General features: G+C 50.8%; 1 protein-coding gene across 1 annotated transcript; it reads left to right on the top strand.

The window, feature by feature from the left end:
• Positions 1–584: 584 nt before the first annotated feature.
• On the top strand, positions 585–61,611 carry MDGA1 (MAM domain containing glycosylphosphatidylinositol anchor 1). Its single transcript, XM_025990849.2, has 17 exons — positions 585–879; positions 30,540–30,679; positions 35,626–35,800; positions 37,654–37,850; positions 38,843–38,975; positions 39,237–39,506; positions 41,726–42,055; positions 44,432–44,728; positions 45,590–45,874; positions 47,627–47,778; positions 48,601–48,778; positions 49,034–49,057; positions 50,299–50,451; positions 51,092–51,226; positions 55,703–55,833; positions 56,066–56,174; positions 56,905–61,611. The coding sequence occupies exons 1-17, from the start codon at positions 813–815 to the stop codon at positions 56,994–56,996; spliced, it is 2,868 nt and encodes a 955-aa protein (XP_025846634.1). The 5' UTR covers positions 585–812; the 3' UTR covers positions 56,997–61,611.
• Positions 61,612–121,896: the final 60,285 nt, after the last annotated feature.

Genomic DNA, 121,896 nt, shown 5'->3' with positions numbered 1-121,896 from the left:
TCCTCGTTTCCCCGCTTTCTGGGGTCTCCGTTGGCTGGAATTGCTCTCCGGATTCCCGCGGGGCTGCCGGGGCGCGATCGCTCCCCGGGGCCCCTCGGTGGCTCGGTTAACTTCGCGGACCCGGGGGCCCGGGGCTCTCGCCCTCGAGCGAGCCCAGCCGGCGCCGCTCCCCGCTCCCCGCTCCCCGCTCCCCGCTCCCCGCTCCCCGCTCCCCGCTCAGGAGGGCCGGGGCCGGGGCCGGGCTCCTCCGCCCCGGGGAGCGCGCCCAACCCGGCCCCCTCGGGTCGGGCTTCGGGGCCCCCGGCACCTGCCGCAGGACCGGAGACGGCGGATTGACCTGAGCGTGGCCCGGGCCTTCCCGCCCCGCTGCACCGAGGGGCGTCCCCGGCGGGGAGACGGCAAGTTTGCCGGTGGTCGGTGGCCTGCTGGATCGCGGCGCGCCCTCCGCCGCGGAGGGGTCCCTGGCGCCCGGCGCCCGGCGCGCACAGCCCTGGGGACCCGGGGCGGACCCGCGGCCGGGCTCCTCGCGCCGGGGCGCTGGCTGCTGCGCGGGGCGCGCCGAGGCACCCGGGGCCGGGCCAGCGCCCCCTGCGTCCCCACGCGGGCAGCGGCCCCGCCGGAGGAGAAACCCGGGTCGCCGCCGCCGCCGCCGCCGCCGCCGCCGCCTCGGTCTCCGGGTCTCGGCCGCCGCCCCCTCCGTCGCCTCCCGGGGGAAGGGGGGACGCAGGGGGCATCGCGGGGCCCCGGCGGATGCGCCCCCCGCCACCTCTCGGGCTGCGCCGCCTCGCGGGGATGAAGCACCGGCCGTGAAGATGGAGGTGACCTGCCTTCTACTTCTGGCGCTGATGCCCCTCCACTGCCGGGGACAAGGAGTCTACGGTAAGAGCCCGCGCCCCGCTCCACGCCGCCGTAGCGCCGCGCGGAAACTTTGCAAGAGGCGCGAAGTGCGCGCGGCCGCGGTTCGGTGCGGACCCCGGCTCGGACTCCGGAGCGGTGCCGGGTCCCCGCCCTCGCCAGGGCGCCGGGAGCTCGCGCCAGCTGTTTCGGAGCACGGAGGCGGGTCGCAGGCCTGGCGTGAAGCCGGGGATGCCAGGGGGAGGTACCAGGGGGGGGTACCACCTCCTCGAAGCTTGCCAGCGGGCAGGGCTGCCCCGGGACCCTTGAGAGCCCCCGGCGGCTCGGCAGACCCCGACAGAGCCCGGACCCCGGCCCGGGGCAGCGCCGGGCGCGGAAGCCGCGCGCTGCCCTGGCTCGGCCCCCGGAGCAGAGGCGGGCGCGGCACGATCCCGAGTTGCGCGCGGCCCCGCGGCCCCGCGGCCCGGCGACGGGCTCGCCCTACCCCGCTCGCGCTGCGGCGCCGCGGCTGCTTGTACTCGCTCCTCGGCTGCCAGAGCGGATGGCAGCAGCCCCTGATCGCGCGCCCCGAAGCCCGGCATCCGTTGTGGGTCTGGCCTGCGCCAGTGCCTCGCGCCCGCGGTTCCCGGCTCCGAAACCCCAGCCCCACCTTCCCCGCCGCTGAGCGCACACGCGGACACACTCAGCCGCCGTCCCCAGGAGACGCAAACGCGGCGCGCACCCAGCGGGCTGCGGGGTCCAACTCTGCCTCCTGCCACGCAGCTCTGCTCCTGCGGCCCCACGCCTCGTTCTCCGGCGCTGAGGGGACACTGGCTGCTTGTCCCTTCTCTGTCTCGCCAGAGGGTGTTCCCCGGAAAGGTCCCGACAGGAGGCACCATCTGTTTAGGATCACCCCGAGTTCCCTCCTCTCGGGGCCCTCCCTCCGAGTTCTAGGAGGCTTCAGCGCCCTGACCTTACAGCACAAAAAGTCTTGCGGCCCAGTGGCTCCTACTTTGCCTTCTCCTGACTGCAGGGTGGTCTGGGTCGGTCACTTTGTAATCGTGTGTAGTTGGGGTGGGGAGAGGTCCCTGTCCCTTTTTGGCTGGACCCAGGGCCCGATTATTCATGTTTAGATCAGAGGAGTGTTTGACCTGTTCTGTTGGCGTGGAGACAGAGGCATTGTGCCCCCCTCCCACCCAGCTGCCCCCCAACATGGTACAGGGCACACGGCCGCCAGCCTCAGGTGCGGATGCTAAATGCTCCCTTCTGGGGGCTGCTGGTCTTGCTGTGCCTTTGGAGAGGCCCGGTGTCCTGAGGGGCGTCTGGGAGGTGACATGCTCCCCGCCCTGCACAGTTAGCTGGCTTGGGCTTAATTCCCCGGGGGAGGCTGGCCCAGGCATCTGGCCAAACTCTGCTTCTTAATTAGTTTGTGTGTCTCTTACTGCCTGGCCCTTTACAGAGGCCAGAAGAGGGAAGGGGAAGGAGGAGGGCAGCGGGGACTGTGAGAGGGCGGGTTGTGGGGGGAGGCCACTGAGCCCGCCCCAGATGCCTCCCCAGGACAGAGGAAGACACTGGGTGGTCTGGGGGATTCGGATCCTCTTCTTTATTCCCAAGTTTCCTCCCAGCTTCACTGCCTCCTTAAGAGGTAGCCTAAGGAGGGATGTCCCCCGAGGTCTTTGCCTCCTGCTCATCACACCCCAGGGGCTCTGAGAGTGACCAGACCTCTCCCTATTCCCTGCTGTCCTCTACCTGCCCCTCCCACCAAGTGCCCTTGGGAGATCTGGTTAACCTGTTTCCTGGCCATCCCTCTTCTCCATCGCCTCCCGGCATTTCCAGCCTTCTCCAGGGCTGCGCAGGGCCCATGGTCAGGGCACTCCCCCGAGCCTAGCCTGAAAACCCCAGCAATGAGGGCAGGGTGAGGTGTGGGGGTGTGGATAAGAACCGTGGTGCCTACAGACCCTGATCTCAGAGGACTTGGGGACAGGACTTGGCCATTGACTTCTCTGCCCCCTGTTTTCTATAGTTTCTCCTCTCTCATGCTTGGGTCTCCCTTTTTGTTGCTCTACACTTGAACAAATCAAGGTGAGCTGGGTGACCAACCCCCTGGTTCTGGAGTGACAGTGCCTTTGGGGCGTCAGCTCCGGAGAAGGCTGGGGCCTCAGGGGAATTGCAGAGTGGGGAGGCTTCATCTTCGCTGAGGCGGATGGAGAGAGGTGTGAAGATCTAGTATGAGGACGGCAAAAGGCTGCTGAGTTCTCTGCGATGCTAGCTTTGGCCAGAGACAGCAGAAGGGGGGACTATTGTAGGACTATAGGTCTCCCCTCCACCCCACCCCCCAGTTTCCCTCTCCTCCCAAAGCAGGGAAAGCAGCTTGAGAAAGAGTAGGAGTGAGGGATGGTCACTTGTGTCCATCCTTATGTCCTGGCATCCAACATGGTGCCGGGCACACAGAAGCTCGGCAAATATTTGCTGCAGAAATGAAGGGCCATGGTCAGGGAGAGGTTGAAGAAATGCTTTTTGCGATTCCCCCCCCCCCTCCCAAGGAGTCTGTCTAGGTTGTATTCCAGCAGGGTGGTGGGGCACCCTCTGAGGGTCTCTACTTAGGGTGAGTCACAGAGTCCTAGGTTGGCGGCCAGAGGGGATTTGGGGAGGAGAAGAGAGAAGAGACTGAAAGCCCAGGCACAAAAGAAAACAGTGTGTCCTGGGGCGGGAACCCCAGCCCATTCTCCTCTGCCCCAGGCCTGTGTGGTGAAGGAGGGGCAGATTAATGTGGAAGCTCAGTTGAGGAGGGGGAGGAAGAGCAGGAGGGGGAGGAAGAGCAGGACGTGGAGGCAAAGCCGGCAGGATCTAGCCTGGGCCCTGGGCCTCTGTTGAGGCTGGTAGGAGGCAGATAACCAGAGCTCTATCCTCTGCTTCCCTCTGAGGATCCTCTTGCTGGCCCTGAGGACTGCTGTCTGCCGTAGGGCTGGGGAGGTGCTCTCAGTCTGGCCAGGTGGCTTCCCTTCTTCTTTGGGGCGCAGATGCTATAGCAGCCGAGTACTGGACCAGATGGTCCCTTTGGAGCCGATCCCCTCTTCCCTCCCTGCCTCCCATTCTCCTGGCCCAGTTTATTGTGCTCCGTAGTGGATCCGTAATTGTTTTCTGGTGGTGGTGGGGTGCTGGCCCCAGAGGCCTACTTCTGGGGCAAAGGCAGTAGCCAAGTGATGGAGGAAGAGTATCCTGCGTGTGGATTCATCAGAAAACACCCTCTCCTCCACCCTGGCTTCCTCTCCTCCTGTAGCTGCAGGACTTCCAGCCAGGGCAGGTCGGTGGGATTCCTCTCCCTTACAAAAACACAACAACCCCCTGGGTTATTTAATATGCAGGAGTAGGAATTGACATTATCCTTAAGACAGGTTGTTTGCAACTTACTGGTGGAAGTCAAAATATTTCACCAAAGGTGTCATCAGAAACTACTATCCTATGCTAATTTTTGTGGGAACATGAAGACAGATGTTGAATAATTTGACAAGAGCAACATAGCTTACAGAATTATCACCAAGTCAGGTTTTTTCCCTCCTCTGAGGGGTGCAGAGAAGGAATTTCAGGAAGTGTGTCTCCCAGTACCATCATCTGGGTGTGGGCACTCTTGGGATTTTTTACTAGAGTTTCTACCACGTGCCTTAAGAGCAATGCTTAACACGGAGGAATCTTTTTTTAAATGATGAAAGATTCCCCTGGAGAAGGCATGGCATCAGATAACTCTGGTCCCCTAGGGCTCACAGAAGGCTCAGGGTTTTCTAAATGTCCTCAAGAAGGTTCAAAATTCGGTTCCTTCTTTCTTCCCAGTTTTAGAAACTGCGTGAGGGGAAGACGGGGCCTTGTGCCCACAAAGCAGGCCGGTTTGTATGCCTCGCTGACTGGCACTATCTCCCCAACCCCCTTCTACCTTTCCCAATGGAAGTTGAGGTCGGCCCTTAAGACAGCCTGAAAGCTCCCTAGGCCCAGCAGCAGGCTGGAGAGCCCCACTTCGGGTCAAGATCTGCATGATGTCCTGTCCTACACTGCAGGCGGGAATCTGTGTTTCCTGGCTGGGTGGCGGCCCTGGCAATGGAGTGATTAGAGAGACTGTTATTAGCTGGGAATGCACCCTTGAGGGAGTGTGCTGGGGGCACGCCAAGGGCCCACTTGTAATTGGCCAGGTTTGGCTGTGAGTTCCCAAGGCCGGGTGGCAAAGCCTCCTTTAGAGCCTGGTATTAGCTCTGCTTTGCTAGAACAGGGAGGAACAGGCGAGAATGTGTTGTGGGGGGTGCTCCAGAGGGAGAATGGAGGGAGCTAATCACAGCCGCCAGGGCCCTGCAAATGAATGATGCAGGAAATCATTATCTGGGGGTGGGAGTGGAAATCCCAGCAGCGGGAGCAGCCCCGGCTGCCCAGGAGACATGGGTGGGCTTCGGAGGAGTGGGACAGGCTGCATTGTGGAGAATCCCTCTCTATCACCTCCTCCTCTCCCCCATCCTTCCCCCGTGGACTACTCTGCCTCCCCCCACCCCCACCTGTCTCCCATCTCCATGTTGGGTGGGGAGATGCCCCCACAGAGATAGGGGGCCTGGGAGATGGGACCTTGGGTCTCTCAGTCCTGGCAGAGCCATGGCCCGCCCCCTACCCGCCTCTGGACCCTTGAGCCTGACTCCGCCCCAGGTGCAGGGAATGTGTGTAGCTGCCTGGGGACGCTGACCTCTGCTGCTGGCACTGCCACTCCAGATGTGGCCAGCAGGGGGAGGGCTTGGCCACCACATTGCCTTTCCAGGGCTCCCTGGGCCTCAAGCCTCTGGGTGGGATGAGAGTCCAATTCCTCAGCCTGGGGCCCATGGGGGCTCCCTAGGGCCTTCTGAAGCTCTGGGCCCCCACTCCACCTCCCACATGCTCGCCCCAGTGTCCCGTGGCACTTGCATGTGGCCAAAGCCACACTTCCTGCACCCTAGGCCACTGGAGAGCTTTTTGGTGGGGCTCAGCTCTGTGGGCTCCTGCCCAGGTGAGGCTGTGTGCAGAGGAGGGACAGTTGCCCTTTAGAGCTGCCTTTGGGAATCTGGGGTATGGTTCCTGTTCTTCATCTTTCTCCCCTGCTCAGAAGACCACTTTGCAGGCACATGTCTGCCCAAGGCAGGAATGAGGTATTAAAGGGCCCTATTGAATGTAAATGCTGATGCAGGAGGCAAGAGCAATGCTTAACACAGAGGAATATTTTTTAAACAACGAAATCTCTCTTTCCCCCAGTGAGTAACACATAACAATCAGAGAATATGTAAAATTATAAGGAAGAAAGTAACACTCACTTGACACCCCGCCATGCATTTGGTGATGGTTCATTCTTTCAGGCATCCTTCTGTGCAGAGAGGAATGAATCTTTCAAGGAAAATCATTGGTTATAACAACAACCCCTTACAGGCCTGTAAGTGTCAGTGCGCCTTCCTCGCCTTCCTCGCTGTTTCTATGCCTCTGCTTCCTTTGTTTCCCGTAAAGTTCAGAGAGATCAGCACAGCAGGCCCTCTTGTCCCCATTTAAGAGAAGAGGAAATGGAGGCTCCAAGATTTTAAGTGACCTGTTCGAGGTTACCCAGCTGGTAAGAGGTGGCTCCGAGAGACTCCATCCCAGGGGACCTTCTGATTTGGGGGTGGGAAAGGTGGCGGTTCTGTCCTCAAAGAGAAGGGGAAGGGAGTCACGTACAAAGTGGGTCCTGAAGACCTTGGCAAGGGCAGATAAAGGACTGGGGACTCAAAGGGGTGAGAAGTTGCTTGCAAGGCCTTGTGAAGGGGCATTTGAACTGGCTTTTGACAAACAGAAGTAAGGGTGAGAAGGCTGTCACAGGCAGAGAGCTCCTAGCAGCAAAGGCATGTGGATGATAGAGACCCTGGTGCGTGGGGAGAGTAGTGAGTCACTCAGTCGGGGTGGGAGCAGAGGCTGAAATGGAATGGGCGCTCTGTGTTGGAACAGCAAAGGAATGATAAGACCAGTTGCTCATGTTTCCTTCCTAGGCCGAGATCACAAATGCATATTGTCTTTAATCCTCACTGCTTCACCAACGCCACCCCCCCCCCCCCCCCGCCACCCCAGTGAGTCATTGTCAGCCCATTTTACCAAAAAGTAAATGGGGGGTTCAGAAAAATGAAGTCTGCTTGTCCAAGTGACGGAGCCAGGCTCGAACCCGGATCTAATTACAGAGCCTGTGCTTGGGTGGAGGAGACGGGAGTCCTGGGTATGGGAGAAGCTTTCAGGAAGGTCTGGGGTGGAGAAGGGGGCTGATGTGAGCCATATTCAGGCTGCTGTGCAGCTATGTGTTGTAAAGAGGGTATAGTCAGGGGGAGGGAGGCTGGGCAGGAGGTCCTGCAGTTGTCCAGGGAAGTCATGCGGAGAACTTGATCCAGGGTGGTGACTGTGAGGATGGACTGGAGGGAGTGGGTACAAGAACTGCGGTCATCCCAGAAACACGTGAGGGAAGGCTCTGTGTGGAATGCTTGAGGTATCTGGTGAGAGAAACAAGCTCTTACTCTCTGAGAGTTTGCATTCAGACTGTAAACAAACAATAAACACTGAATAAGTATGTAATGCATCATATGGTGATGGGATCGATGAAAAGGGGTAAAGGAGCCAAGGGAACAAGGAGTGGTAGTTCAAGTTCAAATACAGTGGCTAGGAGGCCTCCTTGTGTAGAGGCCACCTGAAGAGAGATCCGAAGATGCTCAGGGAGGAGTGAGGAGGCCCGGTGGATATCTGCGGGAAGTATAGTCCAGGCAAGAGATTAGCCAGTGCAAAGGCTCTGCAGTAGAAACATGCCTGGCCCGTTTAGCAACAAGGAGGTGCCCAGCTTGGCTGGAGCAGAGTGAGCAATGGGGGTGGGGTGGGGGTGGGGGTGGGGGTAGGATGTGGGGTTAAAGAGTTAGTGGGGCCAGGTTGTTCACAGTCTTGAGGGCTATGTAGGGCTTGTATTCTGAGAGATGTGGGGAGCCATGGGAGGATTTTGAGCAGGAGAGGGATATGAACTGATACCTTTTTAATGGAATCCCTCTGGCTGCCTTGTAGAGAACAGACTGCAGGGGATTGGGCGTGGGGAAAGGGGCCCACTTAGAGATGGTTGGAAAAAGCAAGAAATGAGACTGTACAATCATTAGGTTCCAAAAGGGCTCCAGGAAGAGCGCAGGCAAGAGTTAAGGCTGAGAATGGCTCTGAGGTTTGGCACGCAACAGCAGTGAGCAAAGCCCGTGGAAGTCAGACGGGTTCTGGGCAATGGAGTGATGTAGTTAAGAGCTGAGATTTCTGGGTAGGAAGCCAGATCTGAACCCCAGCTCTGCCCTGCACCAGCCATGAGAGTCTGAGAAATTCCTTCAGCTTTCTAAGACATGGCTTTTCTGCTTCTCGGACAGAGATAGTCGAAGCCACTGCTCGGGTTTGTGATAAGCGTGCAGTGAGACAGTGCCTGGGAAGCCCTGAGCACTGTGCTCGGCCCTCCGCAAAACCTCAATAAATCATTTTACTTTAACGACAGTGCCAATGCAGTTTTGAACTTCATGGGATTCCGGTGTGGGAGGTCTGGGAGAGGTGTAGGCGGGGGTAACTGGACATAAGCGTTCATGCTCAGAAGAGGGAGGATTCTGAAGGGCAGATTTGCACATCTGGATTTATGTGCATAGAATGATGGGGGTTGAATCATGCATTGACTTAAACTGCCAGGGAAGAGAGAGTCGAGAGAGGGGCACTGGGCTGAGACCAGCACCCTGGGTGGGGGACGGTGAGAAGAGACAGAGTAGCTGGCATCAGGGAGGTAGGAGGAGGCCCAAGGGCGGACAGGGCCCGGAAAGCCAGGAGAAGGGACAGAGTTTGTGGCAGGAAAGGCCATCTGAGGTGAAGGAGACAGAGCAAGCGCCGTCCGGGCTGGGGGGTTGGCATTTCTCACAAACTCCTGGGTGCTGCCGTGTTGCTGGTCTGCGTCACTCTTTGAATACCAAGGACACACAGGAAAGACGATGGACTCAAATGGCAGACTTGGCTTGGAGGGCCAAGTGGGTGGCTTGCTGCCTGTGAGGGGCTCTGGCCCAGGAGCCTCACGTCTGGAACTCAGTTTCCCTATCTGGAAGGCTGGCTTAGGCATGTCCAGCTCTTAGGATTACAGAGAAGCCCGACAGTGATAATGCTTTGTAAACTCTCAGGCGAACTCTGGGGACTCTGTTCATGAGAGCAGAGGGGGTGGCAGGCAGATGGTAGGGAGCCCCGGGAGTGGGTGGCGTGTGGAAGCAGGAGGTGCAGGCTGCGCTTTTGAGAAACATGGCAGGCCAGGGAGGGCCCCAACAGCAGCTCCTGCTCCCCAGCCTTCTGCCTGTGGCGAGTGGGGCTGCAGGGGTGGGTCGTGGGGAATGACTTGAGCAGGCGGGAGGGCGCTGCTTGGCCTGCCTTGGAGGTTCTACCCCAGGCTCTTGTTGGTTCCTTTCCAGTCCCAGAAACTCCGCTGAAATAGACTTTGATTATCTGGAGGGTTGGAAGCTGTGTAGAGAAGTGGTTCTCAACCCCAGGGCAAGTCAGAACCACCTGGAGAGCTTTTCCAATGGCAGATGCCTGGCTCCACCCCCAGACCTCCCAAATCAGAAACTCTGCAGGTGGCATCAAGGCAGCTGTGGCTGTAAAGAGCTCTCCATTTGATTCTTGGGCACAGCTGGTGTAGACTGTGCATCCGAGTGAGTCAGGCCCAAACAGATGTCTTCTTCCCTGGGGCTTTCTGAGGGCATTTCTGGGCTTTCCAGGTCACAGCACAAGCTTTGTTTCAGCCAAGCTCATCTGGACCCTGGGGTCTTTAAATAAAAAAAAAAACAAAACAAAACAATGGAACACCCCACGCTTATTATTTTGTAAATGATGAGCAGGGAAGCATTCTAGTTTAACAGTTCTAACTGGCAAGTCCAGGTCACGGTGCAGGAGACCGACCCCTCCTTCTGCTTCCAACCAGGGGCTTTCCAGTCCTGAACCTAGAGAGCCTGAAAGACACTGCCCAGAAACTGTTTTCATTGATTTTCAGTAGGTAAATTCTGTTACCATTTTGAAATGTTGCCCTTTTGTTTATTCTTTTCTCTTTTTTGGTTTAGAGAAAATGAAAATTTCAGAGCTGGACCGCGTCACAGCAATTCAGGGTAAACCAAGCAAATATTTAATGAGCATCTGCTAAGTGTCTGGAAAGGTGTTGGGTGCTGTGGCTGCAGAGGTGAAGGGCACCTGCCACCAAGGAGCTCACCGTGAAATGGGAGAATGAAGTCTCTTCCAAAGCCTTCATTTTCCAGATAGAGAAGCTTGAGTGATTTGCCCAAGACTGTGCCATTAGCAGGTGGTGGAGTAATGATTTGATCTCAAGCCCGCCTAAAGCCAAGTCTGGAGTCTGCCTCCTGCCCCACATGTGAGGTTCCCGAGGGTGGTATCTGATCATTTTTTGTACCCCAGCCTGTGTTGTGCGGGATGGGTTGGCTGATAGGAGCAACCTGAGGACCCTCTGTCCTATAACAGATACACATCTCATTTTGTTGCCAGAAACAAAGATCCAGCTACAGAGCCTCCAACAAATTAAAGCTGACCTTAAGTCAAGAGGTAGGCTCTCCATGACTGCTATGTCACTAGAAATCCAGGCTCCTTTGTCTTATTGCTCTGTTCTCTTTCTTACAATGGTGCTTCTCACCAAACTCTGCAGCCTGTTAGAATTACCTCGCAAGTGTTTAAAAATCCCAATGCCTATGTCATACCTCATGCTAATTAAATCAGAATGTCCGGGAGTGAGAAGCAGGCATCAGCATATAAATTTATTTTTTAAAGAGCTCCAGCCATGGAGCCTTTTTGCCTCAAAGTTGCCAAAGGGCTCCTGGGGCCCAGCCATCATGACATATTCCAGGCAGGAGAAAGGGAAGAACATTTAAAAGGATGGACCTACCAGCAGAGTCAGCTTCTGTTAAAGAACTTTTCCAGAAGTCCCCTCCCAATGACTTCTGCTTACATCTCATTGGCTGTTCTTAGCTGTAAGGGAGGCTGAGAAGTGTAATCTTTGAGATGGGCACATTCTCAACCTAAGAAAACATCAGGTTCGGTTAGAAGGGGAGAATGCATATAGGGTAGATAATGAGTAGTCTTTACCACAAATCCCCACCTCAGGGCCAGTTGGCATTTCTTGAAATGAGAAAGGATTTAAATGGACGTGAAGGCTGCTCTCAGCTCTCCCTGCCAGTCTAGCTCAGGTGGGGTGGGAGGCTCTGGCTGCATTGTGGATGCCCAGAAGGAACCTCAGGGAAGACAGAGAAGCACAGGAAGAGACTGGTTTGGGGTCCCGCAGATGTTCATGAGGGGTTCTGCTTCCCATTGGCCAGCACTCTCATTCCCTCCTCCCACCCCACTCTCATTTGCCCAACGTTGTTCATTTCTGCGGGTTGGTACCTCTTTCCACTAGCTGGTGGCTCCTTGAGTCATAGGCACGGGAGAGCTCTGTGGATCCTCCTGATATATTTTTAAAAAAGATTTTATTTATTTATTCATGAGAGACACAAAGAGAGGCAGAGACACAGGCAGAGGGAGAAGCAGGCTCCCCATGGGGAGTCCAATGTGGGACTCGATCCCAGGACCCCGGGATCACGCCCTGAGCCAAAGGCAGATGCAGACGCTCACCCACTGAGCCACCCAGGTGTCCCAACCCTCTTGATTTTTTAGACCAGAAACGGAAGGTTCACACTGGAAGCCAGGGACCAGAGAGTACTGCAGAAGTGATGATTTAGCTTCCCTTTCTCCCTGTCAGGCCCATGCCCACTGGAGACCAGGCTACTGCCCTGGTGTTTGCTCAGTGTCTCTGGTCTTTGTTTCTGGGAACTTCTCCTTGTCTGACCTTATTTCAACTTGCCATAACATAATTTATCAGAAAGACTGAGGAGCTGAGGCCCCTGAGCTACACTTGAACATCTCTTTGGCCCTGAGATTCTCTGTGTAATTCTTAAGAAACTCTGAGAAGGACATCAGGAAGATAGAGGTAGGGAGCTGAGTTCCGGTGGCCTCATCTGTGTTTGGTTCTGGGGTTTCAGTGAAATGCAGGGAGACCTTGGGGAGGTCAGTTTAACTCCCAGTAAAATACATAAAGCCCACAAGGCAAGCTGGAGGTGGCAAGGCCTGGGCTCTACTCTCCATTCTGGAATAAGGCCATAGGGTAGACAGAGGGAAGGCCATGAGATGGGGCCAGAGGGTGTGGCAAGGAGTGAGCTCAGCTGCCAGCCAGTGGCCTTGAGTGATCCAGAAGCAGAGCCGTGAGATTCATTGTAGGAAGAAACTGAGACCAGTGAAGGTAAGTGGCTTGTCAAGATCACACAGCAGTTAGGTGCCAAGGCTAAAGTTAAAAACCACGCCCAGGGACTCTATAGCTAGATCTTGCTCATTCTCCAGTATCTCCTTATAGGTTCAGGAGAAGCCAGGACACGTCTGCATGGCATTTATAAGCTCTTTATGCCCACACCCTTATAATTCTCCCCTCACCCCTCTGAACCCTATTTCTTATTCCCAGGCCTCATTGCATCTGAACTATAGGATCTGGGGCTCACTCTGGGTTTAGAACTCCAGCTTAGATATTAGAAGCCCTTAGCGGAGGGACGCCTGGGTGGCTCAGCGGTTGAGCATCTGCCTTTGGCTCAGGGCATGATCCGGGGTCTGGGGATTGAGTCCCGCATTAGGCTCTCCACAGGGAGCCTACTTTTATGTCTCTGCCTCTCTCTCTGTGTGTCTCATGAATAAATAAAAGTCTTTAAAACAACAACAAAAAAGAAGCCCTTAGTGGAAATCTCAAGGAGGCCCCTGGTGTGGGTGGAGGAGGCAGCTGGCTTGGCAGCTGGAGGTTGCTGCCAATCCGCACCACATCCAACATCTCCATCGTACTGCCTGAGTCCCTCCTTAGAGTTATTAAAAAGGTAGCCAGCAGAAACACAGACACTGTTACCAGAAGGTTGCTCTGGGAATACTTGGAAGCCCTTAGGCCTTTTGCCAGTGCCCAGGTTATTTGATCAGATGAGTTGGATGTTGAAATGTTGATGCTCGGGCAAGGAAGTTTCCAAGGAAGTCATGGGTCCAGGTTGGGGAGCATGGTTGGTTATGTGATGTTTGTAGGTGTGATTGTTAAGCATTATGTGGGCTCTGGGTCGTGGCCATGTGAGAGATTTTTTTTTTTTTTAAGATTTATTTATTTATTTATGATAGACAGAGAGAGGCAGAGACACAGGAGGAGGGAGAAGCAGGTTCCATGCCGGGAGCCCGACACGGGGCTCGATCCTGGGACTCCAGGATCGTGCCCTGGGCCAAAGGCAGGCGCCAAACCGCCGAGCCACCCAGGGATCCCCCCATGTGAGAGATTTAATAGTGGACATCATGAGGACCAGAATTGGCTTGGACTCATGGTCTTTGGGTTCCCCTGGAGCAGAGCCTGAGATAAGAAGCTGAGTGAGATAGTTTATTTGGTAGATGAGCCTGGGGAACTCTGGTACGGAAATGGGGACCTAAGACAGGGAAGCAAAGAGAACTGAGGAAAGGTGTATTGTCAAGCCAGTCACCACCGTGTCCCACTGGGGACCTCTGGGTCACTCCTGCCATGGTGAGGGAGCTGGGGCATGTGTACATCAGCTGCTATCTGTCCTTGGTTGGGGGCTGCTCCGAAGGCTATTAATTTTCTGGTACGTATAGCTAGCCCGGTACACATGAAGTGTAAGCCCTAGTGGCCGGAGACAGCCTCAGGCAGAGAAAAGCAGGTTCTGGCCAGTGTGCAATCAAATGGTTAGAGGAGAGTGTGGGGCGGGGCGGGGCGGGGGAGGGGGCAGGCGCTGACAGCTTGTACTACATCCTGCCTAAGCCATCCGTCTTGCTTTTTCAGATCCAGCCTGTTTGGCTGAGCTCTTTGTTCTTAGGTCTTGTCTTCTGGATGCACGTATAAGCTCTGACTCCAGGCTGAAAACTCTCCCCTGCGGCCATCAGACCCGTGAGCTGCTCATTTACTTCCTTGGATTCTGTGACCAGAACCCCAGCAAGTCAATTTCCCCAAGATCCTCCCAATAGAATCCAGGCTCTCCCAGAGGGATGGAGGGGGCCTCACACTTGGGGAACGAACGCAGGGTTAGGGGATCACTGAGGGCAAACTCCGAGTTTACAGGTCTTTGAGGCGTTGCCAGGAGAGGCATGATCTTTAGCTCCCCACCTGGTGAATTCAAAACCAAGAAAGAGGTGGGGACCGGCTCAGACTACCTCTCCGCAGGCAGGTTTCCATATGGGTAATAAAGTTGATTGCATTCCGTCACTTTCTGCTCCAGGAACCCACGTCCTCCCACGGGTGATGAGAGGCTCGCCCACACCCCTGAATATCCCTGGGCCTTATGGATCCAGATCAGAGCACCTCCATCCTATTGTGAATTTTTGTGCCAGATCGTTATCTGACTGAGATTAATTAATTAATTAATCAAATATTTATTGAGTACCCCTCCTATGTGCCAGACACTGTTCTAGGAGCTGAGGATACAGCAGAGAGCGAGACAAAGAGACAATCTAGAATTACAGGCTTGTGGAATCAGAACAAGGGAGGGATCTTAGGGCAAATCTAATCATTCCTCAGAAGAGAAACCTGAGGCTGAGGAGGGGCGAGAGAAGTCCTTAGCCACCGGGCAAATCGGGAGCCCAGCTTGGAATCATGGAATCTGAAAGATAATGGGCTAAGAGCTCACCTGTCCCTACCTGCTCAGTTTTAGAGGCAGAAACCAGTGGCCAGAGGCAAGAGTCACACCCTTCTCTCTTACATCTCCCAAACCAGATCTGGGCTCTAATTTACTGAGGGGAGTGTGTGTGTGTGTGTGTGTGTGTGTGTGCGCGCACGCACACGCGTGCCTGCCTGCATCTGTGTGTGGCTTCGTGTAGGCTACGGCAGCCTGCAGGAGACATGAGTGGCTTTCTGGTGATCCAGCCTTCCCACCTCCTTCCAGGGCATTCAGAGGCTGCAGTGAGCTCTCTCCTCCCCTCTGGCCTCCGCTGGCTCCCCCATACAGCCATGGCCCCTGGCACTGGCACTGCCACTGCCACTGCGGCCTCAGGCAATGCCAGGGGGGTTCAGTACTGAGGGATGCCCTGACATGCCTGAAGCATCAACACCCCCGTCAGGCTCACTCCTTCACTTTCTCGGGAGCTGAAGGAGTTGGGGGCTGCGAGGCTATCGGGGGCAGGGCTGGGCTGCATCCCTCCCAGTCTCTTCTCCCTCATTCTTTTGGAGTTGGGACAGGTGTAAGGAGTGGCTCTAGAGAGCTAGACTGAGAGGCCAAAGGAGGTGATTGGGTGGGGAGCTCTGGCTGCTGGTGCTCAGTGTGTATGCGGAGGACCATTGGCATGAGGTAAACTGCTCCCACTGGGTACCTCGATAGGAGCTGAAATACATCCCCCTGCGCCCGCTCTCTATCCTGGGCATATGTACTTCATTTGTGTTTGTTTATGTGCCAGTAAATATTCGAGGGTGTACATGTCCTGAAGGTGTGGGAATGCATGGTGATGCATCTGAGAACGTGCACGTACGTGCAGGGAGCCAAGTGTGTGCATTTGGGGGACCTTCCCTGGGTCCACCTCTATCCCACTGCCCCTCCAGGCAGCCCTTGCTTCCCAGGCACGGGGCAGGGACACACTGTGGGCCGGCAGCAGCCAGCAGCCCGGTGCTTCGTCCAGCCTGGGTTACGGCTGCCCCTCCCCCCCACTTCTAGGAGACCTGCAGTGGGGGCCAGGGGCAGGCCGAGGCTGGCCTGGAGCTCCTGGCTAATTTTCCCCGGCCTCCATCGATCCAGCAGCTTCTCCTGAGTCTATTAGCAGTCGGCGAGTGAAAATATCCCCCATTGCGAGCCCTGACCTGAGACAGGAGGAATCCATAGCAATTTGTTCAAACAGAGGAAAGCGTTTCCCTCTGATTTGTATTCCAATTTATTCTAGGCAGGAAAGGGGTAGGGGTGGGGGGGAGGTGAACCCTGGCTCGCCAGAGCTGGGCCCAGGCCCGTCCCCCTCAGCCCCCCATGCCAGCCGGGGTGGCAGCTGGCGCTCCCCGTGGTTCCTGGGTGGGGGCTGAGGAGGGGAGGGTGGGCCCCAGCAGGGGGACGGGAAGAGAGGCCCGCCAGCCTTCCCAGCAGGCCCGGCTTGGCTGGAGAGCTCAGTTGTGGATTTGGTTTTCACAAAATACAAAGCTGCCGGCTCGGAGCCTCTCTCTCGGGCACTGGGGCCTGTGCCAGGCGTGCGCTCACCCGCTGTGCCCGCGCCAGGGTGGGGGCTGGGCTGGGCCCATGGACGGTGGCCCCAGCTGGGCTGAGGGGCAGGAGGGCCTATTCTTCCCCTGAAGCCCGCCCCGGCCAGCCTGGCGGGCACAGAGCTGCTCAGGCTCCGAGGGGCACTGACACTTGGGAAAAGCTGCGGTGCGTGGGGAGAGCCCCTCAGCGCAGGAGCCCCCGAACGCATCTTCTTGGCGCCCTGCTCAGTGCTCAGGCTCGCTGCTCTCCTACCCAGGAAGTCTCTTTTGAGCACTCAGAATAATGACAGCTCTGACTGACATTCATTAAGGACCTACTGTTTGCTGGGCGTGGGGCTCGTGCCCTCAGGTATCCAGGCCTTGCAGGATCTAGGCTTCCTTGGGGTGCCTCGGTTTCCCCACCCTTCCAGAACCCTCTGTCACCTCCTTCTCCCACCTCTGCTTGGTCCTTCTCCCTTCCTCCTGAGAATCTCTTCCCCCTTCCACCCGAGGGTGGCCCTGGTGACTGAAGTTCTCAGGGCTGACGCCTCTGCGGCCCCGTTTTCCAGAGGGACTCCAAAGGCTAGCTCTGCTTTTTTCTTTTTTCCCAGGTAGCTTCCTTTGGCCCCACCTCACCCTCACCGCCAGGGCGCAGGCCTCTGCAGAGGTGACGCCATGGCAACGGGAGAAGAGGATTCTGGGAAGGGTCAGCCAAGTGGTCCTCTGGCTACCCACCCCCTCCACTGTTTCCTCCTTTCTTGTGGCGGTGCCCGCAGGGAGGGGAGTAACTAGAGACATTCTGCACACCCAGGTGTCAGTGACTAGCAGCTCTGAGGTCAGCTGTTGCACATGATTTGCCAGGCTCCATGACACCAAGGTCTAATTTCAGAAGCCAGCAACTAAATAATATCAAAGTTGATGAATAATCATCTGTCTCAGGTGGGAGTATGTGGTGTGAGGGCGCAGAGGCTTCTGAAATGGATCTGGGTTCAGGTTCTGCCCCGGCCACTCACTGGCTATGGATTTTTTGTTGTTGTTAAGATTTAATTTATTTATTCGTGAGAGACACAGAGGCAGAGACACAGGCAGAGGGAGAAGCAGGCTCCCTGTGGGAAGCCTAATGCAGGACTCGATCCAGGACCCTGGGATCACACCCTGAGCCAAAGGCAGACGCTCAACCATTGAGCCACCCAGGCGCCCTGGGCTGTGTGATCTCGGGCAGGTTAAGCTCTGTGCCTCCTGCCAAGCCACCCTGTGCACAAGAGGGGCACTCACAGCACCTTCCTGAGGGGACTGTGGTGAAGAGGAGGTGGGGCACATGAAAAGCCATTCTTAGCCTGGTGCCTGGCACAGGGGGAGTAAGTGACTGGGGCTGTTCAGAGGCCATCCTGCTTCGGGACTGACACCAGTGCCTGGGCCTGGCTCGGGAAGCTCCTGAGTGAGTCGCAGAGGCTGCCACCAGGGAAGTGGCAGTGAGGTTCTGTGTACAGACATGCAACAGACCATTAGGGGAAAGAGGGAGCAAGAGTGGGACTGTGGCCCAGGTAGGGCAAAATTTCAACCCTCCTCTCATTTCTCTCTTGGGGAAATTTATAGCCAAAACGTTCCCTCTGAGCCACTCTGTAGGTTGGGAGACAGATGTGTTTTGCACCTAGCCCTTTACTGCACCACTGCCTATCCCAGACCTCATTTTCCTTGTAAGAGGCAGCCCTCCCCCCACAACCTTCTCAGCCCCTAGGAGCTTCCTAATGGCAATGACTTTTCTGTCTCTGGCTGTGATTGAACTCTGGTCCAATTGGCCTCCCCACTCCCCAAGTCCTTCACTTTTCTCCCCCGACCTACTGGGTTCCAAATCATTTACAAGTTGTTCGGCAGCTCAGCATTATAATCAGATCCTACGGTGCATGCCACTTATGTGGTTTCTAAAGTTTTAGCCAAAAAAGGAGTGAAACCCTTCAGTGATGGAGGAAAAAAAAAATAATGAGAATACTTAACAGGAGGGCAGGTATTGCATTTCTTGATTTATAAATGTACCTAATGCTAAAGAAAACCTGTTCCCCAACTTGATGCTTCCTGAACTGACTCTTGGAAAAAGAAAAAAAGATTGTTCATCCTTTTCAGGGATTTAACATGCTTTTCCTCCCAGGAGTGTTTGTCTTTTGACAAGGACACAGAAAAAGAATGAACAAGTGACTGTTTAATATGCAGGGTGTTGATGAGTGTTATGAAGAACACACAAAGCAGGGGAAGGGATTGAAAGTGGTGGAAGTGGGGCAGGCATGCTGTCTTAAATAGGATGGTCAGGGAGGGCCTCTCTCAAAACACAACTGAAGGAAGTAAGGGAGCAAGCTCTGGAAATTTGGGGAAGAGCCATCAGGCAGTAGGAGCTGCAAGTGCAAAGGCCCTGAGATAGGCAGTGGGCTTGGCCTGCTTGAAGAACGAGAGAGAGCAGTGTGACCACAGTGCAGGGGGCAGTAGAACATAGGTGGGGATGGGAGCAGATGACAGCTGGTGTGGCAGCCTATTTAAAAAGAGTTGGCTTTGACTCCACGTGAGATGGGAGGGTTTTGAATAGAGGAAGGGCAGGACCTGAATGGGACACCTGGGTGGCTCTGCAGTTGAGAGTCTGCCTTTGGCTCAGGGCATGATCCTGAAGTCCTGGGATCAAGTCCCAGGATCAAGTCCCATCAGGCTCCCTGCAAAGAACCTGCTTCTCCCTCTGCCTGTGTCTCTGCCTTCTGCCTCTCTCTGTGTATCTCTCATGAATAAATAATTTTTTTTTTAAATGACATAGCGTTGTAAAGGGATCCTTCTGGCTTCTTGTGGAGAACAGACTGTGCTGGGCCAGGGAAGAAGCAGAGTAGACCTATCAGGAGGCTGTTGTAGAAATCTAGGCAGAAGATGGTGGTGGCTAAAACAAGGGTGGTATCGCAGGGGCTGGATTGGGGAGCACTTTTGAGGGAAGCTGGGAGGGCTTGCTGGTGGATTGGGTGTGGGGTGTAGGAGAAGGAGAGAAGTCATGGAGAACTGTTTCCAGGTGACAGCAGGGGAGAGTGTGTTTTCTCTAATGAGGGTGGGGGCAAGGAATGGCTCTAAGGCCTTGGGGTGCTGGGAGGCAGTAAGTGCTGTCCTCCTGAGGTCACTGGATGTGGAGAGAGGCATAAAGTGAATCAGGCCCTTATAGCTCTGCTCCCTGATTTTTAAACCTCAGAGCTAATCCTCCTACCGCCTCCTGAGCTGGGTGGGGTGAAGGCCGGTCTGGGAGAGCTGTGGAAAGGTAGCTTTGAGATGTCTCAAGCAGTTAGGTCATGGCACCCATAATTTCACCCCACAGTTGGGTGGATAAGGCCCCGAAACCCACTGTGGCCTGGGGGTGGGAGCATCGGAGGGTTGCCCAGTGGTGGGCTCAGCAGGAACACTGTCCTTCCCTCCCCTGCTCTTCCGGCCTGGGGTCCAAGGCTGCACCTGCTCTCAAGCCGCAGGATTGATTTTGCTTTCAGGGTGGTATTGTTATTATTACCCACTTAAACAACCTCGTAGGAAAAAAAGAAGGAACCCGATGACCATCAAACATTAACCGTTCATTCTGAATTCCCTGCCCATACCTGTCAATACATTTTTACATAGCGGTAAACAGTCGTCTGTTCTGCTCTGTCGGCTGACTTTATCTCCCACACACGTCTCTTGGTATTGACTGAGCCCTCAGCCCTGTCACTTTAATGGCTGCAGGGCACCCCCTGCATCGATGTGTGGGAGTTTGGTCACTGTTTCTCGGTTTCTCCGTCGTGGAGCATTTGGGCAGGTGCCAGCTCCCCCTTCTCCTAAATAGCTCTGCTGTGAATATCCTTATGTGAATTACTTTTTCCTTTTACATTATTTCCTTGGGGCCTATTCCCCAAAGTAAGATTGCCTAATAGGTCATAGGATAGGAACAGTTTTATGGTTCTCATTTTGTGCTGCTGGGTTGTGCTACAAAAAGTTTGAGCCAGCTTTGCACACAGCCCAGCCACAATGGATTTTATCATCCTAATTTATTTTCCCTGGTTTAATAGGTGCATAATGGCTTATTTCATAACTTCCAATTTTCACTTCACGAAGCCACGTTTGGGCCTTTCAGTGCCTAACAGGTACCTGACCTGGGCAGAACTTGGCAGTTTACATGGAGCCTTCTGATAGTCATCTCGCTTAGGCCCTGGGGGTACAGTATTTTGGCCTTTGTTTTATATGGCAAAATGGGAGTTTAGTCACGGTAAGTGGTGGGGTGAGGCCTCCAACCAATTTTTGCAGGTTTGATTAGAAAGGATTCCAACCCACCTGCCATTCTTTCTGTGGGCCCAGGGTCCCCAGATGCCCATTGAAGCCCAAATTCAGTGCCCTGGTCTTGTCACCTCCCCTGAGCTCCCATGGCCAGCTTGTGCCAGGCCCCAGCTGGTGCCCTGTGCTTCTAGGTTGGGTCTCAGCTCTGAGGGGCTTGGAGGAAGCCACTGGGTTTAGGGGTTTGGTGGAGCCTTGGGGGTTCTTTGCTTCAGCAAAGCTATGACACCTTCCATTCCCTGGCCTGGGCCTGGCCCAAGCTCTACTGGGTCGGGGGGCCTAGACCTAGCACGTTTTATTCTGCGCTCTAACTCTACTTCTTGAGTGTTAACTAGGAAGCACAGGCTATGCTCAGCAGATTCAGTTCCTATTGTATTTAACCCTCACAATAGAGATTACAGTTATGCCCATTTGACAGGAAACTGAGGTTATAGACTAGAGATTTAAAAGATTTGCCCCAGGGCAGCCCGGGTGGCTCAGCAGTTTAGCATCACCTTCAGCCCAGGGCCGGATCTTGGAGACCCGGGATCGAGTCCTACGTCAGGCTCCCTGCATGGAGCCTGCTTCTCCCTCTGCCTGTGTCTCTGCCTCTCTCTCTCTCTCTCTGTGTGTGTGTGTGTGTGTGTCTCTCACGAATAAATAAATAAAAATCTTAAAAAAAAAAAAAAAAAGATTTGCCCCAGGCCACAGAGCATTGCTGCAACTGCCTGGATAAGCTGTGCCCATGTTCAAGCCATGTCTACGCCACATCTGCTCTTCTCATAGGTTTGGGTCAATAGTGACGCTTAAGTGTTGAGGGTGCTTGGTCATATCTAGTGTCTGGGCTGCCGCCAGCTTGCAGGGCCAAGGGAAGTGCAGTGATGGGGTCCCCAGGACTGGCAGGGCTTGGAAGGGCTGGGTAGCTGGGATCCAAGCAGGAAAACTTACATGAGTGACCCCATGTCTGCAGACCTCACATCCCCGGGCCAGGCAGGCTCAGGTGCCGTGTTCCAGAAGCCATTCTCTGCCCTGATGGGTGGCAGCCTCTTATCCTGCCATCATCCTGTATGTTTTCTTGGGGGAGATCTTTCCTTCCTGTAATTACCTCCTGTAGCCCACCTTGCTGTTCTGGTCTTTCAAGATTTGGGCTCATGGCGTTCCCCGCAAAGTAGGCTTCCTCATCTGGTGTTACATTTTCTTCTTGCAGGTTCTTTGAATGGGTTCCCACAGGGTCCTGGGCTACATTATCAAATGGAAAATGGATTAGAATTTATTAAGTATCTACTGAGATACTAGTCCTTGTGTTAGGTACCCAGTGCATGCTATCTCCTTTAATTCTCACAACCCAGAAGTTACTTCCACGACTGTCTGAGATGTATTTTCTCCATTTGCAGATTGAGGAAACTGAGACCTCAGGAGACTGAATAACATGTCTGATAGTAAGGAGATGAGAGGTAGATTCCTGCCTCCTGCCCCGCATACCACGCCATCTGGGCAGCCCCTCAGGCTTATGTTTATAGCCTCAGATCAAGCAGTGCCCAATTTAGGGCATGTGCCTTCCCCCTGTCTTCCCTGAGTGTCCCACCTACACTGGTTAGAGCTGTCCGAGGGCCCCTCACTGTTGAGAGCTTTGATCCTGGTCTTCTGAGACTCAGGAAGAAAGTTTCTTACAGCTTTCCCCAGTGCACCTCAGAGTCCCCATGTAGGAGTCCCTCCCGGTGGCCTGTCTAGACATCCCAGAGTTCCACAAGTAGGGTGCCCATTAGACTTCTGTTGATCCACAGACAACAAAGCATCTAGGAATATCATGTGGCACTCTCAATACCTGTGTGCCTTCTGATGAGGCCAGGATGTGGGTGCAAGGGTGCCAGACATTCCCTGGGATCGGGGCACGGATAGACTGGCCACCACTTTGGGCAGAGGAAATTTGTCAAGAGGGCCAGGCTCTGCCAAAAGCATCAGGCTCTGCAAACAGAGCTAGGCCCTGCAAACAGTATCAGCTCCTGCAAGTGGTATCGGGCTCTATGAGCAGTAGCAGGCCCTGCCTCTGACCACAGAAGCAGAGCTTTTTGTCCTTAGTTGTGGTGATAGGGTGGCAGCCTGTGTGTGCTGGGCCTTTCTGCTATGGCTGGTCTCACATTCAGTGATAGCCCTTGTAATTTGAGGTCACAGACCCTATACACTTGGGTTGGGAAGAGAAGATTTTTGTGGCCAAAGACGAGGTTGGCCGAATAGGAGTTTGGTATTGATGAGAGAAAAAAAAAAAAAAAGACCCTGGGGTGGAGAGCAATCTCTAGTGGGATCTGCAGCAAAGTGAGGACAGAGGTTCTTCACTGGGGATGGCTGTACCTTGCTAGGCTCTGCATTTGGCACCAAGGGCAGGACGCTGCACACAGTAGGTGCTTAGGAACTGTGCAGACCAAATCGATGAATCAGTGGCAAATAAACAGGCAATTGTGTGTGTCCTCTGAAGGGCTGGGAGGCTGGGAGTGAGAGAGAGGATGGAGAGGGACTCAGCTTGCATGGAAGTCTAATGACCCAAGAGAATGACCAGAGGTGTACAGGGCAGAGTGTGATGGTGCTTCCCCTCAAGATGAGCAGCATTAAAAAAAAAAAATTATTTATTTATTTGAGAGAGAGGGAGTGTGCATGTGAGTGCAGGGAGGGGCAGAGGGAGAGAGGGAATCCCAAGCAGACTCCCTGCTGAGTGAGGAGCCTGGCACTGGGGTTTAATCCTGTGACCCTGAGATCATGACCTGAGCCCAAACCAATGGTCATATGCTCAACCAACTAAGCCACCAGGTACCTCTCAAGATAACCAGGATTAAGGTGAGACTGGAGGAGATGGGATGGGATGGGAGAGACTATTTCAGACTTGTTTTCCCAGCCCTGAATTGGAGCCTCCCTTAGACTTAGAGAAGTCACCTGATCCATCCTGGGTAGTAAACAGAGGACAGGTGTTATCTAGTTCCACAGAGAGCCAGGGATAATGGGGAGGCAGGGAAAAGCCTTACTGCAGAGAGCACAGAAGGGTTAATCTTCCCAAGAGGTCCACGTCTGATGGCCCATGGTTTGTTGGAGAGGTGTGTAGCATCATCCCTGGCAGAAGGATGCCCAGGTGGAACGGGCCAGGTGCCTGCCCATAAGAGCAGACCCTGGCTGCCATTCTCTGCACAGCTAATTAAAAGAGAAAAGCCTGTTAATATTTCAGCACTGTTAACTCTGCTAAATTATTAAGCGTCCATTTGCATTACGTGCATAAAAGATTGATAAACATGTGTGTACCAGGAGCTAGGCAGGCAAGGGTAAGATGGTTTCTAAGGATGCTGTATGGGACTGGCCCAATAGTGACTCTGAGACTATGTCCTGCATCCTGAGCTCTGAGTCTTCAACACTGTGCCAGGCACTCGGGAACTGGAAATGCATGGGGCTTGGCAAAAATCAGAAAGTGTGATTCTAAGTCAGCAGGGCGTCCCTGGGCAACTTACTCATCCTCGCTGACCTCGGCTTCCTGATCTGACAAATGGGAGCGATGGGCTTGTTATGAGCAATACATAGCTAATAGATATAAAACATTTGGCATGGTGCTGGCACAGAGTGAACTGTTAATTGTATGTTCTGAGTGACAGAAAGGAAGCAGGGAAGGATCGGCTGTGAGCTGGAGTTAAAGCTTAGGGGTTCCCCCACCGACCCCCCTGTCACTCAGAAAGGCCTTTATGGGCATTGTCCTCATCCCAGCTCTTCCCAACTGTGCCCTTTCCTGGCATCCCCCAGCACTTCATGCTCACGAGGATGTGTTGACTGATGGAAGTCAGGACCAGAACATAGATCCTGATTCCATATTACCCAGCCCAGAAACACTGAGTGATGCTTGTGAGAGGCTGTTAGGATGGTGGCACTTGCCCTGCCATCTGCTAACGGGGTGGATAGAACTCCAGGTGGGGAAGTCTGTAGCCCCCTTCTCTTCTCTCCTCACCTCTTCCTCTGGAAGTTCCCCAGGCCTGCAGATCCACACATTTTCCCTGAAAGAGTCAGGAGCAGGAAGCAGGGCAACAGCCCCCACTTGATGATGATTAACCTTTTTAAATGTGGGGTAAGGAAGAAACCCGAAGGAAAGCTGATGGAGCTTTAAATTAAGGGTTTCCATTCATTTTGCTGTCTGCCTGCCTTAGTTGGCTCTACATATTGCTGTCACATCCTTGTGCATTTAATGGTACCTCCTACACCTTAGCTAGTGCCAGGGAGGAAATTCTCTTATGAGGGACGGGGGTCTTTGATGAAATTTCCCCTCTGGATTCCAGTGAGAATTCTCTACTGAAACACAGTGGCTGAGTTGGACTTTGCCTTAACATGAGAGTTTGTGGCTTCCTTGAGAGTTTGTGGCTTCCTCACTGGGCTTGTGGGGTGCTGGCTGTCCCTATGCCCTACCTATAATTTTGGGTGTATGCTTTTGGGGGGAGGAAAAGGAGTGAGCTGATAGGCCAGAAGCATTCTTCCAGGGACCCACTATTTCTGTCAGTTGTCCTCCTTCTGATGCTGCCCTGTGGGTGACATCTCTCATGTAAGTGCTTAGCTCTGCTCAGCCAGAGGGCCGGGGAGGGCCGTGATGCTTGACTCGACAGCCATTAGTTTTATATTGCGCTTGGATCAGCATATCTCCACTTGCTTTACACAATGCTTCTATCTCTCAAGATGCTAAGAGATCCTCTGTGAAGAAAGGGCTTTATGGTCAAATATATTTGGAAAGCACTGGCTTAAACCAAGATACATAGGTGTGTTTACTGCAGGACTTTTCAGAGCCTTTAATAACACACACTTGGATTCCCAGACATTCTGGGAAGGAGAGACAAGACGCAGCATCAGCATCCTGACTTGGCAGAGGACTCTCAGTGAACACTTTATGGCACATGGGTTGGGCGTTACTGTTTTTCTTTTCCACGGGGGTTCATTGATAGATCGCAGGAGAATGAAATAGGAAAAGTCTCATAGACCAGAGTCAGGGAGACATACTTGGTTCCAAACTCCTGTCCTATCTTCCATCCACTAATGTGGTGTCAAGCAGAGATGATCAAAGCCAGCCTACCAGAATCTCAAGGAGCTTGTTAGAAATACAAACCCTGACAGCCTGGGAGTCTGCATCGCAACAGGCTCCCTGGTGACACAGGCAGGGGTAGGGGAGTCTGTGAAGGGCTGGGATGGTGAACAGAGTTCCAAGCTAGCAGGTGAAAGGCCTGCATTCAAGTCCCTGCTCTGTCTCTGTCTTGTGTCAGTGAGTGAGGTAGACAGGGCATTTCCTTCTCTGGGCCTCCACTGTCTTCTCTGCCAAAAGAGGCTAAATAGGACTTGCTCTTTCTGCCCCTCAGAACGAGTTGAGGAGCTTGGAAATATATACAGTGGACCCCAGGAAGGTGTCACTCCTCACCGGGTTCTTCAGAGGAGCGCGGGATCATTTATAGAATAATAAAGCTAGCTACATGTTTAGATGGCTTACGGTGTACCAGATGCTGTTTTCAGCACTTGACGTGAGTTTACTTATGTATTCCTCACAACAAGCCCATTTTACAAGTGAGAAAATTAAGTAACTTGCTAAAATCACAAAGTAACTTGCAGAGAACTGAGTGTGCTGGGATGCTAAGGGGATGCTCAGAAGGGGCCCATCCCTCCCTTCTGTTTTCATCTCCTCTGAAGCCCTGCACTGCCTTCAACATGGATTTTAACATATTTGGGAAACATCCCTACAGGCTTAATGTCTGCTTGGAGGGTCTCCACCCTGGGATTTTGAGGTGGCCCCAACGCGTGCTCTCCTGTCTCCTTCTCGTGTTCCTAATTAATCATTTCAGGAATTGTCATTTTTTAAAAGATTATTTATTTATTTATTCATGACAGAAAGAGAGAGGGGCAGAGACACAGGCAGAGGGAGAAGCAGGCTCCATGCAGGGACCCCAACACGGGACTCGATCCCAGGTCTCCAGGATCACATCGCAAGCTGAAGGCAGCACTAAACCACTGAGCCACCTGGGCTGCCCAGGAATTGTCATTTATTGAGAGAGCACATTTTGTTTGTTTGGCCAGATGTTTTACAGATGTATTAAACCCTCATGCCAGCCCTGGGAGAAGGCGTTATTGTTCCCATTTTATAAATGGAAAGCCTGAGGCTCAGAGAGGGAGGTTAAGTAATTTGCCTAATGCCACCCAGCTAGCAGAGCCAGGAATTAGTCCCAGATTGTCCGCTTTTCCCATTTCTCTAGAGCATATCTCTCCTCTGCTCACTGTTCCTTGACGCATCCCCTGTTTTAGAGTAGTCTTAGCATTTACAACACTTGACCATCCTGCTCATTTCTGTTCCCTTGTTCGCTATGACAGTTCTCCTTCATTGTTTGCTTTTCCTGGTAGTCTCTCCAGCACCCATATAGCAGCCAGCTCAAAGCATTTGTTGTTTGACAGACTGAATGAAGGGATGATGATGTCATGATGCCTCTGGCCTGATTGCCTCTGGAACAGAAGATGCTGCTGCTGGCAGTGCCTTCTGAGGGTGTGTGAGCCAGAGGCCGAGGCTAAGTGGGACAGAGCCTTTGGGGACCTGTGACGTGGGTCAAGGTCCAAAACACGGTTATGGCCATTCCAGGAGTGAGCAGATGGGGGGTGGAGGTTGATTCATGTTAACAAAGCTCAGGGGGAGACCACGAGCAAATGGAAATGCCAAGGCCAAGAGGGCCTGGGTACCACTTGCTCCAGAGGGAAAAGTACCTCGAAAAAAGTCAGCCATGGGAAGCAGCTCATCAAATAGGAATCAGAGTAAAGGGAATGGGTAGTTGGAAAGGTTAGTGTCAACCAAAGAAACTGGAAAAACTTAAGGGGAAATTTTTAAAAAATTGAAACGTAACTTAGGTACAGTAGAAGCTTAAGCAAACAACTCGATGCATTTTTACATATATGTCCGCTCATATAAGCATTGCTCAGATTAAGATGTAAGCATTTCCATCCCACTAGATGGGATCCCGCCTTCTCTCCAGAAACTTCTTGTGTGCCCTTCCCAGTAATTAATCCCTGTCTCCACCCAAGGGCAACCACTGTTACTTTAAATTGGATTTTTCCAGTTTTGAATTTCAGATACATGAAATCATATGCTATTTGCGCTTTCGTGTCTGGGTTCTTCCACTCAGATTGTCCATGTGACATTCAACAGTGTCACTGTATCTATCAGGATTTTTTTTTTTTTACTTTTGTGTAATATCCCATTGTATAATTATACCAGAATTTATTTACCCATGCTAGTCTTGATGGATATAGGGGTGGTTTCTCATTTTTAGCTATAATGAGTAAAGCTGCTATGAATATTGTTGGACCTATTGTTTGGTTGTTTTACCACTCATTTCTGTTGGGTACTACCCAGGAGGGGAATTGCTATGTCATGGGGTTTACCCTCGTCTAGCTGGAGCAGGTATTGCCAAAATCTCTTCCGAAGTGGTTCTATCATTTTAGAGTTTGATATTCTTAATAGTTAATGTCATCAAAGGGAGTTAGGTCATCTTAATGATATCATCATCCATGATGCCTCGTCTCCAGTGAGGAAACGTGGCAGGTGGCCAGAGGCCCTGTGTTTGCTGGCCAGGCTCTGTGTTTTCTGGCCTTTGCTATCCAGACCCTGAGAAAGTCCAGCTCTCCAGCTCCTTTTCAGTATTCCCTATCAGTCACCAAACCTTCTGTTACAACACTGCCTGGCTACAGACAAGCCACAGTGTCCAAGATTACAGCTTATCTTCCACTGGAGCCTGTTAAATCAATGTCTTCCTTGTGGAGAGGCACCCCAGGCCTCTTATAGACATTCATGCGACCTTCTGGTCTTATCAGCAACTGGCATGCATGTCATGCATTGATGGGCTGTTTCCTGATGAGATTTCCTGGGGCCCTTGGCCACAAATGGCTCTCTCTTCCATGGTGTGGTGATGTTCATGCATTTTCACTGCAGGGGGTGACAGTTTCAGACCCATTTCCCAGATTCGAGGTTGCATCTTATATGTGCACTATGCACTGATTATAAAATTTATAGAAAGTGTGAGCTGAGAAGGATCTCAGAGGTCATCTAATCTACTCCTCTGCTTTAGGAGGGGAAACTAAGGCCCATGAGGTCTGACTTGCCCAAGGTTGCATAGCTTGTTTCCTGACAGCTAGCCTAGGTTTACTCCTCTATGGCAGCCAGGCAGGCAGGACGATTGTCTGGATACTCAAGACTCCGGGCTGGTGGAAGCTGCCACTGTTTGCAGAACCTGCTGCTGTTTGTAGAGACTCTCGTGGTTAAACAGGGCCCATGTGGCCTCAATTTCTGCCCCACAGCTTTTTGACTTACAGCCTGGCTACCTCTGTGGACTCACCTCTATAACTGGTTCATGACTGCCCCATCAATGCGGGTTGGAGAAACTCTGTTAAGGCGCTACTTGTGGCAACTGTAGAACACATTAGAGTCTAATCAGCATTTCTCAGTTAGCCTGTGTTACTGTCACACCCACCCTCGTGAATTCTCAGGGCTGGCAGCATGCTCTCTGTTTTAGAGATGAGAAAACAAAGGTCCAAAGACGACTCATGGCTTATTCCAGGTAATATATATTATGTAGGACTCCACTCTGGGAACCAGCACAAAGCTCCCCGATTCTCTGAGGACTGGTGAGAAAGCCGCCTCTTCCATGGAGCCTTCTGTGATTCTTCCTCTGGCAGACAGAGCTCTCTCTCCCTCTCTCTGACCTCCTAGGGCCTTCTATACCTCTTTACAACACTCAGCAACATCACTATGGGATATTCTTGTAAATTCATTCATTTAGGGTTCACTGAGTGCCCACTATATTCAAAGGCCTTGTGCTGGGGATAAAAGGTGAAAGAAAGGTACACAGAAAGACAAGAACCCCGAATCTGGCAGACACACAGATTGATGTTCTGTAGTCGCACTGGGAGAGTGACCGGGTACAGAAGGAGGGAGGGCGCAGGCCAGTCATGGGATGCTTCCTGGAGGAAGCTACACATTTTATGTACAGGTTTTATCTCACCTTTGTGCATCTCTTTAGGGCAGGACTCTTTTCACTCCCTTGAGCCCCTGGTGCCCTGGATTAGCCCTCCCACCTCCACTTTCTCCACCCTCAGCTGGGAGCAGACAGGGGCCTTGCCATCCTCTCCAGAGCCCCACCATTGCTGGGCTGGGAGCTAAGCACTCAGGGAGGGGCTGTATGCTTTTCCCATTGGGTGTCCCAGCCACATACTAACTCTGCCCCCCCAGCCCCGGTTACTGTGAGAAAGGTCAAGAGGAGCTTCCAGGCCCCTGGAAAAGAGCCTTTTTCCCTTGAAGATGTTGGGCTAGGCTCAGGGAGCGATGAGGGAAGAGTAGCAGGCCTTTGGGTGAGGGGGATGAACAGTCTGTGGGGCTGGGAGAAATCTCTGTCAAGCTCTCTAAAAGGAAAGCCTGGGATGGTTGAGGGGGTGCAATTTAGGCAAGTGATTTGCTGAGAAAGTGCTCTCGGGAGAAACTGGAAGAGGAGGGAGCCAGGCAAAAATGTGGCTCAGTGGCGTTAGCTGTGCCATCTCACCAGGAGATGGGGTGGGGCAGGGAAGGGATTGTTAGTCACCGACTGTGTGTGTGTGTGTGTGTGTGTGTGTGTGTGTGTGTGTGTGTGTTGGGCAGAGGGGTGATCTTGTGGGCATATCTGGCCCAGGCAGCTGCCATTGGCGAAAGGCAATCCCAGGCAAGGTGAGCTAGCAGCTAGCCCTCATAGCAGCTGGGGAACGGATGCACCTGGAGTGTCTGGGGAGCTGGGAGGAGCACCAGCAGCTTCCACTCTGGGGGCTGCGAAGGCAGGGATGCTCACTCAGTGATGATAACCAGTCTGTATGGATCCCAAGTCCCTCAGACTCATCAGCTCATTGAAAGCACAGATCTCTTGCAACGAGAGTGGGATGAGTTGGAATTGCCCCCTTCCTGAGTCCTTGACTCTGGCCTGGGGCCCTGGGAGTCTCCTTTCCAGAGCTCAACAGGTGAGGCCTCTAAGGAATGGCCTGGGGAGGTCTGGGCTGATGCCTCCTGCTAACATACTCAGAAGAGGGTGCCCTAGACCTCCCTCAGGCCTTGGTGCCTCTTGCCTAAACCTGCCCCCTCTCCGGCCAGCTCCCGCCCAGGCTCAGATTGTCCACGCAGGCCAGGCATGTGTCGTGAAGGAGGATAACATCAGTGAGCGTGTCTACACCATCCGGGAGGGGGACACCCTCATGCTGCAGTGCCTTGTCACCGGGCACCCACGGCCCCAGGTAAGCCCCTCCGTGGCTTCACCTCCTCACCCGCCGCCCCGCCCTGGGATCAGAGCTGCGGATGAGGCAGCAGGAGCCGGGGACCAGAGGCAGAGGAAGTGGGCAAGTAAACACGAGACTGAAGCCCGTGTCTGGGAAATAGCTGGAAAATGAACTCTGTGGGGAAGGGCTGGAGGCCGTGAGCTTATTCAGCTGAAAACATTGACGGCTGAGGGGAAAAATGAAATGTCAGCTGTTCAATTCCACTTTATTCCTGTTGTATCTGCTGAGCAGACACTTCCTCAGATGCACCTTCAACCTTCAACCTCCGTTTGAGGGCAGCTGACACTGTGCGAGGTGCTCCCTCCAGTGTCTTCTCTCGGGAGCCTCAGGGCCATGCTGTGGGGAAGACATTAGGGCTTCCATGTCACAGCTGAGAAAATCAAGGCTCAGGGAGGCTGAGTAAACTCCCACGATCACACAGCTCCTGTGAGGGTGGAGGCAGATTTTGAATCCAGAACCAGTGTTCTCTGTAGCTTTGCACACTTCCTCCCAGTGTCCCTGTCTTTGGGTTGAGGGCTCCAGGAGTTACCCACAACGTAGGATGATGCGATCTCCTCTTCAGGAGGCTTCAGGTAGGCAAGCCCCACATTCTCAAGGTTTAAAGACTGAGAGCAGTTAGAAAGCCACAGAAGATGAGTATCTGGAAATGCCAGGTAAATTTAGTCACAGATCAAGGATATGTTCAGTCAGAACGGTTGGCCAGTTATCACCGAAGCTGAGGAGAAGAGACAGGAGGTGGGCTGGAAGGATGGGTGGAATTTGCTGGTGAGCTGCTGTGGCATTTAAGAGCAGCAGAAAATTTTTCACTGGATCTAAGGAGGATAATAAATGCAAAATAGTTTTTTGGGATAATTTTGGGCACAAGGATGGCTTTGGTAGGTTTGGCCTGGAGATAAGCAAATGATAAGGAAGTCACTAAGGACTCAACCTAAAACCATTATCACTGCTTGCTTCTTCTCAGAGTTTTGTTTCGAAGCGATGACAATGCTGCCAATCTTCACATTGTTATATGCATCAGGTGTGACATCAGGATGGTCCTCCCTAACACCAGGGAGGCAGCTGGGCCATCTCTCCCTAAGGCTGTACTGGCCATCTGTGTGTGTCCCCTTGTGCATCGCATTTATGTTGTTTGTGACTGTGGCTCAGCGTGTGCACACACACACTCTTTTTTCTACTTGCATCCACGATTTCATTATCCTTCCTGCTACCTAGGCTCAAACCCTTGGGCTAAAATTTGGCTCTGTGCCATCTCATTCCCCACCTCTAGCCAGCCTCTGAGGCTTCTGTCTTTATGTCTCTTGCATGGGTCTTCTGTTTCTCTTCCTCATTACCACTGTGGGTCAGACCTTTAGTCCTATCCCTTGGACCACTGCAGTAGACTAACTGGCCCCCTATGTTTGATATCTCTCCCTTGATTCACTTCTGTACCCTGCTCCCAAAATCACCATCTTCAAACCTCCTCTCTCATATCATTCCCCTGCTCAAAATCCTTTGATGGTTTACCTATTACCTACCAGACCCAGTTTAGGCTGCTAGGGGTAGAAGTGAAGAGCCCTCCATCCCCCACCCAGTCTGGCCCCACCTGCCTTCCTTGTCGCACCTCCACTGCCACCCTCTTCATACCCTGTGCTCCAGTCACACTTGCCCGAGTACGCCCTGTTCATTCCTGCATTAGCCACTGCTGCTCACCTCTCCTGGAATGCTGTCTATCTCCTTGCTTATGTCATTAAACAAATATTTCTTGAGCACCTGTTGTGAGCCCAGCCCCGTGATGGGCCCTGAAGATACAGTTCCTATTGTCACAGAACATCCAATCTAGCAGAGTCACAAGGAATTAGCATCTCATGGTCCACTTTGAAGTCAGGATAGGGGACTGAGCAGGCATGGAATTCCCCACTCTAAACAAATAGCAAGATCAAAGGACTCTTGAGGGCCAGAATGAAGAAAGAATCTGTAGCCATGGCAGTGAGCAGAAGGTGAAGGACCTGGTCCTTGGAGGGGCTTGAACTACATACTCACCTCAGGGATAGTAGTATTAATACACACGGGGTGGGGGGTATGAGTTGAGGCCACAGGTCCATCTGTGGTTGGAGGCTAGACATAGACACTCTACCTAAAGCAGGAAACACAAGAGTGCCCCCTGTGGATGGGGACGAGAAGTTCTCCATTCCACATCCCAGAGTCATAGCAGGGGGCCAACTCCACTTCAGGATGAGCATATGAACAGTCACCTGTGAAGGAGCACAACCTTTAGGCTGTGTCTTACTGTTGCAGTGGTGAGGAAACCTGAAGCTGAGAAACTAATATAAAACTAGTTGGAACCTGTGAACCTTTGTGTCTTGGGCATAGGCAACCATAAAGCTACACCACAGACAGGCCTGTGAGGGCCCACAGAAATTTCTTTCTTTCTTTCTTTCTTTCTTTTTCCCACAGAAATTTCTGTGGAAGAAAAGTCCCACAGAATACAAGCCTGTGGAGTAAAATTTTAAAACACATTTAAAAATACAATGTCTGGAGGGCCAGCCCAGACACTCAAATGATTGAATTGAATAATCTCTCACATAAAAGGAAACAGAGATAACAGAGCAATTTGTTCTTTTGTTCGTTCGTTCATTCATTCATTCATTCATGATAGACACACAGAGAGAGGCAGAGACATAGGCAGAGGGAGAAGTAGGCTCCCTGCAGGAGCCTGATGTGGGACTTGATCCCAGGACCCCAGGATCATGACCTGAGCCAAAGGCAGACTCTCAACCAGTGAGCCACCCAGGTGTCCTGATAACAGAGCAATTTGAAAGGATCTTGAAAATAAGTATATTTAAAGTGTTTAAAGAGATAATGAAAGGCATACAGTCCACAAGTCAGGAGATTATACAGCCTGATCCTTCAGATATGGGGGGAAACCAAATAGCAATCCTAGAAATAAAAATCCAACAGTCTTTTGAAAAATTTGGCCTCCATACCATAGAGTTAGCTAAAGAGAAAATTAATGAATTGGATGACAGATCTGAGAAAACCAGCTACAATGCAGTCCAGGGAAGACAAAGAGACTGGAAAATGTGAAAAGAAAGTTAGGAGACATGGAGGATAGAATGACAAGCTACAACATTAACTTAGGATGGACTAGAGAAAACTGAGAGAAGGCAACATCTAAAGAGATAAAAGCTGAGAATTTTGTGGAATTGAAGAAAGGTACAAACCCTCAGATGGATAAAGTAAAACAAATCCAAAGCAGTTTATAAACACACCCCATCTAGATAAATCACAGGAAACCTGCAAAATGTCAAATACAAAAGAAAAAATATTTTCATGGCCTTGGTTTCTCTCTGAAGTGGGAGAAGGGCAAGTTTCTCATGCAGAGAGTGGCCACTGCAGGCCATAATGTTGCTACCATCATCCTCTCGCCATCCTTCTCCCCAGCCTTGTTGTTTTTATGGACTATGGCCTGACCTCTTCACTGGGATCGGGGCCTTGCCCCATCTCAGTGATAAGCAATCCCCACCCCCCAACTTTAATATGAAAGCTTCCTTACCCTGTCCTCCAATCCTCAAGACTTAATCACCTGGAAATGATCAATTTTTCTTAAACCTCTCCTACCCTGAGTAGTAGCTCCAGTTTCTTGTGTGATCCTTGATCATTTCCCACAGTCTAGGGCAGTGTTGATAATAATGGAAATTTGTTGAGTGACTAATACATACCAGGGGCTACACTTAGGTGCTTTACACACTTTGTTTCTAAACCTCTTTGCAAAGCGAGTATTGTGCTATGTAATAGTTATAGTTATCTAGTGCTGCATAACAAATACTCTAAAACTCAAGAAACTCAGAACAACACACACTTATTGTCTCACAGTTCCTATGGAACCAGAATCCAGGAGCAGCTTTGTTGACTGGTTCTGGCTCATGCATGGTCTCTTAGGAGGCTGAAGCCATTTGAGAACTGACTGGGGACCACTTGCAGGCTACCTCCTGTGGCTGTAGACCTGGAGGTTTCCATTCTTCCCCCGTGGACCCCTCCCTCCGGAGGGCTGCTCATGACAGCCGGATGGCTTTCCCCAAGGTGGAAATCACAGTCCTTCAAAACCTGATCTTGGGGATCCCTGGGTGGCGCAGTGGTTTAGCGCCTGCCTTTGGCCCAGGGCGCGATCCTGGAGACCCGGGATCGAATCCCACATCGGGCTCCCGGTGCATGGAGCCTGCTTCTCCCTCTGCCTGTGTGTCTCTGCCTCTCTCTCTCTCTCTCTCTCTCTCTCTCTCTCTCTGTGACTATCATACATAAATAAATAAAAATTAAAAAAAAAAAACAAACCTGATCTTGGCAGTGACATACCGTCATGCCCGCTGTGTTATATTGGGCACACAGCCCATCTGCGGTACAGAGTGGGAGGGCACCACAGAAAAGGACCAGAAGCTAGGGACCATCTTGGAGGCTGGCTACCACGGAGACCTCTTTCGCAGATGACAAGTCTAAAGCTGGGAGACAGTGGCCTACCCAAGGCCACTAAAATTTTTTTATCAAATTCTTAGCCATACAGGCACTAAGGCACATTTAATCCTCCCAGAAGCCCTAGGCCAGGTAGTATTCTCTGTTTTCCCAATGCGGAAAGGGAGGCAGGAAAGGTGGGGCAACTCGCCCCAGTCCATGCTCTTAACCACTGCACTATACTGCCTGATTTAAAGCCTCCTTCCTCTGACCCCCGGTTTCCCAGGCTCTTTGCTGAAGCATCCTCCTACCCTATCCGTGCATTTCCCTGGGGGGAATTAGTTTCCCAGGCTGGGGTGGGCCCCACGGGCACGCGGGGAGAAGAGTGGGGTGCGGGGGGAAGAGGCCCCGTTGCATGACCTTCAGCCCGGAGCACGCTCCCCTCCCTGACCCGCTCGCCCTGCCCCGCCCTGCGGGCCCAGGTGCGTTGGACCAAGACGGCGGGCAGCGCCTCGGACAAGTTCCAGGAGACGTCCGTGTTCAACGAGACGCTGCGCATCGAGCGCATCGCGCGCACGCAGGGCGGCCGCTACTACTGCAAGGCAGAGAACGGCGTGGGCGTGCCCGCCATCAAGTCCATCCGCGTGGACGTGCAGTGTGAGTGCGGGCCGGGGTGCCCCGGGGGCGGGCTGGGAAGGCGGGGGTCGGGAAGGAGGCTGGAGAAGAGACACTTCGGTGGAAGAAGGCAGTAGAGACCCCATCTCTCCCGGACCACTGTTCCTCCGATGTGTGTCCCCCTATACCATTCACACGTGTCCCTCCCTAACCCATAGGAACCTTGCACAGCTCTCCAAAGTGATCAGAGAGGGCGGGATAGTTTGGATTATACTCTACTCCTTTCACAGATGAAATGGAAGTGGGGGGAGGTTTGTGACTTGTTTGCCCACAAAGGTTCTCTTGACTCTGGCCCATGCCCTTCCCACAGTCTCTCATGTCTCTTGCTTCTGTCCGAGGGGGAGCTCTGCAACTTCCCTGCCCCCACCAAGGGGGCACCTACAGGACCAAGCACCCCTTAGCCCTTGCTGCTGGTTGAATGGGAAGCCCCTAGTCCCTACCTGCCTGCCATGGAGGTCACCCACTTAACCCCAAGAGGCTATTTCACTGCTTGCCACCTGCCTCTGTGCCCACTCAGGCTGACACTAGTTACCCAGAAGCCATAGGGCCAAGCCAAGCAGCCTGTCTGGCACCATCTTAATGTCCACAATGAACCTATTCATTAAATATGTCCCACACCCCACCAAGTGAGACCCCCAAGTGGTGAGCAATGGAACCTCAGACCCTTCTGTCCCCCATCAGTCACCTAAGGGCCTGCCAAACCCTGGGGCTGAGGATCATTTCTTGCGTTATTGGCTCTGGAAGGGGCTGGCAGGCATGGCCTGGATGTCACCAGTGCCCCACCTCTACCCATCATGGTCTTTGATATGACTTCTGTCCAAGTGGGCTGTGTGAGGACAGAATGATGGGATGCTGGAACACCTGCCATAGAATGTTAGGCTGTGGAATGTTGGTGCCTTTGTTTCACAATGCCGACTCTTCATTAGAAGGTCTAGGGGATCTTTAGAAGAAACTATTGATGCCTGGGTCCCACTTCCAGAGATTCTGATGTAATTGGGCATGGAACCCAGCATCAGGATTTTTTCTTAAATTCTTTTTTTTTTAAATTATTTATTTATTTATGATAGTCACAGAGAGAGAGAGAGAGAGAGGCAGAGACATAGGCAGAGGGAGAAGCAGGCTCCATACACAGGGAGCCCGACGTGGGATTCGATCCCGGGTCTCCAGGATCGCGCCCTGGGCCAAAGGCAGGCGCTAAACCGCTGCGCCACCCAGGGATCCCTTAAATTCTTTTTTGTTGTTGAGGATTAACCTACATCCAGTAGAGTGCACCAATCTTAAATGTACAGTTCCATGAATTCTTATGTCTATGCATGTGTAAACACCATCCAGTTCAAGAGCATTTCCCGGACCCCAGAAAGTTCCTTCATGCTCCCTCCCAGTCAATAATCTCCTTAGAGGCAATCATTCTGACTTCTGACACCATCAGTGAGCTCTGCTGGGCATTGGTATTAAAAAGAAAGTGGTATTTGCATGACCCATGACGAAACGCCCAGAAAGAGAAGTGACTTAGGCAGGTCACACTGCAAATTAACAGCTAACCTGGGATTTGAACCAGTGTCCTGATTTCCAATCTGCAGCTGCTTCCTCCATCCCATGATGGGAGGATAAAGACAGACACCCCCATGCAGGGCTGGGGGAGGAACAGCTGGGAAACCATTAGGTCCATTCTCCTGCCTCCAACAGGTTGGTCGAGTTTGTGGGCTGGGAGAGCATCTGGCTTTCTGGAAGCATCCCTTGAGGGTGGCTTAGCTTTCCTTGGGGGCTGCCAGAAGACCAAGCCCTCCACCTGGCGGTCACCTGGCCATGACTCCCCTGGGGCTGTGTCCTTGCAGACCTGGACGAGCCCGTGCTGACGGTCCACCAGACGGTGAGCGATGTTCGAGGCAACTTCTACCAGGAGAAGACGGTGTTCCTGCGCTGTACTGTCAACTCCAACCCGCCGGCCCGCTTCATCTGGAAGCGGGGTTCCGACACCCTATCTCACAGCCAGGACAATGGGGTCGACATCTATGAGCCCCTCTATACCCAGGTCAGAACAGAAAGCAGCCGGCCTGGTCTCCTCATGGCTCGCCCTGCACTCTTCCTTCTGCACCCAACAAGGGAGGGAGACGTAGTTGACGAGGCCCCATGATCTAAGGGGTTCCAGGGGCTGCCCTGATGCCAATAATTCTGCTCTGATGTTGGAAGCGTGCAATCTGATTGGGCTTCAGACAACTTGGGCCAAATGAAATCAGGACAGAAAGGTCAGGGAGCAGTGGTGAGGAGGGGAGAGTCCCCAAGGCAACATGTCCTCCAGGAACATTGCTAGTTAGGAAAGGATCCCCCAGGGGCAGGCATGTCACCCCTGTGTGCTGCTGGCTAGCAGAGTACTGGGGACTCTTGGGCAGGCACAGCAGCAGTCGGGGGTATTGATTGAGGTCCCCCACAGTCCCAGGAGGTGGTGATGAAGCTGCCTGCCAGGGAAGTCTTTCAGAGGTGGCTATCCCAGGTGGTGGCCAAAGCTCCATGTGTGGACATGGCTTGCGGGCCAGCCCCATGTTTGTATAGGTTGTAAGATAGAGCAGGATTCCTTCCTAATCCTCCATTTCCCAGAGTGTGAAAACCAAGGCCTGGTCCTGGCTGGTGTGTGCCAGGACAACATCAGATCCGGAGAAGCTCAAGGTATGGAGACTGCAGTCTCCGCCCCAGGTGCAGGCTCCCTGAGGATAAACTGTGGAGGTTGGAAAGATAGGAATTTTTTTAAAGATTTTATTTACTTATTCATGAGAGAGACAGAGAGGCAGAGATGCGCGCAGAGGGAGAAGCAGGCTCCCTGTGGGGAGCCTGATGTGGGACTCGATCCCGGGACTCCAGGATCATGACCTGAGCCAGACAGATGCTCAATCACTGAGCCACCCAGGCGTTCCAGAAAGATAGGAATTAAAGTAGCCATTGGCTTCAGCCTCTGGCACTGGTTGAATGTGTGTGGGATCCCTAGAGACCCAAACAGGCCCCTCACCCCAGTGATCTGCTGCTGCCTAGGGGGAGACCAAGGTCCTGAAGCTGAAGAACCTGCGGCCGCAGGACTATGCCAGCTACACCTGCCAGGTGTCTGTCCGCAATGTGTGCGGCATCCCAGACAAGGCCATCACCTTCCGGCTCACGAACACCACGGGTACAGGACTCCCCTGCCCATCGCCCTCCTGGGCCGGCTCCCCAGCTAGGACACAGGGCCCAGCCCACACAGGACTCTAGGCATCTCCCCTCCTCCTCTCTGCCTGCTCCCTGCCTGCTCCCTGCCTGCTCCCTGCCTGTTCCCTGCCTCTCCCCATCCTTTCCCCTCCAGGCCTCCCTCAACCCCCTGGCTTCCCTTGCCCCCTCGACTCCCCCAGCCCTGCCTCATGGTCCCTAAGACCCCACCTCCTTGTCCTCGTAGCACCACCAGCCCTGAAGCTGTCTGTGAATGAAACTCTGGTGGTAAATCCTGGGGAGAATGTGACCGTACAGTGTCTGCTGACAGGCGGTGATCCCTTACCCCAGCTTCAGTGGTCCCACGGGCCGGGCCCGCTTCCCCTGGGTGCTCTGGCCCAGAGTGGCACCCTCAGCATCCCTTCAGTGCAGGCACGGGACTCTGGCTATTACAACTGCACCGCCACCAACAACGTGGGCAACCCTGCCAAGAAGACCGTCAACCTGCTGGTGCGATGTACGTGGGTCGGGAGGGGTGGGGGTGGGGGGACCCAGGAGGTGGCCTGGTGGCTCCTGCCCTCCAGAAACCACCCGTGAACCAAGAGAGAGGCCTGTCTGCTTCCTCTTGTTCGATGGGATTTGCTGAGAAGGCATGTTCCAGGCACTTCGATTTCCCTGCAATTCTGATGTCTGCCTGCAGGTCACAGGACTACAATTTGTATAGAGTTTTATTTAGAATCCACATTTCCAAAGGTCATCCTGACAATGGACCAAGTGGGAAGGGTGGGTGTTGATTACCTGCATTTTTCTTAGATCTGGAAACTGAGGCTGCTGAAAGCTAAATGTGGACACTCCAGTCTGCAAGAGAAATTTCCTGACTCTCTTCCTATATAATAATTTCTACATTTTTCACAGAATTAAAATGAAAATAACATAAATTTGCACATACCTCAAATGCAAATCTTTATTAGCAAAGAATGTCAGTGAGTCTGAAGGTAATTACTAAATGTAAAAATGATAACAAAACTTGGGACACAAAAAGTATTGACACTCTCCTTACTAACCTCCGCCTCATTAGCTGCTCAGTATGATCTTGATTTTGCTACTGTGCTTTAAGAAGAAAACTTTTTTTTTAAAGTTTTATTTATTAAAGTAATCTCTACACCCACCATAGGGCTCAAACTCATGACCCTGAGATCAAGAGTTGCATGCTCTTCTGACTGAGGTGGTCCAGTGCCCCTAAGGAGAAAACTTTAAATTCTTTTGACTTGGAAGTCACTTTAGGTTGTTGTTTGTTTATTGTTTACTTATTTGAAAATTTTAAAGATCTAGGCTTGTTTGTAGCTCTTTCGCCCTTGAAAGTCAGGTATACCTCCAGTCAAATCTTCTGGATTAAATGGAGAATCTTCTGATGAAATGGATTCTCCATTTTGTTCTTCCCTCACCAACCAGTCTCTCTCTGACTCTTCTCACAAAAAGGAAGCTAGCTCTCTGGGATTTTTTTACTTAATCAGAGCAAGAAAAACATTCACCAGATTGTCACTGCTGACTTTTTCCTTTGATGGTACTTCTCCTGTCAAATTATTCTTCTTCACCTAATTCCACTTGGCCTTTAAAACCTGGGTTCAAAAAAAAGAAAAAAGAAAAAAACAACAAAAAAAACCCCACAAAACACCTGGGTTCATGAGATTGCAGTTTGCATCAAATACTTACAGTCATCTCTTAGGGTCATGTATAGCCTGCTTTGCCCAGCCCAGTCCTGGTTCATGGCTGTTGCACCAGGGTCTGGACGAATTAACAACCCACTACTGAGCATTCTGTCTAGACGGGCCTGGGCGGCTCAGTCTGTTAAGTATCCGACTCTTGATCTCAGCTCAGGTCTTCATCTCAGGGTCATGAGTTCAAGCCCTGCATTAGGCTCCACTGTGGGTGTGGAGCCTACTTAAAAAAGGAAGAAGAAGAAGCAGCAGCAGCAGAAGAAGAAGAATTCTAACTCTCAGTTATGTCAGACAATATTCAGATTTTTCAAAGAGGGCTAGACCCTTTTTTTCTAAGCTCTGTGTTCTATGTAATTTCACATAAAATAATTGTATTAGGCTTTTATTATAAAAATCACACAAACTTGTTGAGAAGAAGCAAACAGTACAAAAAGATGAAATGTGCAAATTAAAATTTCCCCTCATCCCCACTCTCTAGATAGAAGCACTATCACATTCTGGTGCATCTTTCCAAAATGTGTACTTTGCATATTCAAGGTTTAAAACAAGAATAAAAATAAAGCAGTGCAGCTGTTAAGAGCGCAGGCTGAGTCTGAATTCAAGGTTGGCTACTTTGGGCAAGTTACTTAAACTGTCTGAGCCTCAGTTCTCTCCTTTGTAAAACGGGGACAGCAAAGTGCCTCACTCGAAGATTGTGGGATGGGTGAGATGAGTAAACCCATGTAAAGTGCTTGGAACAGTGCCTCTCACGTAGTGGGTGTTCAGTCAACAGTGGCTGTAACAATGACTAAACCCACTTTTCTACAGCCAGCTTTTTTGAACTTTTAAAAATCCATCTAAGTAAGCAGAGAAATTTCCAAGCAAAGCAATGGTTTCTCTTGGGGGTGGGGTAGGGTGGTAGCCCCCAATCTCCAGGAAGGTCAGTTCAAGAAGAGAAACTGGGTTGGGATGGAGGTAGGACACAGACCCTTGGCTTTGGGCCAGTCCTAGCCACCCTTCCCTCCCCATCCACCTATAGCCATGAAGAATGCTACATTCCAGATCACCCCAGATGTGATCAAAGAGAGTGAGAACATACAGTTGGGCCAGGACCTGAAGCTGTCATGCCACGTGGATGCAGTGCCCCAAGAGAAGGTGACCTACCAGTGGTTCAAGAATGGCAAGCCAGCACGCATGTCTAAGAGGCTGCTGGTGACCCGAAATGACCCTGAGTTGCCTGCCGTCACGAGCAGCCTAGAGCTCATTGACCTGCACTTCAGCGACTATGGCACCTACCTGTGCGTGGCTTCCTTCCCAGGGGCACCAGTGCCTGACCTGAGCGTCGAAGTCAACATCTCCTCTGAGACAGGTGGGCAGCCAAATAAGTGGCGTGGGTGTGTGTGTGAGGGAGCTGGAGAGGCCCACAGAGAGGAGGTGGGCACAGAAGCTTGGGGAAAGGAGGCCAGAGTGAGGGGAACACCGTTTGTGTTTACTTGGTGTTCTGCACACATTTATTAAGCACCTGTTAAATGTCAGGCATTGTGGTAGGCTCTGGGGCAGAGGGGTGGGCAAAATAAGCTCTGCTGGCATGGAATGAAGCAGGAAGGCAAACATTTTTCACATAGTCTCACAAATAAATATATCACTGCAAACTTTGATACACGAGAGTCAGGAAAGAGTCTCCTAAGATAGAATGTTTGATCTGAGATCTGAAGGAGGGGCGGGATTTTGCAAGGTGGAAGAGAGCAAGGGAGGCCAAAGAATCAGCACATGCAAAGGCCGAGGTGGGTAAGCATGTGGGCCATCTAGAGCCCTGAAGGAAGGAAAGTGCAGCTGGAAAAATGGAGTGAGATGGAAGAGAGCAGAGGGGTCAGTGGGGGCCAGATTATGCAGGGACTTGGGTCTTTATTCCAATAATAATAAATAACAATGAAATAATGACTAACATTTATTGAGTGCTTACTCTGTGTTCTGATGATTTCATATTTCTCTCATTCACCTTCATGGTTTACCTTATGAGATAGTTTATCACCAGTTTTTAGAGATGAAGAAACAGGCTCAGAGAGTTTAAGAAACTCACCTAAGTTAACAAACAAGTGGTGTAGCCTGGTATTCAAACCCAGGCAGTCTGACTTTAGAGCCACCCCTGAAGGGTTTATATTTTAAGAATGACAGGAGTTTGGAGAGGAGGATTTTGGAGAGAGTCTCTAGAATCTCATCTCCAGCCCCTAGCCCCTTGCATTAAGGAGCTGGCTGACTCTGACTAAGCCTCTTTAACTCTCTGGGCCTCAGTTTCTCCTCTGTGAGACACTGAACCAGATGGCTTCGAAGGCCCCTTCCATCCTAACTTCTACGCAGGGAGAAGACTTTGCATCTAGGGAGTGTGTCCCTCACAAGTGGATCCCATAGCTGGGACACAGGATAGGAGAGGGAAGATGAGTCTGGGGAGTGGCAGAGGCTGGAGCACGAGGGTCTTGTTTGGGGAGCCAAGGATCTGGAGCTTTAACCTGAAGGCAGGGCAGCTTCAAAGGAAGGACAGCCCTTTAGCCTGTGGGGGCACAGGAGAGTTGGGAGCTGGGATGTTTTAGAACCAGAGAAATCAACAGGGCACAGGGCCATTTCTTCTATTTGGCTCATTAGCCTGATGCCTAGGGCATGGAAGCTTTTTAAGGGCCTATAGAAATAATTTAGCCCTGGAAAAATAAATTAATTGGCTCCAAAAATACAAAGAGAAAACTGTAAAATTAAAACCAAAACATGTATAAATGTTTATAGAGTATGAATTATTCTAACTGGATAACTGGACCTCAGCTTGCCTTGCAAAGTTATTTACAGTTTATATTTAATGTAGGACATTTTAATTTGTTTGATGGGATGTGGAATGGGACCCATGGAAGTCTTTAAAAGACCCTCCAGTTGGGCGATGTGTTGGGTTGAATTAGGTTTGTCTGTGTATAACAGAAAATCCCAAAATACTACTAGTGACTTAAATGAGCTAGATGTATGTTTCTTTTTCTCATAAAAGTGAGCAGTCCAGGCTGGAATAATGGCTCCGTTCCACCAAGTCCTCAGGGTCCCAGGCTCCATCTTGTCTCGCTCTTCCGTTAACCTTAACCGTAGTGTGTGCCACCTTGTCCACAATGGCAGTTCCAGGGGCAGCCATCAATCTGCATTCCAGCCTGCAGGAAGGAGGAGGAGAGGAGGGCCATAGCCTCTCCTTTTAAAGACCTTTATTTCCTGTCACATCCCATTGGCCAGAATTTACGTAGCCATAGCCAGCCGTAAGGCAGGGTGGTTATTCCCACTGTGGACCGTGCTGAACTCCAGATATTCTATTACTTTGGAAGGAAGGCTAAAGATGTTGGTGGACAGACTATTGATCTGTGATCACACTCCAGAACACAAGATGGAAGCTTTAACTCTATGGGATCCAGTGGGCAGGAGAGAGGGAGTTGAAGGAAGAGGTCATTTTGTAGAACTGTTTAAAAGGTGGAACTCCCTTTGTTGGGCTAAAGGGAAAGAAGGCATAGGCCAGGACGACCTCAGATCTCTTTCTGAGTTGGGAGACCCTGAGATAGAGACCCCAGGAGGTGGAGAGGACTGGGGGGAGGTGAGTTGTGTTTTGGAGACCCTGAGGGATCCTTTGGGACACCTGGGATGGGAAGCCTAGGGGAAGGGAAGCAGAAGCCCCAAAGCTGGGGCCGGCGGGGAGCTCTAACCCTGCCCCTGCGCCTCCCCACCGCAGTGCCTCCCACCATCAGCGTGCCCAAGGGCAGGGCCGTGGTGACCGTGCGGGAGGGCTCGCCCGCCGAGCTGCAGTGTGAGGTCCGAGGCAAGCCGCGGCCGCCGGTGCTCTGGTCCCGCGTGGACAAGGAGGCTGCGATGCTGCCCTCGGGGCTGCCCCTGGAGGAGACCCCCGACGGGAAGCTGCGGCTGGAGCACGTGAGCCGCGACATGAGCGGGACCTACCGCTGCCAGACTGCTCGGTATAATGGCTTCAACGTGCGCCCTCGCGAGGCCCAGGTGCAGCTGAACGTGCAGTGTGAGTCTCATGGCCCCACCTGGACTGTCTTCTGAGCTGTCCCTCCCGGTTCTCAGCCTCACCTGCCCCTCTTCGCCCCTTCGCTCCAGGCCAACCAACCCTCCTCCCTCCCCGCACTGCTGCTGATAGCCCTAAAACCTTGTCATCCCCCCCTGCCCCAGTTCTAGGGGGCGAGGTCTGTGACCCCTGCCACATTTCCACCATCAAGCGCCGCCCCGCCCCGCCCCCACCATCCTCATTCCCGCGGACCCAGTGAGCAAAGAAATAATTGATTTTGACAGGTAGAAATGGTTAGTTTGAAAGACCTTCAAGGGAACACGTCGTGTCTGATGGTAGAACGATGAGAGTGATGAGTTAACTGACCTCGTGCCAAGCACTGTTCAGAAAGCGCCTTAATGCATGACCTTCTTTGACCCTTCGCAGCCCTATAAGTAGACTCTGTTATTCCCTTATTTTTACAAATAGAGAAACCGAGTCACAGGATAAGTAACTTGCCTAAGGCCTCACCAGCTAGTTTGAGGTAGGGCTGGGATTTGAACCCAAGGCGTCTAGCTCCGGGGATCGTGCTCTGAACCCTGATGTTACACTGCTTTTCACTGCGGGGCGGCGGGGGAGGGGAGGGTGTGGGGGACTGAGGGGTTTGAGGCGAGACCGAGGCCCGAGGCCCAGCATGGGAAGCATGGCTGGAGGAATTGGCCCGGAGGGGTGGGTATCCGCCGGTCACGGGGGTATGAGCGTGGCTATTGAATCCTCGGAGATCTCTGCAGGCTGGGGGGTGCGGGGGCCGGGTCGGGCGCGTCGCCTCGGGCGGGCCGATCCTCAAAGCCCACCCGGCCCGCTGACCGCCGCCCCCGCCCCCAGTCCCGCCCGAGGTGGAGCCCAGCTCCCAGGACGTGCGCCAGGCGCTGGGCCGGCCCGTGCTGCTGCGCTGCTCGCTGCTGCGGGGCAGCCCCCAGCGTATCGCCTCGGCCGTGTGGCGCTTCAAAGGGCAGCTGCTGCCCCCGCCGCCCGCTGTCCCCGTCGCCGCCGAGGCCCCCGACCACTCGGAACTGCGCCTGGACGCCGTCACCCGCGACAGCAGCGGCAGCTACGAGTGCAGCATCTCCAACGACGTGGGCTCGGCTACCTGCCTCTTTCAGGTCTCGGGTGAGCGTCCAGGGGGTCCCGCCCACCCGCGCCCACCCGCGCCCACCCGCGCCCACCTGGGGCCACCCGCGCCCACCTGGGGCCAGGCTCCGCCCCTCCAGCCCCGCCCACGGCCGCCTGGGCCCCGCCCCCTGCCGGCCCGCCTGCCCTAGGTTTAGGCCCCTGCCTCTCCGAGACCTGCCCCTGCCAGGTCCAAGCCCCGCCTCCGCCGCTCAGACCAGATCAAGACGTCTTTTACAGCCTGGTCCCCTCTAGGCGGGCTACACCCCTTCGCTCACGCCCTCTTCGTGTAGACCTTGTCTTCTCAAGGCCCGCTTATACGTGCCCGAAGTCCTGCCCATTTTAGCTCAGCCTCCTTCCCCTTGGCCTCGGACTGCCCTGCCTCTTCCAAACCCCTGCTTCCCCGGGCTTACGCTTCGCCCCTTTAGCCCCGCGAGCGCCAGGTATGGGCCCTTCCCATTCACACCTCACCTAGGCCCCAACTACAAGGCCTAGGCTCTACCCTTTGCAGCTTCAGCCAATCCCAGCTCTCCGTTTCCTTCTTCCTCCGTAGCAGGTGCACCCCAGCCCCGCCCACACCAGGTTCAAAACCGCCCACTCAAGCCCTGCCCCACCCCCTCCATCTCAGCCGGCATAGTTCAAGCCCCTCCTCTTTCGTCCTTGGCCCCAGAGGCTAAGAATGGAGGACCCCCCCGCCTCTTTTCCTGACTTGCAGGCCCAATGTGAGGGGCCTGAGCTGTAGCTAAGAGGAGCGAAGAGGACCCTGGGCTCAACAGCTTCTCTGGAACGCCGTGGCTGGCTCTGGGCCAGCCAGCATACATTTCCTGAGCTGTCACTCCAGGCCCCTTGGTGCCCAGAAATCCCTCTCAGCCCATCTCATCATCAAGTCATTCCCGGGTGGGCTATTAGGGGCTGCAGGCGGGCATGGGTGAGTCAGGAAGGGGTGGAGGTCATGGTGAGGGCTGAGGGGAACGCATAGGGGCCAAGGGGGTTGCTGATCCCTTCTCTTCCCCCTTCATTGAGGGTAGAGATGGTTCCCTATCGGAGCTGGTGGCAGCGCCCCTGGAGGAGAGCCCCAGGTGTGCCTGTCTCCATCTACTGCACCTGCAGCTCTCCCAACAACCCCCGACTGACAGGGTGCCCTTTTAGCTCTTGTTTGGATCTCCTCACTCAGAAGCGGGGGGCCAGGACCACAGGTCACTCCCCAGCCCTTCCCCACCCCACCCAGCCCTGCAGCCAGAGGCCCCTGTGACATTTCCCACCTCCTTCCCCCCTCCCCTGTTCTCCCACACTTTCCCTGTCTCCCCACCTTTTTGCCTCCCTATCTCTCTCCTTTCTCTTCCTTCTTCCTCCATGTCCTTGACCCTTCTTTGCGTCTTTTTCCCCATCCTCTTTCCTGTGTCCTTTCTAATATTCCTCCTCCAATATTCCTCCTCCTCTGTCTTCCCAAATTTTTCTTCTCTCTGGCTTTTCCTCGGCCTTTCCTCTCTATCCTCACAAATACCACATCTTGGAATTCCCAATCTTCCTTTTCTCCACGTCTGCCTCCCCTCCTACTCCACCCTCATTCCCCCATTCTCCTCCTCTCCCACCATCTCCTCTCTTCACCATATGCCCTTTCTCTTTGTCTCCCCATACTGTGTCTCTGTTCCTCGACATCCTCTTCTGTCCCCCTCTCCCGTGCCTCCTCTCTCTGTGTCTGTCCCCATCCCCCACCCTTCATGGCCCCACGCCCCCTCCCCGTCCTCTCAGCCAAAGCCTACAGCCCGGAGTTTTACTTCGACACCCCCAACCCCACCCGCAGCCACAAGCTGTCCAAGAACTACTCCTATGTGCTGCAGTGGACACAGAGGGAGCCCGATGCTGTCGACCCCCTGCTCAACTACAGACTCAGTGTCCGCCAGGTGGGCCAAGGGGGACAGGGGCCCAGTGCAGGCTGACCCTGGGAATGTCTGTCAAGCCATGGGAAGGGGTTGGAGGCAGGGCTTGAGCACACTGACCCCCTTAGAGACCACTCTCCAGAGCCAGAGAGAAAGTGTTCTGGACATAGCAGCAGAAGCCGGGAGGTTCTAGGGACCTGTCCCTTCTAGCCCCATGCTCTGGGGAAGGGGGCAGAGTCCACTCTGCTCACAAAACATAGAATCTACTTGTGTGTCAGGAGCTTAAGGTGGGGGTAGAGGGGCAGTCTCATCCACAGGGTCTCTGGAATGCGAGGCCAGGGCTATGCTGGTCTTGTGTCCAATCTAACTCCGTGTGGTTCTGTCCAAGGGGCAGTAGGTGTGGAGGGTAAAAGTGTGGCTCTGGAGCGGACTGCCTAGGCTAGAATCCAGGTCGGTGTGAGCTAGGGCAAACTACATCTGCTCGGCCTCAGTTTCTTTGATCTGTAAAATGGGAGTCATTTTACAATGTTCCACCTCATAGGCTTGTTATTTGAGGATCAAATGAGTTAATAATGGCAGATCACTTTGAGCAGCATCCAGCACCTACTCGGTGTCCTATACACACTGCTGTCACTTACTAAGACAGCCCTAGGAGGCAGGCATGGTAGGGGTGATTGCCCTAGCTCACAGATGGGGAAACTGAGGGGCAGATTTCCTAGTCCTTTATTCTTTCTGCTCCCTGATACTGCCCCGCACCGCACCCTCCGAGTTGTGCCAGGGCCCCGGGCTGGTGCGCTGGTGGAGGGTGTGGCCTGCTGGGCATCTGGGACCTCCCTGTATCCGCAGCTGAATCAGCACAGCGCCATGGTGAAGGCCATCCCGGTGCGGCGCGTGGAGAAGGGGCAGCTGCTGGAGTACGTCCTGACCGACCTCCGTGTGCCCCACAGCTACGAGGTCCGCCTCACGCCCTACACCACCTTCGGGGCTGGTGACATGGCCTCCCGCATCATCCACTACACAGAGCGTAGGTGGTGGGGGCGGGTGGGGGGAGGGGGGCTCACCTCCTACCCAGGAGACCCCTCCAATCTCCCCACAGGGTTCCAGAACTTGGGGCTCCCCAATGTGCGGTGTCCTACTTTATCACAGCCGACTAGGCCCCTCTGGTCCCCAAGCCTGGTTTCTGGAGCCCTGTCCCCTGGTCCCAACCCAAGCCTGGGCACCCTATGTATGGTCCCACACTTTGTCTGTTCTGACTTACTTTTCCTGCTTGCTTTCTCAGCCATCAACTCTCCCAACCTGTCAGGTGAGACACCTCCCTCCCACTTCCCCTTCCCTCTGGGGACACAAAGACTCCCTGTGGGGTGGGGAGGACCCCCCCAGAGATACCCAGAGAGAAAATGGCATGGAAGCTTGCAGCTGGAAAGAAAATCCAAAGGCAGCAGAATTAGGCTTGGAGATGTGTGCATCCAAGATTTATTCTGGGGCTTAAAAGGGGGGCAGAGGTGGGGGGCATCTGTAACTCAGGGCCTTTCCTCTTCATTTGGCACCCTGATCCTGTCCCTAAAATCAGCATCCCTAAAAGAAAAATAAAGAGACCAGACTAGTCCACATCCCCTGCTCTCTGCGGCAGGGGTCCTTAATCTGAGATCCATGAGGCCCCCTCTGCCCCAGAGGCTCTGTGTATAGAATTCAGGGAGTCCATGAACGTGGAACATGGAAGGGCGCACATCTTCATCCTCCCCTAACTTCTAGAAGTTAAACATCTCCTTCAGCGACGAATGTAGGCAGCAGACCACAGTAGTGTCACTACCTGTGACTTTGTCATCAGGACCAACCTGAGGTTTGCACATCACCTGAAAGTTGTTGCAGCCATTCCTAAATATCACCTATGTTCATCAGGACTTCGAAGTCACCGTGATTATTAGGGCTAATAATAGATCCTGTTATTTAATTAAATAATAAGGAAGCCCTCATATTATTATATCACAAATGTGTTTTTTAAATATTTTGACAGCTGTATCTCAATATAATTTTTTTAAATGATATATTTATTTATTTATTTTATTTATTTATGATAGTCACACAGAGAGAGAGAGAGAGGCAGAGACACAGGCAGAGGGAGAAGCAGGCTCCATGCACTGGGAGCCCGACGTGGGATTCGATCCCGGGTCTCCAGGATCACGCCCTGGGCCAAAGGCAGGCGCTAAACTGCTGCGCCACCCAGGGATCCCCTTATCTCAATATAATTGATTTCCTTTGTGACCCTATGTATTTCATTTTATGCATCTAAAATTATTATTCTGAGATGGAGTCCTTAGACTTCACTAGACATCAGGTGTCTGTGGTGCACAAAGGTTAGGAAGTCCTGTTCTAGGAACAAACTTGTCAGGGGCCCCGTTGCCTGGTCTCTCAAGCCCTGAGATCCAAGGCCCACTGCTCAGATGCACAGTACTTGCCTTGGGGTGGTCAGGGAGGGTGGAGCTGGACCAGGGGCCTGAGGAGCCTGACCCTCTTTGTCTCCTCCCCACCCCTGCCCCAATGCAGACAACACCTGCCATTTTGAAGATGAGAAGATCTGTGGCTACACCCAGGACCTGACCGACAACTTTGATTGGACACGTCAGAATGCCCTCACGCAGAATCCCAAGCGCTCCCCCAACACTGGTCCCCCCACTGACATCAGCGGCACCCCTGAGGGTGAGGACACGACCTGCTGCAAGGATAGCTTCAGGGAGGGGCCTAGCATCAGGGAGCCCCAGTCTGAGGGGAGACACAGTCCTGCCCCCAGGGAGCCCCAGTCTGAGGGGAGACACAGCCCTGCCTCAGGGAGCCCCAGTCTGAGGGGGGAGACACAGCCCTGTCCCCAGGGAGCCCCAGTCTGAGGGGAGACACAGCCCTGCCCTCAGGGAGCCCCAGTCTGAGGGGGGAGACACAGCCCTGCCCCCAGGGAGCCCCAGTCTGAAGGGGGAGACACAGCCCTGCCCCCAGGGAGCCCCAGCTGAGGGGGGAGACACAGCCCTGCCTCAGGGAGCCCCAGTCTGAGGGGGGAGACACAGCCCTGCCCTCAAGGAGCCCCAGTCTGAGGGGGGAGACACAGCCCTGCCCCCAGGGAGCCCCAGTCTGAGGGGAGACATAATTCTGTTGTCATGGGGATCCCGAAGAAGAGAAGCTGTGGTAGAGCTGGGATCTCCTGACCTAGGCTCCTGTGCTGTGCGGTGAGGCAGGGAGATGGAGGCACCTGGGGTCAGATGAAGTTAAGGCAGCGAAGGAATCAGATGGCAGTAGGCCTGTGCGGGGTGAGAGGGGGGCTCTTGGTACATCTCTCCCTCCCCAACAGGCTACTACATGTTCATTGAGACATCAAGGCCCCGGGAGCTGGGGGACCGAGCCCGGTTGGTGAGTCCCTTGTACAATGCCAGCGCTAAGTTCTACTGCGTCTCCTTTTTCTACCACATGTACGGGAAGCACATCGGTGAGTTGGGGGACCAGACAGTCTGCCCAAGTATTGTCAGGGCTGGGAGGAGAGAGGGAGGCCACGGGAGGCTGGCACTGGCCGGTGAGAGGCCTGGGCTTCCCCACTTGGCTGGATCACACATCCTTGGAGGGGGTGTGGCCAGTATCTGGGTGAGGGAGGAAGCTTCTCTGAGGTTTTGAAATGATGAAGCCTTCCTGGGTCTGCAGAGAAAATGGCTCTAGCAGGACAAGATGGAAGCCTTGGAGGAGAGGGCGAAAACAGCCAAGAGGATGCCCATGTTGAGCACCTGCCAGGTGCCAGGTGACATCCTGAGCGCTCTGCACCTGTAATCTCATTATCTCTCACATGCACCAGGCGAGGGAAGTGTCACCATGTAAATCAGAGAGGTCAAGCATTTTCCCCAAGGTCACACAGCAGCCCAAGTTGTCTGACTCTCCCAAGCCCTAAACACAGGGTTGGGAGGGTGCTGCTTTGTGAGCAGTGAGGGGAAGTCCTGCTTCCTAAGTGTGGGCATCCCTTTGCCCTTTGGGAACAGATGGCAGGAGAGTTGCATTAATCAATGAACTCGTCATTCAGCCATGCCTTCCAGAGCTTCTGCTCTGTGCCAGGCACCAGGTGCTGCAATAAACAGGGCAGAGCAGTTCCCTGTCTTCCTCTCACCTGCAGTCAAGTGAGAGAGACAGATTTTAAACAGCTAATTGCACCAGATAAGATTGAGTGACCTTTGTGACACGTGTCTACAGCAGGACAGAAGCCAAGACAGCTAGTAACAGGGACGAACGCTGGGGGCTTGGTTATGGGAGACTCTGCTGAGGAAGTAACAAGGTTTTACATTTTTTATTTATTTCTTTGTTTATTTCTTTATGGGACAGGCCATGGGTCGAAAGGCACAAAAGTCGCATGATGAGAGTCCCCCTCCCATCCCACACCTCCTGCTAGCTAGAGCCCTTCCCCAAAGGCAACCATGGCACTAGATTTGGGAGCAAGTTTCCAGAAACACTATGCATATGGAAGCCAATACATGTATATTCTATTTGGTCCCATCCCATTTTACACACGCTGTTTGTGTCTTGCTTCTCCCTCTAAACTGTACATCTTGGCGATCCTGACTTATCAGACCACAGGAAGCTGCATTGTTTTCCTCGGCTGCACGATAGAGGAAGTGACATTAGGCAAGAGTAGACCTAATGGCTCTTTGGGAACAAGTCTCCACTGCTCAAGTCGTGGGTCAGGCTGAACTCATGAACCAGGATGGGGATGGGATGGAAGGTTCCGCATCTACTCGGCCTTCCAGACCATCCACCCAGACCATCGCACCTGCAGCTGGGTCTCTGGCCCTGGTGAAAAGGTTCCTGTGGAGTTGGTGGGTTGGGTGACCAGGACGGCTCTGCCCTAGCCCAGGCCAGTCATTTCCATTTGGCTTCCCCACCTAGGGCAACCAATTCAAACCGGTTCCGGTTTGCCTTTACCTTTCCCAGTTGTAACACTAAAAGTCCCACATCCCAGGCAAACCAGAACAGTTGGTCACTTTATCCTCAGCTCCGGAGGGGCCCTGGGGACCCAGCTGCCAAGAGGAGGGCCCCAGAAAGGCCTTAGGAGCTGGGATATCTGGGGACTTGAGAGCAGAGAGAGCCCTGAGGAAGCAGTCCGTGCTCCAGAGCTTGCGCAGCCTTCCCTAGCAAGTGGAACAAACACCAGGCACTGAAGGCTTCCCAGAAGCAGATTTGAATTGGACCCGAGGAAGACCCTGTGAGCATCAGCTCTGGACAGGACGGCTCTCCAGCAGGGATGCTGCGGAGGGGCCCCGCGTCCCATGTCATGTTACTCCCCTGCTCTGCCCCCTTCATCACCGTCTTCTCTAGGCCTCCAGTGTCTGGTCCCTGCCTCCTTCTCGGACCACATTTTCTGCCGCTTGCCCCTTGGCTCCTGCTCAGCTCGAGAGCACACTGGTCTCCTTGCTTTTCTTGAAATACTTGAAGTGGGGTCCTGCCTTAGAGGACTTTGCTCATGATGTTTCTTGGCCTGGAACATTCCTCCCCTCCCCTCATTCAGGTCTCCTCAGAGAGGTCCCTGACAGCCCCATCTAATATACCTCTTCATTTTTTTCCCTGCATTATTATTTTTATAATGCTTGTCACCAATAGAAGGTAAGCTCCAGGAGGGCAGGGGTCTTTGCCATATTTCCTGACATAACTCTAGTGTCCAGAGCAGTGCCTGGCACATAGCGGTGCTCAATTAGTTGAACAGATGATTGGTAGGGAGATCTAAGGCTCATGAACCCCAAAGTAACTTCTAACCATGAGGTTCTCTGAAAGTCCTTTTTCCGTTGTGAGGACTGTCGCAAACAGTTCTTCATTCAGCATTTAATTATTGAGAACCAATAACAATTTGCTACAGACCTTCCCTCAAAATGTCAAATGGGGGGAAGAAGATGTGAATACCATGAACTGTCCCGCCACAGAGCAGAGAATGGTCTGAGCCTGGAGGGTGCCGTGTCAGGACTCGGGGTTCACAGAAAGCATATGGAGGACTCCCAACTTAAGCCATAGGAAGACTTCTTGGGAGAGATGACGTTTCCAAGAGGCCTCGAATCACAAGAAGGTTTTGGCCAGGGGAATGTGGTTGGGGTGGGGAGGGAGTCTCAAGCAGTGGGGAAAGCCCAGAGGCTGGAAAGCTGGAGTATGTGTGTCCAGGCTCCAGCATGCAGTTCCCTTTGGCTTTGCAGGGTGGCAAGGAAGGTGGGGGAGAACAGGCCCACCCTTAAGGGAGGTTGGGCCCTGGCCGACCCCTGTGAAAGGCTGTCAGGAAGCCGGTGAGCAGGGGAGATCCTGGAGCTGAGGGGTTACTCAGGGAAGTGAACAGAAATTCAATTTTTGCTTAAGCAGTGAAAAGGAGGGTTTCACCCCCATTGGTATTCTTGGGGGAGGGTGGTTGAAGAGGAAGAAAAGATGGGAATTGAGGAAGATAGGAAGTAGGACAAGAGCTCCAGGAGGGGGAAGAGAGAGGATCCCTTTGCGGCCAGTGAGGGGTCTGAAAGCTATCGTGGCTTGGGTCTGCTGCAGCCTTGCACCTCCCGGCCCACGGGGAGCTGGCTGCAGCCCTCCGACAGGCCCACCTGCTGGGAGGGTCCCCACCCCAGCCTAGCTCTGCTGCTGGAGAAGGGGGTGTTTCCTGCTGCCCTATTCCCTCCTTTCCCCTCCCCTCCTTGCCCGCCTGGCAGCTCTGGGCACCAGCTGTCCCCAGACCTTGTGTCTTTCCGGCCAACTCCTTTCATCTCAGGCAGGTAACATTTGGTGGCTCTTCCCCATCGGGGGTCTGTCTATCTGGTGTCACAGATGGTGTGGCTTTGTCTATGGGCAGTGCCATGGAAATGCCAGCCGCCGGGCACTAAGATTGATTCCCCTTCCATCTGAGCCAGGTCTTTCACATCACTGGGGGCTTGAGGTGGGCTGGAAGAGCCAGGAAAGGGCATGACATTGACTGGGTGCCCTTAGCCAAGCCATGGTCCCTTATCTCTTTTCCAGAACCCCTAGCACCTCCAGATTTCCAGGCCCCCATGGCTGTGGGCAAATGAGCTCAGCACCCACAGGCAGATGCCCTCAACATTTCACTTTCGCTGTTTCTTTACCATGGCTATGCAGCACAAATACCAACATCTGTCTTTAAAGCAACTCACCCTTTTTCTCTTAGCTTTGTCCTAAGCATCAATTAGAGAAATCATGAGTTTGAAGGACTAGCTTTATTCATTTCTTAAAACATACATCTAAGTATTAAGCTTTTTAAAAAAGATTTTATTTATTCATTTGAGAAAGAGAAAGAAGGAGAGAGAGAGAGATCATGAGCAAGGGGGAAGGGCAGAAGGAGAGGGAGAAGCAGACTCCCCGCTAAGCAGGGAGCCCAGTGCAGACTCGACCCCAGGACCCTGGGATTACGACCTGAGCTGAAGGCAGATGCTTAACTGACGAAGCCACCCAGGCGCCCTAAGCATTAAAAATTTTAAAGTCCATTGCTGTGCCTCCAGAAATCATCCCATGGCAGGGCTATGCTCTGTGTGCTTTGGGAATCCTGCTCTGTGCTCAGTCGCTGGCCCCACTGCCAGGGACCACTCCACTGTTTAGAGGCAGAAGGATGGTGTGTGTGTGTGTGTGTGTGTGTGTGTGTGTGTGTGTGTATTGGGGGGTGGTTAGGTGGAGGTTAAAAGGAAGCAAGGAAGAAAGGTTTGATTAAAAAGGAAGGCAAGGAATGAAAGAAAAGTTGCAAGTTGTCCTGATGGGTTGAAGCTCGGCTGCTGTATCTCTGTCCCATGTTGAGGGCCACCCCCCACCGCCCACCTCCCCAGGATGAGGGGATTGTGAGCCAGTCTAGGCTAGTGCTGTGGGCAGCGACAGAAGAGGGGGGCCTGGAGAATGTGGAGGGGTAAGGGCACCCTTGCCTGGACCTCACTGCCCCCCTCTCTCCCCATACACACCACAGGCTCCCTCAACCTCCTGGTGCGGTCCCGGAACAAAGGGGCCCTGGACACGCACGCGTGGTCCCTCAGTGGCAATAAAGGCAACGTGTGGCAGCAGGCGCATGTGCCCATCAACCCCAGCGGGCCCTTCCAGGTGAGTGCACCTTCCAGGTGAGTCCAGAGGCCCCTCCCAGGCTCCCCCAGCCCTCGGGCCAGTGCTTTCTCCCAGGAGCTGGGGAGAAACTCAGGCCGACCCCTGTGAAAGGGGCCTTCCAAGTGGACTGAGGGGGTCTGGGGCCTTCCAAGTGGACTGAGGGGAAGGGGTTGGGGGGCTCTCTCTAACAGAACCCCTCATCCCTGCTCTCTGCTCTCTGACCCTGCCCCAGATTATTTTTGAGGGGGTTCGAGGCTCTGGCTACCTGGGGGATATCGCCATAGATGACGTCACACTGAAGAAGGGAGAATGTCCCCGGAAGCAGATGGATCCCAATAAAGGTGCAGGACGGGGAGGGAGGGAGGAGCCGAATCTGTGGGGGGCTGTGTAGGTAGGTACCTGTCTGTGTCAGGAGAAGGAGTTTGTGTCTGCATGGGGGTTCAGAGAGACTGGGTGGAGGGACGCATGTGTCCGTGACTATGGGGGCAGGTGCTGGTGTGTCTGGTATGCACCTCGGGCCCCACCTTGCCTCAGGTGATGGGGCATTTGTAGGGCAATGAGACTAACCTGTGCGCTCCCATGAACTTACTGAGTCATCACAGTACTTGAGTGTCTCCTGTGCCTGCCTCTGGGTATGTGTGTGTGTGTGTGTCCAGAAGTGAACATGTACCCCACCCCCCAGGGCCAGGTGTTTGCAATCATAACAGCTGGAATTTACTGAGTAGATTGCCACGAACCAGCCAGGGTACAAAACCCTGTATATGCATGATCTCATAGCCCCTCAGGGTAGCACTTACCACTAGACTCATTTTACAGATGAGGAAACTGAGGCACATGGAGGTCAGGTGATTGCTCTGTGTCTTAACAAGCTGCAGAGCCAGCATTTGGACCTGGCAGGCTTAAGTCAACCCGCACACCACCCGACTTTACATCTGTGCTTACGAGTGTGTCTGCGCAGTGAGGGCAGTGTCTGCCTTTAGATCCCCCGGAGAGAGGGGGCAGCTTGCCATTCCCTGGCCCTGCCAAGCTGACCAGAGCCCTGGCCTGTGTCCCTTCTCTCTCCTGTCGCAGTGGTGGTGATGCCGGGCAGTGGAGCCCCCCGCCAGCCCCACCCACAGCTCTGGGGGCCCATGGCCATCTTCCTCTTGGCATTGCAGAGATGATGAGAACTGCATGGCCCCCCACCCCGCCCCCGGCACACCAAAGTGTCCGCATCGTACCAAAGACTGACCCCCGCCAGCCGGGGTGCCCAGGGGCAGGGCCGGCCCGCCAGGGAGGGGGCCTACGTTGGCTGCGAGGATGAGCAGAGAACAAGGACAGAGGCCTGGCGCTGAGGCCCCGGAGACGGTCGTTTGACACACGCACACACTCACACTCACACACACAGAGATATATTAAAGCACAAGTTTCTATCCGACCTGCCAGCACCTTCTTTTCTGCGGAGACAAGGGACTCACCTGAATGGTGTCCGCCACCCCAGGGACCTCGGCACCACGTGGGCCTTGTCCTGGCTGCACCTGTGGTGTATTTCTGACTTTCTCTCGTTCCTAACTCAGCCCAGTGGCTTTACCAGAGGGGAGCCAGAAGGGGAGCAGACTCGGGAGCCCTACCCTTGGCTGGACTCTGTGACTCCCCAGGATAGGGGAGGCCTGGGTCAAAGGAGGCCGGGGGGTACTTTGTGAGCTCTGTGAATGTCCCTCTGCAGGCAGTGGCGACAGGGGTGGGGCACCTGCTGCAGGCCCTCAGTTTTCAGGGCAAGGGCTGGAAGGTGGGGAGACCCCAGGTCACCTCCTTGATCCCTTGACCTGTTCCTCAGATATCATATCCTCCCCGCACTATGCCCGTTTGAAGGGACCCAGCACAGAGTCTTGGGCCTGGGCAGTCTGAATATTGCCGCCTTCCTTCCTGCCCCATCTGACCCCACTCCCACCCCACAAGGAGCTAGATTCCTGAGAGCACAATCTCCAACCTAGTCTGCTGGCCTAACCTCAGCGCCCACCTGTGTCTCAAAGGGGTAGGAGGTAGGGGGTGGGAGGAGGGGGGTAGTGGCCAGCCATTTTCTGGGATAAGGCTTCCCTTTGAGAGGAGCAGAAGGGAAGGCCTGTTTTCTTGAGTAGTGCAGAGCCTTCGTTTTCTATATACTTGGCATGAAGGGGTGCTCTGGATGGGAGCGTGTGTAAAGGGCGTGCCCCTGTTCCCCCTCCACTGCAAAGCACCATCTAGCTGGCTCTTCCCCTCCCTGCCCAGGGATTTGTGGAGCTGGGCAGAGGGCCATTCCTGGCCTCCTGTGTTGCCTGGGAGCCAAGCTCCCGTCCAGAACTGTGAAGAGGCTCCCTGGTCTTGGGTTCTGGGTTGGGCGCCTAGATGGGCACATTGGGATCTAGGCCTTTCCTTTTCAATGTCACCCCTGAAATCCCCCCCCCCCCACTATCCATGGGAGAGAGAGGCCCAGCCCCTTCCAGAGTGAGTCTTCGTGTATGTGTCGTACGTGTGGCCATGTGTGTGGGGGGGTGTGTGTGTGTGGGGGTGTGGGTGTGTGTGAGTGTGTGTGCAGGTGTGCACGCCCGTCTGTGCTAGTATAGCACTGTGGGCACGTCTCTGGGCAGGAGTGTGTGCAGATTATGAGTCTGTACGTGCAATTACACATATCTGTGAGGCCGGGTCTGCGGCTTCGGCATGCGTGTCCACCTTCGCCAGTGACATGAATGTTTGTGGGGTGCCGGCCAAATATACCACTCTGCAGCCCTGTTCTGTAGCCTCAAGCTGCCCGAATCTCTATGTTTTATCCCCTCTGGATGACAAAGAGCTTACAGATGACCCTATTGAAATGCAAAAAGCTTTGGTGGGGCGTGTTACAGGGCTTGGCCTGGAGCTTTCGGTGGGGACAGCTGCTGGGAAGAGGGACCACCGGCAATGCCAAGAGGCAGGCAGGGAACCAGAGCGGAGGCTGCCCACGTCGTGGCTTTGCCAGGCCCACGCTGTCATCATCACCAACAGCTGGTGGGTGGCTGGGCCAGGCCTGGAGTGGGGCCTCCGATCCCCGACCAGCCTGGCTGCCTCCTTGGCCCAGCCAAGGCCTCTCCAATTGAGTGGCTCCAGGTTCCCAGGACACACTTCCATCACGTCTGCTGAGTATTGTTCCTTAATTGTCCCATCTGTGCAGGGTCTGTTGCCCCAACTAGACTGTGAGCTCCTCCTCTGAGCCTTCCAACCTTCTCCCCCGCCCCGCCCCAACCTCCTGCCCAGCACAAGTGGGCCTGTTATGGAAATCACAGCAGGCTTTGCCCAGTGGAATGGATTATATAAATCAGTGCTTCCCAGCCCTGGCTGCAGAAGAGAACCACTGGAGGGTCTTAGAAAGCACTGATGCTTGGGTCCTATGCCCAGAGGTTCTGATTTAATTGGACTGGTGTGCAGCCTGGCATCAGAAATGTGTAACGGCTCCTCAGAAGAACCCAGGAACGAGAACCACTGGCCTATCACCAGCCAGGTGCTTCCTCTGTGCCCTTGCAGGGGTGGATCCAGAGATTCCAGAGAGGAATAGCACTGAGCCCTTCCTCCTCGTAGCACTGAGGTCCTCGGTCCTCACGTGTGGATGGGCAAGGGTGGTGCACGTGTGTCTGTGTGTGCAGGCAGGTGTGCAGGGAGTGTGGGTGTCGGTGGGTATTAGCATAACAGTGTGTGATGTGAGTGTCTAGTGTGTGCCTGTCTGCGTGTGGGAGGATGCGGTCTGCAAGACAGAGCGTCTTCTTGTATCCCTGGGTGGTGACTGTGGGTCAGCATTTGTGTGTCTGCCTGAGTTGGCACCTCTGTCTCAGTGTCACCTGTGCCGTGTGTGTCTTTCAGTGCCCGTGGGTGTCAGTGTCTGTGTGCTAGTAGGTGGTTCGTGAAAGACCCGCCCCCCCCCCCCCCCCCCCAGCCCAGGGGAGACCAGGCTGGCTGGATCCAGTGCATCTCCCCCGTGGCAGTCTCGCCCTCTGGGTCAGGGTGGCTGAGGCATTTTGTGGCCTTAAAACAGGGAGTCCGGGGTCAGCTCTCAAGGTGTTGGGGTTGGTTCACCCCTGTCGCCCCCAGTTTGATGTCTTGGGGAGACCTCTGGGGCCAGGTGCTGTACAGGTAGAAGCGGGGGAGTCTCAGCTTGGCTGTCTTGCCCTTGGGACCAGAGACAGCCACCTAGGGCACCGAGCTAAGCCTGCAGGCCACCCCTCAGCCCTGGGATGCTCCATCCAGCTTGCCTTCTCTGGGATACCCTTCCTCCTCTTTCCCATTCATTCTCCCTTCTCCCTTGGTGGAAGCCCCTGGCTCAGGCTCTCACTGCCAGGATGGGCCTCAGAGGTCCTTCCGTAAATGAGAAAGGCACAGGGGTGGGGGGACGAATTGGCCCAACGTTACACAGCCAGTTGGAATGGAGCCAGCCCTGGAAGCCCCATACTACAACACCCAAGGGTGTCACATTGCTGGCCACTGCCGCCTGCCTGGCAGCAATGAGGAGCTTGGTCAAACTGCCCTGTCTCTGGGCGCTGGCACAGATGTTGCAGATGTTACTGGGCACCTGCTCTAGGAGAGGTACTGTCTCCCTGCCCCAAATTCTGGCCTCTCATCCCAGGCCACTACTCCTACCATCCCAGATCTGGCCTGGGGGCCATGTGGATGCTGCCTCCCCCTGCCCACACTGGTTTTAGCTGCTGTGCAGGCTCCCAGATACAAGGGACTGTTTGGCCTCCTTGGCCGTCTGTCTTCATATGAGCCTGGGCTTGAAATGAAAGTCAGTGTGTCATGGTGGGCTTCCCCCTAAGGACCAAGAGGGCTGGGGTGAGAGGGTACAAAGTCTTGTGTTTTCCTCTCCCTGGACTCAGAGGGCTTGGGAGTATTTTCAAGGTCTGTCCCAAGGAATGGGATAGATGAATCTGCTCTGGAGGGTCCCTGTAGGGTCACCGGTTGAGGTTCTGGGTTCTGGGGAGCCCTGCCCACTTCCAAAGGCAAGATAGCATGCCCCTCTCTGTCGAATCAGTGCTGTGTGTGAGAGTGTGTCTGTGATGGTAAGGGTGGGGGTGTGTATCTCTGTGTATGTGTGTGTGTGTGTGGGTGGGTGTGTGGGTGGGTGTATGAGGTGTGTGTACATGTCTGAGGGTGTGTGCTGGGGCAGAAGGACCACCCCTTCCTAGGGATCCCTTGACCCTTAGAGCTGGAAGGGACTTTCGAGATCATCTAATCCAGTGTCCCCACCGTACAGGTGAGAAAGCTGAGGTCAGAGAGATGGCATTTGCCCACCATCACCCGTCCCTCATGTCACCTGCATTCATTTCCCAGAGGCCCCACTAGAAGTGCCCTCCCTCCCATACCTCCTCATCTCCTCCCAGCTACCCCCATAATTATCATCTCAGCTCAACTCTGTCTCTGTGGTCTCCAAGCATCCTTCCTGCCCCAGGTGGCCAGCTCACCAAGGCCTTTATCCCCAACCCAGGAGAAGGGGCAGGGGGAAGGAGGGGACAGCTCCAGCCCTGAGGCCTCACAGACTTGAGAGAAAAGCCAACCCCTCCATGCCCAGGCCCACCCCACCACCAAGGTAAAAGCACAACAGGAGACCCTCATTAATGGGTGAAAGGTATTGGGGTTGTTTTAGTCACACGACCCCATCCTCACCCCTTTGCCTTGCTCTCTGTCTCCACCCCAGCCTCTGTCCCCTCTCTGTCCCTCTTTCACCCCCAAGGCCCCCCCAAATGTAACCTCTAGTTGCGGACGCGGTTGTTTCAATCAATAAAGCTGCAGTGTTCTAGTGCTCTGGGTCCGGCTGTGTGTGTGGGCCCCAGGTGGGCCAGAAGGGGGCCTGGGTGAGTGGCTGTGGTTGGGGTGGGGGTCTTTTCAGGCCCCTGGGGAGAGCCCTTCTCTTTTGGCACCTGCTATCACAGGTCCTGCTCTGCCTCCCAGGCAGTGGGGACCTGCGTTCTGGTCTCCAACCCAATGAATCTGGTGTCCTTACTCATTTGTTCCTTCAATAAATATTAGCCAAATACTGCCTTTATGGAAGCTCCTGCTTTAGTGGGAGAGGTGGACACTAAGCTAATAATTACACAGGAAGCACATCATTATGAATACTATTAGGGCTGTGAAGGAAGGTAAGAACTGGTTCCTATTTAAGTTGGAGATTCAGGGATGACTTGTCTAAAGGAGAGGCATTTAGGAGAGACCTAAAGGATAATTGGGGTTGGCCTACCAGGGCAGAGGGACTCTTCCAAGTGGAGGGAACAGAACATACAAAGGCCTAAAGGGACAAAAAACCATAGAAGGCTCAAGGAAAGGGGGAAAGGCAAAGACAGAGGAATAAAGTTGGTTAACCACCGTACCAACTTGACCTTTCCCTTCACAGCCCCCCAGATTCCCATCCTTCCTCCACTCCCCTACTCCTCTTATGAGCTCTGGGTTCCTTCCTGGCCCCATAAACCTCACTATGCACTCCAACTGGGGCTGCCTCCATCATTTACCGCCAATGAGCTGCCCACTTACCCTCAAATCATTTTGTACCAATGTTTTACTTTTTCCCAGACCCTCCCAGAATCCTAGAACTTCAGAGCTGCAAGGTAAAGATCACATATTTCAACCATCTACTACTGTTTTCCTTAGAAGAAACAGCTTGCCAAGATCATGGGGGTGGGCAGTAATGAGGAAAGTTCACCCTCCTGTGCACATTTGTGCAGTGACCCCAAATCAAGGGCATGGGTGTCATGATGCAAACTAGGGGGAGATCAAGCAAATGACAGGAAGAGTCTCACATTACTTGGTTACAATGACTTAGGTAGGTAGAGCAGATAGTTTCATTTCTGTGCTCCAGATGGTGAAGCTGAGGCTCAGGAAGGTGACAAGACTAGGGGTTTCCTACCCCAGTTTTATCAGTTCACATCTTGGGTAACTTTTTGCTGCCATGCTTGGGGTTTTTATTCTAAGAGCTTAGGACCATCACTTCTTTAGGTCCGTTCATTTTGTACAAGGAAGAGAGACCCACCCAAGCTCACCCACTCACTCACTCAAATACAGGAATATTATCCTAAGGATATAGGTAGTGAGGGGGACAGCCACGCTCAGAAATTCAAACAGGTGTAACAGGGATGGGATTCTTGAACCAGATAGCATTCTGGATTTAAGGTAGCTCTAGGAGCTCATGGTCCATCACCTGAAACAATGGCCAAAAATCCTTTGTTATCCTACCTATTGAAAGGAAGTCTAATTCCTTCTTCTCCTTGAATCTGGATTAGTCTTAGTGACTTATTTGGCCAGTAGAATATGACATTCTGAGATGAAGATGCCCTGAAGCTTCAGCTAAGGCTCCATGGGACATTCTCTCTGGGAGCCCTGAACTAGCGCGTAGTCCACCTGCTCCGAGACCGACACACTGGAGAGGCCACGTGAAGGGCTCTAGTGGACTGCCTCAGCTGAGCTCAGACTTCCAACCATCCCTCCCTCCCCGCAAAGCACCAGATATGGAAGTAGAGCTGCCTTGGACTGTCCAGATCAGCCCACCCACTGGCTGGATACCTTGGCCAAATGCCATATGCAACAGAAGACTTGCCCAGCCAAGCATTGCCCAAATTCCTCACAAAATCAAGGGATGTGATAAAGTTATTATTATTTAAAGCCCCTGAGGTTGGGGATAGTTTGCTACAACAGCAATAGGTAAAACCTTGGAGCGATTCAGCCACTTTCCCGGTTTCACTTCTCTCTTTGCCCATACAGTTCCTCTCCTGACTTACGGTGTCTGCCCCCTTCCTGGCTCCCACTCTCCCTCGTGACTTTCTGATGGCAGCTCCCATTCACTCCCATTCACTGACTTGGCCTCTCTAGAGAAGGGGCTGATTGGACTGGCCTGCCACTTTGTCCCTAATCACAGATGCATCCTTGGGTAACCTGTTGACTGGCCAACCTTGGGTCCTCAGGTATCACAGCTGGGTGGGAGGAAGGGGTGACACATATAAAACATGGCTGCCTGTGGCCTGCTGTTTCTAGAAAGGCTGTGAGTAGGCCTACTTTGGAGAGGCAGTGGCTGGAAGGCACCATAAATTTACTTCCCTGGTTCTTCCCCTCTTTCATCACTCCTCTAGTGATCATCTGTTCTCAGGGGCACAGTTGTGCTGTGTGTACAACCGTGAAAGTGACTCCATCCAAGGGTAAATCCCAGTGGAAACTGTACAGGTAGGTCAGGTAACTTAGAGGAACAGTGTCTCGTATTCAACTCTATGATCATGCAGATGTTTTTATTTTCATGTTAAGGAAGCTAAGACTCAGAGAGGTGCTGTGGTTACTCGAGCTCATAAAATTAGGAAGAGGAAGAACCTGGAGACAAATCTTGATGTTTGATTTCGGGTGCTGGGTCCAGTGATGTCAGCCAGGTCCTCTCCTCTTCTTCCTCCCCTTTGGGGGTCATTCTGCTTTTCTCACTAGCTCATCCCCAGGGGCTGGGAGAAGCTGGGCTCTTTTCTGTGAAGCCCTCCACTTCAGATGAAAATTGTTCCTGGTCCTGATTTTCTATTTCTAGCTGCCTGACCTTTTTGCATATGTCCTTTGTGGAAAGCTACTATAACACCTTTTCAGAAAGAGGTTGGGTATAAATAAATCCAAGAAAAAAGTTGAAACTCTTCTCCTTGAAGTCACCCCAACCCCGAGTGGAAGCATCTCTCCATCCTGCTTCCCAAACCCCCTGCTCCTGAATTCATCTTGCCCGAGCATGCGGCCCTGTCAGCACCCAGCATGTGTCCCTGCTCTGAGATCAACTTGGCAAGCCCCCCAAATGCAAATCCTACCACTGAACTCATCACTCTGTCTCTTTAGCAGTTTTGGTCTTTAAAAATGTTTTCAGGCTTCCATTTCCCTCAGGCCCCATGAGACCAGCCAAAGCTCTGCTGAGTGGACTCAGCACTTTGCAAGACCTCATTCCATCTCCACATGCTGGCCTAAGTAGAATCCTGCTCTTGGTACCCCCATCTCTTCCAGGAACCACCTACCAATCGACTCTTTTCCACAAGGCAGTGAGAAGTAGAGTAAAACATGAGTCAGAGAGGCCGAGAGTCCCAAATGTCCACACAGTGGGTGTCTCTGTTGCCATTTAAAGATGCCCATAATGTATTGCTGAGAGACAGAAGGGCAGATAAGAAACAAGTATGCCTAGTACAATTTCATTTCTTTTATAAAAATATCTGTGCATATAAGTGGTTGCATTTTTTTAAGTCTAGAAGAATATTCACTGGATTATCTGTAGTTACCTCAGTGATGAAATTTCAGAAGCTCCTGATTCACATTTTAGACTTTTTCTGTACTGTCTTAATATTTTTACATGAACATGTATTATTTTTAATAACCAGGAAAAAATATATTTTCTTGGGAAAAGCCTGAAGTCATTAAGGACAACAGATTAGAAATAAAGATCATTTTCTGGGGGCATCTGGGTGGCTCAGTCTGTTAAGCAGCTGCCTTGGGTTGCGGTCATAGTCCTGGGGTCCTGGGTATGAGCCCCCCATCCAGCTCCCTGCTCAGTGGGGAGTCTGCTTCTCCCTCGCCCCCTGCTCTCTTTCTCTCAAATAAATAAGATCTTTTTTTAAAAAAAGATCATTTTCTGTTCTTAGCCTTATTTTTTATAACCATACATTACAGAGCTGGGGAAAGGGCTTTGAACTTAGGCCTTGAAATCTTGTCCTGCTGATTTATTCAAATAAAAATACTTGGACAATTGGAAGAAGGAGAAATGTTGGTTTGTGTTGACTGAGGATGAGGAGGTGGGGATGTCAAGCCAAACTGTGAGCAAGAGAAATCCCAGAGAGAATAACACTACCCAGCAACAAAGACTAGCATTTGAAATATGCCTGACACCTGACACTCTTGCATGTGCAAGGGCATGCAAGCCTTCGTGGAGGCTTGGGTGTGTGTGTGTGTGTGTGTGTGTGTGTGTGTGTGAGCATTCGTCTTTGGGACACCTATGTCATTGGCAGCCCCTATGCAGTGCTGGTGTCTCCCTCCCTCTCACGATTTTGAGGAGACCTCACTCCAGCTAAGAGGAGTGTGTGGGCAAACATACACAGTGGGAAGCAGGAGGGAGGGCTGTCTTCCACAGCTAAGTGAGGGCCTGGAGGGGATGGGGCAAGGTCTCTCGTTGGGCCCTTCCCAGGCTCCTCTGCGCCCACCACTCCCTAACCCCCAGCAAGCAGACAACGCCCTTGGGAACTCAGACTCTTGACTAGAAGTATCCAGGCCTCTGCTGTTCCCTGCATCAAGACTAGGGTCAGAGAAGGGGTCCTGCTTCCACTGGCAAGAGGCAGAGAGAGAGGGGCTGAAGAGAGGTAGGAAGACACCGAGATGGAGCACAATGAAAAAAGCCCTCTAAGGAGAGACAGGGGCGCCTGGACCCCAAATCTGGCTTGTGGCCTCGAATAAGCAGCCGCATCTGGACCTCAGTTTCCCTGGAAAATGAGGGAGGAGTGGGAGGTTTGAACTCAAAGGTTCTTCCAGTTCTGGGATTCAATGAAAGGAAGGGGTGAGGTGCTCCTCAGCAATGCAGAAAAAGGGGGTCCTCACATAAGAAATGGAAACCTCAGAGACAGAGCCCTATTTGTGTCTGTGGGACTGAGCACCTGTCTCCGTCCTCCCCCCCAGCACTGCCTCCCCAGCCCCTTCACTCAGGCCCAGGCCAAAGCTGGTCAGTCTGCGGCCCCTCCACACCCCAGTCCCTGAACTGGGCCCCATCCCCGCCCAGAGGCAGGCAGGTGGCAGGAAGGAGCCCTGGTGGTGTCTGGGGAGTCCTGGCCAGAGCCTGGGGGCTGAGGAACCGCCTGGCAGGGAGGGAGCACCGGACTCCGGGGGGGGGGGGGGGGGGGGCGGGGGGGAGTGGGAGGGGTGGCTGCCTGCAGAGTGCCAGCAGCACTGACCAGCCCCAGGAGATGGGCGGGCCTGTGAGAGCAGAGGGGTCTTGGCAGGGTCAGCTGGATGCCAAGATCCCTGGAAGTGAGTCAAAGACAGGGAGGAAAGTCTGCAGGGCGGAGGCTACACGGTCCTGGGAGGGCTCAAGAGCATCTGGATGGTGGCAATGGCAGCTACTAGGATGGCAGGAGAGTCCTGCTCTCCACGGCTCCCAGAGGCATCACAAAAGCTCCTGTTCAGTCTGGCCCAGGTTGGGGGTGGGGGGCAGCCCAGTAAATCCAGAAGGGTCCCAGAGGGGCACTGGCCAGCCCCCGACATCCTCTCCAGGAGTGAAGGGTAGAGGCAGTGGGAGGAGTGGTCTCAGACATGTCCCTCTGCTCCCTTACCCTGGGTCCAGAGATGCGGACAAGATGAGGTGCAGTGGGGATGGCAAGTGCCCACATCCTCTCCCTCTGTGATGGGAATTTGAGGCCTTTTTCTTTGTGTAACATTCGAAGAGCAGGTGGTTTCTGCATGCTATTCCCCTGGGGACTCTGGTGGGAGGTGTGTGCCACCTTCTAGTGACTTCTGGCCTGTGGAATGGTGACAGTGGGGTGGGGGCTGGGAGTCCCAGGTCTCCTCTCTCAGTTCAGATTCCCCAACCTCCGGTGAGCAGGCCAGGTTCTGAGGAATTGGCTGCTCGTCTGCCGGCTTCGACTGCCCCCTTCCCCTGGGGCCTGCTTGGCACAGGGCCACACCTTTATAGGCCTCCATACATCTGTCTTCCTGCCTTTCTCTCACCTACCTGTCATCCTGGGAACAGCCTCCAGGACTGGCAGAGGTGTCTGTCTCCTCCAGACCTAAGCAGGGCCCGGGCCCTTCAGCCTGGATCAGCCTGGAGGTGTTGTCAAGGGTTTCAACACTGAGTGGCCCTCTCCAACGGCCTGAATCCTTCCTACAACATCCCCCAGCCTCCCTGGGTGGTGCCAGTGACCAGGAACTCTGCCCTTTGCAGGCAGGTCATTCCTCCTTGGCCAGCTGTTACTCTCACCCGACCCTCCACGTGATTGTGGTGGGGCAGGCTGTGGCAGAAGGGGTGAGGGGCTCTGTTCTGCACCCTCAACATTTCAGAATGGGCTGGGAACTCTAGGCTGTCTCCCTTGAGCCACTCCATGGAGGCCTGGCTATACTGTGAGAAATAGTGTAAATGTCCCGTGGGAAGGGCAGACACTGAGGTCTCTGAGTCTGGGCTCTGGTCCAGCCTCTGCCACAGACTTTCTTTTGTTCTATGTATGGGCTTGGATCTTCTCATCTGCAAAATGGAAGGACATTGGGTTGAATGATCTCCTTAGGGCCCTTCACCTCCAACTTTCAGTGTTGTGTGTTTTACATGCTATTAGGGTAAAGGATTGATCAGAAAGCACCATCACTAATAGTCAAAAGTGGTTTTTTGACGGGGCACCTGAGTGGCTGGCTCAGTGGTTGAGCATCTGCCTTTGGCTCAGGTCATGATCCTGAGGTCCTGGGATTTAGTCCCACATCAGCCTCCCTGTGGGGAGCTGGCTTCTCCCTCTGACTCTCTCTGTATCTCTCATGAATAAATAAATAAAATCTGTTTTTAAAAGTGGGGTGGTTTGTTGTTGTTGTTGTTGTTGTTTTTATCTCTGGGTTAGCCGGAGATGGAGTCCTGTAACACACACTTAGTCCAAGGGCCACGGCCTACACGAGGGACCAGCACACTTGCCTGTACCCACAGGCCCTGTCTAGGTTCTTAGGTTTGACTGAGCCCTATTCCCTTTTCCAAAAATCACATCCTCTGTAGGCCAAGGTAGATTTCTTTTTCTCTGCTATTGCCCTGTCAGTCACTCCTGTCCAGTTTCTGGGTACCCTCTCCATCCTGGGCCCATCCTCTCTCACCACCCACCTTGGCCCCAGCAACTCTGATCTCCTTGCCTCTAAACTCCAGGAAAATCACCATCCCTCTCCCTTCATTGTCTGCCTCTCCCTTCCTGGATCCTGACCCCAGGAGTTCTCCCAACTTCCAGAGCTGCAGAGGATAAGTTGTATTTTTACTATAGAGTGTTTGTTCTTCCATTGATTGGTTCACCTACTTAGTCACTGTGGCAGACACTGGTTACTGTAGCCACAGTCATTCCCTTCTTCTTTGCTCCTCTCCCACTATAGAGCTTGGAAAACTGAGGCACTCATTTCTTAGCCTCTCTTGCAGCTAGAATTGGCCACAGGTGACCCAGTTTTGACCAATAAGATATAAGAGGAAGTCAGCTGGGGGCTTTCGGGAAAGCTTTTCCTCCTGGTTGAAAGGAAACTCAGGAGGATAATCCTTCCTCACCACTCTGCCCTTTGTGCCCTGCTTCCTGCCCATGGACATGATTACATGAGGTTGTGATGCCTGGAATGGTGGTGGCCATCTTGTGACCACGAGGCACCAAGCCCCAGGATAAAAACCAGCACTCTGAAAGATGGTGGGACAAAAATGGTAGAGCGAATCCGGGGTCCTAGATGACTGTTGAACCGAGCCTGAGACCATCCCTCCACACTTCTCATCAAGTTAATACATTTCATACAAACAGTTCAAGCTTTATTGGTGAGGTATTATGGGGATATTTTTGCTATCACCATAACAACAAAAATTTAGACATTCACTCAACTGATCATTCACTTACTCATGAAGTTACTCATGCATGTATATATTCAACTTCTTGCTGTATCGATAGAAGCTCAGATGTTCTAACAAACCCCACATAACAGTTGCTAATTTTTTTATTAAAGATTTTATTTATTTATTTATTTGAGAGAGCAGTTGAGAGAGAGAGAGAGAACACACACTAGCAGGAGGGAGGGACAGAGGGAGAGAGAGAAGCAGACTCCCCCGTGGGAACCAGATGCAGGGCTCAATCCCAGGACCTTGGGATCATGACCTGAGCCAAAATCAGATGCTTAACTGACTGCTCCACCCAGGCACCCCAAGAGCAGCTAAATTAAATAGAAATGTGCTTCTTTCTCATATAACAGTCTGACTATAAGTAAGTGGTCAAGGGCTAGGATGGCAGTGCCAAAGTGTCAGGGACCCAGGATCCTTCTAGCTTTTTGCTTCACCACCCCCGGGCTGTTCTCTTTTCCACATGTTCCAAGATGTCCTCATCACATCACATTTCAGCAGAAGGAAAGGGGAATAGGCAAAAGAGGACCCAGTTCTCAGTTTTAAAGATGTTATCTGGAGATTACAATGTTCCATACTTCTATTCGTATCTTATTGGCCAGAACTTTAGTTATAGAGCCACTCCCAGCCACAGAAGAGGCTGGAAAATGCGTCCTCTATTCTAGATTGCAATGTGCCCAGCTATAAATTTATATATATATAAATGTATGTAAATTTATATACATAATTATATATATAATACAAGAAAGTGAGAACAGATGTGGGGTGCAATTGGCAGTCTTATTGATTTTGTTACTCATTCATTCATTAAACACGTATAAATGCATACTAAGTGGAAAGGACTGTGCCAGAAGCCAAGGCCCCACATTTCAGGCTGCTCACAGTCTAGGGGGAGAATCATGTAAGTCCACATATTCATATCCAATGAACTTTTGGGAGCACCTGCTCTGCCCAGACATACATCCAAACTGAAAAACAAAGAGCACCAATGACATTACATTTGGTGCACTGCAAGTTGGCCCACCTGCCACCTCTTCCCTCAACTTCTTCTGAGTCCAGGCATATAGGAAGAAGGGAGAACAGTGACAGTGGCAAGTGAGGACATGTCCCTCAAAACACATCTTTGCTTAGAAAAATCCTTCTTCAGTTCTAATGAGAATCCTGCCTGCTGAAATGTACACTCTTGTTGTTCTTGGGTGTGATGGGCATCAGTACCGGCATCTCCCCTGGGGCCCCCTGCTGATGTCTCTGAAGAAAGGCTGTCAGTCTCCCACCCTCAGGGAAGCGAGGTGGCTTATTTCCTTTGGGAAGCAGAGAATCTGTGTGAATGGTTCTCACTCTATACCTGGAACACAGTGCGTATGCCACAAGAGTTTGATAAATGAATGAAGAATCAAGTGTGTGGTAGATTGTGTTTTCTAAAATTGGCCTCAATACTATTTCTGGTCCTATATTAACCCTTCCAGAACCTGGCCATTCCTCATTAAAAGGTCGGTCTACCTTCTCTCTTATGAAAATCAGGTAGCTTATGACCACCTCTTTCAATACAACGTGATATAGCTCTGCCTGGGTCTGCCTGTCTCTTTTGGATGCTCACCCAAGGAACCCATCTCTATGCTTGGGGAAAGCATGGGCCATGTGGATGGACTACATGTAGGTGTTCTGGATGGTGGCCCTACATGAGGCCTCAGCCAATAGCCAACATCAGCTCCCAGACATATGAGTGAGTGAGCTTCCAGTAATTTCAGCCCCCATCCTTCAAGCCACCCCAGTAGTGGCTGGGAGGCTAGTAGAGATGACCTGTTCCCACCAAATCCTGCCCATTCATGAGCAAAAGACAGGTTGTCGTTGTTTTAAGCCACTAAGTTTTGGGGTAGTTTGTTATGTAGTGATGGATCACCTTACTGATATGGTAGATTTTATTTTATTTTATTTTTTAAGATTTTATTTATTTATTCATGAGAGACGCAGAGAGAGAGGCAGAGACACAGGTAGAGGGAGAAGCAGGCTCCATGCAGGGAGCCTGACACGGGACTCGATCCTGGGTCTCCAGGATCACGCCCTGGGCTGAAGGCGGCGCTAAACCGCTGAGCCACCCGGGCTGCCCCTATGGTAGATTTTAAATGGTCACACATTCTTTGCAACTCTTCCCACCAAGAGATGGAGCCTACGTCTCCAGCCCTCAATTCTGGGCTGGCTTTGACCAGCAGAATAGAGTGGAAGTAACATTGTACAGTTGCCATGCCTACGCCTCAAGGGTGTTGCAACTTCCTTTGGCATGTTCTTGCTGCCCCAAGACTGCCATGTGGAAGAATGAGCTCTCCTCCTAGACACTGGAGATGTGAGCTCCAGCCATTAGCTGGCACTGGCCTCCAGATATGTGTGTGAATTCATCTTAACCCATCCTGACCACAGCCACACGTGGGGTCCCAGGCAAGAACCCAGCCTAATACACTGACCCCCAGGATTGGGGGTGAATAAAATGGTTCTTGTTTTATCAATAGATAACTGATAATGCCAACTTTTCATTTCTGAATTAACATACGGAAATGAGAGGTATTTGGGGTGCCTGCCTCCATGCCAGGTGTGGGGATGGATGCGAGAACAGAATTCTTGGCTCTAAGAGCTGATTGCCTCATTGAATTGCGGGAGAAATGAAGTCTCACACCGCAGTTGACTGCTGGTTGATGACTCAAATCCATTCTCCCTTCATCACCGGGATGGGATTGCGGCTCAGCAGCACATGGCTGCCTCTCAGCACCTTGTTGCTCTGCCTCCTGCTTCGAGTTATGCCACATGACTAAGCTTCTTCAATGGGAGGCAGGAAGATGTGATGGAGGCCACTCCAGGCCAGAGCCTGGAGGGCAGTGGGGCTGTCTTTCTCCCTAGGGGAATGAAAGGAACCAGTCTCTGCATCATCTTTTGGTGACAAGAGCAGCTTGCCACCCTAGAATTCATTAAGAATTATAATCCTTTTGCTTACCCTTTGGATTCTCCGTTATAGGAGTTTAGTTTTACCCTATTCACTATAGCCAACCTCTCCTGCATGGCAGCCCATGAGTCATCTCCAGACTGGAAGCTTAGGGCTGGGAGCTGCAGCTGGGGGGAGATGGGTAGTGGTTTCTTCCTCCTAGACTGTGAGCTCCCTGAGAGCAAGGATTTTTATCCATTCTTTCTGTTCACAACTAATGCCTCCAGTCCAAGGCTGGAAACAGAGCCTGACAGATAATAGATGCTCACTAAGTATTTCTTGATTAGATGAATGAACCTGGGAAGGAGTTGTATTTCCTTTATAATTCTGGAGGCTTCTAAAGGGCTTAGGCCATGGGCCTCAGACTGGGACCTCCTGAGGGCAAGGCTTCCTGTTCCCTGCACTTTCTCAGACTCAGAGCAGCTGTCTGGGCAGCTGAGACCAGGGGAGGGCAAGACTCCTGGCTGTCCCTCCCTTGCCTCCCGGCCCCCGGTGACGTGGCAGTGACTATGGCAGGAGCCGCAGATGGCATCCAGTCATGCCAGAGGGTGGCTAAGCACCCTTGGAATGAAGCTTAGCCTCATTACAGCTTATTTGGAAGAAGAGCCAATTAGGAAAGCAATTTTCCTGGAGCAGTCTGAAGGATGGAGTAAAACGATACCCAATCAGACAGGAAGCCAGGGGCCCCCATACCTCTGCTGGCTCTGCCTGCCCTCTGATCTCCTAGGAGTCCCCTCAGCCACCTGGGTGTAGCTAGTGGGTAAAAAGGGGCAAGTGAGCCCCACCTGAGGCCTCAGGGCTCCAGAGGGCATCATGACCAACCCCTCCCCCATGCAGTGCTCAACTAACTTAACACATCGTGGGTATAAACACGCCCAGCTTCTAAGGGCTTCACGCTCCTGGCACTGGAGAGTTCTTAATCACTAATTGGGGCTGCAGTTTCTTTTCATTATATTCTTTGTGGGGAAAGAAAACAGGAAGCACCCTTAGGAGAGGCTCAAAAGCCCCCCACCTCCCCTTCACCAGCCAGGAGGTCCGGTGCCTTCTGTCATCTGCAGATGGAGGATAGATGGTTTCCTAGGACTTCTGCCATTGGCCAGGACTTGATGGGGAGCACATGACAGAAACCTAGCTTCAATGATTGAACTAAGGCAAAAAAAAAAAGAGGGGGGGGGGGTGGATTTGGGGAAGGATATGGAGATGTGGAATATCTCTTGTAATAAAGGACAGGCAGATGAAAGTCTTGGGGACAAATGGAACCTAGGATTCAAACTCACTGCCACAAATTCTCTTGTTTCCTCTGGTCTCGACTCCTCTGCCTATTGACCAAAGTCTCCTTGAGTCTCCTCCACATGACAGGCACCATGGCTCTCCCTCGTGTCCCATAGCATTTCCCCCAGGAGGAGTGGAACCTCTCTCCCAGCTCCAGTTTGAAGAATCCCAGGGAAGAATTCCGGCCCAGCTTTCAGCACAGACTCATTCCTCAACTGATCATCAATGGCCAAGGAGGCTGGGGGCATGATAAACACTACTAGGATCACAGAGCCGGGCAGGTGTGGGCAGTTCCCCAGAAGGGGGTTGCCAATCCCAGAAGGAGACCGAGGGCTGAGAAGGCCATATAATGGTTATCAGTTACGGGGACACAGCTGTCTCCCACCCAGCATCTCATCAGATAGTTTATCTTGTCTCCTTTATTTCTTGAAACAAGCACAAGGTAAGGCTCTAGTACTATCATCCATGACATACAGATGAGGAAACCGAAGCTCGGAGAAGTTAGGTAATTTGCCTCGAGTCACATAGCTGTTAAGTGAAAGAGGCAGAACTTGAACTCAAAACTTTCGGTGGCACAAGTAGGGGAGGGAGGGAGATCCAATCCATATAAGCTAAAGCTTGGACATGTGAAGCAGAGACCATATGTAATACCAGCCAGGCTGTGCCAAGTGTCCAAAGCAGAGTTTACACAGGGCTGAAGAAAGGCAGAGATTCGGGGGCAGCGCTGAGCAATGAAGGGTAGGGCACTGGCAATGAAGGTAGGCTTCTTAGAGGAGGTGGCATTTGCTGGCAAAATAGGATGGTTTGGACTGCTCCAAAGAGAGTGCCGGCAGAGGCACAGGTGCTGGCAGTTGGAAGTGGGTAAGAGTGAGGCGACATGGGTGGACTCAACAGCATCTCTTTCACTGGCCAAGTCGTGGGGCCCAGGTCAAAAGGTGGGATGCAGAAACCCCCTGAGCAGGACTGGCAGGAGAATATTGTGAATTTTTTTTTCAGGTTAAAATGTCCTTCGTTTAAAAATTTTTAACTGAAGCATAGTTGACACACAATGTTACATTAGTTTCAGGTGTACAACACAGCAATGCCACAAGTCTGTCACACCGGGCTCATCACAAGCGTGGCTACCATCCGTCACCATACAGCCCTGCTGCAAGACCCTTGACTCTATTCCCTGTGCTGTGCCTTTTATTCCCGTGACATTCAGTTCATAAGTGGAAGCCTTTTTCCTCCCACTCCCCTTCCCCCATTTGCTCAGCCCCATACCCTGCTCTGGCAACAATCTGTTCTCTGTATGTGTGAGTCTGTTTCTGCTTTTTTTGTTGTTTGTTTGCTTGCTTGCCTTGTTTCTTAGATTCCACATATGAACAAAATCATATGGTATTTGTCTTTCTCTATCTGACTTATTTCACTCAGCATAGTACCCTCTAGGTCCAGCCATGTTGTCACAAATGGCAAGATCTCATCCTTTTTATGGCTGAGTAATATTCTAGTGTGTGTGTGTGTGTGTGTGTGTGTGTGTGTGTGTGGTGTGCACCACATCTTCTTTATCCATTCATCTACTGATGGACACTTGGGCTGCTCCCATACTTTGGCTGTTGTAGATTATGCTGCAATGAACATAGGGGTGCAGGTATCTTTTTTGAATTAGTGTTTCATTTTCTTTGGGTAAATACCCAGTGGTGGAGTTACTGGATCATATGGTAGTTCTATTTTCAATTTTCTGAGGGACCTCTATTTTCCTCTATTTCTGTTTTCCACAGCGGCTGCACCAACTTACGTTCCCACCAATAGTGCACGAGGGTTCCTTTTTCTCCACAACCTCACCAACACTTGCTGTTTCTTGTCTTTTTTTGATACCAGCCATTCTAACAGTCATCTTGCTTTGCATTTCCCTGATGATTAGTGATGTCGAGCATCTTATCATGTGTGACATTGTGAATCTTTCTGGAAGGTGGGTCTCAAATGTTTATGGAGCACAGCAACCCACAGCCTGGGCTAAAAGGAGGGACAAAGCAGTGGGAGTTGGGGTCTCTGCCCTCCCTGCACCTGATCTCCAGGCAGCACGGGGCCTACACTTGGAGTGAGGCTTCTCTCTGGCTGAGCCACCCTGGAGGAGTAGCGTCTAACACAGTGCCAGGCACATGGTTAAGTGCTTAGTCATTTAGCCTAGGCAGTGACAACACTGCCAGGCTCCTCTACCAGGGGATGTCCAATGGAGTCTGTGGGAGAGAACACTCTGGACAGATCACCTGCTGTGTGCCAGTGCCTCTACGACTCCTGCAGAAGGTGAGTCCTGAGAGCAGACTCTTTGGGCTACCACACCGTCCCCACAGCCTGTATCAGTGCCCTGCACATACTGGGGGCTCACCACAAATCTGGAGAATCTACAAGGTAAGCCTCGCAATCACCATTTTACAATTGGGGAAACCGAGGCTCCAAGAATTAAAGCGACTTGTCCGAGGCTAGAAAGTGAGGCAACCAAGTTCTGCTGATTGCCCAAAGCCATTTTCTCCACTGGCAATCCCAGCTGCCTCTGCACACACATGGACGGTAGCCAGGCACAAGGGGGGCGGGGGGAGCAGGCTTCTGTCTCCCTCGTCAGACTCTCTGCAGAGGGGTTTGTTTCACTCCCCCTCTACCCTCATTCCTCTTGCTCAGGACTGGTGTCCTCCAGACCTCGGTGGGGGCCAGAGCAGCCAGGGGATCCGCAGAGGCCTCAATGGCTTGGGCCCCTGTGGGGAACCAGCCTCGACCTGGGGAGTCTGAGGAGGCGGCCTCAGCAGCAGGGGCGGCCTGCTAATTAGGGCACAGTGTTCATGATTCACTATTCCGAGATGTCATTTTCCAGACTTGGGGTTGGGGGTGGGAGTGGAGAAGCACACACAGAGTTGTTTTTAATTACATTTGGTTTGCTAATTTCTGATAGAAAATAAATATTTACCGGGAGCCATATTTCTTCATTTCACGCCGGCTGACTCCTGAGTTTATCGGGAGCCCAAACAGACACCTCCCGCTCACCTCCCTGTGCCCCCAGCCGCACCCCCCCGCACTGGAGTCACATACCGAGCAGGAAGGCAGGCTGAAGGGTTGGGGGGAGATGGGAGTGAAGAGAGAGGAGGAGGGGGGCAGGCCTGGCTTCTGTGGGCGGCAGGTCCACTCTCAGGTGCAGACGGAGCTCCTGCCTCCCAGTTCTCAAGTAGCACAGTGACTGGGGCATGAGCTGGAAGCCTGGGGGTTGGGGTGGCCCTAGGCCTGTGCCCACCAGCCAGGAACCCACCCTCCCCTTCCTGGCCTGTTTCTACTTGTCAAGATGATCTTTAAGGACACTTCTACATCCTCACGTGTGTTGGGTCACTCCAAGGACTAGCTCAGGACTTCTGGGGTGATGGGGATGGCAAGAAGCTTTGTAAGGCCATCCTATCCACTCCTTGGCCTCCAAATGGGCCTGTGCAAGGGAGAGAGAGCGAGGGAGCAGACAGGAGGAAGAGAGGGGAAAGGAGGAGGAGAGGAACGAAGTGAGGGTGAATTCCCCCAGTAGAGGTCAGGTAGCTGGCCTCCAGGAAGCAAGGACATCTGTCCTTCTCTCTGCTGAGCGTTGAGATTTTGGAGTTTACAGGGGACACACATAAAAGGGGATGTCTCCCTGATGATGAGGAGGGAGAGGGAACTAGAGATCCCTTAGTGGAGGGCTGATAGGGCAGGGCAGACTTTTTCAGCCTTAGTACTATTAACATTTTTGGGCTAGACAACCTTTGCTGTGGGGGGCTATCCTGGGCATTGCATCCCTGGGGTCTCTAACCCACCAGATGCCAGTAGCCCCCCACCCTGCTAGTTGTGATAACCAAAAATGTTTCCAGACATTATCAACTGTCCCTTGGTGTTTCTGTGTGTGTGTGTGTGTGTGTGTGTGTGTGCAAAATTGCCCCCCATTGAGAAGCTCTGTCTAGGAAATCCTTGGGTGGGGGAGGAGCCAGAGGAATGCAGGGAGGAGCTTTCAGGGACCCTGACTGAGAGGTGATCAGCCCCCTGAAGGATGGAGAAAAGATAAGGAGGTCTGGAGGCTCGAGAATAGAGAGGCCCCTGCCCCCCAGCCTGGTTTATAACTCCATGTTAAGTCATGATTTTTTTTTCCAATTACATTTCAATTTAGCTCAATTACTTTTCCATTATTGTTCAAGCGACTCGGTTTTAATTGAAGCCGCTGGTTCTTATCTTTCTCATTCCCCCACACAGAAGAGGGGAGGGAAGGAGAGGGTTGTGTTAGAGGGAGCCCACGTTGGTGGAGTTCTAGGGGCAGTGGGCACCTTGAGCAGAAAGATCAAGGTTTTGAGGGATAGGGATAGGGCATGCCCAGGAGCTCTCCGGGGGCACCCCAGTGTGGCCAAACAAATCTGCAGGTGGCAGGGTGTGGGTGGGAGGAGAGCTACAAAGAAGGAAGGCTATGATCATAATACTCATTGAGTACTGGACCTTGTCATAGCTAAGACCAATAGGATATGTGCTGTTATCATACCCATTTTACAGATGGGAAAACTAAGACACAGAGAAGTAAAAAAAAAAAAAAAAACTTGCCCTGAGTCATACATCTGATAAGTAGCAGGGCTGGGAGGCAATCCAGCCCTCTGGCTCTTGAATTTAGGCACTTAACCCTAGGCTATATTCTCTCTCCTTCACAACTATGCCCACTGGCCTCTGATCTATACCCTCAGCCCCAATCTCCCTGACAATCCCTCTCTTCCAAGCTCCGTTCCCTCTAGGGTGTTTGAAACTCCATCTGTCTCTAATTCCTGCCCAGCCTTCAAAGGGCTGGCCTTTGCTACCTCTTCCAGGAAGTCTTCCCGGATTGCCCCTGCTTAAATGTACTTCTACAGGCCTGAAGTTGCCCATCATAGTGAGGGTGGGGGCTTTGGAAAAGGCAATCATTTGGAGTTGGACAGATCTGAGTTGCCACCTGTAAATTGTCTGTAAAATGGGTATTCTTAATCTCCTGGGAGATGGGTGTTCTGAGGATTCAAGTAAGGTGATGAGGTATGTAAGACACCAACAAGGGGTAAGAGGCTTAAGCAAGATAAGGGGTTTTCTCAGTGAACCGTAATGTCGGCACAGGTATAACAGGAATCAGTCTCCCCACTAGAGAAGAGCAAACAAGCCCGGAGATGTGTTCAAATCCTGCAGGGAGATGGAACAGAAACTGGGACTGGGATCCCCTTCTTAACCCTGAAAGTCATCAACCTGTGACAGAGGAGACAAGGGAGGGAGGGGTATAAACAGCTGTGAACTTTCTGAGCTCATAGGGGTGAGGGGCTTGGGTCTTACTCTTCTCTGACTTCCTTGTTCTGCCTATGAACCCAGTGAATTCACAGAGGGGCTGCCCCTGTGACTCTGAGGATGGGTGAGTGATAGAGGTGAAAGTAGGCAAATCCCCTACCATACAGTTGTGGTTTCCCTGTGTTTTTCTCGGTTAAGAGAATGCCACTAGAAGGAATAGAATATGAAACTCAAAGTGGCTTTAAATAGTTTTCCAGCTAAAAGTCTGAAGTGAGTACTTCCTGAGTTGGCCAATGACTGGGCTCTTTACAGATCCCCCTGTTCTGCCATCTTCAACGTGTTCATAATCTCATGGGCACAAGATAACTGCCAGAGCACTACATCACAGCATCCCAAGACAGCATCCGGAGCTTCATGAAAGGGAAGAGAAGGGACTCCCCCTCACACTCTCTTTCCTTTCTTTGAGGAGAAAAAGCTTTCCCAGAAACTGCCCAACAGATTTTCCCTATGTCTCATTGGCAAGAACTGAATCATAGCGTCCCCCCAGCTGCATTGGCAAAGCCAATTCCCGGCACTGTTACCCCAAGGGTCTACCCTTTGGGACACCAGCTTGATGTGGGGAGAGTCCCCCGGAAGATCTTGACCTTGACTTGTGTGCTCCTCATCTCAAGCATCCCCTGAACTGAAGCTCAAGTGAGCAGTATCTGCAAATAACCTCAGGATAAGCAGATTTGCTGCTTACCTCTCTAGTTATAAGCTTTCATCTCAAAATTAGCTTTGGATTTCCTGCAACCTTTTGGTCTTTTTTGAAGCTTTTAAGTGAATTTCTTAAAAAAAAAAAATATATATATATATATATATATTTTAAGATTTTATTTATTTATTTATGAGAGACACACACACACAGAGAAAGAGAGAGGCAGAGACACAGGCAGAGGGAGAAGCAGGCTCCATGCAAGGAGCCTGACATAGGACTCGATCCCAGATCTCTAGGATCACACCCTGGGATGAAGGTGGCACTAAATCGCTGAGCCACCCGGGCTGCCCTCTTAAAATATATTTGCCCAGTATTTGTGGTTGTTTTTAGAAGGAGGGTTAATCTGAAAGACCTAGCATATCATTACCTGGAATGGGAACAGAAGTGCCTGACAAAGAGGAGGAGGGTGTTTTGTTATATGTGGCCTGGACCAGCGACTCATCCCTTGAGGCTGGGTATGCTACTGAGCCCCAATAAAATTGGGATTCTCTGAGCAGAAGAGGAGGGGAAATGGTTGTAGGGTGAGCCACCAACAGCCAGAGCCGCAGTAGTGATAATTATTGCTGAGACCATAGGACAGGCACAGGGAATTACAGGAGGCTTGCCTATGAAACGTGCCTTTTTGCCCATACTTGGAGATGTATCAACATTTTCCTCCAACAAGCACATTATTTTTCATTTTCAAACAACAAACTCACAGAAGTCTTCTACAAAGAACTATTTATTTTCTGAATTATTTGAGAATGAGTTGCAGACCTAATGTCCTATCTTCTAAATAGTTTAGTGAGTATTTGATGTACACAAGGGCATTCTCCTGCATTCCAAAATCACGAAGCTAAAATTGATACTTTACTACCATCTGATCTTCAGACCCCATTCAAGTTTTCACAACTGTCCCTGTAATGTCTTTTAGAGTAAAAAAAAGATGCAGACCAGAGTCATGCATTGCCTTTAGTTGTCACATCTCTAAGGACATGTGAAGCTTCCTTCGCTCCAAAATTGTTCTCTGCTCTTTCCTCGACTTTTATAACTTCAACACGTTAAAGATTACAGGCCAGTGTCAATTATTCTGTTTCTGCATGATCAGACTCAAGTTATGCATCTTTGACAAGAAAAAATATCAAACCTATCAGGTTTCAGTCAGTATGTACCATTTCTAATGATGTTCATTTCCAACATTTTTGAACATATGTTAATAAGTCATGGCCTTTGACTCCAGAGTGTCCCACAAATGCTGCCCAGCCATGCACACATAAAACAGAGGCCAAGGCAACCCTGCACTAAATTGCATGTTTGGGGCAATTCCATGGTCTATTCATTCAGAGCAGAGAGCAATCAAACAGGACTTCAAGGAAGAGATCAAGAATGGCTTCCTGGAATGGGGAGGATTTGGCAGAGACTGAAGGGAAGCATCAAGGTAGGATGGAGAATATATGAAAAAGCTCACAGCCTAAAAAATAAAGAATGTGTGACAGAGGCAATGCTCTGTATTCCACAAAGCTGTGTCATTTCTCTTGGGTCACAGAAAAACTACATTTCCCAGACTCCCTTGCAGATCAATTGGGCCCTGTGTTTGAGCCCTGACCAACAGAATATGGATGAGAATAAGGAACCCTGCTTCTAGGCTTACCATAAATCGCCTTCTTTCCTTCCAATTGGAGACTGCAATTTGAAGGTGTTGGAGAACCTGTGTCCCTGAACGATTGTGTGGGGCAGGACCCGCTCCCCCACCCACTGCCAATCACATCAGATTGTGACATGAGTGGTCAATTAACCTTGGTTGTGATAAGCCACTGAGATTTGGGGGTTATTATAGCAGCTGCCATACCATGACTAAGATATTATGTGATGGAGATGTCAAGAAAACCAGTCTGATTAGCACAGAGTTATGTAGAGACACATGAGACAAGATAAATCCAGTTTATGTGGGGCCTTAAGGGTCAAGCTAAAGAATCTGGAATTATTTCTAGCAGGAAGTAGGGAGCCACTGAAGGATTATGAGTTGAGGAAAGACATGAAAAAAGTAATGCTCAAAGGGGAAGTGGTGGAACACCTGGGTGGCTAGTGGTTGAGCGTCTGCCTTGTGCTCAGGTCGTGATCCTGGAGCCCTGGGATGGAGTCCCGCATCGGGGTCCCTACAGGGAGCCTGCTTCTCCTTCTGCCTATGTCTCTATGTCTCTGCCTCTCTCTGTGTGTCTCTCATAAAAAAATAAATAAAGGCAGCCCGGGTGGCTCAGCGGTTTAGCGCAGCCTTCAGCCCAGGGTGTGATCCTGGAGACCCGGGATCGGGTCCCATGTCAGGCTCCCTGCAAGGAGCCTGCTTCTCCTTTTTTTTTTTTTTTTTTTTAAGATTTATTTATTTATTTATGATAGACATAGAGAGAGAGGCAGAGACACAGGCAGAGGGAGAAGCAGGCTCCATGCGGGGAGCCTGAAGCGGGACTCGACCCCGGGACTCCAGGATCGTGCCCTGGGCCAAAGGCAGGCGCTAAACCGCTGAGCCACCCAGGGATCCCCGAGCCTGCTTCTCCTTCTGCCTGTGTCTCTGCCTCTCTCTCTCTCTCTCTCTGTGTGTCTCTCATGAATAAATAAATAAAATCTTAAAAATATATTAAATAAATAAATAAATAAATAAATAAATAAATAAATAAATAGTAAATGGTTTTGGGATGCCTGAATGGCAAACTCTGTTAAGCAGCCAACTCTTGATTTTAGCTGAGGTCAAGGTCTTAGAGTCCTAGGATCAAGCCCCACATCTGGCTCTATGCTCAATGGAGTCTGCTTCCTTTCCCCCTACTCTCTCTTTCTTTCTCTAAAAAAAATTAATAAATCTTTTTTCAAAATGGAGGAAGTGGTTTCTAGGATAGCGTATGTTGCAGTGAAAGAAGCAGAGAGGCCATTTAGAGGCTATTGTGCTCATCCAAGTAAGGGATGCTATCAAATAGGATTAAGTTCAGTTTGACAGAAAACCCCAAATAACAGTGGCTCAATCAGTGGTGCATATTTACTTCTCTCACATAAATGGAGTCTGAGTGTATCAGTCTAGGACTGATGCCCAGGTCCCTTCCACCTTGCCGCTCTGCCATCTTCAGTAGGTGGCTTCTGTGTCATGGTCCCAGATGGCTGCTTGAATGACAGCAGTGAATCATATCCACCTACTACTCAATAGGAAGCAGGAAGGGGCAAGGAAGGGAGTGCCCCCTTCCTCTAAGTACACTCCATAGAAGTTGCATGTACCAATTCTACTTACATATTCATCACATGTAGCTGTAAAGGAGACTGGAAAATTTGATCTTTATTCTAATAGCCCCAGGTGCCAGCTGAAATTGGGAATATAAGGAGAGAATGAATTTGGAGGATATAATTAACAGTCTTTGCCATGATGTTGGTGGCGCCTAGGCCTCAGGGGTGGTGCTGAGATTTGAGAAACAAGGAAATGCACAAGAATGATGAACAAATGGAATAGTCCTGGGTTCAAATCCTAGGTTCCCCATTTTACTAGCTATGTTGATTTAGTCAAGTTTGTTAACCTCAGTTTTTTAATTAAAGAGGAATGATACTACCTCCCCCATAGGGAGATTAAATGAGATACTGAATGCTAAATGTCTGACACATAGAGGATGCTCAATGAATGGTAAATTAATTTAGCCCCTGAGAGACAAGAAAGGAGTGGGGAAGAAGGGCCAAGGGGAAAGAATTAGATATTAATTTCATTCACTCATTAATTTGCTCTTGTACCCACTCATCATCCCTTTATTGACATGCCAGACATATTGCTGGACTCTCGAGATAAGCAGGGAACAAGGCTCTGGCCCCTTTGAAGAAGTTCCACAGCCATAGAGACAATCAGGTAAACAGGCGATAAAATCATGACAGGGTGGAAAGCCCTGCCCTGGTGGTTCAGCCAGGTGTACAGCGCCCTCTACTTCCTCCTCCCCAGGAGAGTGTTGGGAGCTCTCCACGGTGCTGACTTGGATCCGCCACTCCTGCCATTAGGGCCCTGCCAGCCAACATCCAGGTTGATAGAGAATCAGTAGCAGGGGAGAGTTCTCCCTTTCTGTCTCAAGGAAAAGGAAACTTTCCCTCTGAATACACGAGAAGATGAGTAAGGGGCTGAGTGGGGAAGGGGAGAGGCATGAGTGTTTGTATCAGCATGTGTTTGTGGCAGCTTGTACCTTAGGTGGTTGTCGGGTGAGTTTACAGGCAACGTGGTCCTTAGACATAGACTGATAAGATGGCTGCAATTGTGATCAGTTCCCTAGGGGTGCAGTTTCAGACACCAGCAAAAGGAGTTGTATTTTTCTTCCTTTATAGAAATCTGGGTTCTGGTCCTGAGGAGATGGAGTAAGCATATCTTACCTGGTCTCTTCCATGGCATGAAACGATCAATTCTGAATTCAGGAAGCAGGTACCAGAGGATTCTGAAAAATAAATGGTGGCCAGTAGATTAAAGAAGAATTGGAAATTTTATCTCTAATTGCCTGCCCTGGACTTAAAGGCAGCTGAAAACTCAGAAATGCATGTTGGGTGTGGACAGAAAGAGCTCCATGAGAAGCTTTCTATTTCTGGACAAAGGAGTGGAAAATGGGACCCCTATGGGTTATCAAAAGTAGGAGAAATCCAGAAATTCCCTGGGTTTTTAAAAAAATTTTCATCCTTTCTCCTGGCCCCAGCTCCCAGGTACTACTGTGGTAGCAGGGATGATGGCTGCACGGTGATGGCAGATTTAGTTAGCGGTGCAGATGCCTAAATCTCTGAGAGAGCAAAATTCTCATCTTTTACCAAAGTAGCTGTGACCTCAAGAGCACAACGTGAATCCCCATTATTATTTTCTTTCTCTTTGTCTTCCCACTACTTGGTCCAGGACAGAGGCAGTAGAGGAAAGAATGCAGCCGAAGGGAGCTAAAACCCCAAATTTTTCTCTGGAGGTCTGAGAAGGGAGGCTCCAGGGATCTGGAAATTGTCAGGTGGATCATGGAGAAGAAGGAGGTCAAGAGAGTAATCCCATAAAGTTATGTGTAGATTCCAGGCCTTACCTCTGAGCTACATATGTCTGGATCTGATCCCAAACAGCTTATCCCAGGCTTTTTTTTTTTTTTTTTTTTTTTTTTTTTTTTTTTAGTTATTTATGATAGTCACACAGAGAGAGAGAGAAAGAGAGAGGCAGAGACATAGGCAGAGGGAGAAGCAGGCTCCATGAACCGGGAGCCCGACGTGGGATTCGATCCCGGGTCTCCAGGATCGCACCCTGGGCCAAAGGCAGGCGCCAAACCGCTGCGCCACCCAGGGATCCCCCTTATCCCAGGCTTTAAGGACTGAGCTAAAGTACAGATTGCCACCAGGCCCCAGACTGACCACTGAGTGTTACACACATGGGACTGTCCCTCAAAGAACTACAAATGCTTTGAAAACTAAACTGACATTGGGCCCACAACCCATAGAAGGCAGATCAGAACTTGCAACCTAAACCTAACTTGATTGGTTACCTGCTAACAAAAAGACTCAAATATACTTCTTAAGATTTAAACATGACCCAAAATATCTGGGATAAAATCCAAAATTTCTTGGTATGTGAAGAATGAAGAAACACTAAACTCACAAGAGGAAAAGAAAGGCAACAGATACCAATCCCAAGATAACACAGGTGTTGGATTATCAGACAGAGATTTTAAAGCAGCTATTATAACCATGCCTCAAGAAGTTAGGGTGAGCACTCTTGAAATGAACGGAAAGTTAGAGAGTCTCAGCAAAGAAATATAAGATATAAAGAAGAAGCAAACAAAAATTTAGAGAAATACAATGACTGAGATAGAAATTCACTGGATGGGGGTGTCTGGGTGGCTTAGTCAGTTAAGCCTCTGCCATCAGCTCAGATCATGATTTCGGAGTGCTAGGATTGAGCCTGGAGTTGGGCTCCCTGCTCAGCAGGGAGCTTGCTTCTCCCTCTCCCTTTGCCCCTGCTTGTGCTCTCTCCCTCAGATAAATAAAATCTTAAAAAAAAAGAAAGAAAGAAAGAAACTCACTGGATGGGCTCAATAGCAGAGTGAAGATAACAGAGGAAAAGTGAAAAGTGAGTGAACTTGGATGCTTAATAGTTACTCAGTTTGAACAACAGACAGAAAAAAGATTTCTTAGAAAAGTTGAACAGAAATTCAGGGATCTGTGGGGCAATACCAAAAGTTGAACATTTGCACTAACAAATTTCTTAAAATGGAATTCAAAGGATGTTTTCTGACCACAGTGAATTACACTAAAAGTCCATAATGGGAAGATAATTGGAAAGCTTCCAAACATTTGGAAATTGAACAACACACTTCTAAATAATTCATGGACAAAGAGGAGTTTCAAAGAGAAAATGTTTGGAACTGAATGAAAATGAAAACAAAATATAGCAAAATGTATGGTGTGCAGTTAAAGCAGTGCTTAGAGGAAAATTTATAATATTAATTGCTTATATTAAAAAAGAAGAAAGTTCTCAAATAGAACAATCTAAGCTTCTTCTTTAAGGAACAAGAAAAACAGTGCAAAATAAACTCAAAGTAGGCAGAAGAAGTAAATAATAAAGATCAGAGCAGAAGTCAATGCAATTGAAACCAAGAAAACCATAAAGGAGAAGTAATTGAGGGACTCCTGGGTGGCTCAGTAGTTGAGTGTCTGCCTTCAGCTCAGGGTGTGATCCTGCATCCAGGGATCGAGTCCTGCATTGGGCTCCCTACGTGGAGCCTGCTTCTCCCTCTGTCTGTGTCTCTGCCTCTCTCTCTCTGTCTCTCATGAATAAATACATAACCTCTTTTAAAAAAAGAATCAATTGAATTAAAATCTGGTTCATTGCAAAAAAATCCATAAAATTGACAAACCTATAGGCAGACTGACAAAGAAAAAAGAGAAAAGGCACACATTACTAGTATCAGGGATGAATGAGGCAATGTCACTACCAACATGCAGATATTAAGATAATAAGGGAATACTGCAAATATCTCTATGTCCATACATTTAACAATTTAGATTCAAAGGTTGGCAAATTATGACCCATGAACCAAATCTGGCCCACCACCCATTTTTGTCACTGATGTTTTTGGGGATCATGGCTGTACTGGTTTGCATAATCCCCCTGCCAAATTCATGTCTACCTAGAACCTCAGAATTAGACCTTATTTGAAAATAGGTTTTTTGCAGGTGTAACTAGTTAAGATGAGTCATATTGGATTAGGATGAGCCCTAAATCAAAAGTGACTGTTGTCTTTATAAGGAAAGGAGTGGAAGATTAGTGTACAGAGAGATGGAGACAGGAGAGGCCATGTGAAAACTGAGCTACAGATTGGAGTTATGGTGCCACAAGCCAAGGAATGCTTGGAGCCAGAGGAAGCATGAGAGCGTTCTGCCCTGGAGCCTTCACAAGGAGCAACGCCCTGCTAACATTTTGCTCTTGCGCTTCTAGCCTCCTGAACTGTGAGAGAATACATTTCTGTTGTTTTAAATCACCCAATTTGGCTATTTTGTTGTGGCAGCCCCAGAAAACTAACACAACAGACATGCCTACTTGTTCATTTACTGTCTATGGCTGCTTTTACACTAAAATGGCAAAGTTGAATAGTTGTAACAAAGACTGTGTGGCCCCAAAAGTCTACATTGTTTTCTATCTGTTCCTTTACAAAAAAAAAAAGTTTAATGACCCTGGACATAGATGAAATAGATGAAGCCCTTAAAAGTCACAAACTAGGGCAGCCCTGGTGGCTCAGCGGTTTAGCGCCGCCTTCAGCCTAGGACCTGATCCTGGAGACCCGGGATTGAGTCCCATGTCGGGCTCCCCGCATGGAGCCTGCTTCTCCTTCTGCCTGTGTCTCTGCCTCTCTGTGTGTGTGTGTGTGTGTCTCTCATGAATAAATAAATAAAATCTTTTTTGAAATTTTTATTGATTTATGATAGTCACACACACACAGAGAGAGAGAGAGAGAGAGAGGCATAGGCAGAGGGAGAAGCAGGCTCCATGCACCGGGGGCCCAACGTGGGATTTTATTCCGGGTCTCCAGGATCCTGCCCTGGGCCAAAGGCAGGCGCCAAACCACTGCGCCACCCAGGGATCCCTAAATAAAATCTTAAAAAAAAAAGTCACAAACTACCAAAATATACCCAATAAAGATAACCAGATTTATCCTATATCTATTAAACAGCTTGAATCTGTAATTTAAAAACTTGCAAAACCAAAAATTTGCTGGAAGTTATTGAGTTTTCCTGGATATCTCTTTCTCTCTCTCTGTCTCTCTGTCTCTCTCTCTCTCTCTCCCTCTCTCTCTCTCTCACACACACACACACACACACATAGAGCCATATACCATTACATATATATTATTAAACTTTTGTTTGGTTTTCTTCTGTTGAAAAGAAAAAAGAGGGGGCACCTGGTTGGCTCAGTTTGTTAAGTGACAGACTCTTGATTTCAGCTCAGGTCATGATCTCAAAGTCCTGGGACAGAGCCCTGCATTGAGCCCCCTATCAAGCCCCACTTCTGGCTCCGGGCTCAGTGAGGAGTCCACCTGAGGATTCTCTCTCCCTCTCCCTCTCCCCCTCCTCCTGCTCGAGCATATGCATGCTCTCCTCCCCCTCAAATAAATAAATAAATAAATAAATAAATAAATAAATCGTTAAAGCTAAAGAAAGAAAGAAAAGAGAAAGAAAAAACAAGTCTTCTGGTCTGGATGATTTCTCTAGTGAATGCTAATAAACACTGAGAGAAGAAATAACACCAATTCTACACAATCTCTTCCAGAGGACAGAAGAGAAGACTTGACAACTCATTTTAGGAGGCTAGCATTACCCTAATGTCCAAACCAGATGAAGACAGAATAAAAGAAAACTACTGACCAATAGTTCTCGTGAACATATAAACAAAAACCTTAAAGAAGATACTAGAAAATTGAATACAACAATGGATAGAAAAGAATAACACATCATAACCAAGTGGAATTTATCCCAAGAATGCCAGACTGGTTCAATACTCAAAAATCAATCAATGTAATCCATCATATTAACAGACCAAAGAAGAAAATCCACATGATTATATCAAACTGAGATAATCAATGTATGCTGTTTTAAGCTGCTGAGTTTTGTGATAATTTGAAACTCCGCAATAGATAATTAATCTTAGCAAGTTCTCTGTTCCTCCTGTATCTCTTCTCCCACTCATCTCACACAGCCCCCCACCCCCACCCCCACAGGGAAAATACTTTGGTAACCACTAGGTAACTACTAACTTGAATGTATAATTTATCTGTCCTATGCTTTTCTTTATACTTTCACACTTTTAAAGATGAATTTTTTTTTAATTTGGGTGAGAGAGGGAGAGAGAGAACATGAATGGGAAGGAGGGGCAGAGGGAGAGGAAGAAGCAGACTCCCCGGTGAGCAGGGAACCAGACATGGGGCCTGATTCCAGCACCTTGAGATCATGACCTGAGTCGAAGGCAGATGCCCAACTGACTGAGCCACCCAGGTGCCCCCTCTTTTTTCTTTATGCTTTCACTTAATAAGTGAAATACAGATACATGCATACCAAGCCATTATATAAATGTCTTAAAATTTTATATAAGTGATGCTACATTATATTCTGCTACTTACTCTTCTCTTAATATTGTACTGCAACTCATCCATGTTATAGTATAGATCTTGTTCATTCATCCTTACTGTCATGTATTCTACTGTAGGATCCTGCCACAATTGATTGATCCATTCTTACATTTGTGACATCTATTGTTTTTGTTTTGTTTGTTTTGTTTTTGTGCTTTCCGAGTGTCACTGGGAACCTTCCTGTACACGTTTCTGTGTGTAAATGGCTCGGAATTTCTCGAGGGAGAAGAAGTTTGGTTTAATCCTGGTTCTGGATTCTTTTTTCCCAGAGTCCATAATGAAGTAGTCGCTCACAATTCAAGCTGAGTATAGTGTGTGTGTGTGTCTGTGTGTGTCTGTGTTTCTTAGGGTTGGGGAGGAAGAATCATAACCTAACAACAAACAACAATGATCATGAGTCACCAAGCCTTGTCTGTGTAACTGAAATAAGCATTTGTACTTCCCATCTGTCTCCATTGGAAGGAGCTTTTAGATGTATTTGTCATACTTCCTGGGAATCTCCGTCTCTCTCAAAACTCTTGCCTTGCCCCCATAGCTCCTTTCCCATTCACTTTCCCAGTCCAGATCCTGCCACTTTATCAAGAACTCAAGAGAAGATATTAGGGAGCAGGAGGGGAGAAGGGAGAAAAGCCTCCCTCCCTTAGTCATTACCAGGGAGGCAAATCGATAGCTCAAAGCCCATCACAGGGAATCACAACATAGGCCTTTGTTGTGACCCCCCACTCTACACAGTCCAGGCCAGGCACCACACTCCCTTCCAGCTGCCCTCACCAAGGAAGACAGGCTGAGAGTGCCCGTGGACAGTAGAGCTGAGAATGCAGGCGACCACTTGCTGGTTGTGCAGACCAACGGTGGGTGATTACTGGGGCTGGGGAACACTTCCTGGCCTCCAGGGAGAGGGAGATCTGTCTGCACAGAGGATACTGTCTGGAGCCCCCATCTGAGGCAGGGAGTGGGGGATGAAATGTCCTAGAAGTGGCCTCTTGGCCCCCACAGGCTGTCCCATCCCAGTCCCAGCCCGCTGTTGCAGGCACACACACACCTCCATAGGTAAACCATCCAGCAGCCTCCTGTGGACAAGAGCAACCTCCCACTACTCACTCTTGTCCCAGCTTCCCTGTCACAACCCAAATGCTTAGATAGGAAAAACTCACAGAGCTCAGGCCCCCAGGGCTGAGAACAGTACCAAGAGGGTTTTCTGCTCCAAGTGCATTTGGGGTCTGCCCAGCCCTTGTGGACTGGACTGAAGAGAGAATGCTGAAGAGCCCTCAGTCTGAGGGAGGAGGCACTACCCCTGCTCTCAAAGAGTCACTGGTTTAAGGTGGGGAAGCAGAGTCCTCCCTATTGGGGAGTTCCTGGTCCAAGCAAGGAGGCACAGCTCTTGCTATTAGCCTGAGAGTTCCCTGTTTGGTTGCCTGTCAGTTCCGCACAAGGTAAGGACAGAAGATGCTAGGATACGAAAGATTTCTGATTCTAGACCTAGAGTCTATGGAGATTATTGTAGCAAGTGAGAAGTCATTGATTTCTGCTTTTGCTGGCAACAGACTGAAACAGCAGGAGAATTGGAGGCAGGCAGACAGCAGGGAGGACCTTCCACCCACAGGAAAGGAAGTCACTAGCACAGGTGGGCTTTGGTTCAGGGAGGGATCTGCATCCTCTCTGTCACCCATGCGGCAGGTCACTCTCCTGGTTGGACACTTATCCTCTGAGGCTCAGGCACCATCCAGCATGGACACATGGGCATGGCCATGGCCACCTTCCACGCTTCTTTACTCTGGGGAAGACCTGTCCTTGAAAGTAAACACGGCCTTGCAAAAAACCCTGCCCAGGTGATCAAGAGGAACAGACCTACAGACCTCTTCCCACGCCCTGGGAGGAGCTCCCTCAGCAGGAACACTGCTCCAGCAGCTCCAGAGACTGCAACAGCACCCTGAGAAGCCCCCTCCTCATTTTCCTCCACCACCACTAGCACAATGTCCAGAACTCTGGCTGTCACGAGGAGGCCTGGGTTCCAGTCCTAGCTCTGTTCTGGTTTGTTGCATGGCCTCTGGCAAGTCAGCGAACCTCTCTGAGTCTCATCTATCACAGAGAGAAGAGAGCCCACCACCTGGGATTGTTGTAGTGATGCCGTTGGTGAAAGCAGTTGGCAGATGGTGAATCATCCCATAAGCACAATGGACTGTTACCCCAGTTAACTGTTATCTTGCACCTTACTGTGGTGATAGCATCCTGGGTCCCACCGCGGCATGGGACAGCCTACTACCCTCTGGGTTTGCGGAATCTAAGGCAGAACATGGACCTTAATGTATGGATTCCTCTTAATAGCCAAAGCCCATCTTCAGGAAGCCAGTTAGGACCTGCTGGGCCCCATACCCATAAAATTCAGGCAGCCCTGTCAGGGCCTGTGGAAGCCATGTCAATCTGTCTGTTGTGCCCCCTCCCCCATGCCCCAGGAGCTAACAGCCCAAAACACTGAGCATTAGCTAGTCACTGTTTCTCTTTCTAAAAAAACACAACTCTATTAAAATAACAGCATGATTTAGTTAATTATTCTCCATAGTAAGTGGGTAACTGTAGGAATACAATTCATCCAGCTCCCTGCTGCCTGACTGGGTTTCCCCGAAATCCCCCTTTGCTCTTGTCACTGCATCTCCTCCCCCAAGGACTTGCCTCTCCTTCCAAGATTATATAAGATAAAGCCCCAAATCGTAGGTCTGTGATTTTGGGACCTCCACTATTTGGGCCCTTCCTGCATCCCTGCCTCACTGACAAGACTCTAAACTTTGGACAAACCAGGCTATTCCCTGTCCTTGTCTCTGCCTCCTTCAGCTGAGCCTCTTTTAAGACTAGTCAAATTCAGCTTCCTCCATAAAGACTTCTTTGATTGCTGTATCCAGAGTTTCTTGAAGGGGACTCATTAGCATCAGATCACATGAAATGTATGGGAGATGGAGGTGGGAGAGTTAAAATGCTGATTCATAGGCCCTGCCCCAGATCTAGTGGACCAGGCTCCCTGATGGGAGATGATGTCTGAAACTTTGCTTATTTAACAATCCCCACCTCTGCTCTATCATGCTTCACTGCCCTAGCCCTTGGTAACTAGCTGTCCTGTTCTGAAACTCTGTAGTACTTGGACATGGACCTCTTGTCTAGAAATATCACATGCAGGAACATGATAGACTAGACACTCCAAAGGGCCCTCTGACTATAAAACACCCACATTGTAATAAGCCATATATAATGACATGAAGTTTGGGAGATGTTAAGGGGACAAATTGTAAGAAGCCATATGTAAGGGGCATCTTCAAGACTGTTCTGAGGCACATGCTGGTAGCAGTTCTATGGTAGAGTTGCTGCAGGAAAGGCAGAGAAACTCCCCTGACCCTCTTGCTTTAAGCAGAGACTCAGATGGCCAATGTCCTCTGGCTTCCAGCAAAAGCTATTCCAAATCTTCTTTGGAGGAAAGCATCCCAACTTAGTCCTGAGATACCCAAAGATTAGGGGTAAGCAAAAGAGAAAAACAAAAAACAGAAAACAAAACCCTCATGGTCACAGTTCACCACTTATGAAAATGAGCCACCATGAGTGAGAACCAGCAGAAATCATGAGCAATAGATTTAAATTGCCAAGGAATTCAGATACTAGGATAATTAGACATTGGCTACAAAATAACTATGCATAAAATATTTTGCATTAAAAATAGAATGGCAAAGGGGCACCGGACAGGCTCAGCCAGGAAAGCATGTGACTCTTGATCTCAGGGTCGTGAGTTCGAGCCCCACATTGGGTGTAGAGATTACTAAAAGAAAAGTAAATAAACTTAAAAAAATGTTTATAGAAACAAAATAGAAAGGCAAAGACAATTGTGCAATGAAAGTCTGAGCCATGACAAGGCAGATTTTTTTTAAAGGACTGAATAGACCTCATACTGAAGCAAACTCAGGGGATAGGTCAAAGAGGAGATGAGACGTAGCTGAAGGAAGAATTTGTGAAGTGAGGACTAGCACTGGAAACCTTGCTTTGATGGCAGCACAGCAAGTCAAAGAAACGGCAGATGAGAGAGTGCTTGCAAGGTGTGGAAAGAAGACTAATTGGGGTCTTGGAAGAAGAGAGGAAATGGAGCAAAGGAAATGTTTGAAACTATAAGGGCTGAAAATTTCTCATTTTTGATTAAACACGTGAACTCATAGAGACAGGAAGCAGGATAAATAAAAAAAAAAAAAGGCTTCATCCAGACCACCTGGCCAGGCTGCCTGAATTTTGTGGGTTCGGGGCCCAGCAGGCCCTAACTAGCTTCGTGAAGAAGGGTCTTGGCTATTAAGAGAAACTCACTGTGCAGAACATCAGACAGAAAAATATTCTAAAAGCAGCCAGAGAAAAAAGACAGATCTCCTCTTAGGCCCCCTTCTAATGTCAGTTCCCTGCAGATGAGCATGTCCAAGCCCTCCAGACAGATAGAAGCCCCCTAAGGCCCAAGCCCCTGTCATCTGCGAGCCCTCAGATACATTATTAACCTCTGAGTCTCCGGTTTTTCGTTGGTAAAAGGCTGAGGGATGTGCTGCATATGGGGGGGAAGAGTCCTGGCTTTGGAGTCACATGGACCGGTGATAAACTCTAGCTCGGCTGCTCACTGCCTCACTTTTCTCTTCCTGGGGCTGATACACACGCCTAAGTCATTGGCTTGTGCACCGCTCTTGAAGTTCAAAAAAATGAGGAGCCAGATAACAAAAACACCCAGGTGAGGATTCTGATTTTCTTTTAAAGATTTTATTTATTCATGAGAGACAGAGAAAGAGAGAGAGAGAGAGAGAGAGAGGCAGAGACACAGGCAGAGGGAGAAGCAGACTCCCTGTGGGGAGCCCCATGCACTACTGGATCCGAGGACCCCAGGATCATGCCCTGAGCCGAAGGCAGACACTCAACCACCGAGCCACCCAGGTGCCTGAGGATTCTGATTTTTAAAAGATTTACTAAAGTTCTGACCCTGTGCTCAGATATTCCTCATACATTCCCTCAGGGAGCCCTTGTGACTTCCCGTGATGCGTTCAAAATCTGAGGAGGGACCTCCGGGGCCAAGACACAAGAAAACCAACCCTGCCCCCAACAGCTCATAGTGTACTTTTTGTCTCACCCCCACCCCACCCCCCATTCTCTCTCTGACACCTGCACACATTCTGATGCACTTAATATGTGTCCTTGAATATGGATGTCTATTCCTGTTAAATATGTAGTGTTGGTTTTCCTGAGAGCGTGTTTCTAATTTCCATAAATGATATTGTGCTGTGGACCTGAATTCTGGGTTTTTTCCCCGACTCAACAGTACACTTAAAAATAAAAAAAAAGAAACATTTTATTTATTTGAAAGAGAGAGAGGAAGAGGGAGAGAGAGCACAAGCAGGGGAAGCAGCAGAAGGAGAAGCAGACACCCCATTGAGCAGGGAGCCCAATGCAGAGCTTGATCCTGGGACCCTGGACCCTGGGATCGTGACCTGAGCTGAAGGCAAATGCCCAACCAACTGAGCCACCCAGGCGCCCCAACACTACACTTTTAACATCCTGGTATCTGCCTGTTGTTTCTCACCACAGTCTGGCATTCCATGGGGTCCCCACTTCACAGGTGAGGTACTGGAGGCTCAGAGAGCCTAGATGATCTTGCCCAAGGTCACACAGCCAGTAACGGGCTGGCTTTGGTCAGAACCTTCACAGTAGGCATCTCTCCCTTCACAGAGTTAGAGAGAGGCGCTCATCCTCTTCTTACTGGGCCCCCTGACCTACCTGCTTCCCTGCAAAGGAAAGTTCCCCCACAGAGCTTCCGCTGGCCTCCTAAATACCCCCAAACACCTCCACTGGCCTCTAAAACAGCTCCTGGGTTCTGAAAGGCCCCATCCCTCCTTCTTCTAAATCTCTTCAGTGGATTTCTTTTATAGTATTTAATTGAGCATATCTAATTAGGTAATATAATTACATTTCTTTAAACAGGTAATACAATTGCCATATTTCAATATTCAGATGACAGGAAAGGGAACACAGTTTGGGTCTCGCTCTCTGCTGACCCCACTACATAGTTCCCCAACCTGGAAATCCTCCCTGTTACCAGTATTTATGATTCTCCCCAGAGATATTTTATCCTTACACAAAAATATGTTTCCATGGTTTTCCCACCTCCCATTTTTATGGAAATGCTAGCATACTCATACTCTTTTTAAAGAGTATATTTATTTGAGAGAGAGAGAGAGAGAGAAAGACAGAGATAGAGACGGCAACAGAGATAGAGAGCAAGAGCAGGAGAGGGAGAAGCAGGCTCCCCGCTCAGGCAGGAGGACCCTGGGATCACAACCTGAGCCGAAGGCCAGATGCTTAGCCGACTGACCCCCCCAGGTGCCCCGCTAGCATACTCCTCCTACTGCTCTATACTTTATTTTGTCTCTTCCGTCACTTCAGACTGCATCTTGGGGATTGTTCCACATCAGTACTCTATTAGTAGAGTACTTCTTCTGCTTCCTTTATGGCCGCATAAGATTCCATATTATTCCAAAATATTCCACAATTCCACCATTACTTATCCAACTGTCCCTCTTCATGGACATTGTCTAATCTTCTGCTGGGAACGTCCCCATGCAAATGTCATTCTCCTGTGGGTGAGTGGAGTGGATATTCCGATGCATTGCAGACTCCTTTAGGATGGGGCACTAATTCCCCCAGCTGCTGGAGCATTGGCTGCCATCAGCTCGCCAACCTCTTCGGGCACAGCCCTCTGCTGGCCCTCACCCAGGGCTACATCCCTCCGGGAGGCACAAACATCTACTCCCTGGTCCTCAAGGGACCCTCTCTGCCTCAGTTTGGGACATCTCTGCTCCCATAGCTGCCATGGGATCTGCATGGCCGTTCAACTCCTTCCACTGCCCATCAGCAGTGAATGACTTCCTCACTCACTTGCAGGTGTGGTGCCCAAGAACTTTCCCCAGCTAATGTCCTGTGTGTGAATCTCTGCCTCAGAGACTGTTTCTAGGAAACCCAATCAAAGATAGAAAGTCTGTTTGCAGGAGAAATTCCGAGTTAGGGAATAGAAGGACCAATGTGCTTGTAATCTGGGTAGATGTCAATGCATTTGCAAAGGACAGAACAAAAGAATATGTACGCGGCTGGCGTGCAGTAACTGTCCCTTCCACCTGACCCAGATGAGAAGACGGTAGATGTGTCGATGGTCAGGTAGGATTTTCCAGCATCCCTCTGCAGCAGTCAGGACAATCTGACACTTTGCAGCTAAGGAGGCTGGGCTGTAAGGAGTCTGCTTGCCCCAGATGGCATAGCTGGCACAGCAAGAGGCAGGGTCATCCTGGTTTGTGCCCGACATAGGGACGCTGGCTCCACCCAGGGACTGGAGGACAAATACGGATCACAGAGGTGCAGCTGGGGTTGTGAGGAAGGCAGAGTTTGCAAGACCTCTCAGTTAGGGCCCTGCCCTTCTCTGATGGCCCAGATGGCCTGATGTGACTCTGCCTCCCTCTTCTCACCTGACCTTCCCCTGCCCCTTGAGCTCTGTAAGCTGTCAGATGCCTGAGAGAAACTAATTCAGACTAACATGAGAGCCATGTGCAACCTCTCCCCAAACTACTCAAATGGCTGCCTGAGTTTTAGATTGCACAAAAATAACTTCGTGCACTCAAATCACCTTTACAACCATTTACAACAGCTCTGGCTTACATCTGGACCCTGACAGCTGGATTTTGATCTGTGTCTTCAGCCCCGAATGCCCTTCCCATCTCCTCTACTCTTCCACCTTCATTCATCCTTCTCATTCTCCAGCCCCCGGACACTGTCTCCCTTAGGAAGCCTGTCCCTACCTTCCCAGGGGGTGTGTGCTCCCCCTCCCACAGACCTCCATAACCACCACTGACACTCTGTGCTGCGGGTTGAATCATGTCTCCCCCAAATTCCCATGTTGAAATCCTAATCCTAGTACCTGAGAATATGACCTTATTTGGAAATAGGGTCACGGCAGATAGAGTTAAAAGATATGGTAACACTGGACAAATGAACCCCAAATCCAGCATATCTAGTGTCCTTATTAAAGATGCCATGAGAAGAGAGACATGTACAGAGGAAGGACGATGTGAAAATACCATCTACAGAGAAGCCTGGCCGGCTCAGTCAGTAGAGCATTCAACTCTTGATCTCAGAGTTATGAGTTCGAGCCCACAGTGGGAGTAGAGATTACTTAAAAACCAAGTCTTTAAACAAAAACAGAAAGAAAAGAAAATTCTGGCTATGAGGAAAGCCAAAGATGGCCAGCAAACCCCCAGTAGAGAGAGGCCTGGAATGGATCTCTCTCACAGCCCTCAGGAGGAACTCATCCTGCTGATACCTTCACTTGACTCCAAGCCCCTAGAACTGTGGGACAGTGCATTTCTGCTGTTCAAGCCACCCAGCTGGTGGCATGGTGGTACAGGTGTCATGGCAGCCCTAGGACACTACCGCACTCACTGGGCTCTTGTGACGATGAGCTAAGGCATTCCTGGGATGCTATCACCCTCATTTAAATGGCAGAGTGAGGAGAGGGGCTCAGGCTGTCTGTCTCCAGAGCCTGTGTTTTGAACCACTAGTTTATCCGTTGTATAGCAGTGGTTATCAGTGAGAGTACTGAAGGAAGACCCACAGTAGCACCACAGGCTGTGGACTCAGCGCTGATAGCTCCCAAGTACCACGAGGGAGGAGGAAATCTTCCAGCAGCCCCAGGCACTTGCTCAGGCTCCTGGCCAGTAAGATGCAGGCCCAGGATCTGATGTAGGACCTGCTGTCTCCTACAAATAGACACCACATCCCTGTTCCACGCCAGTGAGCACATCTGCCTCCCGGCCCAGCTGTGTGTGCCCTGCCTGGGCCTGTCCTGGTCACCTGGGCTTCACGGGTACCAGGGCCCAGCCAGCAGCATGCTGAGGGTGCAGCAGGTGCTCCAGAAAATGCGGTGGGAAGAGTGAACCCACGTGTGGCTCTGATGCGGCACCTCCTTGGGCCTCATGACAACATTTCATACACACCTCAAGTATCGACAGAATTCTCATCTCAGCTTGCTAAATGCTGGCCTAATTTTCCACTCGATTGACAGGCTCCATTTTACTTAACTGGCCCCTACTGTGTAGCAATTGGATGGTCTCTCATCCCCTAGTTTAGGAGGGATGCCCGAGTTTCGGCAGTGGTGCCTTCTGAAGGAGCCACCCTAGGAAGAACATTCCTGTGACGCTAGCAGCAGCCACCAAGCTGGGGAGAGGCTTGGAGACAGGATAGGGCCTCCCTGAGGCTCAGTGGGCATCCCCCTGTCCCCAGTTACCCTGGAGTCCTGTCCTCAATCCCTGCTCACCTTTGCTGGCCCTTCATGGCCACAAAGCACAGAGCTCCCAGGCGGCCTCCTCCCCCACCCCCACCGCCATCCCATCCTGCTCTAAGCCCCCACTCTCTTGTCCTTTCCATGTCTTACATCTTCCTACCCTTCTCTGAAACAGAATCCTGCCATTCTTTCCGTCACGGTTGCTGAGCACCTACCTGGTGCCCAGAGCTGATCCAGGTGCTGGGGATTCATTCAGCCGCCAACTAGAGACCACATCCCAGCTCGAGAGCTGACATTCCAGTGCAGAGAGACAGATGGCAAGCAGAGACGTGATGGGCGCCTGGCTGGCTCAGTAGGTTAAGGTCTGCCTTCGGCTCAGGTCAAATCTCAGGGTCCTGGGATGGAGCCCTGTGCTGGGGGGGTGGGGGTGGGGGGAGGGTTCCTGCTCAGTGGGGAGCCTGCTTCTCCCTCTCCCTCTGCCCCTCCACCTCCCCCTGCTCATCCCTCTCTCTCTCTCTCTCTCTCTCTCAAATAAATAAATCACGTCTTTTTAAAAAAGAAACAGAGAAGTGACACACTGGGTGCTAAGCACTATGGAAACTGGGAGAAGAAGGGCTGATCATTCACACGGGGTGGCCCAGAGACCTCTCTGAGGAGATGAGCAGACACCTGAACAAAGAGGACATGTGGAGGAAGAACTTTCCAGGCCACGAGAACAGTAAGTGCCAAGGTCCTGAAGCAGGAGATGCTGACATGTTCTGGAAACCAGAGGCTGGTGTGGCTGGAGCGGGTGAGGAGGTAACACTGGCCACAGGTACGTGGCTTTTGGGCCTTCCTCACGGCTTTAGCTTTTACACTAAGTGAGATGAAGAGGCACAGACGAGGGGCTTGAACTGGCTTAAAAGATCTGTCCGGCTGCTATGTGGAGAGAAGACCATAGCGGGGACCAGGGTAGAAGAAGATGCAGGGATGCAGGCAAGAGATATTGGGGCCCTGGACCAGAGTGGTGGCAGTGGAGCACGTGTACACACACACACACACACACACACACACGCACAGATGCACACGCACACGCTCTCACATTCTGAATCATTTTGGATCTATCCTGAAGCTAGGACTGACAGCATTATCACTTCTAGAAGGAATTTCAGAGATCACTGCCCAGCCCCCTTTTATAGACTGTAAAAGTGAGGCCCAGAGAGGACAGGTGGCCCAGCTCGGTCCACCCACGATGGGGACCTCAGACCTGGAGTCAGGTCTCCCCACCCTGCTCCGACATCTCTCCCCAGCTCTCCAATGCTTTATTGTGTTTTCCTCCACCGCATTTTGTCTCTCCCTGTTCCCAGCCTCTGTCTCTCTATCTCTGCAGATGCTTTGGCGTTTATTCCCCCTCCAGTCAGGTGCAATTTGGAACATTAATTAGTGATGAATTAGCAACGTAAATCCCAGCAGTTGCCGGCGCCTGGTGCCCACAGGCTCTTGGAAGGGACCTTGCAAATCTGATCTTAATACCTCTCGCCTCCTCTCCTAGGGCAATTACTTCTCACATCATTTGTCTGCGGAGGCTGTGGCCACCCCTCCCAGCCCGGCTGAGGACAACAAGTTCATCTTTGTCAATTAATTATTGAACGGTTTATTTCGCACTGGGAGGTGATAAGAGAAGGGAAAGCCGCGTGTTGTGAAATCGTCTCCGTAATTATACAGACTCTGCTGCCGCACCCGACATCACAGCGGCCCCAGGTGCCAGTGGGGGCAGGGAGAGAACAGAGGGCACAGGCCCCTAGTGGGCAGGAGGCCTGGCTGTGAGGTCTACCCGCAGCCCCTGGGCCTCTCTGCTTGTCATCAACAGACATACCCATGTTAATCTTTCAGAGTCCAATTCCGCATGGGGAGGGGGATACAGGGAATTAACCATGGGGGCTGGCCCCTGTGGCTGCCTCTAGGATGATCAGAACATGGGAAAGCTGAGACTGGCTTTATAGTCCTTCCCATCTGAACCTGGGAGTCCCATGAGATGCACAAAATATGGTCGCACAGTAGAGGGTCTTTGATTCTTTAGCTAAAAGCCCCTACAAGTACTCTGGAAAGCTCAGAATATCTGTTCCACCCACCCTGCCTCATAACATTTCACCTCATCCCACTGTGCTGACTCCACTACAGCCACACTGGTCACCCTGCAAATGCCCGGCACACACTGCCCCAGGGCCTTTGTGCGAGCTGCTCCTTCTGCTTGCAGTACTCTTTCCCCAGCAATCTGCATCCCTCTCACCCTCTGGAGGTCATTATCTACTATGACCTCTCAATAAGACCCTCCCTGAGCACCTTATTGTAAATTGCCACCTGCCCCCACAAAATTACCATGATACAAACATTCTTTCTCTTCCTGCTCTATTTTTTTTCCAGAGCATTTCATCATGCTTGACATATAATGTGCTTACTTATTTGTTTATTCTCTCTCTCTCACCCTCCCTCCCTCCCCAAAATATAGGCTCCATAAGGACTAGGGTTTTTTTTGTCTGTTTCTTCCCTGCCCCCTCTTCCCCATATCCCCCTATCTGTATCTTCTGTACCTATAACAGTGCCTAGCACAAAATAAGTGCAGAGTTACTCACCAATGAATGAATGAATGAATGACCATTTGTGTGGGATGGGGCCTGAATGTGGAAAAGACAGGGGTGAGTTTCTTTTCCAGGAACAGGTTTGCAAGGGCTATTGCAGCACCAGGAATTAGGGGAGATTCTTGGTAGAGATAGGGACCCTGCCCAGGGAGGAAACCACAGGAAAAGTCATTTTAAAAGCGAGTGTTCCAGTTGATTTCATGTCTGTACACGTCTGGAGGCTGGCATGTTTGATGCTGCCCCTCCATTGGTCACACTCAGACTGGTCCCCACCTCCCAACTCTCCCCAGGGAGGGGACAGGAACAGGAGTAGCTGTGGACACTTGATTAACTCCCCAGCAAGAGTCCCCACACATGTGTCTTGTTGTCTGCCCAAGGCTGTGATGGGGGGCAGGGTGCTGGGGGCTGGGCAGGGACATCTCCACAATGGTGGGGAGGGGAGGGGGACTGCAAGTGAGGGGCACTGAGGAGCAGGGTGGAGCGGGGAATAGGGTCTGCTCCCCCAGCAGAAGGTGAGGAGGTGGAGGGAGAAAGCATGGAGAGGTAATGGAGAGGTGGTGTGAGGAGGCAGCAGGTAGGGAAGGAGCTGACCTCTCTCTGGGCCAGAAGATGCAGAGGGAGTGGACTGGGGGGGTGGACTAGGGGAGGGGTACAGACAGGGTGCCCCAAGGGCCCCATGAGGACACAAACTCTTTTTCCAGGACCTGTTTGCCCTGAAGCTCCTCTCTTCTCCATCACCAAGCTATGCTGACTTCCCCCCTAGAAACGAAGATGGTGATTTTTTAGAACCAGTTTTCCCCCAAATCTCTGGAGATACCAGAGCTGCTGTTTCCATGGAAACCTTCCCCGCCAACCTCAGGAAGGAGGAGCTGGGCAGCCGCCTCCGCCCCCATCACCCCCACACCGCCCCTGCTCCAGCCTGCAGGGGGGGCCCCAGGTTGAAAATAATCCCCCTCCTCCAGATTTTCTCAGCAGGGGCTCCACTTCTTCAGTGAGGGAAGGCTGCTGGTTTTGTCTCCCGGCTCAGGCTGAGCTAGGGGGACCCTAAGGCCCAGGCAAGAGAGAAATGGGGTTGCTGGAGGGTGGGGAGTTCATGGTGGCATGGGCAAGCTCTATCTTCTGTCATCATCCCCCGAAATGACTGTCCAGGGGACGAGTCCCCAGGGAAGGGCCCAAGAGGAGGACCTCTCCTTCCCTAGAAATCCCAAAATATCCCATTTCTCTCTGGCTCTGCACATATCTAAGGAATTTCCTTTCCCGGATCCCAGTCCCATGTGAATTCATCAGGGATCACATTGCAAACTGTAAATAAAACAAAACAAAATTTTAAAAACCCACAACAACAACAACAAGCTAAAACTCTGTCCAACTCAAGTAAGGAAGGAATGTATAGCTCCTTGAATTGATGAGAAGCCTGGAGGGGCAGGCTCAGGAAACCACTGGATGGGAAAGGCTGGTAAAGCGAGGCAGCCAGAGTCTCACCCAGAGACAGCCCGGCCAGGGCAGGGGACACTGCTGCCTCTGGACACTGGTCACCTGTAGACACTGGCACACGGTGAACAATTTTAATGGTCCCCACTTCTCACTGCTCTCTCCAGGTCAAGATCCCGGGCAAACAGATAGTATGAGGGAGTTGTTTGGATAATTGGACAGTTCAGTATCCTGATTGTGGTGGTCTCTATGTGTGTACTAAAATTCAGAAAACTATACAAAAAAAAAAAAAAGAGTATTACTGTTTGTCAATAGACAAACAAGATCCTAGGTAAAACAAAAACAAAACAGAGAGAGAGAGTGGGGCAGCCCGGGTGGCTCAGAGGTTTAGTACTGCCTTCAGCCCAGGGCCTGATCCTGGAGAGCCAGGGATCGAGTCCCACATCAGGCTCCCTGCATGGAGCCTGCTTCTCCCTCTGCCTGTGTCTCTGCCTTTCTCTCTCTCTCTCTCTCTCTCTCTGTGTGTGTGTCTCTCATGAATAAATAAATAAAATCTTAAAAAAGAGAGAGAGAGAGAAGAAATAACTAAAAAAACCCATAATATACCATATGTTAATTAATTTGAACTTAAAATTTAAAAATTCCTTGACAAAGGTGGCTTGTACACCCCCAGGCCAGCTGCTGGGGCCAGGAGAAGGGGTCTGTCTGTAGCCCTATGGCTTCCAGAACAGGCTGAACTGGGGTTTTGCTGCCCAGCCAGAGTCACACACTGGGAGACTCGAGGAAGAAGTAGGGAGTTTGGGTGCTTGGGCAGCCAGCAGTTGGACAGATGTCCCATTTCCCAGAGGACCATTTGGGCATTTGGAAGCTTCCGAGGGAATGTGACCACCAAGAAGGGCTTCCCATTTTAGTCAGAGCCACAGGTCTGAAAGAGGGGAGACAGCAAGTTTCTGACCCAAAGGACGAGAGAGAACCTAGTCACCCACTGGAACAAGCACACACACCCTGCATGCTAATGCCAGAGCAAGGACACACACTCAGGCTTCGACACCTGTTTGTAAGCCCTCAGATCACTAGTTTGGTCAGCAGGAGACTTTGGCCCTCACTTACTGCATGATCTTGGATAAATTATTCTCCCCTCTAGGCTAAATTACTTCCTCTGCAGAATGCAGATTTCTCCTCAGCTCTCGAATGCTGAGTGACGAGGCCCCAGAATTAATGGAACTGGACCTAGGAAGCCTGTGTTTCTGGGTGGCCCCCTCCCCTGCCACTGTCCTGGAAGACAGTGGGGTGGAGTGAATGATGCATGTCATAGAGAAACAGCCCCCCACCCAGGTCCCACCTGAGTTGGCACATTTTTCTGCCAAAGAAGGAGGCCAGTAAAAGGGAAGACACCCTCCCCCCACCAGCACCTGTTCTATGAGCCTGTGCTCTGATGCTTCTCCAGGAGACTGGGAGGGGCGGTGATTGCAGTGCCTTTCCCAGGAGCCTGTGTCCCTTGAGATCCAGCATTCAAGGGTAGTGGAGGGTAATGAAGGGTCTTTATTAAGAAGCTTAGGACAGCCCAGCGCTGGGCTTCACACCCTCCAATTCTCAGTATCTCAGGGAATCAAGGAAGGCAGCCCCCCTCAAAGACTCCTGTGGCCCACGCTAATCCCCACCAATTATACCTGGTTTCCAATCAGGAGCTTGCTGAAGGCTTATGGACTACTCCCTCCCCAGACAAAGCCTATTCCCAGCTGCCTAAGCTCAAGCATGGAGCAGTGGGAAGGGTGGGGGTTCTCAAGCTTGGTCATGAGTGTGCATCCAAGTTCCTTGCCCCTCCCCCAGCCCTTGAGCTTTTTGAGGGACTGGCTCCCCTTCTGGCATCATATGCGAGTAGGAGCCCCCATCTAGCTCAGAATGGAAAGTGTCTAGAGAGGTTAAAGGCAAGGGGAACAGCTACAGAGGGGCTTCCTGCACAGTCTGAGGATGGACCAGATGGCCTAGAATCCTCATACAGCAGGCTAGGGTGGGGGTAGGGTGGGAGAGGTGGGGGGTGTGGGAGATACCTAGCCCACCTGGTGCCCTCTCCTACCTTCACATGGCCCTGGGACCTGCTCTCTCCCTGCTTCCCTGCCCAACCTGGAACCCTGCTACCTGGGCCAGGATCCCAAGGAGGGAGGGGGGAGGGAGGGGCAGTAAGGGCTCTCCCAGGGTCCTGTCCTAAATGGCACAGGTGGAGGAGTGTGCCATGGGCAGCATAGGGCTTCCCCTGAACACATGCGCCAAAAAAGCAGAGCCTTTTCTGCAATTTTAAAGGTTACGTGTTGACTTGTCATGTTGTTAAGACTGCATGAGAAAACTATGTGACAATAAGACCCAGAGACACAAAGCCCATTGTCAAAGGGGGCCAGCCTTTTCCTGGCCTGCTCCCCCTTCCCCCTCCCATAACCCTAGGGCTTAGCCACCTGGCTCCACTCACTCAGGGAGGGGGTGAGGCTCCTCTGACCTGGTGTGGAGATGGGGAATCTGAAACCGAGGACACCAGAGCAATGGAGAATGGACAAAGATGAAAACCCCACTGGGAGCCAACATTTACTGAGGCTTTTGTGCCATCTCTAGCAATTGAGATAAAAGGCACCTCCCAGTTCCTCAGATGCTCCTGGCTGGTGGGAAGGCTCACAGAGAAGTAATTAGAATCCGGTCAATGCAGTCAGGGAAGGTAAGGGGTGGGGGTGGGGGTGGGGGTGGGGGCATCCAGGAGGGACACCTGCCACACGGAGGGCGCCCAGGGGGCAGAGACGGGAGCCCCGGGAAGATGCAGGGGTGGTGGGGGGCAGGAAGGGAGAGGGAGGAGCCCGGGAGGAGGAGGGGAGGGGGAGAGAGAGTCACAATGAGACCTGCTCTGGATGAAGCCACCTGGTGTTGACACAGCACCTGACACAGCGCTTCCACCCGCTTTGTGTTGGTGGATTCTCGATGCAAACTTAGGATGATGGAAATGCTCTGTACCTGCAAGTTCAGTCTGGTTGCCACTGGCCACGTGGGGCCCCTAAGCCCTGGAAACAGTGGCCACTGAGATGGAGGAGCCAGGCTTTCGGTTGCATTGAATTTTAATTAAGGTAGATGTAAAGTTAACTAGCCACCTGGGCCTCCGGGCGGCAGCCGGACCCTTGGGATCCCAGTGACAGGTGTTCCAGCTGGGGGACAGGAAACAATACCTCTGTGGTCTAGTGTCAGGCTGCAGTCAACGCTCTGGAGAAAAACGGAATTACAGAGTGGTGCGGTGGGCCCGTTGTTCTGGAAAGGGGGTCAGGGAAGATCCCTCCAAGGCCCGACCTGTGCAGAGACCTGAGTGGGAGAAGGCGGAGCGCCAGGGTCGCCTGGGGAAGGACATGCCAGACACAGGGACCAGAAGCTGCAGACGCCGCGGGGAGATGGGGTGCAGCCCCGGGTGGGGGTGGGGCGGATTGGGAGCTAGGAGATGAGGTCTGAGCTGCCGCGGGGGGGGGGGGGGGGGGGGGGGGGCGGAGGAAGGAGCAAGGAATTGGGTCCGGCGCCCCGCTCATCTCCGCCTGCTCCGGGCCACCGTTTTTTGCTGTGGATGAAGGAAACAGACAGACGTGCTGGACGCGTGTCTCAGCTCCCCAGCCTCTGGCTCGGAGACTCTGCCCTCTCCTATTGTTGACACTTACAAAACAATGATTTTAGCTATTTATTTGAGAGAGAGAGAGAGAGAGAGAGAGAGAGCATGAGTTGGGGCATGGAGCAGAGGGAGAAGCAGACTCCCCGCTGAGCAGGGAGATGCTCCTGCAGATGCTCCCCGCAGATGCGGGGCTTGACCCTAGGACTCTGGGACCCAAGGCAGACACTGCTTAACTGAACTGAGCCCCCTAGGAGCCCTTGCCCTCCCCTATTCCCTGTCCCTTGCTCCCTGCTTTTGCCTGCCTCTCGGCTGGTGTCTGACAGGCCTCTGTGGCTGTGCCCTTCTGCTCAGCACGCCTTCCCTTTCCCGGGATGGTTCGGTGGAGACAACTGGGCCAGGGGGGTGGGCAGTGCACCAGCCTGGGGTGTGATGGAGCGCCCAGCCTGGGTGCATGGAAAGGCCATGCCAGCACCTGGGGAAGGGTGGTGGGGAAGGCTGTGGGTGGAGAGTACTGTTCTAGAGACACAGCTAGGGTTCACCCAGGCCCCTTGGAACAGGGTAACTGGAATTGGGCAATGCTTCCCAGCTCTTTCCCAGCTCTTTCTCAGCCTCCACTCCAAGGAAACAAAGGAGGCTGGGCTTCGGGGTGGAGCGAGTGCAGGAGTTTCTAGGCAGGGTGATTGGTTTTCTTGCTGCTGCTTAACAAATGGCCATGACAGTAGTGGCTTGAGACAGCATATTTATTCTCTTATGGTTCTGGAGGTCAAGAGTCCAAGATGAGTCTTAAGAGACTAAAATCGAGGTGACCGCAGGGCAGCTTCCTTCTGCAGGCTCCAGGGGAGAATCTGTTCTTGCCAACTGCAGCTTCTGGAGGCTGCCAACACTCCTTGGCTTGTGGCCACATTGCTCCCACCTCTGCTTCTGTCATCACATCGCTCACCCTCCTGCCTCTTTCATTTGTGAGGACCCTGTGATTGCTCTGGGCCCACCTTAGGAATGCAGGATAATATCCCACTCAAGATCCTAAATTTAATCATGCCTGCAAAGTCCCTTTGGCCAAATAAGATCATACTGCCAGGTTCCAGAGATTGGGACATGGACATCTTTGGGCACCATCATTCAGCCTGGGGTCCCACAGAGGGAATCCTGCTGCAGGCACTATATGGAGGCCTCTGAGACTGTCGTTTCCTTCTGCTGTTCCTGCCCTCCAGAGTTGGTACAGGAGCACAGAGTCCCAAGGGCCCCTGGCTCTGCCTCTTCCTTGTGGTGATCCTGAGCAAGTCACTTAACCTCTCTGTGCCTCAGTGTCTTTATCTGTAAAATGGGAATAATAATAGTACTCGCCTCAAAGGTCTCTTTGTGAGGATGCAACGCATTAATCCATATAGGTTGCAGAGAATGTTCCTGGTGCATTAATAAGTGCTTTGAACAGAATGTGCCTAGCACATGGTGAACCTGTCAGCTGTCAGCATTATTATTACAATTCTTGCTATTGTGCTTCTGATGGGCCCAGCCCTGGGATAGGCAGGTGGGAGCTCTGCAGGAAGGAAGGGACACAGCTCTTCCTCGAGGAATTTAACCAATTGGGAATACAAAGGCTTGTAGAAACGCAGAATCTTTGTTTCTGGAAGGACAGCTTCTAAAAATTATTTCACAAATATTTATTCTGTTAACGTTTCTTCATTCTGCATCTGTGATAGTCATTAATGCGATTTGCCAAGTTTTTCCAGCTCTCTGCCTTTTGGGCTTATGGCTGAATTGGCACTTGCAGATTTCATTGTGGGTAAGTGGGTGAGTGGGTGAGTGGGTGGGTCCATGGATTCCCAGGTCTGGTCCTGGCCAATGAGGGGTGAACAGGAGTGGAAGTGTGCTATAGACCTGGCCATTTAATCACTGGTGCAAAACCCTCCAGAGCTCTGGCGTAGCTTGGCTTCAGCCTGATTCCCCCAGGACTACAATGAGCAGAGCTTCCTGCTGACATGCAATGCAAGTCAGAGTTAAAGTGATTGCTTCAGCCCTTCTGATTTAGGAGTTACTGGTCACCTCAGCACCACCCACCTCCTCCTGACTGATTGAACAACTAAACCGGTTTACAGAGAAAAGCCCATCACACTGCTATTGGTGGTTTCCCACTCACTCATGTTGTCTGCACCAATGCGTAATTTACACAGTTATAATCCGTGAAGAATATCTATTTTTTAAAAAAACAGTTTTATCAAGGTCTAACTGGCATATAACATTATATGAGTTTCAGGTGTACAGCATAATGACTCAATATGTGTATATATTGCAAAATGATCGCTATAGTAAGTCTAGTTAACATCTGTCACCATAGTTAGAAAACTTGTGAAAAAAATTTTAGAAAAAAATAGAAATTTTTTTCTAAAAAATTTAATAATTAGAAAAAAATTTAATTAGAAAAACTAATTAGAAATAAATAGAAAAAAATTTTTCTTGTGATGAAAACTTTTAAGATGTACTCTGTTAGCAATTTACAAATATGCAATACAGTGTTATTAGCTACAGTCCCCATGCAGTACATTACAACCCCCATGACTTATTTATTTTAGCACTGGAAGTTTGTACCTTTTGATCCCCTTCTTCCATCTCACCTATTCCCCACCACTTACCTCTGGCAGCCAGCAATCTGTTCTTCATTTGTATAAATTCAGGGTGTTTGGTGGGTTTTTTTTTGGTTTCTGTTTTTGTTTTTTTAGACTCCACATATAAGTAAGATCATAAGGTATTTGTCTTTCTCGGACATTTCACTTAGCATAATGTCTTTGAAGTCCATCTTGTTGCAAATGGCAAGATTTCCTTCTTTTTTGTGCCTGAATAATATTCCATTATATACGTATACTGCATTTCCTTTATTCATCTATCCATCCATCCACCCACCCATCCATTTATCAATGGACACTTAGGTAGTTTCCATGTCTTGGCTATTGTATATAATACCGCAATGAACATGGTAGTGCAGATACCTTTTTGAGTTAGTGTTTTTATTTTCTTTGGATAAACCCTCAGAAGTGGAATTGCTAGATCATATACAGGCAGTTTTATTTTTAATTTTTTGAGGATACTCCACACTGTTTTCCATAGTGGCTGCACCAGTTTACATTCCTACCAACAGTGCACAAGAGTTCTCTTTTCTCTCCATCCTTTTTTTTTTTTTTTTTTAAGATCTTACCTATTTTTTAATGAGAGACACAGAGACAGAGAGGCAGAGAGAGAAGCAGGCTCCATGCAGGGAGCCCGGGACCCCAGGATCACACCCCGGACGGAAGGCAGGCGTCAAACTGCTGAGCCACCCAGGCGTCGCTTTTCTCTCCATCTTTGCCAACACTTATTTCTTGCCTTTTTGGTAATAGCCATTCTTTCAGGTATGAGTTGATGTCTCACTGTGGTTTTGATTTGCATTTCTCTGATGATAAATGATGTTGAGCACCTTTTCATGTACCTGTTGGCATCTGTGTGTCTTCTTGGGGAAAATGTCAGATCCTCTGCCCATTTTTTAATTGGATTGTTTTGTTTGTTTTTCTATTGAGTCATATGAGTTATTTATATATTTTGGATATTAACCCCTTATCAGTTATATGATTTGCAAATATTTTTTTCCCATTCAGTAGGTTGCCTTTTTGTTTTGTTGATAGTTTCCTTTGCTGTGCAGAAGCTTTTTAGTTTATCATCCCATTTTTAAATTTTTGCTTTTGTTGCCTTTGCTGTTGGTGTCAAATCCATAAAATCATCGCTAAGACCAAAGTCCACTCTTACATTCTACTTTTCCACCTAATATTTTCTTCCTATATGTATGCATCAGTGAGAATTCAGTTTGGCTGATAATGACAGAACTGACAATGACTTGTATGCCTAAATTTACTTCAATTCCTCAAATTCCAGAAGTAGGCAGTCTGGGGCTGATACTGTGACCCCATGATAATGAGGAACCTGGGCTTCTTCTTTCTTGTTACCCTGTCATTCTAAACAGATGGTTTCTCCCAAATAGCTTAAGATGGCTGTTGAAACTCAAACTATGCCATTTGTGCTCCTGCAAGTGGGACATGAAAGAGGTGGGGGAGGGGTAACTCTGTAACAATGGATCACTGATGACTGTTTGTTTTAAGATAGATTTATTTGTTTGTTGATTTATTTATTTATTTGACAGAGAGAGAGCAGGGCAAGGGGCAAGGGGAGAGGGAGAGAAAGAATCTCAAGCAGACTCCCTGCTTAGCATGGATCCTGACAAGGAGCTCAATCTTACCACACTGAGATCATCACCTGAGCCAAAGCCAAGAGTTGGTTGCCTGACTGATTGAACCACCCAGGCGTCCTAACTGTTCTGTTTATATCCCATTGTCCATAACTTGGTCACAAAGCCACGTCTAGTTGCATGCGAGGTTGAGAAATAAAATACTCATTCTGGGCAGCCATGCACCTTGCACATTTTTTTTTCTAAAGTGGAAAGAGATGGCTCGAGGGAGGCAACCAGTGGTTGCTGCCCATAATAGGACGGTTCTTTCACATAGAAGTTCCAAAGTGTAATGATCAGTGTGGACTTTTTCTAATTTTTTTTCACATTCCAGATAGCCATATTAGCACTAATTGTTTTTCTCCATTTGTGTTATTTCCTTGAGATTTCTTTCCAAATGTTTGATAACCTCCCAGGCTGGAGGGTGTGGCTCGTTCTCTCCTGCAGTCACTGCTGTTACATTTTGCTGGACTGGGCTCCCAAACACCAGCCCCAACAATAGAGCCAGGCAGGATTTATGAGCCAATAACCCTGTTTCCTCCCAGCCCAACCAACATCAGCTTGCACCATTTTAATTTGTTCTTACTGATTTAATAGGTGTGTTGTTTAAGGATGTTTTCATTTTCGTGTCATTCATTAGCAGCCAGCTGAGGTTTGGTTTTATAATCTATATTTTCTCAAATAGCAACTGTTTTTTTTCCAACTGCAAGAGAAATGAGTTTTGTGGGGGTAGGGGCAGAGGGAGAGGGAAAGAAAGAATCTTAAGCAGGCTCCATGGCTGGTGGAGAACCCCACTTGGGGCTTGATCTCAAGACCCTGAGATTATGACCTGAGCCAAAATAAAAAATTGGATGCTTTAACTGACTGAACCACTCAGGCGCCCCCACAAGGGAATTTTTTTTAAGACTTTAATTATTTGAGAGAGAGAGAGAGCTCACAAGTAGGCAGAATGGCGGACAGAGAGAGAGGGAGAGGCAGGCCCTTTGTTGAGCAGGGAGCCTGACATGGGACTCGATCTCAGGACCCAGAGATCATGACATGAGCCGAAGGCAGACACTTAACCAACAGAACCACCCAGGAGCCCCTGCAAGGGAAATTTTTAATGTCCCTTTTAGAGCTGAGAAAACAAGCCTTGAAGCTGGGGTCGCACCAGGTTTGGCAGAGCCAGGACTGGATCCCAGTTTTGATTCCCAGCTCAGTGCTCCTATAACCAGGACCTGTGTAAATTATAAAGCAGGAATTCGACAGAGGCTGAGGTACAGCAGGGAAGCCACTGGTTGGCAGATTGAGGGGCCTCCCTGGATGAGGTTTAGTGTGACTAGTGGTTTCGTACATGCTGCCTTCTCTTCCTGGACCTCAGTTTCCCCACAAGCAGAGTAGAAAGTCAAAGCAGACCCCTCTAAAGCTTCTCTGGGCGCTTGGCTAGAAAGTGCAATAATCCACGCTGGGACAGTTTAGGAGGGTGGAGTGGGGTGGGGAAGGGGGAGCACAGACTCGGGGGGCATGGGAAGGTAGGGAAGACCTCAGGTGGAAGGGCAGACTGGAGCGAGTCTGGTCAGCCCCGTGGTGTGCACTGTGCTGTCACAGCATTGTCTTGAGTCCGGGGCTGAGGAAAACAGGCCCAATTCTATTTTGGAGGCGCATGTGAGGACTAGAGGCCCGGCACTGCCACCCTTGGACACGGGTGAGGGCTAGGGGTGGAATCTGGGCCCTGAGGGAGGGGAAGCAGACAGGCCTGTTACTGGGGTCCTGGCATGACCTGAAGGCTAGAACCCTCTGGCCTGTTGTTCAGCTCTAGCCCTTGGTGTTCTCACTGGAGGGAGTGTTTTGAGATGCTCCAGGTCACTGAGGCGATAGCCTTGGAAAAGTGGTGCTGGGTGCCCATGGGACCCCAGGCTCCCTGGCCAACTTCTTCCCACTGTGGTCTGGTTTACAAGACCCTCCCAGTTGACTGATTCCATTTGATTCCACCACCCTGTGGTGGTGGGGCAGTCTTCCTCCCAGCTGCACAGCTAAGGTGAGGGGTTAAGTGACCCTCACTTAGCATGAAGGTGCTGGGCCCAGCTTTCCAGCCTGGCTATTCTGCTTTCAGGCCTTGAGGAGTCAATCTTCCTCATTCTGGGACTGAGACGGTGTGACCAGAAAACTTCATGCAAACTCTTTTGGAGGATGGGATGCATTAGCAGCTCCAAGGGAGCAGGGAGCCAGAACAGAATGCTGAGGACAAAGCTCTTCCCAAACCAAAGGGTCTCAGACACTAGCTGGAATTTGAAGAAAGACAGTTCTGACCAGACTCTGGAGGCCAGGTCAGAAGCCCAGCCAAAGAGAGAGGCCCACGCCCTGTAGCAACCGAGGGTCGGAGCTACCGGGGGCCCAGAGAGTGTCCTTCCCTTTTCTTGGCTTCTCCTCCTGCCTCCCTGGCCACCTCTCCCCATCTTCTGGACCTCTGAACACCCAGTGCTGGGTTCAGTTGCTGGTGCCTTCCCCAGCTCAATCTGCACTTACCCCCAGCAGGCTCCTGCATAAATCCACCTGTTTGTCAACAACTCATGAATTTACCAGCTCTGTTCATACCTGTCTCCTGAAGTCCAGGCTCCTCTGTGTCTGCCTACTGGATGTCTCTTAGGGTGTCTAATGGGGATTTCTGACTCAACCTATCCCAAACTGAGCCTTTGCCTTTCCTCCACAAACCTGTTACACCCAGAGTCTTTCTCTTTTTTTTTTTTTTTAATATTTATTTATTTATTCATGAGAGACACAGACTGAGAGAGAGAGGCAAAGACACAGGCAGAGGAAGAAGCAGGCTCCTCACAGGGAGCCTGATGTGGGACTCGATCCTGGATCCCAGGATCATGACCTGAGCTGAAGGCAAGCACCCAACCTCTGAGCCACCCAGGCGTCCCCAGAGTCTTTCTCTACACAGTAAATGGCAGCAGAATCCTTCCCATTGCTCACGGAAAGAGCTGGAATCATCTTGACTCTACTCTGTCTCTTATACCCCTGTTAACCCATCAGCAAATCATATAGGCTCTACCTTCCACATCCATCTGGAATCCTCCCACTTCTCACACCTCTACTGTCACCCCCCCACTCTGGCCCAGCCCCCACCACATCTGCCCTGGAGTACTCCAGAAACCTCCTCACTGCTCTCCCTGCTTCTGCTCTTGGCCTCCATGGGTCTACTCTCAATGCAGCAGCTAGAAACATTCTTTAAAAATAAGCTAGCTCACAGAGTGCCTAGATGGCTTAATTGGTTAAGCATCTGACTCTTGATTTCAGCTCAGGTCATGATCTCAGGGTCCTGAGATTGAGCCCCACATCAGTCTCCCTGCTCAGCTGGCAGTCTGCTTGAGATTCTCTCTCTCCCTCTCCTTCTGTCCTTTCCTGCCCTGCACTCTTTCTCTTTATCATAAATAAATAAATAAATAAATAAATAAATAAATAAATAAATAAATAAATAAAAAATAAACCCCACCAACAACAAGTTAGCTCACATCACTTCTGTGCTCAGAAGGGCTGTTCACTTCACTCTGAGTTAACAGTGCAAGCCCTCACAGTGGTCTAGGAGCTCTATGCCTTCTGACTTTTAATTACCTCTCTGACTTTATAGCTTACCATCTTTCCCCCATTCATTTCCTCTCCAGCTGCCCTGGTCTCCCTGATGGTTCCTCAAATATATGGGCAGCTTCCTACCATAGGGCCTTTGCACTGGCTGTTCCCTCTGCCTGGAAAATTCTTCTGTCAGATATCTGCAGAGCTCACTCCCTCTGTTTGTCCAGGTCTTTTCTCCAATGTCATCCCTATGAACCTATTTAAAATTATAACTCCATCCCAATCCAGAATTTCTTATCCCTCTTACCGTTTTATTTTTTATAGCACTCATACTTGTTAATATATGATGCAATTATTTCTTTTATCCCTATCTGTTTTTCTCCATGAAATGTGAGCTCCACAAGGGCAGGGATGTTTGTCTATCATGCTCACTGATTTCTCCCCAGCCTCCAGGATGATAACTGGTACATACTAGGCACACAGGACATACTCCTTAAAAGAATGAACAGATATAATCCAGCCCCTCATTTCATAGATTAGGAAACAAAGGCTCAGAATGAGGGACAGTGGCCCTGAGACACAAAGAAAATCAATAGCAGAAACCAGGACCAGACCAAATACCTCCAGACTCGCAGTCCGGTGCTCCTTCTGCCCCCATCTCCCGCCCCAGACTGGGTAATGCTAAGTATGGCAGACACCACTGGGGTCTCTGTTGTGATCTCCTCAGATCCCTTTAACTGGTCTGTGTGTCCATCTCCAAGTTCTGTATGCTTTGCAGAATTTGTGGCACTTTGACCTTTTCTAGCAGTTTCCCTTGGGCTGTCAGAGCGTCTCACCTGTAAGGAGAGCTGGAAGTGTCTTGGAGCCTGCATTCCTTCCCCCAAACACACACACACACACAGGCAGGCAGCCTGATGCCAGCGACTGGTGGGAGAGTAAAAAGGCCAGCAACCTTGCCTTGAAGCAGGACCATCCTAAGGGGTGACTTACACCCCAGAGTTCCCTGCAGGACCACACTGAGGTTAGAACCTTGCCTGAAATCTCCCAGTGCTTGGCTTCTTTATCTTTTCCATCCTGCTTCACTACTCCCTCGCCAGATTCTCAAGTGAGCACTCTCTTAATATCTCACCTGTGCATGAATCCTCCTAGGAGGGTCAGCTTCTAGAAGAACCCAATTTAAGGTAAGGGCTTCTCTGTTAATCTGGGGTAGACTCATGTACCAGTGGAGGTGTAGGAGATAGACCACAAGCTCTAGAGTCCCAGTTTCAAATCTAAGCCCAGCCCCTGACCTAGCACAAGAACTCAGGGAAAATCCTGAGTTCTTGGGGTTCAATTTCCCTACTGGAGAATGGCATCAATTATATCTTTCTATGTAGCTGCTGTGGGATTAAATGAGATCAAATAGGAGAAGCTCTTTGTGTGGTGGCTAGCGCATAGTGGTTGTGCAATAAACATGAGTTCCTTCCCTGTCTCCCATTGGCATCTGCTGTGATACAAATGGCCTGTCTGGATGCAGTTTGGGCCCTAAGAGTCTCCTCCTGTGCCTGAGCAGACACAGCATAGCTTTGAGTGTGCTGAAACTTAGAAACTTATCACCTCTTCAAGGGGTCCCGGGGACATAAAGAAGAGGTATCCTAAGGCCACCGGGACATCTCCCGAAGAGTAATAAGGTGAGGTCCAGGGTGAATAAGACTATCTGAGATGAATGGCGGAAGCAAAACTCTCCCCTCCCGCCAAGTTCCCATTCTACCAACAGCCAAGTAGTTCCACCAGACAAGGAAACATTGACAATCAGCTCCAGGTTGTAAAAACCAGTCCTCAGCTGGGTAGGCACCCTGCCTTGGGGTGACAGTGGCACCAACAGTGGACAGTGGAGAATCAGGAGCTCTAGAAATGCTAGAGGACCCAAGGTCAAGGACAGCTATGTGACTATGGGACCCTAGGAGGTCCCTCTACTGCTGCCCACCTCTTTTCCACGTTCTGGACTGCTCCCAGGCTGACCTCCATGCATCACTCTTTCACTCCCTGTCTGGGATTATATCTGCAGCCCTGTCCCCACAACCCCACTCATACCTCCTATCAGCATCTGGGCTTTCTTAGATGCCTGGTTGCTCCCCAAAAGCAAGGGTCAAGTTCATCTTTTTTTTCTTTTAGAGTCTGAGTATAATGGATTATATTTTAGAGCTAAAATGTTATCACTCATCAAATCCAACCTCCCCCATATTTGTAAATATGACAATAGAACCACAGAGAGAGGAAGAGTGGATTTCTCAGAGTCCCACAGTGAGTTAGTGACAGAGCCAGAATGGAGTCTTTAATATCATTCTATTTTATTTTGCCAGCATAGGGATATCTGTTAAAAGCTGGCAACAGGGACACACGGTCTGCCTGTGACAAGGCCTCTGACACAGCCCTTTATTGGGGTCCATTCTACTGAGATGGGAGGGAGTGGACACATGGACCTGTCCTCCATCCTGCTTACAGTTTCTAGCAGCAGCTAGAGGAGACCTTAGGAAGGAAGAGAAGAGATGCATGCATTGGGCACTGCACACATGCCAAGATATTAAAATTGAATGTTCAGTGGAGTCACCATAGAGGTGAAATTCCAAAGTCAGATCTTATATACAGAATTTGCCAAGGAAATGTTCCAGAACCAGTTTCATAACTCATAGCACCCTCAGCCAAGTCAAGGACACAAAGTAGAAAAAGGGGACACATAGTAGAAAAGAGAGAATTTGATGAAGAGATCACCTCGAAGAGAGCTCTTGTATGCTGTAGACCCCATCTCACATTCCTAGGATGGCCATAATCAGAAAGACATAATAACAAGTATTGACAAGGGTGTGGAGAAATTGGAACCCTCATATGCTACTGATGTGAATGCAAAATGGTGCAACTTCTTTGGAAAACAGTCTGAAAGCCCCTCAAAAAAGTTAGAGTTAAAAAAAAAGTTAGAGTTACCATTTGACCTAGTGATTCCAGTCCTGGGTATATATTCTGCACAAACATCCACACAAAAACCTGGATGTGAGTGTTCATAGCATCTTTATTAAAAATGGCTAAAAAATAGAAACAAGCCAAATGTCCATCGCTAATGAATAGATTTTAACATGTAGAACATACCTACAATGGAATATTATTCCGCCATCAAAAGGAAAGAAGTACTGTGACCCATGCTACAACACAGATGAACCTTGAAAACATTATGCTAAGTGAAGAAGCCAGCCACAAAAGTCACCATATGGTATAAATCCATTTCTATAAAAGGTCCAGAGGAGGCAAATCCATAAAGACAAGAAGTAGAGAAATAACTGCCCAGGGCTGAGAGGATGGGGTGGAGGGAGGGGAGAGGAGAATAACTGTTAATGGGTAAAGAGTTTCTTTTGGGAATGATGAAAATGTTCCAAAATTGATCGTGGTGATGGTTCCATAACTCTTCGAATATACTAAAAACTATTGAGTTGTATACTTTAAAAGGGTGAATTTTATGATGTGTGAATTATATCTCAATAAAGCTGTTATTTAAAAAAAAAAAAAGTGGCTGCAGAACCATCACTCACCTAAGAGAATAGAAAAATCACAGGCCCACCAGTGTTTCCATTTGTGTCCGGGGAAGATAACCTCCACTGAATAAATTTGAAAGAGACTGTGGAACACATTTTTTTAAAGTTGAAGTGTTTGTTCATCATACCTGTTAGATACACACTATCTTGGTAAGGAGCTTATCCAAACTGTCCATGCCTGAGAGCTGCCAAAACCCAGCTTTGGAAAGGCCTTGACAGGCTGAAATATAAAAAGATGGAAAAGACTGGGGGAAAAAGTAATCTGGTCTTTAACATCTGCATAAATTCTGAAGAGGGCGGAGGTGTTCAATCCAACAGAAGTTTGTGTGAAAAAGACCTGGTTTTAGCTTGACAGTAAGTCCCACATTTGCCAGCCATTTGATGTGATAGACATAAAAGTTTGCTCCATCTTAGATGACATCAAAATAAATAAAATCACAGGATCAAAGGAAGATGATAATCCCAGTGTGGTGAGAACCCAACTCACCCGTTCTGTTTTGGGCATCATGTAAGAAGTACACTGGTGGGATGCCTGGGTGGCTCAGTGGTTGAGTGTCTGCCTTTGGCTCAGGGCGTGATCCCAGATCCTGGGATCAAGTCCTGCATAGGGCTCCCTGCATGGAGCCTGCCTCTCCCTCTACCTGTGTCTCTGCCTCTCTCCTCTCTGTGTCTCTCATGAATGAATAAATAAAATCTTTAAAAAAATTTAAAAAAAAATAAAAAAATAAGTACACTGGCAAACATTAACCAGTCCAGAATAAATTGTTCAGAAATGGAAAAGCCTGGAAATCATATGAGATGAGAAAAACAAAAATATCTGAGTGTATTTAGCTGGAACATATAAAATATAAGCGGGAGCCCTATAATTGTCATATGGAAAGTTGAGTAAACTTGAGCATGCCCTTCTTTAGTGATGAAACAAGGGTGACACATGTAAGTTTATAAAAGGTAGGTTTTGGTTTAACATAAGGAACTAAACTAGTTATCAAAATGAACTGCCTCAGAAAAAAATTATACTAGCTATACATTACTGAAGAATAAGTGAAAATATTTTTATTTGCTTATTTTGAATAGGTAAGACATGCACATGCTCAAAAGGCAAAACAATAGGGCACCTGGGTAGCTCAGTTGGTTGGGCATCTGCCTTCGGTTCAGATCATGATATCAGGGTCAGGGTCCTGGGATTTCAGTTTTGTTGATGGTTTCCTTTCCTGTGCCAAAGCTTTTTATTTTGATGTAGTCCCAATAGTTTATTTTTGCTTTTGTTTCCCTTGCCTCAGGAGACATATCTAGAGAAATGTTGCTACTGCCAATGTCAGAGAAATTAGTGCCTGTGCTCTCTTCTAGGATTTTTATGGTTCATGTCTCATGTTTAGGTCTTTAATCCATCTTGAGTTTGTTTTTGTGTGTGGTGGTAGAAAGTAGTCCAGCTTCATTCTTTTACATGTGGCTGGCCAGTTGTTCCAGCACATTTCCCACACAAGCCACTATCGTTTTCCATTGTGAATTCTTGCCTCCTTTTTCATAGATTCGTTAACCATAAGCATGTAAATTTATATGTGTCTGTTTTTGTGCCAATACCATACTGTTTTGATTGCTGCAGCTTGTAGTGTATCTTGAAATCTGGAATTGTGATGCCTCCAGCTTTGCTTTTCTTTCTCAAGATTGCCTTGGCTGTTTGGGGTCTTTTGTGGGTCCATACAAATTTTAGTATTATTTGTTCTAGTTTGGCAACAAATGCTATTGGTGTTTTGAAACTGATTGCACTGAACCTGTAGATTGCTATGGGAAGCATGGACATTTTAACAATATTAATTCTTCCAGCTCATGAGCACGGAATGTCTTTCCATTTGTTTGTGTTGCCTTCAATTTCTTTCATCAGTGTTTTAAAGTTTTCAGAGTATAGGTGTTTTATCTCCTTGGTTAAATTTATTCCTAGGTATTTTATTCTTTTTAGTGCAATTGTAAATCGAATTGTTTTCTTAATTCCTCTTTCTGCTACAACATTATCAGTGTACAGAAACGCTACAGATTTCTGAGTTTTAATTTTGTAGCCTGCACAGAAATTCTTAGAGTGCCCCACTATGTGCTATACACACTGCTGTGCTCTGTGAGAAGTTAAGAGGCACAAAACAAGGTCTCTGATTTCAAAGGGTTTAAAATTCTAGTGAGAGAGAATATACCTGTCAAAAGGGAAACAGTCATAGCAAGCAGCTATGCCAACACCCAATGCTGGAGAGACCAACAGGTGTGCAGAGAAGGGAGGTGGTGCTGCAGGCAGGAGCGGCTCCCTGGAGGAGATGCTAGTCAATTTAAAACTTCCATAAGCAGAAAGGAAGCCCAAGGGCTCGGGTGGCCCAATGCACAGGCCATATGGCAAAGTGGAGCTCTGTGCAAGGAAGCAAAAGAGATAAGATGGGAGAGGCAGGCTGCCACCTGGGGTAGCAGGAAGGACAGGATGCCACATGAGACCGCCTTGAGAGTCAAGGTGATCAAGGGAAGGAGGCTCAAAATAGGGAAGTCCAGGGGTGCCTGGGCCGTTAAGCATCCGACTCTCGATGTTGACTCAAGTCACGATCTGGGCGTTGTGAGACGGAGCTCCATGGTGGCTCTGCGCTGAGCGTTGAGCCTGCATAGGATTCTCTCTCTCCTTCTCCCTCTGCCCCCATCCCTGCTCGTGTGTGCACTCTCTCTTGCTAAAGGAAAAAAAAAATTGGGAAGTCCACTTGTCTTATTCCTCCTCCCCCTACACCTGGCATAGTGCTGGGCACAGAGCAGGTGGCTTGTAAGGGTTCCCCAAATAGGGTCCTGTGCATGGGGCGCCCTCTGCCTCGCCCTCTTCTCAGACTCAGGCCCCTTGGAGCAGGAGCAAGGGCTGTGGGATGGGGAAGGAGGTATGGGGGGGCCTTCTAGGTCAGCATGATCTGGTCCCCTAAGAATCAGGGAAAGAGAAGGCCCCTCCCTTCATCCCAGCAGGAATTTAATTAGGAGAGCTAATTAGTGGACCGGGAGTGAGAGATGAGGCACTGGTGCCTGTGTGCGTGCATAAGCGTGTGACCTGAGGATAATTTCAGGCTTGTCTTGCACAGGGAATAAAGGGCAGGAACCGCAGGAACGAGGGCTGCTGTGGTCAGACAAGAGCCAGGGCCCATCTGCCTCCAACTAGGGACAGGCCCCAGGGGCACGCACGTGCATATACACACACACACTCTCTCTCACACAGACACATCACACACATACACACCCACACACACATGTACTCTCACTTGCACACCCTTCTACCACTTACCCACCCACACAATTCATACACTGACACACATACATACCCACATGCACATTCGTGTACAACCATGTTACATGCATACACAGGCACATGGTCACCATATACTCACATACTCACACATTTGCCCCACATACACATACATTTCCTACCCGCTCATACACACTCACACATACACTCCTATACACCTTCACACATATGTACAGGGGGAGCAGTTTTGACCTTCATGGCCCCACATCCAACCCAGATCCTTCTGAACTGGACTTTAGTATTCTCAGCTGTGCCCCAGGGTCATTAGCCAATATGGCACCTTGTTCCATGAAAGCTCCAGTGCTCACATCTAGGCCCCCAACAGGATCTTCTCTCACCCCTTGGCTTTTTCAAAAGGAAACTTCTGAAAGCAGATGATACAATCTCCCTAGCTCCCACAGCCCGCACATCCCAATGTAAGGATGTTCCTCCTTCCGGCTACCATCGATCCTTTGGAGAATCAGGCTAGTCCAGTGCTCATGGACACAGAATGTTCTCACTTGATAGCACACAGGCCCCAGGGGAGCCCAAACCACACCCCAGAGTCATATTACAGGATACAGGTGAGGGTTTTGGGTCTGGGCTCCAGGGGTCCTAACCCAGTTTTAAGCAATCTTAGGCAACTAGACCTCTTTGAGCCTCCGTCTTCTTGACTGCAAATGAAGGCAGTCATAGTCCCAGGTTTTGCGAGCAGTAAGTGAAATTAAACATGTAACTTGTTTAGCACAGAGCATGGCATATAGTACGTGCTCAGTAAGTTGAACACTTACCATCATGGAGGCCAACCCCGCACTCCTGGCTTCCCACTTCCCTACCAGGGCTCACTCTTCCCTCCGGGCCTGGCTCCCTTTTGCCTTCCTTCCCTGTCTCAGAATAAGGAGACAGATTATTAGTACAAATTTGATCAAAATGACACATGGATTAGCATGTACGCTGCA

Source organism: Vulpes vulpes, chromosome 1, assembly GCF_048418805.1.
Source record: "Vulpes vulpes isolate BD-2025 chromosome 1, VulVul3, whole genome shotgun sequence".
Taxonomy (NCBI): Eukaryota; Metazoa; Chordata; class Mammalia; order Carnivora; family Canidae; genus Vulpes; species Vulpes vulpes.
The sequence above is the reverse complement of the archived record's forward strand: the minus strand, read 5'-3'. Positions and strand labels throughout refer to the sequence as shown.

Excerpts from the sequence above, each read along its gene's own strand:
- MDGA1 (XM_025990849.2), top strand. The coding sequence starts at position 813 with ATGGAGGTGACCTGCCTTCTACTTCTGGCGCTGATGCCCCTCCACTGC. Across the intron at positions 880-30,539 it reads CCGGGGACAAGGAGTCTACG|CTCCCGCCCAGGCTCAGATT; the intron begins GTAAGAGCCCGC and ends CTCTCCGGCCAG. Across the intron at positions 38,976-39,236 it reads CCGGCTCACGAACACCACGG|CACCACCAGCCCTGAAGCTG; the intron begins GTACAGGACTCC and ends TTGTCCTCGTAG.